Genomic DNA, 142,760 nt, shown 5'->3' on the forward strand with positions numbered 1-142,760 from the left:
TCTTACAAGTGCTGGGCACTGTTCTGGGTGCTGAACACTCAGTATGTAGTAGGGGATACGTAGCCCAGGATTTTCTAATTTCTGCAAAGAAAAAGAGAAGAATGAAAGACTCCGTGTGGTTCAGTTTGAGCAAGTTCACCACGTGGACGGCCCCGCATGCACGCAAATTGTGGTAAAGTACATATAACATAAATTTAACATTTTAACCGGTTGATTGAATGACTGGGTGGCTTCTGTGGAGTCAGGCTAACAGATGGCTTTGAGGTGCCATCCGCCTTTTTCCCAGAGGAACACTCCAAAGCCTCGTGGCCTTGTAGACCTTCCTTTTTTTCTTCACTCTCCCCAGTGGCTCTAGGTCACTGGTCTGTGTGTCGTTTAAGAATCTCTTTATCCACTTTGTTGTTAGGTTTACGTTTTGGAAAGTTTCTCAAATGTCCCTGGGTCTTGAGAAGGCAGGCTTGGATTCCAGGTTCTCTCCTGCCACGTGCCTGCCAGGTCGAGGTGGAGGCCGAAGGCCGGTCTGAGTTGTGGTGGCCTGTGTTGTCTTGGGGTCAGTGGACCCCTCTTCTCTGGAGGGGCATGGAGATCCTTTGTGTGGAGCCTGGAGAGACTTGACAGGGTCAGTCTTCACTGTCTCGCTCTCTTTTTAATTTATGTTTGCATTTAGTTTCTCATTGAACTGTTTTCTAGGCGTTTCCAACTCCTGAAGAACTACACACATGGAGGCAGCAGCTGCGTGAAAGACAAGAGGAGATCGCTCAGCTAAAAGCTGAAAGAAACAACACCAGGGTCAGTAGGGGGATTCTCACGTGTTGACATTTGCCCCGTGGGGGTCACCGCTGGCCTCCGTGTGCTGTCTTTAAACTTTGTCTGATTTTCAAGTCATTTTTCACATCTTCCCACTGAGCAGACCAGGGTGGATCAGTTCGGGGTTCTCATAGCCTTGCTTCAAATTTCTGATGAGAGCTAATGTAATTTTAGTACATATGAGGGGGGAGTTCTCTTAACTTACATTTTTGTCCACGCTACACTTTGTGTGGGATCTTAGTTCCCTGACCAGGGGTTAAAACCCATGATCCTTGAAAAAGTGTGGAGTCTTAACTACTGGACCCCTGGGGAAGTCCACTCTAACTTTCGACTGCACTGGCGGGATTCCGACGTGCCTTAGCGTGTTTCCGGCTATAGCGTGAGGCTGAGAGGAGTTATCCGCCCGGAATTTGAGCATGAGGTTGAAGGTGTTCCTTTGGCCCTGCCCTGCAGCTGCTGCTGGAGCTCCTGGAGCGCCTGGTTTCCCGATATAGGCCACCCGTCGGGATGACAGCGCGCAAGCGGCAGGCGCAGTCCCCAGCGGGCATGACGAGTGAGGTGGAGGTGCTCAGGGCGCTGAAATTGCTCTTTGAACACCACAAGGCCCTGGACGAGAAGGTACCAGCCATCCGGCCGTCCTGAATTTGTACACTTGCTGCCTTGTTAGGTGGATGATGCACATATTTATGTAACTAGTTGAGTTTTGAGCGTCTTGAATTCTTGTATATACATTTTTTTCTGTAAGAAGTCAGAGTTTTATATGGTTAAAAAGCGTTGCCTGCGTACATGCTCAGTCATGTCCGAATCTTTGCAACCCTGTGAACTGTAGCCCACCACGCTCCTCTCTTCATGGGGCTTCCCAGTCATGCATACTGGAGTGCGTGGCCATCTTCTACTCCGGGGAATCTTCCTGACCCAGGGATCTAACCTGCCCTCTTGCATTGGCAGGCGGATTCTTTACCACTGAGCCACCTGGGAAGCCCCCAGTTAAAAAGTATTCGTTGGCATGAATGTCTCAAGATTTATTATATTCTGTATATCAATTTGCAGTTAAAAACTGGGTAATAATTAATTTAGGATAACATTTTGTTCTCTCAAACTTAGAATTTAAAGCTGTTAACAAGCAGATTCTCTTGACGTTAAGCAATGAGAGACATTAAAGGTATTCTGTGACAGTACCCATGTATTAGGGTGAGTATACACTAAGAAGTGTACTAACATATATACACACATCAACACACAGTGACTCGGCCCCTTTTATTTGAGTTGAGAGGTGATTACGAGTAGCACTCGAGAGCTGTAGTTTGTTCGAAGAAGAATTAGGTGCCACACATAAAGAGGTAAGTTTGATCAGTCTTTGTGTAATTTCCGTGAATGGTTTGTCATTTGAATCCTTTCATTTTAAAAAAGAATGAAGGCTGTAGTGGTGGGCATCAGATGTTATTTATCTTTCTGATTGAGGACCCGCCCACCAGGGTTACTTTAATGACTAGTAAACTAGACTTGTGGCTCAGAGCTGCAGGATCTCTTAAGTACCCCCTTTGTCCAGTAGAAGATAAATTCTGACTCTAATCACCGGGTGGTGTTTGGGATGGATAGCATCACCATGTATTTTCTTTTTATGTTGTGTTTTCAGTTTAGAGTTGAGTTTTCCAGGTGGAGTTTTGCTGTCTTTACTTAATTTCTTTACTCTGATTCAATGTTTTGGTTTTAGCAGATGATTCTTTCAGAGGAGAATAACCAGGAAAAGATACTAACGGACAGGGTGCTTGATGTACATCATGAGCAAGAAAACATGCCAAGCGCTAATGGAAAGGCAAGTCCTTGGTCTCGCTCTCTGTCTGGTTCTCGTCTTACCATCCAGTCTGTGCGGGGCTGTTGGGACCTCTCACCGATGCACCATGTAGGTCTGAGCGGCCGTGAGGGTCCTGTGAGCTCCCAGAGCGCAGAAGGCAGTTTTGACCTCACAGATTGCCCGGAAGTACTGTGTTCCCTCCCTCCCAAAACCAGGCTGTGTAAGGCTTCCTTTCCCCCTTAGAGACCCTCGGACGGCTTGGCGAAGGAGACAGAGCTCCAGGAAATCATACAGAGGCAGTTGCGGGAGCAGAGGCAGATGGAGGAGCGCCTGGCAGCCCTCTCTGCCCACGTGAAACATCTGGAGGAGGACCTGGACACGGCCAGGAAGGACCTCCTCCAGTCCAAGGACAGGAAGAGAAAACTTGAGCGGGACGTCCGCGAAGTGAGTGACTGCAGCTGTGTCTGTTGTCCTGAGGTGGAATGTGGGTTTCTTGTTCTCCCGGGGATCTCAGCCTTGGGATGGCTGCGTGAGTAAGAGCAGAGCACTGGAGAGACCGCAACTGGCTGCCTCCCTGCCTCTGCGTCGAGGTCTCTGGGGGAGAAGAGGCCTGGTCCAGGCAGTCCGTTGGCAGTGGAGCAACATGAGGGCAGCCCTGACGCTGTGCTGCACCCTGGGTGTGGACTCCTCCTTTGCACAAGTTCTAGGGGGCCCACTGTGTTCCTTTTCTAAAAATTCATTCATTCATTTATTGGCGTATAGTTGCTTTACACTGCTGTGTCAATTTCTGCTGTACAGCAAAGTGAATCAGTCATCTATCTATCTATCTATTTATGTATCTGTCTCTCTTTTAGATTTCCTGCCCATTTACTTCACCACAGAGCACTGAGTAGACTTCCCTGTGCTGTACACTAGGTCCTCACTCGTTGACTTCCTGTGTAGTATCAGTGCTGTATATATGTCAACCCGAGTCTCCCGGTTCATCCCCGCCCCCCCGCAACTGCCTGTCGAATGTGTTCCTGATGATGCTGAAATTTGCTTCTGATTCACTCAGGCGAGTCTGGTGACACCTGTGGAGCCTGTTCTCTCGGAGAGATGGGAGCATGCTGTGTGGGCTCTGCTGAGGCAGCTTGCCTGGCCATCTTCTCGAGTTTTCTGAGGTTCCGCTCCGTGAAGGGATGTGTGACAGTGATACCGGCGGTCAGACAAGTCGAGTGGTGTTTGCTCACGCTCAGATCCTCAGGCCCGAGCTGTGTAACCATGTGGAATCGTGATGTCTCTGGCGGTCGTGTCTGCGGGTGTCATGATTTATGAGAAACTCCCTAGCGGTCACTGTGAAAACAGAAGAGTGCTGGGGACTCAGGCCTCTTCCTGTGAGCCTCGCCTCTCCTCTGTGCACAGACAGACAGCACCCACCCTGCCCACCCCTCCCCTGTGAGACCATCTCAGAGAGAACCCCTCCAACATGTGGTATAGCAGGTGTACTTGTTCAGTAGCTTGGTGTGAGTAATTCTGTGTGAGAACTCAAACCAGAAATATTTGCACAGGTTTGTATAAGCTATTCACACTACTCTTTGGCAACAGGAGATTGGGTGTCCGAGTTGAATATGTATAGAATTCTAGAAAAAGCGTTTTCAAGACCTTTCACTTTTAAAGTTAGGACTTTGCCCACATTGGTTACTTAGTGACCAGGGAGGGACCTGAAGTGGATTTTGAGGTGGCGGACAGGAGTTGCACCAGCAGCAAGTTCTGGTCCTGGTTTGAGTGTTTCATCCATGTGGTGTAAGTCTGCTTTTGAAGAACTAGGCTTGAGAAGGCTGCTCCCAGTTGTGTACAATTTGACTTCTGTTTCCACTCGTTAATATGCTACTTTAATTCTGAGGAAATTGCATGAGACTTTTCCAACTTTTACTCGAGGAAACGAGCCTCAGAGCTCCCCGTTGGATCTGTTGAAGGTCCCTCCCTGTTCTGGGTCAAGCCCGCCTGTATGGTGTAGCAGACAGAGGTCCTGACTTCATGCCAGATACCTTCCCTCCTGGAATTCTTGCAATAACAGGGTAGTTTAGTATACTTTTCGTTTGCTGTTTGGGTTTGTTACGTAGAAAAGAAGCTTGGTCAACCAAGTGGCTGGACAGAACGTTAAGACAGATGGGTGCCAATCGTGGCAAATGTGACCTTTGGGATAGGCGCATTTTTGCTCACGTCCGAGAAAACTGCCGTGTCTAGGACTTTTATTTTGAGGACGTTAACTTTATGTTTGATTTGAAACTTAGGACGACATCAATGATAAACTTGAAAATGAAATTGCAAATAAGGATTCTAGGCATCGACAGGTAATGGCCTTTCTGAACTGTGTCTGACTTTTATAGTAGTGAATTCCTGAGGAAGGAAGGTAAAGATCTTTTCATGTGACTCCCACATTGGAAATCAAGTCCCAGTGTAAAGTTCTTATGACCCTAAAATACTGTGTTCAAAAGTGTGGATGTACATCATGGTAAATCAGCTGTACTGGAAGGAAATACATTTTTAAAAAATTGCGGGTGACTGCAACTTACAGGTTTGCATTATTTGGGACTTGGTTTAACCATTTTGTGGAATTCCATTCCTGACTCTTTTGTTTTACTTGAACGTGAATCTGTTGGCTTGTTAGAGTTTTTACCGAAAGAGTCGAGAGCAGCAGGGAACTTCACGGCAGCTGGCTGCGTGTTGGGAACTGGGGTCACTGTGACAGAAGGCAGGGTTAGAGCTCCGGTCTGATTAGGGATTCTACTTCCTGTGGTTTGGTGAGCCTTACTCGCTCCTGTTCCCGAGTGGTCTCAGATAATCAGGATTTAACCAGGAAAACCAAATCTGGCTTCTCCAAAACAAAGTGAGTCAGTCTGGTGTGTGCCAAAGTGTATCATTGTCCCCACCACAAAAATTAAATACTAGAAAGCCATTGAAATGTATGATGGGGAATGCTAACTAAAAGCATTACGATATACAAAATAATGGCTGTAAAAGGCAGATCAGAAAATACTATGTACCATATGCTATTGTTTTCTGAGGGTTTTAAAGCACAGCATATTGTTTGTGTACGTACATAGAGGAATACGCACACAGAAAAAGTAAGAAAGCTGCTTAGAAACAAATGCTAACCTCTCAGGAACCTGAGCTTATAGATACTTTAATTTTTTTCTTTTTTAAAAAAGAATCTGTCTGTTCTACATTGAAAGTTTTTCAGAGTAAGAAGATCTGTTAAAAGAATAATCGTGCATTTACAAATACTAGTTGACTGGCATTTCACCAGGCACGCTCTTATCAGGTCTGTATTTCAGAGGAGATGAAAGCCATATTTTGGCTTACACGCCCGTAGCCATCTGCGGTCGGTAGGGTTCCCTCTAAGTGATGATTCTGGTGATGTTTTAAGAAGGGTCCGTAGTGAACCCTTCTTCCCTTAACTTGTCAATAAGAATGAATAAGCTTCTACAGATCTTCTTTAATATATAAGAATTTGTTTTGTTTTTTTTTTAAGACGTCCTTGGGGAACGTTTAGGAAAAGCAAATACTCTGGCAGGAGGTGTTCTGCTCACTGAGACCAAGCCCAGGAACACTGAGAGAAAATTTACCCTGACGGAGCTTCCGAAACAGAATGAATCCACTAGACACGTGCATTTAGGTTTTGTCTCAGCTTGCTTAAAGCGACAGTGGCTACACCTCTCGGCCTGTTTTGATCCTGTGCTCTCCCTTTGTAGACAGAGGATAAGAACCGCCAGTTGCAGGAGCGCCTGGAGCTGGTAGAGAAGCTGCAGCCGAGACTGCGGAGGGCAGAGACGCTGCCCGAGGTGGAGGCGGAGCAGGCGCAGAGGGTGGCCTCGCTCTCCAAGGTGGTGCTCTGGGTCCCTGGGGGGCGGGCGCAGGGAGGGCCTGTTCCCCTGCTCTCCCACCGCGCCCCTGCCGGTGCTGCTCAGTCCACACAGGAGCGCAGACGCGGGGGTCGTGCTGCCCGTCTGAGATGGGAGCGCTCCCTGAGTGTCAGGCAGGCCCCACTTCTGCATCATCCCTACGTTAATTTCCCTCCAGTTTTGTCCCGAGTTGTGTGTGTCCCTAGGACGCTTCAGCTCCGAGTCACTGCTGCTCAGAGTTCAGTCAGCCACTCAAAGCCTAGCAGGATAGAGACCTAGAAAAATCCCATTCTCGTTTAAGAGATGGCCAAAATAGCTCTGTAATGAACACAGTTTTAAGTCATTATCCATACACTTGTTAAAGAAGTCCCAGCAGGGCACGTGCAGACCCGAGGCCCCACTCCCCACTCGCCGTCCCCAGGAGCCCGCGGGTGAGAGGCCATGTCCGTGGGATGTGGCGCTGCTGGGGGCATCGACCCCATTGCCAGCCAGCCAGCCATCCTGTCCTTGTGGCGGGAAAGGTGTTGCCCTGCGCTGCCGGTGGGCACTGGCTGAACATAGAGAGTCGGGCCGGGTCTGTGCTGACGCGGCTGTCGGAAGCCTTGCCAGGAGCTCAGTGAGCGCCCGAGGGGCCATCACGTCGCGGGAGGCTGCCGGTGTCCCGTGCTCGCCGACCCTCCCAGAGCAGGGTCACTAACAGCCGCCAGGGGGCACCCTTCTGCTGTGATCTTCCTCTCCAGGCTTGGTTTCTCCTCTCCCCTGGCATCTCTGCTGTCCATCCCCAGTCGGCCTTGTAGTCCGACCTTTTGTCTTCCGGAAGCTCTACCATTCAGGAGGCTAAACGGTTCGAACTTCCTTCCCGGCTTAGGAAGGTAGAACGTGTGCCTCGCGTTTGCCGCTGTCTGCTGCCCGCACGGGCTCGCCACAGGCAGTCCGAGGAGGGAGCACAGCGGCCGTGGGTGTGGGGCCCGGGGCACGGGGAGCACGTGTCCTCTCACAAGCTGGTCACCAGCCCCCTCCGTGAGCCATGTGTCACACACGAAGCCGCGCAGGCTGTGTGAGCAGGCATGTGGGCGTGCCCCCCGCGAACCCAGGGCCCGTGGTTCGCACAGAGCATGGCCCGCTTGCCGCCCCTGCGATCACAGCCCGCGTGCCGTCAGGACAGGGTTGTTGTGAGCGGAGCTGACGCTGTTCTTGGCCGACAGGCAGGAGAGAGAGACACAGCAGCATGGAGGATAGGCTGCGCCAGATGGAGGCCCAACTGGAGGAAAAGAACAAGGAGCTGCAGCGGGTGCCTGTGCTGACGGGGAGGCGGCGTCTGGGCAGGAGACGTGGCTTGGGCGGGGGCCAGCACTGCCTTTCTCCACCACTCCCGTCTCTGGCATCGAGTGTGTGCCTGTGTGGCCCCATCTGCTGATCCGGGCACCCACCTCCTCGGGAGCAGGGCCAGAGGTGGTCGCCCATAGGCAGTGGGCAGGAGCCAGGGCCTCCCCACATTCAAAGAGGCTGCTTGTTGCTCTGACCAGCCAGTCCGGGGAGCTGCTTGGGATACAGGTGGACCTCACGACTGCCCCTCAGACAAACCTGGGGTGCCAGCCCGGGGCCCATGAAACTGAAGGCATGGCGCCCAGGTGTGGAGCCTGCTTGCCTCGGACGTGGCGCTGGAGTCCCACATGCCAAACCGCTGGTCCAGACACGGTGTGTGTGTAGGATGGCTGCCTCTAGACAGGAGAAGCGCAGTTGTGCTGCGACAGAAGGCGCATCACGACAGGAAAGGGTGATGGTGGAGGCTCGCGTCACCGAGTCCTGAGAGAGGTTTCCCGGAAAGGTTGGCCACACGGCAATACAGACCATCCAGGAAATGGAGTGGGGATCCCGGGTCCAGCCTCACGTGTCAGTACTGTCCCCACCATACCTGTGTTCTTGGGCTTGGACTGCAGAGCCTCACAGGCGGGCTTCCAGGGGGCAGTGGTTCTGACTCCCATCATGCGACCCGCGGTGAGGCGCCCTCCCTGCTTAGGCGGAGAGCTCAATATCTCCCAATCAGGGGTGCACTTCTTACTTTCATAACTGCTGCTCAGAGGCTGTTGAGATCGGGATGCTGTTTATGACTAGACTAAGCCAATTCAAAGTCAACTTTTGTTTTGCTTTAAAAATCTTTGAAGGCCGATGCCTTATTGTGGAAGCTGTGACAGGTTTTGTTTCCTTGGGCTCAAAAATCACTGCAGACGGTGACTGCAGCCATGAGATTAAAAAATGCTTGCTCCTTGGAAAGCTATGACAAACATAGACAGCATATTGAAAAGTAGGGACATCACTTTGCCGACAAACCATATACTCAAACCATATACTCAAAACTATGGTTTTTCCGGTAGTAACGTATGGGTGTGAGAGTTGGACCATAAAGAAGGCTGAGCACTGAAGAATTGATGCTTTCGAATTGTGTTGTTGGAGAAGACTCTGCTTTAACAGAAAATAAACTTTTAAAATGTATTACGATGGAAAATTGCAAACATGCACAAAAGTGGATGGAGTAGTATAATAAATACCCATGACCCGTCCCGTCAGTTCATCTCAGCAATTTCTCATACAGAGCCAATCTCAAATAGATCATTCTTTTGTCTTCTCTCCATTTTTTTTTAATACAGTAGGTTCTGAAACAGCTTTATAAACCTTGAAATTGATGCTCATTTTATAAAACACAGACTTGGCAACTTTGTTATTGCATTTAAAAATTGTTTGAGGTAATTATTTCCAGTTTTTTAATATGAATTTTCATATTGGAAAAGACCCTGATGCTGGGAAAGATTGAAGTCAGGAAGAGAGTGGATGACAGAGGATGAGACGGTTGGACGGCATCACCAACTCAATGGACATGAGTTTGAGCAGATGCTTAGCAGAAGTTGAGTTACGTTCTCCTTATGGCGAATCCACTGCTGTAACACGTATAGCACTTCTGGTTTTGAACACTGAATGTGTTTGCATTATAGATGGATTTAGAGTGTGTGGCTGTTGTGTGTGGTTCAGAATTCTGAGTAGTCCTTTCTGGATTCACCCAAGAGCTGAGACAAAGCGTGAGCCATTCACGTGGGCTGTGCTGTGCGTCAGAAAGATAATACGAGCCACCTACACAATCTAAAATTTCCTAAAAACCAACGGGCTACTCGACGTCCTTCTTTCACCACGAGTCTTGAAATCCTCTGTGTGATTTCCACATCGGGCTTTGCAGCAGCCTGTCTCACGTGCTCAGGGGCTGCACGAGGCGAGTGACTGCCATGGCCGACAGCACAGAGCTTCCAGGTTGAGTTGAGTGACTCACAGACTTGGCCCGTTTGACTTGTTTTACCCCATGAGCAAGTGAAGTGGGCTGTAGAGGAATGAATGTGAGGAATGCAGGTGAGCTCCATGGAGACAATTGAAAGCAGTGAGAGGAGGGAGGGCAATAGAGTGAGTCGTGTCCCCCTGACCCGAACCCCCCGCCTGAAGTCCAGCTTCTCTCTACAGACTTCATCGTTGTTAATGGCTTGCCATGTTTCCTCCAGAGAAACCTTTTCTACACCTGAGATGGAACTTCCTCCTCATTATGGTTTATAAGGGTTAATATTGTTCTGAGTGTTTCCATTTGCCAGGGACTCTTAGAGAACATTTTCTCAGAATTAAAATGTTGGGAGTTGATACCTACTCACGTAACCTGTTCTGCACATTTTGGTGCAAGTCACTTGACATCCAGAAAGCAAGCGGTGCAGGCTGTGTCATTTGCTGTTTCGTAGGACCAGCTGATTCTAAACCTGGAACCCCTGAGAGCCGAAGTGGACCAGACGAGACTGCGAGGGGCTCCCTTCCACCACAGGTAGGCTGCTCCCCCGGGCAGCTCCCCTCAGCGCTGTCGAGTGTGACAAGGGCCTGTCTGGTGTGTGGACAGTATGACTGGGTGTTGCTCATGGTCGCACCTCAAGGAGCCTGTAGCTTTGTGGCCAGCGAGAGGGAAGAGACAAGCATCGTTCCTTAGGGTCAAACTTGGTACCACGGAGTGGTAGTCACAGGATTGACAACACTCAAAACCACAGGCAGAGGTTTGGAAGTAGGGGGCCGACCAGTTGATATTTGGGCGTATTCATTTGAGGGGCCTGACAGACTGTGACACCGATGTTTCTGAAGAGTCGCAGAAGGTTAATGACCTGTAGTCTTTTGACTGCGGTGGGAGGAATCACCTGGCTTGTGAATGAGGCGAGCAGATTACTGAGCATCCTGCTTTTTTCTTCCTCGTTGTTAGAGGGGCGGTAATTCTTATTGAGTATTTAAATGTTTCTTTGGCTTCTTCACGGAAAACGGTCACAAGTGAGAGAGAAACTCTAGCAAAGGTGATTAAGTGCTTACTGGTGACATTCATTCATCTGTAGGAAATCGACTACTGCTTGCAGCCTGACTTAGGAGACAGTTTGGAGCCCATACACATATTTCTGTGTTTGTGTGCTTAGGGGATCCTCGCAGTCCAGAGCCCCCACCCAGCCTTCTTCTAGAGAAAAGGAGATGTCATTTAAGACAAAGGCAGAGCCAGAAACTGGTCCTGTGTCTGAAACCACGGCGGGTGGAGTTCAAGGAGAGCACGTGCCCTGTAGAACAGGAGGGGACGTGGCCGGACTTGGTGGCAGAGCTCCTCCAGGGTGAGGGGCTGGGGCTGTCAGAGGTGGGGAACCCCTGCTCCCGGGGTGGACGAGGTGAGTGTGAGGAGGACTGCGTAGACAGTGGAGGAAGAGGAGGTGGACACGGCCTCCTCCTCTTGGGGGTTTTTGGGTAACGAGGAGGGACCTGGTGCCAGGACCCGAGGCCTGACACAATTGGGGGCTTCAGATGGAGAAGCCTGGGTCCTGGTCACCAGTCCCGTGTGTGTCAGTGAGAGTGAGAGACGAGAAGAGGAAGCAGCCGCGGGGCAGGAGGAGCCGCTGTGCTCTGAAGACAGTGGGCCACAGCGGCTGGTGCGAGGGAGGGGTGTCTCCAGGAGGCAGCTCTGGAGGGGTCACAGCAGTGACTTAGCAAGCAGCACAGGTGGGGCCTCGGAGTGGGGCTTGTGGGCAGTGTGGGCTGGGTGGGGGGCACTGTGCTGCCTCAGGAGGGAGGGAGTGGGGACTGAAAACTGGCTCCCAGGCAGGGCAGGCACGGCGTATTTGGTGGGACCTCCCAGAGGAATTGGTCACCTTGTCTCTGAGACCTTCTCCCTGAGGAAAGAGCTTCGGGTGAGGAGGGGGAGAGAGATGAAGGCTGCACCCCGCGAGGGGACTGGGAGGCGATGGTTGGGGGGCGACCCAACCCGGAGGCCTCTGTGGCCCTCAGAGGACCCTCGAGGGCCCGCAGTCCACAGCGGGACTGTGTCGTACCCCCCACCCAGTTCCCAAGTGTGCTCTAGCCCCAGGCCCTTGGGTGGAAGTGGAGCAGAGAAGGGAACAGTTCTGTCAGGAGGGAGGGGAGACGGGAGGGAAGACAGGTGTGGCTCCGGGAGATTCCAGACTTCCATCTCCTGTGCAGCACAGTGTTCCTTGCAAAACCGTCGAGCAGAGCAGCGTGTGACCCCGAGCAGGCTGAGCTGGTGGTCGGCCCTGGCCACTCTGCAGCGTATGGGGTGTCCTGTCCTCGGAGGAAGGCCCTGTCTCCTGGGTTTAGGGACTCCTGCACGTGAAGGCACCCCCCTCTTCCCAGAGAGAAGACTGAGCAGAGCCCGGGCGGTCCTGCAGTGCAGGCGGCTCACAGTCAAGGCGGGGCCGCCCTGCCTCCCAGCAGGCCCCTGCTGAGTGAGCTCCTGGCACCTGCAGGCCCAGGCCTTAGTGCTCAGGGCCTGAGCATCTGTGCTGGGCCTTGTTCAGCCCAGAGTCCGGTGACACGCTCACCTCTGCTTTAATGGGAGACACCAATGGTGCTCAGCTCCGAGCTGTGGGTCTGAGGCTTTTCTGCTGTGGGTTGTCTGAGGCGCCTTTAAAAACACTGAGAGCTGTGCAGACAGTGTTCCAGGCAGACCGGTGATTGTGATCCACGGACTTCCCGTGGGAGAGGGAGGTCAGAGCAGGCGTGGGCCGAAGGGGAGGTGGGGTGCCAAGGGGAAAGCAGAGCAGGTGCAGGCCCTGCCCTGGGACCTGAGAGCGGGCTCCAGGGGGACCCTGGACGCCCCAACTCCAGACAGCCGATCCTGTCCTAGTCAGCTCCACACCCTCGCGTCAGCACTGCCTTCCCCACATACAGGAGTTTTCCAGCTGCTGGGGATGAGCCCTGAGTGTCTGCGGAGCAGCGGGCGGCCTGTTGCTATTGGAGCCAGGAGGGCAGTGCCCTCCCGGGGGCCCTTTTGCTGTGAAATTGCCGATCTTCCAAATGGACAGGCTTTGGCCCGTCTGACAGAGTGAGCTCTCTTTTCTTCTAACAGTGCTGCTCTTTGCCGTGTGTTTCAGCCGACCCCACTTGGGCAGCGCCCCGGACCTCAGGTTCCCTGTGGCGGACCGGCCGGCAGACTCCTTGGGCAACGGGGCGGTGCTGTGGTGCCCCCAGAAAGGCCGGCTGGCAGCGTTGCACGATGAGCCATCCGAGGCAAGGACCCCGCCGCCCCCTTCCCATCCCTGGTGGGCACCTTGTGAGGCACCTGCCCCCTCACACTGTGGTCCTGAGGTGGGTTTGGAACAAAGCGCTGATAGGTCGCTTTACGTCTTCCCATTTTCCTTTTTCTGGCTAAGAGTTTACTTTTAAGGCATGCTTTTTTTCCTTAACCAATTTTAATAATTTGTGGCCTATTGTGAGGCCCAGCATGGTACTAATTAGCACAGTTTTGAAATCGTCCTACGAGTAAATGGATACACATATCCATCAGCTTATAGTGAGAGGAATTCTCATTGGAAGTTTAAGTGCCTTTATGTTTTCACCTCATTCATGCCATGTATTTGTTCATACATGTCTGTGTTTTGAGCTTCCACATTCAGTGAGCAGTTAGTTTGGGCCAGACATGGTCAGAAGTAGGACTCCAGCAGTGAATTAAAAACCGTGTGTGTTCTTTATCCACTGCTACGTAACAAATCATTGCAGAGCTTAGTGACTTCCCAGGGAGCAGCTCACAGTCCTCAGTGCCTGTGCATTGTAGCAAGCGGGCCTGGTTCAGGGCCTCCTGAGGGCACAGACGCGGGAAGGCACCCCAGGGCTGGATGGCAGGCTTTCAGACTCACCTGGCTGCTGGGGACAGGCCGAGGTCCCTGCCGTGTGGCTTTCCCATGGCCTGGCTTTCCTCGGAACACCCTCTGAGAGCGAGAGTGCGGGGTTTAGCCCGGGGCCCTTCACGCCCTGGTCTGGAGGCCGCACACCTTCACTTATGTTTGCGAGAGTGAGCTGCTAAGTCCTGCCTCGCTCAGGGGCTGAGCAGGAGTTGCCCCTTCTGCCTCTTGAAGGGAGGAGGATGGAAGAATTTGTGGACCCCTTTTTAAACCCGCGCAGCCTGTTGAACAGTAATGAGCAGGGAAAGGAGACCAGAGTGCCTGAGTTGTCCAAGGAGGAGGGGACGATCGTGTGTAAACAGGGTGGCCAGTGAGGTGACACCAGGAGGGTGACCTTGAACCAGAGACCCGGAGGCAGGAAGAGAAGTAGCCACTCGGAGATAGAAAAAGGGTCATGTCAACCAGCGGGGACAAGGGAGAGAGCGGGCCACATCAGGGAGGAGCCTGGGCTCAGGCCTGAGCAGCTCGAGGCCAGAGCCTGTTTCCTGAGGTGAGGAGGGCTGCCGGGGCGGGGAGCTAAGAGCCGGGCCTCAGCCCTGTTGAGGTGGACGAGCCCATGGGGTGTCCCGGGGACGTGTCAGGAGAACAGCTGAGTGTTCCGGCCTGCATCCGGGAGAGGACTCATTCAGCTCAGGGTGGACTTGGGGTCATGGGCATACAGATGGCATTTAAAGGCACGAGCATGGTAAAGTCACCAGGCAGGTGCCGGTGGAGAGAGATGGGGTGCAAGGGTAGAGCTGTGGGGCATCCTGCATTCCAAGGTTGAGAAGGGGTGCAAGGGACTGAGGAATAACCACAGGGAGGGCAGGGCTTGGAGCCCAGGGAGAGACATGCTGGGGGGGGGGGGTGGGTGGCGTGGGGGAGGGCAAGGAAGGGAGGGGGCTTGGTAACATGGGTTCCTCGAGCCCCCGGGGAGTTGCCCTGCAGGGCAGGGCTCACCGCCTGCTGGCAGAGAAGTGGAGACCGGGCGGGGAGGGGGACCATAGAGGCCACTCCCAAGGAGCTTTCAGAGACCCGCAGTGGGCGCTGCAGGGAGCCCTGGAGGAGGAATCTGCTGGTTCCCCTTGTGCGATTGGAAGGCGAGAGAAGGGAGAGGACATGCCGACCGGGCTGATGGGGGTGAACCCATAGGCAGCTGGTTCGCTGGAGCAGAGCAGGAATGATGGCAGGTGGTCCTGGAGCCAGCGAATGGGGTAGCCCAGCCCTGGGGCGGGGTCGTGACGAAGACAGGAGGCGAGGGCACTGGCCACAGGGGACAGGGAGCCAGCAAGCCAGCACCTCGAGGCTGCCCCTCAGTTCCTTTGAGGTCATGTCTGGGAAAGAAGGCAGGACCTGGGTGACAGTGTGGCAGGGGGGACGTTTGCAGAGACAAGGGTGTGAGGTGTGAGAGCGGGAGGGTGGCACGGGGCACCGCAGGCACAATCCCATGTGTCTCTGATGACAGAGCCAGCCTTGCGGTGCGAGGAGCCATCCCCCAGAACAGCCCAAGGGCCTGTGTCCCGAGAGGAGAGCCGCGGAGGGGCTGGCCCTCCCGTCTCCTGGCTGCCCCTGCTAGTGCCTCTCTGTGGGTGTTCAGACCAGCCTGGGAAACGGAGGACTGGGAACCTGCGAGGACAGCACACTCTGGTGAACTGGTACCAGTGATGACCGCTGATAGGGACCCAGTGGCTGCCGAGCTGAAGGGTTCTTTTTTCTTATTTTCTTCCAGCCTGGCTGATGGAGGCATGGATGTATTTTTGTAATTTTCAGTTTCTGTCTCTGACTCCATCAGCCCACCCTGTGAATAACCTCATAGGATTGCCTGCCGTCCACGCTGAGACCTGGGTGTCACCAGGCCATCTAGGAACTGGATTCTCCCCCTGCCTGTTTCTTGAGTCCTGTTCGCTTAAGAGATGGCAGTGTCTCATGAGCATGGCCCATTTATCCACAGTCAGGGCTTCCATGTAAAATTGGGTTCAGTTCCTGATAGACTTGAGCTGCCCTGAATGTCGCTGACGAGACGTGGTCCTCTCGTGCCCAGGTGCAGACCCCGAAGGAGCAGGACTGGGAGCGCACGCAGCAAGCCAGCATGCTGGCCGATGTGGCCCAGGCGTTTGAGAGTGACGAGGGCGTGTCTGACGACGAGGGCGACAGGGTCACCCTCTTCAGCTCGGCCACTCAGCTGTCGCCCAGCAGGCAGGCCAATGCCAAGACTCTGACCGTGATGATGCAGGAGCAGCTGGACGCCATCAATGAAGAGATCCGGTGGGTGATCCTGAACTCAGCTCCCCAGAAACTCGGTTTCTCTGAGGAGCTGTCTTCTCCTAGGGACGTCTGAGTGTTCCATAGTAAGAAACCTGACCTCAGGTCTGCTTCAAGAATTTTCAGTTTTGAGATGGCCCTTGATTACAGAGCTCGGGCAGCCGGGGCGTTCTGTCCACGGTGTGGTGTCAGCGCTCTGTGGGGGCGGGGGGGGCGGCGTTGTGGGGTGTCCCCCCTCAGCTCTGAGCCCCAAGGTGGGTGAGGTGCCGAGGCGGTGTCCCCTGCGGCCCGTGGACCCTCCTGTGTCCCTCAGAGCCCCCCACGTTCTGGTGAAAAGCCACCTGGTGAAAGCTGGGGTTTTGGGGTTGGCAAATTCCCACTCAGATCTGCCTTTTCCTTTTTAACTTAATGTAGTATGAAGATTGGCTTGTTGTAAGACAGTGGTCCAAGGACATGTGTTTGAGTTTTTCTCATCTCCTCAGTATATTTAAGATGTTTTCTTTAGACACCATCTTGGCAGGTATAACAATTTTCAAAACAGGATAGAATCCAAAGGCCTGCCTCGTGGTGAGCAGGGGGCCTTGGGTCTGGGTGCAGCCAGGTGGCTGGGGGCCCCGAGGCCTGCCTGGTGCCACACCTGCCCAGCTATGCCCGTGTCCTGAGTCCACGTTCAGAGTGGCCGCAGGCCGGTGACCCTGCACAGGACCAGGCAGAGCTGCTGCTCAGACTGGTCTCATCACGTCAGCCCAGGCCGAGGTGCCCGTTCCTGTCGGCCGAGCGCGGGGCTCCGGGGGAGAGGCAGGGGGTGAACGGGACAACCAGCAAACGCAGGTGGTGTCACCTGCCCATTTCACGCCAAGACAGACAGCTTTGTGGGCCGTGTTTGAGCACAGACGAGCTCAGAAAGATGGTCTTTCTGCGTCCCTGCAGGAAATATGGAACGGTTATAGATTAATATTTTTATTTTTACAGCAAGTTTTCAGGTAAAAGTGATTTTTCCTTATGCGACAAGTTGACTTGATGTAAACGGTCAATTCTGTCCATCAACTTGTTATCAACAGTGAAAAACTTTGCAGATGTATGAGTTGAAGTGCAGCTGGAGTTTACTTCCTGTAAGAATCTTGTATTTTAATTTGAAAATCATTGTATTTGCATAATCGTATATTTAAACTGCTATATAAAAACATCCACCACACATTAGGGGAGAAGAGCAGAAACTGTGAATTCTAGGTTAATGCAGCACATTGACATGAATCCAGAAACTCACACAAAGCTGGTGGAGAACTTCATCAAGTGATGCGTTTGTATGTATACAACCTTAAAAAAAAAAAAAAATGATCAACTCAGCACTTCATCTGGTCTGGAGACTTGTGTTTAGAAACTGCAGCTTGTTTGTGAATTGCTGTTTTGATTATACAGAGTTCCTGATTCCCAGCGGAAAAGACTTGAGGCACTTGACGTGCATCTCTGCCCTGAGAGCAGGGGAGGCAAGGGTTGTCAACTTGAGGTATCTCTTCACAGGAAAGAGAGTTGCCACCGGGGCCCCTTCAGAATGTTAGAGTAAATAAGTGAAATCAAGCGTGGATGGTCAGGGCCAGTTTGTAAGACTCAAGGCTAAGTTATTCTAAGTTTGAGAATATTCAAAAGAGGAAAGGTAGAACCTTTTGGCTGAGATGTTAATTGAGCAACTGTTTCTGGAATTTGCTAATCATGACACAGAATGCCAGCCCAAATTTATTGTCCAGACAGGTTCCTCTGCTGACAAAGGCAGGTGACGCCTTTTATTCTATTTTAGGTTGATCGAAGAAGAGAAGGAGAACACGGAGCAGCGGGCCGAGGAGACTGAGAGCAGGGAGGGCAGGGGGAGCTTAGGCAGCCTCCGTCGTTTTAAATCAGTGAGCTCCCTCAACCTGCTTCCCACCTCCTCGCATGCTGGCTCCTGCCCGCCCCTGCCCAAGGCCAGAAGGAGGCAGCAGAGCCTGGCGCAGGAGGGAGACCAGCTGGGCATCATGACTCTGGTATGTGACTGCCTCCTCCCTGCCGCATCCCTCCCCCAGCATGCTGTTTTTTGTTTGTTTTTTGTTTTTTCTCTTTATACCCAGAAGAAAATCAGGTACATTTGCTACGCTCAGAGGTCTAAAAGTTTTTAAACTGCCTCGTCTTTAATCATTCCACAATGGCACAGCGACAAATTAGTCTTGATATTTGGACCACCACTTAGCACGTCATCATGAACTCAGCCAGAGCCTGCCTCTGTAACGTTGGGCCTGGCCTTGTGCAGGGCACAGCAGCTGCAAGGGAAGTTTCTGTTCTCAGGGAGCAGACAGCTTCGTGAAAGTAACCATAGGCAGCTCTCATGGCATGGGAAAGCCATACAGCACATTTTCCACTGGGGATGCCTGGCTACAGGGTGCAGGGCATGCGGTGGGAACAAAACCAAGAATCTACATTGGTCTGCTTACTGATGGACCTGGCCACGCGCTCAGGCCAGCTCTGCGTGTGAAACCAGGTTAAAAGCCCAGGGCCCCAGGGCCCCAGGGCCCCAGGGAAGACGTCGGGCTGCCTCACTTTTCCGAGTCTAAAACTGGGATGACGACCTAGGGCTTTTGGTGACAGAGTGTGTGGCTCTAAAGCACATGTTCCAGCTTTCTTGCGTGTTTAGCTTAGGTGTTGTGAGTGCATTGCTGTTCACCCCATGAAATCACGTGTACAACATCCTGCTTTGTAACTGGACTTGTATTGTCTCTGTTTTCTGTTACCACCCATTGCATGTTAGCTGCATTGTTAGTCAGCTTATAATTAAATTAACCGTGAATCATTTTAGCGGCCTGTGAAGTGGTAACTAGTCCATTTTGTGGTCTTTTGACACACTGTTTTTATAATTTGCATCATTGGCTAATTAGTTGATATTTAAAATTCTTTGATGATTTCTCTGTGGTTTCATGCTTGATTTCTTTCCGAATATTTGGAAAAGAACAGTTCTGCATGTTTTCCTTGCTGTTGGAATTCTCTGACAGTGTGTCTGCTTTCATCATTGGTTTTGATTCCCTCTCTCATCCTGTTGTCTGCTTAGTCGTCATGAATCCAGATCCCCCCCCAGGCCCCGAGGCTGTAGTTTACCCATCCATCTCCCCTCCCCCGTCCCCTCACTTGCTCTGGTCATAGCCGTGCTGTGGTCCACAGCGTGTGTCCCCTTAGTCAGGTTTGTGCTTTGTCTTCATGTCTCATTAAATGGTGTTTTTCCCCCATAGCAGTAAGTTGAATTGGTGTATCACTATGCAGTTACAGGAGAAGGCAATGGCAACCCACTCCAGTACTCTTGCCTGGAAAATCCCATGGACGGAGGAACCTGGTAGGCTGCAGTCCATGGGGTCGCACAGAGTCGGACACGACTGAAGCGACTTAGCAGCAGCAGCATGCAGTTATAAGCATAATGTATATAGATGGATCCTAAACTACATATCATGTATAATTCATAAATGAGATTGTGCTTACATAAAGAAATGACCCTCTTAAGTGTAGACTTAGTAGAGTTTTAGATATGCAGATAACATCACCCTTAAGGCAGAAAGGGAGAGGAACTAGAAAGCCTCTTGATGAAAGTGAAAGAGGAGAGTGAAAAAGTTGGCTGAAAGCTCACCATTCAGAAAACTAAGATCATGGTATCTGGTCCCATCACTTCATAGGAAATAGATGGGGAAACAGTGTCAGACTTTATTTTGGGGGGCTCCAAAATCACTGCAGATGGTGACTGCAGCCATGAACTTAAAAGGCGCTTACTCCTTGGAAGCAAAGTTATGACCAACGTAGATAGCGTATTCAAAAGCAGAGACATTACTTTGCCAACAAAGGTCCATCTAGTCAAGGCTATGGTTCTTCCAGTTGTCATGTATGGATATGAAAGTTGGACTGTGAAGAAAGCTGAGCATCAAAGGATTGATGCTTTTGAGCTGTGGTGTTGGAGAAGACTCTTGAGAGTGAGTCCCTTGGACTGCAAGGAGATGCAACCAGTCCATTCTAAAGGAGATCAGTCCTGGGTGTTGATTGGAAGGACCGATGCTAAAGCTGAAACTCCAGCACTTTGGCCACCTCAAGTGAAGAGTTGACTTATTGGAAAAGACTCTGATGCCGGGAGGAATTGGGGGCAGGAGGAGAAGGGGACGACAGAGGATGAGATGGCTGGATGGCATCACCAACTCAATGGACATGAGTTTGGGTGAACGCCAAGAGTTGGTGATGGACAGGGGGTCCTGGCATGCTGCGATTCATGGGGTCACAAAGAGTCGGACACGACTGAGCGACTGAACTGAACTGAACTGACACAATATCCTTTCTGTGTTGGTGCTTGTATTTAAGACTGTAAATCTCATCAGCTTTTGCACAGTTAATGTCTCTATTAGACTCGTTAAAAAAGTATCTTCTATGGTTAATAAAATGTAAAGACTGCACCTGCTATTGTGCTAGCTTTCATTCTTACATATTTTCACAGGGAACTTGCTTTAATGAATTTATTTTGAGAAGTTTTAAATCAAATTCTATGTCAGGATTTTACATGAATGTCCAAGAGGTGGTTAGATTTGTTCAATGTTAAACTAGGTATTATGGTAACTTCCTCATCAGTTAAATTACTAATTTAAAGTGTAACATGTTTTTGATTAAGAGAAACTAACTTATAGAGAGATTTGGCTGAGAATAGACACCTGTTAAGGCCCTTTGTTGTACAGAATGCTGTGCTTTAATAAATCATGATGTTGTAATAGAATGGTATCTTCCTGAGTAATAATTTATAGTGTTTCTCTAGTAAATCTTGAATAGCTTATTTAACTTCTGTGGTCAAAAAAATGTTCTGCTTCCAGTCACATTTCTCTAAATCTTCATGTCACTTACATGTTTGCCATCATTTTTGCTTTACTGTATTTGCCTCTACGGATTCTTGAAATTTTAGCTTCCAAGTCGCAATAAATCTGGTTTCTCTTCATTTCTTTGCATGCATCTATCAGCCTAGTGATTTAAGGAAGCAGCGTCAAAAGGTAAACTATTGAGTAATTTAGCAGGCCTTTGTTTCTCTGTGAAGTATTGAAGAGTCCTTATCGTTTAACGTGAATGAACACTGTGTGGTTATGTCCTGGTGAATAATTGACGGTTTAATGGAAGTGATGAAACTCACCCACCACTTAAAATGTGCTGATGGTTCTGTTGGAAATTGGTCATTCGTTGGGACAATTGTAACAGTGTGCCTTTCTCCCACTTGTTGGCCTTCTGATCATCTCATGCTTGTTTATAATAGACATAGTATTATTTATTATTTTTAAAAATTTCTGTACTTATGTTTTTGGCCGTGCTGCACAGCTTATGGGATCTTAGTTCCCCAACCAGGGATCAGACCAGTGTCCCGGCAGTGAAAGTGCCAAGTCTTAACCTTTGGACCACCATGGAATTTCCGCTTAGTGTTTTCTTATAAGAAATGACTGAATCAGAGCCATAGATGTTAGATTTGCAGGAAGCCAATTTAATGATGGTGGGTAGCAGTGTGCAGGAGACTCTGTGTGCCGGGCACGTGTTTTCCGAGTCTGTCATCTCATCCCCAGGTGAGGTCCAGTCTACTGCTATCCCCATTCAGCAGACATAGACACTGAGGCTTAGGGAGGCCGGGCACCCTGCCCAGGCTCTCACACCCAGCAGCGTGGTGTGGACTGGTCTGATCAGAGCCTGGACACTTAACCGTGGTGCTGTCCAGCCCGCTTTCCTCCAGAGGCTCTCGTGTCCATCACGGCATCCCTGATGGAGGGAGCATCAGGAGGGAGCTCTCTGCCTCTCCCCTCGGGTCACTTGGATGAGCCCCTGTTGTTGGAGTCCAGTGCCCCAAGGGCTGGCCTTCCTTGTCCCTCTCCTGCTCCCAGCCCGCTGGCCGAGCACTCCTGGGCCTTCCCGCAGGACTGGGGTGGCCGTGCTCCAGTTCAGGCGGCTCAGTGCCCAGGAGCCCTTCTGCTGGGCACAGCAGAGCAGCGCCGTCCCCCTGGGGTTGGTGACCTGGGCGTGCCGCTCGCCCGCTCTGTGGCCTGCTTTGCCCTCCTGTTCAGGGAGGACACAGCACTGCCCTTCCTAGCCACATGTGGCACCAGTGGGGCAGCTCCCATCCTGGGGGAGGGCAGCCAGGCTGCAGACCCAGAGGCCTTCCTCAGGAGGAGGCCCGGGGGAAGGGGCTGGCCTGGGCCCTGACTCCGAGGCAGGTGTTTGTCTCCACTGAGTCCATAGTCAACCCAGGTGTGTCACTTCCCTGCTCTGTTGGTTGTTGTTTTCTGATTTTTATAAATGCTTATTTTAACTTGAATTTGAGATTGATCCCTGTTCAGTTCCATGTGGAAAATTTCTAGCCTTTGTAGCCTTCTGTTGTCTGAGGGTTCTTGTCAGAGCTCAGGGGAGGGAGCCCAGTTTATCCAGCTGCTGTTAAATGAGTTCAGCTGTATTTTGCACTGTTACTTTGTTGTCACCAAGCTCCTCTGGGGCTGCATGGCATCAGTATTCTTTACAGAATCCCACCAAAAAGGCACAGGTTAGTTGGTTAAAACAACGCACTCATTGTTTATAACAATACATGCCATGCATGTTTCCTAAAACCTCCCCAGGTTTAGCCACACACCAAAATGTATCAGTGAGACCTGTTTGGACCCTGCAGGGTTAATCTGTTCCCACACTGTCTTTCCTTTCCTCACACCCAGGACCAGCGGAAACGCTGGGAGTCCAAGAGAGATCATCTTCTTCTTTTTTTTTTTTTTTAATTAGTTTATTTTTTAATTGAAAGATAATTGCTTTACAGAATTTTCTTTTCTGTCAAACCTCAACATGAATCAGCCATAGGTATCCATATATCTCCTCCCTTTTGAACCTCCCACCGCTCTAGGGTGATACAAGATCATCTGTTAGTGAAGACCTGGGGGTGCCTTATGGAAACCACTGTGAGCAAATGACACTCGAACGGCGTGTAAGTACTTCAGTGGGTAGTCCCCAGTCTGTATGTTACCGAGAAATACGATCCAGGCACATGGTGTTCGCGTGGAGGGGTTAGGTACCTTTTCTGTGTTTCCCTTGTTGTCATGGGTTCCAGTAACCTGCATCATCACTACAAATGATCTTGGATGGTGACACAAGCTGTGTCTTTTTCTCCTTCAAACAGAAAGGTCTGGACGGCTTTGCTGAGAGGTTTTGTACTCTAGCTGTGGTGCTTCTGAGCAGCATCTGGCGATGAGCACAGTCCTGTCATCAGGGCAGTTCATGCCGTACAGGATCCACGGTGCCAGCATCGCTCTGCTGTCCTGCCCCGCAGGGCCATCTGGTCGCTGGATTCCAGGGAGGGCCGAGGCCGGCTGCAGGGAGGCTCCCGTCCGGGGTCTCTGCACTCAGTCAGATGCTCTCGCTGCCCCATAGCCCCACTTTTTTTGAACAAGACAGTCCTTTAAGATGGCATTAAGCTATAACAAGGGTTTTTTTGTACTTGGGGGAAAGCATAGCTAATAGATTTTCAAATAAGTTTCTGGTTATAATGTAAAGCCTGTGTGATTGCCTTTTTCAGAACAGTCTATTGTTAGCCAATTTGACACTTAGCTCACTCCCTCAGCTGCCAGCTTTACGGGAAGAGGTAGAAGATGACAAGACCGCCATCAGATGTGAACCCTCGACCCTCGCCTGGCCGCAGTCCCTTCGGCTGGGCCGCCTGCACACGGGGGCGCTGCGCACAGCCACCCACGAGGACCTCAGGGACGCCCACAAGTAAGCGGCCTGTGTGTGCGTCGTCAGTTTCAGGAGCCCTGCGCCTCTTGTCTTGAAAGAGTTGCAAGGATGATTTTAAAGGAATACCACTGAGTTCGGTGCCTGTGTTTAGTGGTGAACTTCAGGTGCTGGGGAAGAAGAGCTCAGTGACCTCAGTGATTTTAGAAAACGTCCATCTCTACAGATTGACTCCTGTGGGAGCTTTCTTCCTGCTCTTGGTAGAGGTCTGCCCGGCCTGGGGCACGTTCCTGATGGTGACGGCCCCGTGCCTCTCGGGTTCGCTCTTGAGGGTCCCTCCCTTTCCTGCAGGGGTCTCCTCTCAGGAGACCCTGTCCCCTCCTGTGACTGACACTGTCCTCATTCAGACCACCACTTGCTGAGCTCCCGTCCTGAGCCAGGCAGCACTCGATGGAGGGCACATGTGGTCACCTGACCAGCGGCCCTGCACGGTGACCGTCGCTCTCCTGCCACGGCCGGGGATGGTTACCCTGTGGGAGGCGGGGGGATCTACCCAGAGCAGGGGAGCTCGTCTTCTCCTGGAGCGTCGTCACCTGCCGAGCAGCGACCCTAAGGGAGGGTCAGAGCGCCCTCTGCACCAGCTGGCCTGGAGTCAAGCCCTCCTCGCGGGAGAGCTCGAGGCAGAGAATCTCAGCTTCCCAGTGCGGTTGTCTGACGCCGGGAGCCTGCATTGCTTGTGTGGAGTGTGGTTGGTGAAGGAGACTCCAACTGTCAGCTGCGAGGTTGAGGCGCGGGTGTTGCTGGGTGCCCGTTTCTATCAGTAGCTCTTGTGGAGGGGTGTGTGTTTGCACAAGGGTGCCAGTTAAAGGTCGTTTTCTCTCCCCGAAGCTCCACAGGCTCTCAGGACAGCCCCGGGAACAACCCCAGCAGCAGCACCAGCAGCCAGGGCTCGCTGCACAAAGCCCCAAAGAAGAAGGGCATCAAGTCCTCCATCAGCCGCTTGTTTCGCAAGAAGGAAAAGGACCGGCCTGAACACCCCAGCAAGGAGGCGTTAGGACCAGGTGGGTGCTTCACTGTTCAGAGGGAGGAGGGCCTGCAGGCATCTCCCTTCTGTGTCTCCCCCGTCGTCCCCACGAGGCTCCTGTCAATCACGCTGGGGGTCCTCCTGGGAGCAGGAGTGGAGGAGGCGTCTGTCTTCTCAATGGGTCTGAGATGATCGGCTGAGTTAATGAGTGGATGGTTGGGTGGATGGATGGATGGATGGATTAGTGAGGGGTGGATGGATGAACAGATGGCTGGCTGGATGGGTGGATGAATGGAGCATGGAATGAATAAAGCAGATGATTGTACTCCAGTGCTAGAAACATATTCTACGCAATTGATTGAGTAGGAGCTGGGCAATGATTGTTTAATCCTAGCAGTGACATGTGTTTGGAAACGGCCTAAGTGGTCCTCAGTGAGGGGTGAGGTACAATCTGTGGACACCCCACCAGGAACAGCCCGCCCTCCTTCCTGCCACCTTCCCCATCCCCAGGAGCTCATCAGGGGTTCTGCCCATGCCCCCACCCCACCCCACAGCCACACAGGTCCTCCTGGGGTCCCCTCATCACACAGGGTTATCATCAGGCCCCCATATCACTCAGCTTCCTCTCCTTGAGGACAGACAGCGTATGTTCCTGCCTCTTCAGCCACAAATTTGTTGAGTCTTGTTTGTGCTGGGTGTGGGATGTACAGGGGTAAGTAAAGCAGATGTGGTCTGGAGCACAGCTAAGTGACAAGAGAGAAAAAGGAGCAGATTATTAAATGCTATCCCTATTATTAGTAAATACAATGCTGAGATGGATGGTGCATTGATTATGTACCAGATGCTGTGTGTGCCTCTTAGCAAGCAGGTGCTGCCCCCTCCCGATTCACAGAGGAGGACACAGTGACAGTCACGTGGTTAGGGAGCGGTGAGGGCAGGTTCACACCCACCCAGTGGGACCAGGCACTTTGCCGAGCCCCAGCCACCTCTCTCGTGGATGAAACAGGAATGAGATGGGTCTATGGCATGATGGTTCAATGGACATGAGTTGGAGCAAACTCCAGGAGATAGTGAAGGACAGGAAAGCCTGGAGTGCTGCAATCCAAGGAGTGACAAGAGTCGGACACAACTGAGCGACTGAACTAAAACCTGAGTGTGTGCTAACCTGCTTCAGTCGTGTCTGACTCTGCGACCCCAGGGACTGTAGCCCGCTAGCTCCTCTGTCCATGGGATTCTCCAGGCAAGAAGACTGGAGTGGGTTGCCATGCTCTCTTCCAGGGCATCTTCTCAACCCAGGGATCGAACCCACATCTCTCGTTATCTATTGCATTGGCAGGCAGGATCTTTACCCCTAGCGCCACCTGGAAAGCCCCAGTGAATGCTGACAACTAGAAACGCAGAACATAAGGGCCGCTCCTAAGTTAAACTGGAAGAGCAGCAAGCACAGGTTGTAAAGAGGAAAACACACGATGAGCGACAACAGCGAAATATCTGTGCCATTCGGAAGAGGAGCCCGTCAGCCCTTGGAGGGACAGCTGGAACCAGAATGAAAACCGAGGCCATGGTCAGCAGTGCCCACCACACGGCCTGGGTGGCGTGGTGTCACTCACCGGGCTTCCTGCATCCCCAGAGCTGCTGGCAGTAACATCTCTGAGTGCCAGGCCGGGCAGCGTCCCCGAGTGAGCTCAGGCATCACCGCTGTCCTTCCAGTGCTGCTCTGGGGCCCTCTGTGGGCGGCCACCCTCATGCCCTGCCCTGCTACTTGCTGGGGCCCGGTTGTCCCCCTGGGATCCTTTCAGCCCTTGAGCTTGGGTGTTCCCAGCCCTCTGCCACACCGGACTGGGACGCAACTCAGGACTTGGGCTTGAGATATCAAGGAGACCGTGAATCTGGAAGGACACCACCCTGGGGCCTGTGAGAGAGCAGGAGAGCAAAGCCCCTACGGGGAGGAAGCAGAGCTGGGGAACGTGCACACAACCTCCACTGCCTCCTGCACAAGTGCCTTTTCTTTGTCTCTCCTTGACCTGAAACAAACGCCAGCTGCTGCTGCTCCGCAGGTGATTCCTAAAGATGCACCTCCTGCCAGAGCTATTGTCCTGCTGCTCTGGGGCTGCCTGAGTGTGCTCAGGAGTACCAGACAAGTTAGGGCTGCCACACCTCATACTGGAGGTGGGGGGCCTGATACTGGGGAAGGGTCGGAGGTGGGGGGAGGGTCTGAGGGTGGGGGAGGGCCTGATGCTGGACTAGGGCCGTGACGCTGGACTGGGGTCTGATGCTGGACCTAAGGTCTGATGCTGAGGGAGGACCTGATGCTGGACTAGGGTGCATCATTCGGGTCCCCGTCAAGGTTGCCCTCGGACACCCCGCCCTGTGACCGATGGCAAGCCTCGACACCTGCACTTTGTTCCCACCCTCGGCCCGCTGCCCACGCCTCAGCAGCAGAGGGGCCCTGTCCCCACAGATGCTGAAGTGATGGAGCCTCTTGTCTCCGGAGCCAAGGGAATGAACACACCGTCGGGCGCCCTCTAGGGACACCTATGCTTCCGCCTTCTGGCCTTTCCATTGCATCCGTCCGTTTCTCTTAAGAGAATGTCCGTGGGATGACACGGGCTCCCATTACCAGCTCTGGTCTGTTCTCAGTGAGAGTACAGCTTACCCTCGGCACTCTTTATTGGCCCTGGGAAATTTTGCTTCAGTACTTGATTGAAAGAAAGCAATAAATAATACTGTGATAAAAATAGTTCAAAAGTAGACTGTACATACTTTGTCACATATTCGGGAAGTTCACAAAAGATTAATAGGAAAATAGAATGATAACAATGAATTGTACAAGTAAATTAAAGGCGGAACCCACATGTAAAGAGACATGCTGTCTCTGTCTACCAAGATACCAGCTGCATAATAAATATCACACTGTGACCTGAACGCATCTCTTGCTGGCTTTTTTAATGTGCTGCTGAAAAAGTAAAGATTACATTTGCTATTTATACAATGGCTATGTCATCACAATCTAAAAATGTACGCCTAGGTCCATTCTTTACACATGTTTACAAACATGTAAAAAGATGATTTACATAAAAATAAGGCCTTTGTCAGAGCTGCACTACCCTGTCTGGGAAGTGGCACCTTCACTGTCCAGCTCGATGGCTCTGCAGCAGGTGCAGGGCATCGCAATTGGTCCCCAAAGAGTCTCACGGGAGAGGAGGGATCCGGGTCCACAGAGACTAGGTTACAGGAGAGATCTTCATAGTCGTCTTCTAGGCATCCTTTCAGCCCAAATTTCATTAGAAGCTCACATTTAACACCCAGTACTTTTAAATCACTTCACGATGTGGACAAAAACCATTTCTTGCTAGAAAAAGTACAGTTTAGGCCAGTCGTTAACATCCACCAACAATTGGTTGAAATTAAGTTTGCTTATTTCAGAGTGATTGTTGGAGAGCTTGGTTACATTCTGGAAGGATAATAATGCACACCGTGTCATGATGATTTTACCATCGCAGGAAAACCCCTTCTCTCATGGTTTAACATTGAAAAATTAAACAAGAATAATGACAATAAATGCATCATTTACAAAAGCCCTGTGTTTGTTCATAGGATTTATACAGACAAGCACTACAGTACATTCATTTGAAAGACTGAAATCAGGTATCAGAACATGAATGGATTTGAAAGGATATTCATAGCCTGAATATACAAGAAAAAGGAAGTAATTCTATAAATGAAGTCATAAGTTTACATAAATATCAGAAACATTAAATTCTAAAATATTTTTTCTCTATGGTATTCATGAATTTTTCACTAATTAAAAACCCTGTAATATCTTCGGATCCATGTAACAAGTATTAACAGAGTAAAGATGACATCGAGTTCAAAATGTAGTCTTTGTTGTATACTGGATGCTGTATAAACATCTGGAGAATTCGTGCAGGTAAACTGGAAACAAACACACAGAAAAGTCAGTCCTGGGTTGGCAGCTGGTGCCCCAGCCCCTGCCCCTCCTGACACCCCCACCCCCTACCCCATTTGGGGCTTCAGCTGCTTTGAGAATTCAGAGAAACATGGAGGACCAAGCAGATCAAGGAGAGAACTCTGTGGCTGACTTGATTCTGACATATAGCTAAAAGCTGCTGGTAAAAAAAAAACCCTCAAAAGCCCAATCCAGCTTTCTAGCTGAGATGTGAACAGGACAGAGCAGACAGCCTCCTGCCCTCAGAGTTGCTCGAGCAGGGCTGGGCCCCAGGGCCGGACCCACCAGAGGACCACCCAGAGCAGCACCTGCAAGGGAGGGTGGCCCCTTAGTGGCCGCCGAGCCCCAGATGCCGGTGCACCTCCGTGTGAAATGCTGGCCTCTGCACGGAGAGGTCCAGGGCAGGGCAGCCTCGTGAACCCTGACGGTCTGGGCCCTGTTCCCTCCGAGAACGTGCACGCAGGGCGTGGCCGGCAGCACTGCCGCTGTGGGAGGGATACCCACGCGTCCCTATGCGAGGGGCCTTGGCCATGCTCTGACCACTCCGGCGGCAGTGGGGCGCCAAGGTCACGTTCTCTGCTGTGAGGGTTCTCCCAGGCTAACCTCCGGAGACCCGCTGACCCTCCACTCCCTGGGGCGTGGGCTCCGTGCCCCCGCAGGACCAGGCCGGCCTGTACTCACCCCGAAGCACATCAGGAGCAAGTCCTGACTGTAGCAGAATCCAGCCCCTGCGTTCCCGCCACGCTGCCTGGTCCCATGAGCGCGGGAGGAAGGGTGCAAACACAGAGTGCGGTTAGTCGTGCAACGTCACATGGGGCACGAGGACACACAACGCACACCCGCAGCAGTGCCCACTCCTACTGAGGGTCTGGGGAAACTTCTAGAGGGTGGATGAGCTGGAGAGAGCGAGCCTGGAGGCTGCCACGTGGGGGTCCCTGCCCCCCGGGGTGGGGGGAGGGCGGTCAATGGCACATTTGATAACGTAAACGTGGTCATGGGGACAGATACTCCACATCGGCAGCTGCCAGTCTCTCCTTAGACCTAGGGATTCACAGAGGTCCAGATTCACAGATTCCACATAGTCTATTGTTATTCAATTTTACACTTCCCTCATTCCCTCAGCTGCCAGCTTTACGAGAAAGAGGTACGAGATGGCAAGCCCACCATCAAATGTGAGCCCTCGAGATCAGACGAGATCAGGCGCGTTCAGGGTGGTATGGCCGTAGACGGAGGCGGCTGCCGCCGGGCGCCCTAAGAGCCCTGCGCTGCGCCTCCCTTTCGCTCTGACCTGCCGGTGGGGCCAGCCGGCCGCACCTCTCCCCGGGGGCGCGCGCTGTACTTGAGCCGAAGGACCCGCGACCAGACTCCGGCCGGCCAATGCCGCCACGCCCCCGAACACCGCCGCCCCGTGGCCAGCAAACGCCTGGCCAGGTTCGGCAGCCCGGAGGGCTTCCAGGACCCCCAGCGGCATGCCGGGCGTGCGTGCGTGCGTGCGTGGCCTGGGGGGTGGGCTGAGGGGCGCGGAGGTCTCGGTGCCCTCCCACCCCGGGCCTCTCCAGGCCCGGCTGCGCTCGGCGAACCGGGCCTCCCCGGATCCCGTTCGCTGCTCAGGGCCGTGCGGCCCAGAGGTGTCTGGCTTTCGGACCCGCCGCCACCCGCTCCCCCGCGGCCCGCGGGCCTCTGAGCCTCCTGTGGACCTAGGCGCAGCCCAGCCAGGGCCCTGAGCGCCCATCCTGCCGGACACCTGCCCGGTGCCCAAACCCACCGGGAGCCACGGAGGCGCAGTCCTCCCGAGCGCCTCAGTCCCGCCCCTTCGCCCTACCGAGGCCCCCCCCGCCCCTTTCCCCCACGCCGCCGGACAAGCACACAACCTTCCTGAGAGAGCAAACGAGCGACAGGCAGTCACACGGACAGACACACAGACAGTCGACAGCCCGCCGTCGCAAGCTCGTCAGCCAGAGCCATAGCACCTGTGAGAGGCTGGGGCCAGAGGAACGGACGGGCCGCCGGGTGTCAGGAGAGACAGAGGCAGAAAGAGATGAAAGTTCAGAGACAGACTCCAAGACTGCGAGAGGGAGATACAGACAGACAGACAGACGCAGGCGCACGCGCGTGTGCGCGTGCACACACACACACACACAGGGAGGCAGAGACAGATGGAGACACAGAGCGAGTGACAGAGAGACAGCAAACAGGAGACAGACAGGGGAGAGAGGATGGCATCGGATCTGAGACAGACACACTGGCACAGCCCGTGACGCACCTCAGAGGAAGGCCACGCGGAAGAAGCAGCTTCCCCAAGGGAGGGGGCGTCAGCCTTGGGCCGGGCCCCGGCTGGACGCGGTGCCCTGGGGCTGGCGGTCACCCGTGGGGACCCCAAGACTTCCTCGAAGCCGAGGTCTCAAAGGTCCCCTTCGGCCTGGCTACCTAAGGCGAGACCCAGCCCCCACCCCCAGGCCAGAGGGTGAGTGTGTGAGAGTGTGTGTGAGTGTGTCGGTGGGTGAGGGTGGGGTCGGGTCGACTTGGGGCCGGGTGGATACCCAGAGTGGAGGGGGAGGGTGTGGAGGCCGGGGGTTGGGAAGCTTGCGTGTCCTCTTGCTGTCTCTCTCTCCCTCTTTCTCCGTCTCCCTTACCTGTGGTTTCTAGCTCTTGACCTGTCTCGGCGGCAGGGTGTGTGTGTGTGTGTGTGTGTACCTCCAAACCCAAAGCAACTTTCTATGGAGACATAGTGAAGGGTAAATGCACTCTGACTCATCTGATATATGAGTCTAAAACACTGGACATGTCTGGACTCAAACTTCCAGGGCCGCCTTCCTGCCACCTCTGGCAAGCATTGATGGTGCCACTGTAATCCTCTAAAGGACCGAAAGTCCTGTACAAGTCCAGACATCTGCTCTGTACAGTCTCTGCCTACAGTACAGAAAAGTATAGAACAGAATGACACATTCTTTTTTAATTGTACAGATGAATCAGCTGCTATCTGCTGCCTAGTCAACATGGTCAACATGAGGGAGTCAAGCAAGAGTTCCAAATCTCTTGAATGTGGCCCTTGGAAATACTTCTGCTCTTAGTTGCTCAGTTGTGCCCAACTTTTATGCTACCCATGGACTGTGGCCCGTCAGGCTCCTCTGTCCGTGGCATTTCCCAGTCAAGAATACTGGAGTGGGTTGCCATTTCTTTCTCCAGGGGATCTTCCCGACCCAGGGATCAAACCTGAGTCTCCTGCAGGCGGATGCCTTCCCATCTGAGCCACGATACAACTAATTGCCTAGTCAAAACACAAAGAAAAGAGCTAGTGTTCTACTAAGTGGAAAGATGATTTAAGAAACGGAAGCTTTCCTTTGTTGGTATATTTAAATCTTTATTTAGTTATATTTTATTTTTCCGATTAAGGCTACTTGAACAAGGCAATGGAGAAACCCCAGAGTTGAAAAGCAATTGACTTTTTAAAAGAAACATGTGGCAGGTGAAACTTTCTTCATTTTTTAGAGTTGGTTCAATGCAAAATCTTTATTCGACAAATATGACTCTTGTGAACTTTATTTCAAATCTCCACGATGAATCACTAAGGCATCAAGGAAGAAAGGAGTAGAGGTGGAGAAAAAAAGAGCAACCTTTCCCCTTGGCTCCATCTCAACCAGCTGCTTAGTTCCTTCATCTCATGGCCTACCATCTGGGATTATCTTGTTTGTCTGATTTTTGTTTGGGGACCGTTTCTAGTCACAAGGCTAGAAACAGTGGAGGGGGGAAGCCCTTCTTTCCATTCCACATCAGACCCAGTGGGCAGTCCAGGCCCTGCCCACTGCATTGAGTCTGTAGCAACAGAATCACCAGTGATGCTGGTTAACAATGCATGTTCCTGGAATCCACTCCATTCGCTACTGACTCTTTGAGGTGGTGGTCTGGAACCTATACCTGGAAACTTTCTTGATGATTTCAAATCACACCAAAGTCTGAGGACTATGGAAGATCTTCACATTTCTGGAAGAGCCACACACCTCCAGAAGGAACCACAAGACTTGCCTGAAATGGTAAAGGTATAAGTATTGGACTGAAAGTTGGAAGGTCTCCACCTTTGCTATGTAAGTAAAATGATCTTTCTGTGAAATGAAAATGGATAATACTAAAAGTTCACATTGTTCTAGAGCATTAAAGAAAAAAACCCTGAAGTATAGAAATATGATATACGAGTTCCTGGAAAGCAAGAACCTGTATTTATTGATATGTCTTCATGCCTTAGATCGTGCCTTGAATATAGTGTGCACATCAACAGAAGAAAGAAAAGAACTGGATGGACAAAGATACAAAGAGATCAAAAGTGCTGAGCCAAGTGAAAAGTTGAGGCTTCACAGAACTTTTCTGTTTTTCACACACTAAATAAATATTGAGCACCTACTATGAGCTAGTAGGCATGCAATATGTTTCTGGAAATAGAATCCTGAGAGAAGAAGACACACAGTTCCTTCTTTCCCTGCGACTAATCTAATGATAAATAACAGGCAGATCCTTTGAGAACTTCTATAGGGGCCTCTTCCCTCACCAAAAACTGGGTGTCAGAGAAGGCTTTTCAGACTAATAATTGAGTTGAGATCCATAGGTTGAACCAACGTAAACCAGGGTTGAGATGCAGGAAGAATTTCAGGCAGGTAAAATAGCATCTTGGAAGGCTACGTGACAAGGGAAAGAAATGAAAAAATGCCCTATGGGATGGAACCAAAAGAGTGCAGAGGGCATTCCAGTGAAAAGAAATCAGAGAAGAAAGCGGGGACCAAGCAATGAAGGGATTTGGTCATATCTTCACTATGTTGGGAAAATACAAGAGCAGTTGGAGCAGGGAGGTGATAGAATTGCATCTGCATTTTAAAAAGGTCATCTTGCTCCACATCAGTCATGATTGGACAGACTCAACTCCAAACTACAACGAGGTACCACGTCACATTAGTCAGAATGGTCCTCATGGAAAAGTCTGTAGATAACAAATGCTGGAGAGGATGTGGAGAAAAGGGAACTCGCCTCCACCGTTAGTAGGAATGTGAGTTGGTAGAGCCACTATGGAAAAGAGTATGGAGGTTCCTGAAGGATCTAAACCTAGAAGTACCATACGATTCAGCAGTCCCACTCCCAGGCACATATCCACCAAAAGTATAACTGAACAAGATACATGCACCGTCTGTGCACATATATCTGTGTGTGCACGCAGATGCGCGCTAGCTCGGGCGTTCGCCTGCGAGGATGGGGGGTGGGGGTGGGGGTAGGGCTGGGGCTGGGGCTGGGGCTGGAGCTGGTGCAGCCCCCCGGGGATTGCCTGAGGCACGCCAAGGGAGCCCCAGACGGAGACCCGCAGGACGGTCGTCTGGTTTCCTGGAAGCCAAATGCGGAGGGGCTCGCGGGCCGCGCAGAGGCACCCCAGGTCTGCAGCGGGAGTCGGTGCCCTGGCCACCCACCCCCAGGAGGGGTTGGGGTGCGGGAGCCCAAGAGTTGGGACGTGGGGGCGGGGGCTAAAGGAGAGGGAAGGCAAAGAGCCTACAGCACCCGGTATTCCCAGGCGGTCTCCCATCCAAGTAAGAACCAGGCCCGACCCTGCTTAGCTTCCGAGATCAGACGAGATCTGGCCCCTTCAGGCCGATACGGCTGCCGCGGGGCGCCCTAAGAGCCCTGCGCTGTGCCTCCCTTTCGCTCTGACCTGCCGGTCAGCCATTCCATCTACAAGTAATTTTACTCCCTCCCCTTTCTCTCCCTGCTTTCTGAGAGTCTCTCTCCTTCCATACTCGATGGTGTAATGAATGGATGACTTAGATCATTTTCCCTCAACACTTTTTTCTCTTTATTTTTACATTGATTTCTATGAATTCATCTTCAAGTTTATGGATTATTTCTGCCAGCATCTCATATGTGCTATTGAACCTATCAATTTTTCATTTCAATTATTTTAGTTTTCAAATCCAGAATTTATGTTAGTTTCCTTAAAAAAAAATAATTTGTAGCTCTTCATTGGGTCTCTCTGTTTGTTGACTTAGTATCATACTGTCATCTAATTCTTCAAACATGGTTCCATTATTTCATTTTGTAGTTATCATTATTTTGATATTTTATCTTTTGACCTTCATACTGAATTTATAAGTGATATACTTATATGAGTTATCAGTGGTATGTTATACAAATGCTTTACTCACCACCATTACAACATTAGAGTTTTCTGATTTTAACTGTATACTTACCTGTCCCAGCAGGTTGATAAAGAGTCCAAGCCTAAAGCCCCTTTAAGGAGGAGGCAAGCTTGCTTGCTTTTTCACATTCTTTGGCCTAAGACAAGTAGGCATTGTAGGGAGCAGTATCTCAGGTTCAAGGACATTCCTCTTTTTGAGCTTTGGATGTATGCTATAGGAAAGGGTCTGGGCAAAACGCTCACATCCTTGAGATGTTTTTTGTCTATTCTCAGAGGCTAATTGAGACATATATATGGCCCCACTTAAATTAATGAGCCCCTTCTGATGTCTGTGTCAGAAGCTTTTTCTGTCACCTTCACTTTAAATAAAATATACACAAAGCTCTGAGTGACTGAGACTGTCTTTGGCCCCAGAGTAATATCTTCTTCTTCAGACACCATGAATCCAGTGGCATCGGTCACCGTTGACTGCTAGGTTATCATCTTGGGGGCTTGTCCAAGATCTTCAGGACAAGGTAAGAACACTCGGAGTTGAGATTCTTTTGCTCGTTTACTGTGGTCTCTACTTTACTACGGAGAAGGCAATGGCACCCCACTCCAGTACTCTTGCCTGGAAAATCCCATGGGCGGAGGAGCCTGGTAGGCTGCAGTCCATGGGGTCGCTAAGAGTTGGACACGACTGAGTGACTTCACTTTCCCTTTTCACTTTCCTGCATTGGAGAAGGAAAGGGCAATCCACTACAGTACTCTTGCCTGGAGAATCCCAGGGGCGGGGGAGCCTGGTGGGCTGCCAACTCTGGGGTCTCACAGAGTCGGACACGACTGAAGCAACTTAGCAGCAGCAGCAGCAGCAGCAGCTACTTTACTAAATCAGAAGCATGTGGACTGAACTTCTTTTCCCCAGTCAGCTTTTCCTGGTCCCTCTGACCATTTCATATCTGCTTGGGGAATTAAAGTTATTAACCTCGTGTGCCGGATTGTAGACTTTCAAGGGACTTGCAATCCATGCTGTTATTGTGCTTTTCTAGCAAGGCCCCCATTCCAAGTTTTACAGGACACTGCAGACAGGAGCACTTTAGGGAGCGAGCTGGAGCTCTAGCTCCAGGGACATCTCTCAGACTGGAAATCACCATCCTGACCCCACAGACACACAGGCAAGTTCTTGTCATGGCTATGCCTCTGGACTATATGGATTGAGGCATTGCTGGTGAGCATGAGATTCCTGAGGACACAGATTGGGACACCCCAGATTTGGGCAGATTGAAAGTGCATTGGGCTTCTTCCCTTAGTAGCGCTAGCTCTTAGCAGAGCAGACGAAGCCCTCCAGTGGCTCTTGTCTCAACTCCTTAGGTATTCTTTTTGTACAGTCTGAGGGACAGGAATCAAAAGGATGATGTTGGCACTCCATGCATATGAAGGATTAGTTTTTCCTCGCAGGCGGGCCCTCCATCGCCTCCTTTGTTATTAAATAGACTCGTGTGGCCACTCTCAGGAGGATGTCTTGGGTTTTCTGTTCATCCCTTTATGACTTGCCACTTATACTGTTATGAGGAATGTGCGCAGGTACACAGAAGTTGGGTGCTTCCCCTAGTGGTCTTGGCTCGGCGAGCATCCGGAAAACTACTCTGTTCCACCCCAGGTGGTGCCGGAATAAAAGGGAAATCAAACCAAGGTTTTAATGGTGAGGACCTGGACATCAATCTGGGATGACATCAGGTCTAACCCTGGTGCATCTCCACCATGCCTGGGTGGTAGAACGAGGCGGGGTGGGAGTAGGACACCTTCACCTGTAAGAGACAGGTTAGCTCTGGCCAGGGAAGGAAGCTTAGGTGGAAAATCAGTCTCCAACCCCGTCTAGAGCAGGGGCAGACACCTCTGGTAGAAAAAAGCCATGGCACTGGGCACTGCTTTTTTCTCTCTTACAGATGGGGCCTAACAGTCCAGAACCACCCCCCCCCTTGAATAATATCTTGAAAAACTGGGATAATTTTGATCCTCAAGGCCTAAAAATCCCTTATATATGGGGTTTCTTTGCTTTAAGAGACGACCTCACCTGCCCAGAGAGATAATCCCTGCTGGGACATCTTCTTGATCGGTCTACCCCTGTCATCAGAGCCAATTTGAGCACTCTCTGGTTTAAATTTTAGCTATGAAGCTATGACTACATGAAGGAGAAATGACATTTTGAACCCTGAATGGCCATGTGTATTCTTTAGACTCCGGAGAAAACTAGGTACAATGGAATCTTTTTGAAATTGCAAAACTGGTTCCTTTTGCACATGTAATTACTAAAAGTTTGACTTGTGAAAATACTCTTTTGGGGAGCTCTGATCCTGCCTGAGAAACAGAAACATGCCTGGGGAAAAACCTGAGTTAACTCTTATCATGTCCTTGAGATACACAGCCCACTCGATCCGGGACTCCAGCCATGAGCTGGAACTCAAGCCAAGAAAATAAAAGGGACAAAGAGACAATTTAAATTTCAGGTGGAAAACTGTGAGGTTTCTGTCTGTCCAGATTTGTGTGTGTCTCGGTGTATGTCTCCATCCTTGGAAAAAATTGCTAAAGGCTAAGTGGTTCAATGAGCTCTAATTAATTGGCCTAAAGAGAAGTAAGTGCTTACAAATCAAACAATTCTAAATTCAAGGAAATTAAAGTAAATGAATTTGAGGTTTGTGTGAACTGGGAAATAATCATTATTTTATTGATACATGATACTGATGTTTGTTTATTGATCTAATTAACAGAGACATTGTGCAGATACTTTTATAAATGATATAACTTTGGGTGATTTATCCTTACCAATCGACAGAATGATGATGTAAAGTACAAGTCATGGTTTCTGAAGAAAAGTAAGATGTGTGTTTTTAATAAAAAGTAATAAGGAATGGAATTACATTCTATTAAGGAAAAGCAAAGTAAGTCTAAACGTACAGGTGGCTGTCCTCTAAGTGGACAAATGAAGTGACGAATACAGAAAGTGCAAAAAGGTGTGTTGCAAGTGAAAGAAGAGTTTTGTGCATGCTACAAGTTTGTTAAGACATTAAACTGCCTTTGAAGTCTTATTGTGACTATGGCTAAGTGAATAACTATTGTTTCCCAGTGAATATAAGCTGTTACCAAACTGGAATTTGGTTTTCTCTCACTGATTAAAAGAACAAAGTTTTCTTGGAATGTGGCTTTTGATAACAGACTACAGCACATATGAACAAAGCTCATTCTGCTTCTACAAAAGTTAACGCCTCTTCAGGGAATTTAAAATGGATTAAAAATGGCCATAAACCAAAGAGTTGGGGCTATGAGAGGTCCAACGTGGCCACTTGGCTTTTCCTGGCTCCCTGACAAACCTCATTTTTATTTGATAATGCCTTTCCTGGCTTCAGAATTAATATCTCAGAATAGAAAAAATGGTTAAAAGGTGCTTTCCACAATCTCCAGTGATCAGGGCACCCACTTTGCTGGACAGGTCATACAGACATTCACAAAAGCTTCATGAGTTTCTTCGAGACTACTGCTTTCACTGATGTCCTTGGCCATTGGGCAAGGACAGCAGAACAAAGGGATCAATTGCATGGGATGGAGTAGACTGCTAAATATGACCGCAATTTTCACGACTTTTTGTCTGACATATTGTTGATTTTTACTCTGTGTTTTCAGATATAAAGAAGCACTTCTCCTCGAGTTACTGATCATTTAAAACAATCTAGTGATTTACTCCTACGGGTAAAATTATACCTTTTTTCTCTCTGCCTCATCCCTCCAGAAGCTGGAGACACTTGGGTTCTGAACAGCCTTCTCAGGTAAATAAAAAGACTGTCTCCCGACATATACAGAAATCTCAACGTATACTGGGGAGCTCTAAAAGAAAAATCCACCTAACTGATGTCAGGCCTATGGCATCTATTACATTTCACTGAATATTAAGTTCCAGTTTTTTAAGTTAAGGTCTGTATTTACTAAGACGCACTCCTGAGATAGTTCCTTGTGGTTATGTTACATTGCTAAGAGGTTTAATTAAGTTGTTAAAAAGGACATTCTGAGTTTGTTTCTAAAGCTTATCTCAATAACCAGTCTTTGAATCAAGATCAGATGCTCAGGATCTACAACCAGGATATCAACAGCAAGCTATAGTCATTTAGCAAACTAAGTCAGATGACATGGAGATGTCACTGGGCTACACCTACTAGAAGTTCTTGACTTAACTTCTTACTTATGATTCTACTATTACTGCTATTGTTTTCTATATTGCCTGTTTCAAGAAGTGTTGTTCCTTACATTATCAAGTGTGTGACTGAGCCACTAAGTGAGTCACTGTATGACTTAGCTGGAAAAAGAAGAGAAGTGAGAAGCAAAGGAGATAAGGAAAGATATAAGCCTCTGAATGCAGAGTTCCAAAGAACAGCAAGGAGAGATAAGCAAGCCTTCCTCAGCGATCAATGCAAAGAAATAGAGGAAAACAACAGAATGGGAAAGACTAGAGATCTCTTCAAGAAAAGTAGAGATACCAAGGGGACATTTCATGCAAAGATGGGCTCGATAAAGGACAGAAATGGTATGGACCTAACAGAAGCAGCAGATATTAAGAAGAGGGGGCAAGAATACACAGAAGAACTGTGCAGAAAAGATCTTCACGACCCAGATAATCACGACGGTGTGATCACTGACCTAGAGCCAGACATGCTGGAATGTGAAGTCAAGTGGGCCTTAGAAAGCATCACTACGAACAAAGCTAGTGGAGGTGATGGAATTCCAGAGGAGCTGTTTCAAATCCTGAAAGATGATGCTGTGAAAGTGCTGCACTCAATATGCCAGCAAATTTGGAAAACTCAGCAGTGGCCACAGGACTGGAAAAGGTCAGTTTTCATTCCAATCCCAAAGAAAGCAATGCCAAAGAATGCTCAGACTACCGCACAATTGCACTCATCTCACATGCTAGTAAAGTAATGCTCAAAATTCTCCAAGCCAGGCTTCAGCGATACACGAACCGTGAACTTCCAGATGTTCAAGCTGGTTTTAGAAAAGGCAGAGGAACCAGAGATCAAATTGCCAACATCTGCTGGATCATGGAAAAAGCAAGAGAGTTCCAGAAAAACATCTATTTCTGCTTTATTGACGATGCCAAAGCCTTTGACTGCATGGATCACAATAAACTATATAAAATTCTGAAAGAGATGGGAATACCAGAACACCTGACCTGCCTCTTGAGAAATCTGTATGCAGGTCAGGAAGCAACAGTTAGAACTGGACATGGGAAAACAGACTGGGTCCAAATAGGAAAAGGAGTTCGTCAAGGCTGTATATTGTCACCCTGCTTATTTAATTTCTATGCAGAATACATCATGAGAAACGCTGGACTGGAAGAAACACAAGCTGGAATCAAGATTGCCGGGATAATATCAATAACCTCAGATATGCAGATGACACCACCCTTATGGCAGAAAGTGAAGAGGAACTCAAAAGCCTCTTGATGAAAGTGAAAGTGGAGAGTGAAAAACTTGGCTTAAAGCTCGACACGCAGAAAACGAAGATCACGGCATCTGGTCCCATCGCTTCATGGGAACTAGATGGGGAAATAGTGGAAACAGTATCAGACTTTATTTTGGGGGGCTCCAAAATCACTGCAGATGGTGATTGCAGCCATGAAATTAAAAGACGCTTATTCCTTGGAAGAAAAGTTATGAACAACCTAGATAGCATATTCAAAAGCAGAGACATTACTTTGCCAACAAAGGTCCGTCTAGTCAAGGCTATGGTTTTTCCTGTAGTCATGTATGGATGTGAGAGTTGGACCATGAAGAAGGCTGAGCACCGAAGAACTGATGCTTTTGAACTGTGGTGTTGGAGAAGACTCCTGAGAGTCCCTTGGACTGCAAGGAGATGCAACCAGTCCATTCTGAAGGAGATCAGCCCTGGGATTTCTTTGGAAGGAATGATGCTGAAGCTGAAACTCCAGTACTTTGGCCACCTCATGCAAAGAGTTGACTCTTTGGAAAAGACCCTGATGCTGGGAGGGATTGGGGGCAAGAGGAGAAGGGGACGACAGAGGATGAGATGGCTGGATGGCATCACTGACTCGATGGACGTGAGTCTGAGTGAAGTCCAGGAGTTGGTGATGGAGAGGGAGGCCTGGCGTGCTGCGATTCATGGGGTCACGAAGAGTCGGACACGACTGAGTGACTGAACTGAACTGAACTGACATAACATAAGAAATCCCCACATAATAGGAATTAAACTCAATATATGAGTTTTCTCATACAGTGTGATTTAGTAGCGAAAAGCAACCACCACCCCACAACCTGAACTGCTTATGAATCCAGACTGAATGAGGCAGGCAGAATAATGTCTTATTTTAAGCCTCATTCCGAGAGAGAGAGATTTGTATGAATGATGTCTCTGTGAAATGAAGCAATATATTCCGGCCTCTTTATTTCCTAGTACTTGTATTTATTAACAGGAGAGATAAGAATGGCATATATTGTAAGCATCTTTTTTAAAAATTCCTCACCCAAAATATCTGGTATTAAACTCCGTAGTTCATGGCTGAAGGTCATGGATTATGGTTTCTGCTTAATTTACACATGAAGGCAGAGCTGAGGTCTCTATGGAAGGCTGTTAAACACTATAAGCAAACACAGAGATGGGGATATTGAAAAATATCAGTTATTACCAGATATTCGCAACTATCTGGGAAGACGAATGGATGATCTTTATGAAAATGTAACTCCAAACAACTGATCCACTTGAGGAGATAATTCAATTGGGAAATTAAGTAAGATTTGGTTGATTTACATTATTTACAACATATTCATTCAATTACTTTGATAACTTCTGCCTCCTTAAGATTATTATTTACAATTCTGAAACACCATTCTTTTTTGACATTTAAATATTCAGCAAAATATGCAAAATAATATTTGCAAAGTATCTTGCAAGTACAAAAATAAGACACATACATATTCAGTTCAGTTCAGGCCCTCAGTCGTGTCTGACTCTTTGAGACCCCATGTACTGCAGCACACCAGGCCTCCCCGTCCCGTCACCAACTCCCGGAGTCCACCCAAACCCATGTCCATTGAGTCCGTGATGCCATCCAGCCATCTCATCCTCTGTTGTCCCCTTCTCCTCCTCCCCTCAACCTTTCCAAGCATCAGGGTCTTTTCAAATGCGTCAGCTCTTCTCATCAGGTGGCCAAAGTGTTGGAGTTTTAGCTTCAACATCAGTCCTTCCAATGAACACCCAGGACTGATCTCCTTTAGGATGGACTGGTTGGATCTCCTTGCAGTCCAAGGGACTCTCAAGAGTCTTCTCCAACACCACAGTTCAAAAGCATCAATCCTTCGGCCCTCAGCTTTCTTTATAGTCCAACTCTCACATCCATACATGACTGCTGGAAAAACTATAGCTTTGACTAGACAGATCTTTGTTGCTCGTAAAGTAATGCTCAAAATTCTCCAAGCCAGGCTTCAGCAATACGTGCGCCATGAACTTCCAGATGTTCAAGCTGGTTTTAGAAAAGGCAGAGGAACCAGAGATCAAATTGCCAACACCTGCTGGATCATCGAAAAAGCAAGAGAGTTCCAGAAAAACGTCTATTTCTGCTTTATTGACTATGCCATAGCCTTTGACTGTGTGAGTCACAATAAACTGTGGAAAATTCTGAAGGAGACACACACATAATATAGCCAAATATTAATATGGCCTATCTTTGTGTGGAGAACAGTTAACAACATTTTTATGACATAGTAATAATATGATTCTTTAAAATCCATCATCTGTCCTATTAATTCTAAAAAATATTACATTATTTGAGAGAGAAACATTAGAAAATATCCTATTACCTAAAATAAATCTATAGTATTAAATATAGTTTAACTCATTATATAGAATACAAATCTATACTATTAATAGTTACATTTTATATCCAAAACTATGCACATTTTCATAAGAAAATGCAGCAATCTTAAAAATGTATTTCAAACAAAATGTATACTTTGCCCTAGAAAATCATGAAAATCCTATAGGTATGGATGTATACACATTAGACTTCCCTGGTAGCTCAACTGGTAAAGAATCCACCTGCAATGCAGGAAACCCCTGGTTGATTCCTGGGTCGGGAAAATCCCCTGGGGAAGAGATAGGCTACCCACTCCAGTATACTTGGGCTTCCCTGATGGCTCAGTTGGTAAAGAGTCTGCCTGCAATGTGGGAGACCTGGGTTCAGTCCCTGGCTTGGGAAGATCCCCTGGAGGAGAACATGGCAACCCACTCCGATATTTGTGCCTGGAGAATCCCCATGGACAGAGAAGCCTGGTGGGCTACAGTCCATGTGGCCACAGAGTCAGAAACACCTAAGCACAGCAGCAGAATATATATATATATATATATATATTCCCATCACTGAGTCTGATCTATATTTTGTCAAATATTATTTTAGGATTATTCTACACTTGAATTTAGATAGTAAGTGAAAGTCTTTTACTTTGAGATAAATCATCTGTTTTGAGGAACTAAAGGATTTATATTTTCTTCTTTTTTGTAGCAAAGTCAGTTGTAGTTTATTTATTCCTTGATCATGTATACTTAATGTCAAACCCAGTTCAAATAGCATGAGTTTGTGTATATATATATATATACACACACATACACATATATTTCCCCCAATACTTACAATGTTACTTCACAAACAGATCACACAGTGACTTGCTTTTCAGACTGTAAGACTTGCCATGTCGACTATAAGGCTGGACTTTACACTATGTTGTATTTAGATCTATATATTCTTTTCACTTAAGTAAAATAATAGCAGTTCACAAATACACACAAAAAAATCTCTAGGTACTTGATTAAAAGAAATCTAGAGTTGTAGGATATGAGGCTAGGTATATAGTTCTGAAAGGAGTTTGCAGTATGTGATTGTTCTTATTTTCCTATAACTGCCTTTTTGTTTTTGTTTAGTCGCTGAATCATGTCCAGCTGTTTTGCATCCCCATGGGCTGTAGCCCACCAGATTCCTCTCTCCATGGGATTTCCCAGGCAAAAACACTGGAGTGGGTAGCCATTTCCTTCTCCAGAGGATCTTCCTGGCCCAAGGATTGAACATGTGTCTCCTGCATTAGCAGGTGGATTCTTTAACTGTCTTTTACCTTGTAACATATTATTACCTTTTATACCTTGAGGCCAAGTATTTTGAGAGCGAAGTCTCCCCCAGGTTTAGCCTTCAATACAGGCAGGATCACTCTCCCTCCAGATTTTTCAGTGTGTTTTTACTCTGTAAAAAGTTTCCTTTTCTTTTTTTTAAACAAAGGGGATTATTAGTGAAAAGTGAAATCAAGGAAAATGCATTGAGAGGAAAATAAAGAAGGAACCACTGAAGGCAAGCTGTTGTTGGAGGCTTGGCTTTTACACATTCTGCCTGATTTTCCCATTAGCAGGAGAGACTCAGCAACAGAGGGAGTGATGAGAAGACAGTCACTGGCGTCAGAGATGAATGACCTTCAGATCATTAAGCTCCTTTCCCAGAAACTTTTATTGCACCAAACTCTTCTTATGGAATTTTTCATCTCCATGTTTCTAAGTGTGTAGATAAGCGGGTTGAGCATGGGGACAATAATTGTGTAGAAGAGCATAAACACTTTATCCTCTGGTAATGTTGTGGCAGGTCTAATGTAAACAAAGATGACAGGTGTGAAAAAGAGGATCACGGACTGTGATGTGGGAACTACAGGTGGAAAGTGCTTTATGGTGGCTTTCTGCAGAATATGTGCACACATTATACTGAATCAAAATGTAGGAGGCCATCAAAACCACAAAGAGCACCAGTCCCATCAAGCCAGAATTGGCAATGACAAAAAAGCCAATTTTGTGTGTATCAGTGCAGGCTAGTTTCAACAAAAGATATGCATCACAGAAATAGTAGTCTATTTCACTGGGGCCACAGAAAGGTGAAACAATCACAAGAAGAAAGAGACCAAGAGAATGAAGAAGTCCCCCTGCACACGACGCTATGAGAATTGAGTGACGTTTTTGCCTGTTCATGGTGATGGCGTCGTGGAGAGGTTTGCTGATGACCACATAGCAGTCACAGGCCATCCCTGTGAGGGTGAAGACCTCATTCCCCCCTCCCCAAAGAAGTAGGTGGTGAAAAGCTGTGTCATGCAGTTTTTATAGGAAATGGCCTTTTTCTCCATCAGTAAGTCAGTCATGAGTTTGGGTGTCACAGTGGAGGTGTAGAAGAGATCTGAGAGTGCAAGGCAGTTAAGGAAGAAGTACATGGGCTGGGTGATTAGCTGACTGCATGTAATAGAAATCACAATGATCAAATTCCCCAACCAAATAGCCAGGTAACAGAATAAGAAAAATAAAAAGCAGAGGATCTGGACTTTCTTGTCCATAGAAAGTTCTAAGAGGATAAATTCAGTAACATTATTTCTATCCTCCATGATCTGATGTTCAAGAAAGTTATCTGAAATGACAAAACCAATGAAACGAATCATTGATGAGAAAATGGAAACCTAATATCTACTTTAAATGGCACCAATGTGCCGGTGCTAGACGGCAAAGTCGATCAGGTCCCGAGAACGTGCACGGCGGGGCTGAGAAAAGAAACGAAAGCAAGAGAAATCTCCAACAAAGATGGGGTCGAGAGGTTCAGACACGTCTCCACGAAGGGACGCAGTCTGACACCAACTTTATTCAGCATCTCACATTTATACAGAAGAGCGTGAGAAAGACAAGACAGTTAACATTTTCTTTGTTTGACCTACACATCTTACAAACAGTCACAAGAAATCTTGAGAGCATGGGAATGGCACCCTGTTATTATTTCTTACACCAGATAATATTTCTCTGTGCGTGAGAAGTTTGCACAGAACTCCAGGTGCCTGCAGTAAATAAGCGCCTAATCTCTGGGGTGGGAGGACAGAGAGCTATGTTTGCAAGCAAACCCTCAAGGACTGAGGCAGCTCCCAGAGCTGTGTCCTTCGGACAAAGGACCCCGTTCTGACGGGCAGCTCCCCACACCAATGCCTTTTAAAGACAAGTTCTTTTGAGACCCACTGAAATCATTTTCATTTAATACGAGTCTTTTGAATATCTAGTACTAATATTCCTCGAAGAGCTAAGAATACAGTGATAAATTAGACAAAGTTCCAGTTTTTATATAATTTAAATTATTTTGTGAGGAAGCCAGGAATTATATTTATCAAGAATTTTAAAAAAAGAGATAATCTTAATAGTGTTAAGTAGGGCGACATATAATGTGCCAATTTAGGATGTAAAATAGAGGTAACTATAGAATTTGCTTGATTAAGTGGTTTCTAATGAAGTCACAAAATTGGTGTAGGGTGAGTGGGTGGGTTTTGCAGTGCTGGCAGAGAGTCAATGTTAAATAAATATCAATTAAATAAAAATCTGGAAAGTGAACAATGTGCTATAATTTTGAAGGAATAATACAATACATAATCATCCTTTAGTCAGGTAATTCATGATAAAACTGAAGAACAAATCATTTTTATGAGTGGACTCATGATCCTTTTTGACTTTTAAGTTAGTTAAGTTGCTCAGTAGTATCTGACTCTTCGCGACCCAGTGGACTTTGGCCCACCAGGCTCCTCCATCCATGGGATTCTCCAGGCAAGAATACTGGAGTGGGTTGCCATTTCCTTCTCCAGGGGATCTTTCTGACTCAGGGATCAAACCCAGGTCTTCTGCATTGCAGGCAGATGCTTTAACCTCTGAGCCACCAGGGAAGCCCTTTTGACTTTTAAGAGGAAATAATTCCTTCATGCGAAATACTCCATGAAACTTTCATATTTCTTAAACAATATTTGTAGCATCTCTAGGTTAATATATTGACAACTATGCTTTTCCTGTTTGTCTATATTTCTCTTGCAAGATTATTTCCTCTTTCAAAATCAATTAACATTCAGAAGTTATTTGAGTTACATCTTATCAGACTGTAATTATACTTGCCTAGTTTGGAAATCATATACTGAGAAATGGGCTCCTCTAATTCCAAAATAGTTCCCCCCAAACACAATACAATAAACAAGATGTAGCACTCCTTCCCTTAATTTCTTAGAGAATTCACCCACACAATCTGCATGTGGAGTCGAGTTCCCTTTGGTCCACATCTTCTCTAGCATTCGTTATTGACAGACTTTGCAATGAGGACTATTCGAACTCGTGGAAGTGGTCCCTCCTTGTAACTTGGAGTTGAGTCGCTCCAAACATTAGTGTTATGGAGCAAGATGACATTTTGGAAATGCAGAGAAATTCTATCATCTCCCTGCCCCAACTGCTCTTGTATTTTCACATCATATTGAATATATGATCACATCCCTTCATGCTTGTTCCCCACGTTAGTCTCTGATGTCTTTTAACTGGAATGCTCTCTGTACTCTTTGGCTTCCATCCCATAGGGCATTTTTCATTTCTTGAATGTTTTAAGTTTCCCTGGTCGCATAGCCTTCCAAGATGCTATTTTCCCTGCCTGAAATTCTTCCTGCATCTGAACCCTGGTTTACGTAGGTTCAACCTATGGACCTCAACTCAATTGTTACTCTGAAAAGCCTTCCCTGACACCCAGGTTTTGGTGAGACAAGAGGACCCTCGATAAGTTCTCAAAGGATCTGCCTGTGATGTATCATTAGATTCGTCTCAGTGAAAGTAGGAACTCTGTGTCTGCTTCTCTCCGCCTTCTAGTTCCAGAAACTTATTACATGCCTCCCAGCTCATCGTAGGTGCTCAGGATTTACTTAGCGTGTGAAAGACAGAAAAGTTCTTGGAAGCCTCAAGGTGTCACTTGGCTCGGCACTTTTGATCTCTTCGTATATTTGGCGATTCAAGTCTTTATTTCCTGGGTTGACGTGTACACTATAATCAAGGCACAATCTAAGGCAATAAGACATATCCATAAATATAGGTTCTTGCTTTCAAGGAACTCGTACAGCAGATTTCTACAATTTAGGGCTTCTCAAAAGCTCTACAAGAACGTGAACGTTGAGTAAGATCCATTTTCACTTCAAAGAAAGATATTTTGATTTCCATAGAAAAGGTGGAGACCTTCCAACCTTTAGTCCAATACTTATACCTTGACCATTTCAAGCAAGTCTTGTGGTTCCTTCTGGAGGTGTGTGGCTCTTGCAGAAATGTGAAGATCTTCCCTCGTCCTCAGACTTTGGTGTCATTTGCAATCATAAAGAAAGCTTCCAGATATAGGTTCCAGACCACCACCACACACAGTCAGTAGCCAAAGGAGTGGATTCCAGGAATATGCGTTGTTAACCAGCATCACCGTTGATATTTCTGCTGCACACTCAATGCAGTAGCAAGGGCCTGGATTGTCCACTGGGTCTCACGTGGAATGGAAAGAAGGGCTTCCCCCCCATCTCAAACATCCACCCCACTCTTGACAGCCTTGTGATTAGAAACGGGCCCCGAAACAAGAATCAGACAAACCAGATAAGCCCAGATGGTAGTCCATGAGATGAAGGAACTAAGCAGCTGGTTGGGATGGCGCCAAGGGGAAAGGTTGCTCTTTTTGTCTCCCGCTCTACTCCTTTCTTCCTGGACGCCTTAGGGGTTCATCATGGAGATTTGAAATAAAGTTCACCAAAGTCATATGTGTTGAATCAAGATTTTGCATTTCACCATCTCTCAAAAACGAAGAGTGCTTAACCTGCACAGGTTTCTTTCAAAAAAGTCAATTGCTTTTCAGTTCTGAGGTTTCTCTCTTGCCTTGTTCAAGTAGCCTTAAGAATAAAATTCAACGAAAACTAAAGAAAGATTCCAAGATACCAACAAAGGACACCTTCTGTTTCTTCAATCACCTTTCCACTTAGTAGCACATGAACTCTTTTCTTTGTATTTTGCCTAGGGAATTCGCAATGTGCTGGTTCAGATGGCAAGGCATCCGCCCACAGGAGACTCGGGTTTGATCCCTGGGTCGGGAAGATCCCCTGGAGAAGGTAATGGCAACCCACTCCAGTATTCTCGCCTGGGAAATGCCACGGACAGAGGAGCCTGATGGGCCGCACTCCATGGGTCCTGTAAGAGTTGGGCTCAACCCAGCAACTACGAACAGAAGTATTTCCAAAGACCACACTCGTGTGTGTGTGTGTCTGTCTGTCTGTATGTCTGTGTGCCTGCCTGTGGTTCGTCTGCTCTCTCAGGAAGGTCGGGTGCTTGGCGGGCGGCGTGGGGACAAGGGGGGCGCCTCGGTAGGGCAAAGGGGCGGGGCTGAGGCGCTCCGGTCGACCGCGCCTCCGTGGCTCCCGGTGGGTTTGGGCAGCGGGCAGGTGCCGGGCAAGTTGGGCGCTCAAGATTCGCTGCGCCTAGGCCCGCAGGAGGTTCAGAGGCCCCCGGGCCGCGGAGATCGGGAGGCGGCGGGCCCCGAAGACCGACACCTCCGGGGTCGCGCGGCCCTGAGCAGTGAACGGGATGGGGGGGGGGGAGAGGCCCCGCTCAGCCAGCGCGGCCGGGTCTGGAGTGGCCGGGGGTGGGAGGGCGCCGAGACCTCCGCACCCCTCAGCCCACCCCCCAGGCCCCGCGCGCACGCACGCACGCCCTCCCGGTCACTGGGGGGTCCTGGAAGCCCATCGGGCCCCCGGGCCCGGCCAGGCGGTTGCTGGTCTGGTGTTGGCGGTGTTCGGAGGCCGGGCCGGCGTCAGCAGGCTGGAGTGCGGTCGCGGGTCGTGCGGCTCAAGTACAGCACGGCCCCCCGAGGAGAGGGGCGGCCCTTTGGCCCGACCTGCAGGTCAGAGCGAAAGGGAGGCGAAGCGCAAGGCTCTTAGGGCGCCCCGCGGCGGCCGCGTCCGTCTCCGGCCCTACCGGCCTGAAGGCGCCCGATCTCGTCTGATCTCGGAAGCTAAGCAGGGTCGGGCCTGTTCAGTATCTTGGATGGGAGACCACCTGGGAATTCCGGGTGCTGGAGGCTTTTTTGCCTACCAGAAGAGGTCCTTTAGCCCCCGCCCCGCGTCCCAATTCTTGGACCCACACACCCCCTCGCCCCCCCGCCACCCCCGCAGCCCCAGCCCCTCCCGGGGCGGGGGGAGTGAGTGGGTGGCCGGGGCCCCGACTCCCGCTGCAGACCTGGGTTGCCTCCCCGCGGCCCGCGAGCCCCTCCGCATTCGCATTCGGCTTTCAGGAAACCAGACGACCGGCCGTCCCGTCTCCATCTGGGGCTCCTTTGGCTTGCCTCAGGCAATCCCGGGGCTTGCACAGACTCCAGCCAGAGCCCCAGCCCCCGCCCCACCCCCAGCCTCGCAGGCGATCGCGCATGCGCATGCGAGCGCGCGCACAGATCGATGTGCCCAAACGGGGCATCTAGCTTGTTGGCTTGGACTGGGGGTGGATCTATGCCTGGGAGTGGGACTGCTGAACCATAGGCTACTCCTACGTTTAGTTCCTTCGCGAACCTCCATACTCTTTTCCATCCCGGCTGTACCAACTCCCATTCCTACTCAGCGTGGAGGAGAGTTCCCTTTGCTCCACAGCTTCTCCAGCATCTGCTATGGACAGACATTGCAATGAGGCCCAATCGGACTCGGGCGAAGTGGTCCCTCCTTCGCGTTTGGAGTTGAGTCTCTCCAATCATTAGTGATGTGGAGCAAGATGACCGTTTGGAAATGCAGATGCAATTCTGTCACCATCCTGCTCCAACGGCTCTTGCATTTTCCCATCATATTGAAGATACGACCAATTCCCTTCATGCCTGCTCCTCACGTTCTTCTCGGATGTCTTGTCCCTGGAATGCCCTCTGCACTCTTTGGCTTCCATCCCATAGGGCATTTTCATTTCTTGAACGTCCTAAGTTTCCCTGGTCACCTAGACTTCCAGGATGCTGTTTTCCCTGCCTGAAATTCTTCCTGCATCTCAACCCTGGTTTACGTAGGTTCAACCTACGGACCTCAACGCAATGGTTACTCTGAAAAGCCTTCCCTGACACCCAGGTTTTGGTGAGGGTAGAGGCCCCTCGACAAGTTCTCAAAGGATCTGCCTGTGATGTATCATTAGATTCGTCTCAGTGAAAGCAGGAACTCTGTGTCTGCTTCTCTCCGCCTTCTAGTTCCAGAAACTTATTACATGCCTCCCAGCTCATCGTAGGTGCTCAGGATTTACTTAGTGTGTGAAAGACAGAAAAGTTCTTGGAAGCCTCAAGGTGTCACTTGGCTCGGCACTTTTGATCTCTTTGTATATTTGGCGATTCCATTCTTTCCTTTCCTGGGTTCATGTGTACGCTATATTCAAGGCACAATCTAAGGCATTAAGACATATCCATCAGTATGGGTTCTTGCTTTCAAGGAACTCGTACAGCAGATTTCTACAGTTTAGGGCTTTGCAAATGCTCTAGAAGAATGTGAACGTTCAGTGTGATCCATTTTCATTTCCAAGAAAGATCGTTTGACTTCCATAGCAAAGGTGGAGACCTTCCGACGTGTAGTCCAATACTTAGACCTTGACCATGTCAGGCAAGTCTTGCGGTTCCTTCTGGAGGTGTGTGGCTCTTGCAGAAACGTGAAGATCTTCCATCGTCCTCGGACTTTGGTGTCATTTGCAATCATCAAGAAAGCTTCCAGGTATAGGTTCCAGACCACCCCCGCACACACTCAGTAGCCAACGGAGTGGATTCCAGGAATATGCGTTGTTAACCAGCATCACCGTTGATATTGTTGCTGCACGCTCTATGCAGTGGCCAGGGCCTGGATTGTCCACTGGGTCTCATGTGGAATGGAAAGAAGGGCTTCCCCCACCCCCCACCCCACCCCCCACTGTTGACAGCCTTGTGACTAGAAACGGGCCCCGAAACAAGAATCAGACAAACCAGATAAGCCCAGATGGTAGTCCATGAGATGAAGGAACTAAGCAGCTGGTTGGGATGGCGCCAAGGGGAAAGGTTGCTCTTTTTGTCTCCCGCTCTACTCCTTTCTTCCTGGACGCCTTAGGGGTTCATCATGGAGATTTGAAATAAAGTTCACCAAAGTCATATGTGTTGAATCAAGATTTTGCGTTTCACCATCTCTCAAAAACGAAGAGTGCTTAACCTGCACAGGTTTCTTTCAAAAAAGTCAATAGCTTTTCAGTTCTGGGGTTTCTCTCTTGCCTTGTTCAAGTAGCCTTAAGAATAAAATTCAACGAAAACTAAAGAAAGATTCCAAGATACCAACAAAGGACACCTTCTGTTTCTTCAATCACCTTTCCACTTAGTAGCACATGAACTCTTTTCTTTGTATTTTGCCTAGGGAATTCGCAATGTGCTGGTTCAGATGGCAAGGCATCCGCCCACAGGAGACTCGGGTTTGATCCCTGGGTCGGGAAGATCCCCTGGAGAAGGTAATGGCAACCCACTCCAGTATTCTCGCCTGGGAAATGCCACGGACAGAGGAGCCTGATGGGCCGCACTCCATGGGTCCTGTAAGAGTTGGGCTCAACCCAGCAACTACGAACAGAAGTATTTCCAAAGACCACACTCGTGTGTGTGTGTGTCTGTCTGTCTGTATGTCTGTGTGCCTGCCTGTGGTTCGTCTGCTCTCTCAGGAAGGTCGGGTGCTTGGCGGGCGGCGTGGGGACAAGGGGGGCGCCTCGGTAGGGCAAAGGGGCGGGGCTGAGGCGCTCCGGTCGACCGCGCCTCCGTGGCTCCCGGTGGGTTTGGGCAGCGGGCAGGTGCCGGGCAAGTTGGGCGCTCAAGATTCGCTGCGCCTAGGCCCGCAGGAGGTTCAGAGGCCCCCGGGCCGCGGAGATCGGGAGGCGGCGGGCCCCGAAGACCGACACCTCCGGGGTCGCGCGGCCCTGAGCAGTGAACGGGATGGGGGGGGGGGGGGAGAGGCCCCGCTCAGCCAGCGCGGCCGGGTCTGGAGTGGCCGGGGGTGGGAGGGCGCCGAGACCTCCGCACCCCTCAGCCCACCCCCCAGGCCCCGCGCGCACGCACGCACGCCCTCCCGGTCACTGGGGGGTCCTGGAAGCCCATCGGGCCCCCGGGCCCGGCCAGGCGGTTGCTGGTCTGGTGTTGGCGGTGTTCGGAGGCCGGGCCGGCGTCAGCAGGCTGGAGTGCGGTCGCGGGTCGTGCGGCTCAAGTACAGCACGGCCCCCCGAGGAGAGGGGCGGCCCTTTGGCCCGACCTGCAGGTCAGAGCGAAAGGGAGGCGAAGCGCAAGGCTCTTAGGGCGCCCCGCGGCGGCCGCGTCCGTCTCCGGCCCTACCGGCCTGAAGGCGCCCGATCTCGTCTGATCTCGGAAGCTAAGCAGGGTCGGGCCTGTTCAGTATCTTGGATGGGAGACCACCTGGGAATTCCGGGTGCTGGAGGCTTTTTTGCCTACCAGAAGAGGTCCTTTAGCCCCCGCCCCGCGTCCCAATTCTTGGACCCACACACCCCCTCGCCCCCCCGCCACCCCCGCAGCCCCAGCCCCTCCCGGGGCGGGGGGAGTGAGTGGGTGGCCGGGGCCCCGACTCCCGCTGCAGACCTGGGTTCCCTCCCCGCGGCCCGCGAGCCCCTCCGCATTCGCATTCGGCTTTCAGGAAACCAGACGACCGGCCGTCCCGTCTCCCTCTGGGGCTCCTTTGGCTTGCCTCAGGCAATCCCGGGGCTTGCACCGACTCCAGCCAGAGCCCCAGCCCCCGCCCCACCCCCAGCCTCGCAGGCGATCGCGCATGCGCATGCGAGCGCGCGCACAGATCGATGTGCCCAAACGGGGCATCTGGCTTGTTGGCTTGGACTGGGGGTGGATCTATGCCTGGGAGTGGGACTGCTGAACCATAGGCTACTTCTACTTTTAGTTCCTTCGCGAACCTCCATACTCTTTTCCATCCCGGCTGTACCAACTCCCATTCCTACTCAGCGTGGAGGAGAGTTCCCTTTGCTCCACAGCTTCTCCAGCATCTGCTATGGACAGACATTGCAATGAGGCCCAGTCGGACTCGGGCGAAGTGGTCCCTCCTTGGCGTTTGGAGTTGAGTCTCTCCAATCATTAGTGACGTGGAGCAAGATGACCGTTTGGAAATGCAGATGCAATTCTGTCACCATCCTGCTCCAACGGCTCTTGTATTTTCCCATCATATTGAAGATACGACCAATTCCCTTCATGCCTGCTCCTCACGTTCTTCTCGGATGTCTTTTCCCTGGAATGCCCTCTGCACTCTTTGGCTTCCATCCCATAGGGCATTTTCATTTCTTGAACGTCCTAAGTTTCCCTGGTCACCTAGACTTCCAGGATGCTGTTTTCCCTGCCTGAAATTCTTCCTGCATCTCAACCCTGGTTTACGTAGGTTCCACCTATGGACCTCAACGCAATGGTTACTCTGAAAAGCCTTCCCTGACACCCAGGTTTTGGTGAGGGTAGAGGCCCCTCGACAAGTTCTCCAAGGATCTGCCTGTGATGTATCATTAGATTCGTCTCAGTGAAAGTAGGAACTCTGTGTCTGCTTCTCTCCGCCTTCTAGTTCCAGAAACTTATTACATGCCTCCCAGCTCATCGTAGGTGCTCAGGATTTACTTAGCGTGTGAAAGACAGAAAAGTTCTTGGAAGCCTCAAGGTGTCACTGGGCTCGGCACTTTTGATCTCTTTGTGTATTTGGCGATTCCATTCTTTCCTTTCCTGGGTTCATGTGTACGCTATATTCAAGGCACAATCTAAGGCATTAAGACATATCCATCAGTATGGGTTCTTGCTTTCAAGGAACTCGTACAGCAGATTTCTACAGTTTAGGGCTTTGCAAATGCTCTAGAAGAATGTGAACGTTCAGTGTGATCCATTTTCATTTCCAAGAAAGATCGTTTGACTTCCATAGCAAAGGTGGAGACCTTCCGACGTGTAGTCCAATACTTAGACCTTGACCATGTCAGGCAAGTCTTGCGGTTCCTTCTGGAGGTGTGTGGCTCTTGCAGAAACGTGAAGATCTTCCATCGTCCTCGGACTTTGGTGTCATTTGCAATCATCAAGAAAGCTTCCAGGTATAGGTTCCAGACCACCCCCGCACACACTCAGTAGCCAACGGAGTGGATTCCAGGAATATGCGTTGTTAACCAGCATCACCGTTGATATTGTTGCTGCACGCTCTATGCAGTGGCCAGGGCCTGGATTGTCCACTGGGTCTCATGTGGAATGGAAAGAAGGGCTTCCCCCACCCCCCACCCCACCCCCCACTGTTGACAGCCTTGTGACTAGAAACGGGCCCCGAAACAAGAATCAGACAAACCAGATAAGCCCAGATGGTAGTCCATGAGATGAAGGAACTAAGCAGCTGGTTGGGATGGCGCCAAGGGGAAAGGTTGCTCTTTTTGTCTCCCGCTCTACTCCTTTCTTCCTGGACGCCTTAGGGGTTCATCATGGAGATTTGAAATAAAGTTCACCAAAGTCATATGTGTTGAATCAAGATTTTGCGTTTCACCATCTCTCAAAAACGAAGAGTGCTTAACCTGCACAGGTTTCTTTCAAAAAAGTCAATTGCTTTTCAGTTCTGGGGTTTCTCTCTTGCCTTGTTCAAGTAGCCTTAAGAGTAAAAATCAACGAAAACTAAAGAAAGATTCCAAGATACCAGCAAAGGACACCTTCTGTTTCTTCAATCATCTTTCCACTTAGTAGCACACGAGCTCTTTTCTTTGTATTTTGCCTAGGGAATTCGCAATGTGCTGGTTCAGATGGCAAGGCATCCGCCCGCAGGAGACTCGGGTTTGATCCCTGGGTCGGGAAGATCCCCTGGAGAAGGTAATGGCAACCCACTCCAGTATTCTCGCCTGGGAAATGCCACGGACAGAGGAGCCTGATGGGCCGCACTCCATGGGTCCTATAAGAGTTGGGCTCAACCCAGCAACTACGAATAGAAGTATTTCCAAAGACCACACTCGTGTGTGTGTGTGTGTGTGTGTGTGTGTGTGTGTCTGTCTGTCTGTGTGCCTGCCTGTGGTTCGTCTGCTCTCTCAGGAAGGTCGGGTGCTTGGCGGGCGGCGTGGGGACAAGGGGGGCGCCTCGGTAGGGCAAAGGGGCGGGGCTGAGGCGCTCCGGTCGACCGCGCCTCCGTGGCTCCCGGTGGGTTTGGGCAGCGGGCAGGTGCCGGGCAAGTTGGGCGCTCAAGATTCGCTGCGCCTAGGCCCGCAGGAGGTTCAGAGGCCCCCGGGCCGCGGGGATCGGGAGGCGGCGGGCCCCGAAGACCGACACCTCCGGGGTCGCGCGGCCCTGAGCAGCGAACGGGATGGGGGGAGGGGGGGGGAGGCCCCGCTCAGCCAGCGCGGCCGGGTCTGGAGTGGCCGGGGGTGGGAGGGCGCCGAGACCTCCGCACCCCTCAGCCCACCCCCCAGGCCCCGCGCGCACGCACGCACGCCCTCCCGGTCACTGGGGGGTCCTGGAAGCCCATCGGTCCCCCGGGCCCGGCCATGCGGTTGCTGGTCTGGTGTTGGCGGTGTTCGGGGGCCGGGCCGGCGTCAGCAGGCTGGAGTGCGGTCGCGGGTCGTGCGGCTCAAGTACAGCACGGCCCCCCGAGGAGAGGGGCGGCCCGTTGGCCCGACCTGCAGGTCAGAGCGAAAGGGAGGCGAAGCGCAAGGCTCTTAGGGCGCCCCGCGGCGGCCGCGTCCGTCTCCGGCCCTACCGGCCTGAAGGCGCCCGATCTCGTCTGATCTCGGAAGCTAAGCAGGGTCGGGCCTGTTCAGTATCTTGGATGGGAGACCACCTGGGAATTCCGGGTGCTGGAGGCTTTTTTGCCTACCAGAAGAGGTCCTTTAGCCCCCGCCCCGCGTCCCAATTCTTGGACCCACACCCCCCTCGCCCCCCCGCCACCCCCGCAGCCCCAGCCCCTCCCGGGGCGGGGGGAGTGAGTGGGTGGCCGGGGCCCCGACTCCCGCTGCACACCTGGGTTGCCTCCCCGCGGCCCGCGAGCCCCTCCGCCTTCGCATTCGGCTTTCAGGAAACCAGACGACCGGCCGTCCCGTCTCCCTCTGGGGCTCCTTTGGCTTGCCTCAGGCAATCCCGGGGCTTGCACCGACTCCAGCCAGAGCCCCAGCCCCCGCCCCACCCCCAGCCTCGCAGGCGATCGCGCATGCGCATGCGAGCGCGCGCACAGATCGATGTGCCCAAACGGGGCATCTGGCTTGTTGGCTTGGACTGGGGGTGGATCTATGCCTGGGAGTGGGACTGCTGAACCATAGGCTACTTCTACTTTTAGTTCCTTCGCGAACCTCCATACTCTTTTCCATCCCGGCTGTACCAACTCCCATTCCTACTCAGCGTGGAGGAGAGTTCCCTTTGCTCCACAGCTTCTCCAGCATCTGCTATGGACAGACATTGCAATGAGGCCCAGTCGGACTCGGGCGAAGTGGTCCCTCCTTGGCGTTTGGAGTTGAGTCTCTCCAATCATTAGTGACGTGGAGCAAGATGACCGTTTGGAAATGCAGATGCAATTCTGTCACCATCCTGCTCCAACGGCTCTTGTATTTTCCCATCATATTGAAGATACGACCAATTCCCTTCATGCCTGCTCCTCACGTTCTTCTCGGATGTCTTTTCCCTGGAATGCCCTCTGCACTCTTTGGCTTCCATCCCATAGGGCATTTTCATTTCTTGAACGTCCTAAGTTTCCCTGGTCACCTAGACTTCCAGGATGCTGTTTTCCCTGCCTGAAATTCTTCCTGCATCTCAACCCTGGTTTACGTAGGTTCCACCTATGGACCTCAACGCAATGGTTACTCTGAAAAGCCTTCCCTGACACCCAGGTTTTGGTGAGGGTAGAGGCCCCTCGACAAGTTCTCCAAGGATCTGCCTGTGATGTATCATTAGATTCGTCTCAGTGAAAGCAGGAACTCTGTGTCTGCTTCTCTCCGCCTTCTAGTTCCAGAAACTTATTACATGCCTCCCAGCTCATCGTAGGTGCTCAGGATTTACTTAGTGTGTGAAAGACAGAAAAGTTCTTGGAAGCCTCAAGGTGTCACTTGGCTCGGCACTTTTGATCTCTTTGTGTATTTGGCGATTCCATTCTTTCCTTTCCTGGGTTCATGTGTACGCTATATTCAAGGCACAATCTAAGGCATTAAGACATATCCATCAGTATGGGTTCTTGCTTTCAAGGAACTCGTACAGCAGATTTCTACAGTTTAGGGCTTTGCAAATGCTCTAGAAGAATGTGAACGTTCAGTGTGATCCATTTTCATTTCCAAGAAAGATCGTTTGACTTCCATAGCAAAGGTGGAGACCTTCCGACGTGTAGTCCAATACTTAGACCTTGACCATGTCAGGCAAGTCTTGCGGTTCCTTCTGGAGGTGTGTGGCTCTTGCAGAAACGTGAAGATCTTCCATCGTCCTCGGACTTTGGTGTCATTTGCAATCATCAAGAAAGCTTCCAGGTATAGGTTCCAGACCACCACCGCACACACTCAGTAGCCAACGGAGTGGATTCCAGGAATATGCGTTGTTAACCAACATCACCGTTGATATTGTTGCTGCACGCTCTATGCAGTGGCCAGGGCCTGGATTGTCCACTGGGTCTCATGTGGAATGGAAAGAAGGGCTTCCCCCACCCCCCACCCCACCCCCCACTGTTGACAGCCTTGTGACTAGAAACGGGCCCCGAAACAAGAATCAGACAAACCAGATAAGCCCAGATGGTAGTCCATGAGATGAAGGAACTAAGCAGCTGGTTGGGATGGCGCCAAGGGGAAAGGTTGCTCTTTTTGTCTCCCGCTCTACTCCTTTCTTCCTGGACGCCTTAGGGGTTCATCATGGAGATTTGAAATAAAGTTCACCAAAGTCATATGTGTTGAATCAAGATTTTGCGTTTCACCATCTCTCAAAAACGAAGAGTGCTTAACCTGCACAGGTTTCTTTCAAAAAAGTCAATTGCTTTTCAGTTCTGGGGTTTCTCTCTTGCCTTGTTCAAGTAGCCTTAAGAGTAAAAATCAACGAAAACTAAAGAAAGATTCCAAGATACCAGCAAAGGACACCTTCTGTTTCTTCAATCATCTTTCCACTTAGTAGCACACGAGCTCTTTTCTTTGTATTTTGCCTAGGGAATTCGCAATGTGCTGGTTCAGATGGCAAGGCATCCGCCCGCAGGAGACTCGGGTTTGACCCCTGGGTCGGGAAGATCCCCTGGAAAAGGTAATGGCAACCCACTCCAGTATTCTCGCCTGGGAAATGCCACGGACAGAGGAGCCTGATGGGCCGCACTCCATGGGTCCTATAAGAGTTGGGCTCAACCCAGCAACTACGAATAGAAGTATTTCCAAAGACCACACTCGTGTGTGTGTGTGTGTGTGTGTGTGTGTCTGTCTGTCTGTCTGTGTGCCTGCCTGTGGTTCGTCTGCTCTCTCAGGAAGGTCGGGTGCTTGGCGGGCGGCGTGGGGACAAGGGGGGCGCCTCGGTAGGGCAAAGGGGCGGGGCTGAGGCGCTCCGGTCGACCGCGCCTCCGTGGCTCCCGGTGGGTTTGGGCAGCGGGCAGGTGCCGGGCAAGTTGGGCGCTCAAGATTCGCTGCGCCTAGGCCCGCAGGAGGTTCAGAGGCCCCCGGGCCGCGGGGATCGGGAGGCGGCGGGCCCCGAAGACCGACACCTCCGGGGTCGCGCGGCCCTGAGCAGCGAACGGGATGGGGGGAGGGGGGGGGAGGCCCCGCTCAGCCAGCGCGGCCGGGTCTGGAGTGGCCGGGGGTGGGAGGGCGCCGAGACCTCCGCACCCCTCAGCCCACCCCCCCAGGCCCCGCGCGCACGCACGCACGCCCTCCCGGTCACTGGGGGGTCCTGGAAGCCCATCGGTCCCCCGGGCCCGGCCATGCGGTTGCTGGTCTGGTGTTGGCGGTGTTCGGGGGCCGGGCCGGCGTCAGCAGGCTGGAGTGCGGTCGCGGGTCGTGCGGCTCAAGTACAGCACGGCCCCCCGAGGAGAGGGGCGGCCCGTTGGCCCGACCTGCAGGTCAGAGCGAAAGGGAGGCGAAGCGCAAGGCTCTTAGGGCGCCCCGCGGCGGCCGCGTCCGTCTCCGGCCCTACCGGCCTGAAGGCGCCCGATCTCGTCTGATCTCGGAAGCTAAGCAGGGTCGGGCCTGTTCAGTATCTTGGATGGGAGACCACCTGGGAATTCCGGGTGCTGGAGGCTTTTTTGCCTACCAGAAGAGGTCCTTTAGCCCCCGCCCCGCGTCCCAATTCTTGGACCCACACCCCCCTCGCCCCCCCGCCACCCCCGCAGCCCCAGCCCCTCCCGGGGCGGGGGGAGTGAGTGGGTGGCCGGGGCCCCGACTCCCGCTGCACACCTGGGTTGCCTCCCCGCGGCCCGCGAGCCCCTCCGCATTCGCATTCGGCTTTCAGGAAACCAGACGACCGGCCGTCCCGTCTCCCTCTGGGGCTCCTTTGGCTTGCCTCAGGCAATCCCGGGGCTTGCACCGACTCCAGCCAGAGCCCCAGCCCCCGCCCCACCCCCAGCCTCGCAGGCGATCGCGCATGCGCATGCGAGCGCGCGCACAGATCGATGTGCCCAAACGGGGCATCTGGCTTGTTGGCTTGGACTGGGGGTGGATCTATGCCTGGGAGTGGGACTGCTGAACCATAGGCTACTTCTACTTTTAGTTCCTTCGCGAACCTCCATACTCTTTTCCATCCCGGCTGTACCAACTCCCATTCCTACTCAGCGTGGAGGAGAGTTCCCTTTGCTCCACAGCTTCTCCAGCATCTGCTATGGACAGACATTGCAATGAGGCCCAGTCGGACTCGGGCGAAGTGGTCCCTCCTTGGCGTTTGGAGTTGAGTCTCTCCAATCATTAGTGACGTGGAGCAAGATGACCGTTTGGAAATGCAGATGCAATTCTGTCACCATCCTGCTCCAACGGCTCTTGTATTTTCCCATCATATTGAAGATACGACCAATTCCCTTCATGCCTGCTCCTCACGTTCTTCTCGGATGTCTTTTCCCTGGAATGCCCTCTGCACTCTTTGGCTTCCATCCCATAGGGCATTTTCATTTCTTGAACGTCCTAAGTTTCCCTGGTCACCTAGACTTCCAGGATGCTGTTTTCCCTGCCTGAAATTCTTCCTGCATCTCAACCCTGGTTTACGTAGGTTCCACCTATGGACCTCAACGCAATGGTTACTCTGAAAAGCCTTCCCTGACACCCAGGTTTTGGTGAGGGTAGAGGCCCCTCGACAAGTTCTCCAAGGATCTGCCTGTGATGTATCATTAGATTCGTCTCAGTGAAAGCAGGAACTCTGTGTCTGCTTCTCTCCGCCTTCTAGTTCCAGAAACTTATTACATGCCTCCCAGCTCATCGTAGGTGCTCAGGATTTACTTAGCGTGTGAAAGACAGAAAAGTTCTTGGAAGCCTCAAGGTGTCACTGGGCTCGGCACTTTTGATCTCTTTGTGTATTTGGCGATTCCATTCTTTCCTTTCCTGGGTTCATGTGTACGCTATATTCAAGGCACAATCTAAGGCATTAAGACATATCCATCAGTATGGGTTCTTGCTTTCAAGGAACTCGTACAGCAGATTTCTACAGTTTAGGGCTTTGCAAATGCTCTAGAAGAATGTGAACGTTCAGTGTGATCCATTTTCATTTCCAAGAAAGATCGTTTGACTTCCATAGCAAAGGTGGAGACCTTCCGACGTGTAGTCCAATACTTAGACCTTGACCATGTCAGGCAAGTCTTGCGGTTCCTTCTGGAGGTGTGTGGCTCTTGCAGAAACGTGAAGATCTTCCATCGTCCTCGGACTTTGGTGTCATTTGCAATCATCAAGAAAGCTTCCAGGTATAGGTTCCAGACCACCCCCGCACACACTCAGTAGCCAACGGAGTGGATTCCAGGAATATGCGTTGTTAACCAGCATCACCGTTGATATTGTTGCTGCACGCTCTATGCAGTGGCCAGGGCCTGGATTGTCCACTGGGTCTCATGTGGAATGGAAAGAAGGGCTTCCCCCACCCCCCACCCCACCCCCCACTGTTGACAGCCTTGTGACTAGAAACGGGCCCCGAAACAAGAATCAGACAAACCAGATAAGCCCAGATGGTAGTCCATGAGATGAAGGAACTAAGCAGCTGGTTGGGATGGCGCCAAGGGGAAAGGTTGCTCTTTTTGTCTCCCGCTCTACTCCTTTCTTCCTGGACGCCTTAGGGGTTCATCATGGAGATTTGAAATAAAGTTCACCAAAGTCATATGTGTTGAATCAAGATTTTGCGTTTCACCATCTCTCAAAAACGAAGAGTGCTTAACCTGCACAGGTTTCTTTCAAAAAAGTCAATTGCTTTTCAGTTCTGGGGTTTCTCTCTTGCCTTGTTCAAGTAGCCTTAAGAGTAAAAATCAACGAAAACTAAAGAAAGATTCCAAGATACCAGCAAAGGACACCTTCTGTTTCTTCAATCATCTTTCCACTTAGTAGCACACGAGCTCTTTTCTTTGTATTTTGCCTAGGGAATGCGCAATGTGCTGGTTCAGATGGCAAGGCATCCGCCCGCAGGAGACTCGGGTTTGATCCCTGGGTCGGGAAGATCCCCTGGAGAAGGTAATGGCAACCCACTCCAGTATTCTCGCCTGGGAAATGCCACGGACAGAGGAGCCTGATGGGCCGCACTCCATGGGTCCTATAAGAGTTGGGCTCAACCCAGCAACTACGAATAGAAGTATTTCCAAAGACCACACTCGTGTGTGTGTGTGTGTGTGTGTGTGTGTGTGTGTCTGTCTGTCTGTGTGCCTGCCTGTGGTTCGTCTGCTCTCTCAGGAAGGTCGGGTGCTTGGCGGGCGGCGTGGGGACAAGGGGGGCGCCTCGGTAGGGCAAAGGGGCGGGGCTGAGGCGCTCCGGTCGACCGCGCCTCCGTGGCTCCCGGTGGGTTTGGGCAGCGGGCAGGTGCCGGGCAAGTTGGGCGCTCAAGATTCGCTGCGCCTAGGCCCGCAGGAGGTTCAGAGGCCCCCGGGCCGCGGGGATCGGGAGGCGGCGGGCCCCGAAGACCGACACCTCCGGGGTCGCGCGGCCCTGAGCAGCGAACGGGATGGGGGGAGGGGGGGGGAGGCCCCGCTCAGCCAGCGCGGCCGGGTCTGGAGTGGCCGGGGGTGGGAGGGCGCCGAGACCTCCGCACCCCTCAGCCCACCCCCCAGGCCCCGCGCGCACGCACGCACGCCCTCCCGGTCACTGGGGGGTCCTGGAAGCCCATCGGTCCCCCGGGCCCGGCCATGCGGTTGCTGGTCTGGTGTTGGCGGTGTTCGGGGGCCGGGCCGGCGTCAGCAGGCTGGAGTGCGGTCGCGGGTCGTGCGGCTCAAGTACAGCACGGCCCCCCGAGGAGAGGGGCGGCCCGTTGGCCCGACCTGCAGGTCAGAGCGAAAGGGAGGCGAAGCGCAAGGCTCTTAGGGCGCCCCGCGGCGGCCGCGTCCGTCTCCGGCCCTACCGGCCTGAAGGCGCCCGATCTCGTCTGATCTCGGAAGCTAAGCAGGGTCGGGCCTGTTCAGTATCTTGGATGGGAGACCACCTGGGAATTCCGGGTGCTGGAGGCTTTTTTGCCTACCAGAAGAGGTCCTTTAGCCCCCGCCCCGCGTCCCAATTCTTGGACCCACACCCCCCTCGCCCCCCCGCCACCCCCGCAGCCCCAGCCCCTCCCGGGGCGGGGGGAGTGAGTGGGTGGCCGGGGCCCCGACTCCCGCTGCACACCTGGGTTGCCTCCCCGCGGCCCGCGAGCCCCTCCGCATTCGCATTCGGCTTTCAGGAAACCAGACGACCGGCCGTCCCGTCTCCCTCTGGGGCTCCTTTGGCTTGCCTCAGGCAATCCCGGGGCTTGCACCGACTCCAGCCAGAGCCCCAGCCCCCGCCCCACCCCCAGCCTCGCAGGCGATCGCGCATGCGCATGCGAGCGCGCGCACAGATCGATGTGCCCAAACGGGGCATCTGGCTTGTTGGCTTGGACTGGGGGTGGATCTATGCCTGGGAGTGGGACTGCTGAACCATAGGCTACTTCTACTTTTAGTTCCTTCGCGAACCTCCATACTCTTTTCCATCCCGGCTGTACCAACTCCCATTCCTACTCAGCGTGGAGGAGAGTTCCCTTTGCTCCACAGCTTCTCCAGCATCTGCTATGGACAGACATTGCAATGAGGCCCAGTCGGACTCGGGCGAAGTGGTCCCTCCTTGGCGTTTGGAGTTGAGTCTCTCCAATCATTAGTGACGTGGAGCAAGATGACCGTTTGGAAATGCAGATGCAATTCTGTCACCATCCTGCTCCAACGGCTCTTGTATTTTCCCATCATATTGAAGATACGACCAATTCCCTTCATGCCTGCTCCTCACGTTCTTCTCGGATGTCTTTTCCCTGGAATGCCCTCTGCACTCTTTGGCTTCCATCCCATAGGGCATTTTCATTTCTTGAACGTCCTAAGTTTCCCTGGTCACCTAGACTTCCAGGATGCTGTTTTCCCTGCCTGAAATTCTTCCTGCATCTCAACCCTGGTTTACGTAGGTTCCACCTATGGACCTCAACGCAATGGTTACTCTGAAAAGCCTTCCCTGACACCCAGGTTTTGGTGAGGGTAGAGGCCCCTCGACAAGTTCTCCAAGGATCTGCCTGTGATGTATCATTAGATTCGTCTCAGTGAAAGTAGGAACTCTGTGTCTGCTTCTCTCCGCCTTCTAGTTCCAGAAACTTATTACATGCCTCCCAGCTCATCGTAGGTGCTCAGGATTTACTTAGCGTGTGAAAGACAGAAAAGTTCTTGGAAGCCTCAAGGTGTCACTGGGCTCGGCACTTTTGATCTCTTTGTGTATTTGGCGATTCCATTCTTTCCTTTCCTGGGTTCATGTGTACGCTATATTCAAGGCACAATCTAAGGCATTAAGACATATCCATCAGTATGGGTTCTTGCTTTCAAGGAACTCGTACAGCAGATTTCTACAGTTTAGGGCTTTGCAAATGCTCTAGAAGAATGTGAACGTTCAGTGTGATCCATTTTCATTTCCAAGAAAGATCGTTTGACTTCCATAGCAAAGGTGGAGACCTTCCGACGTGTAGTCCAATACTTAGACCTTGACCATGTCAGGCAAGTCTTGCGGTTCCTTCTGGAGGTGTGTGGCTCTTGCAGAAACGTGAAGATCTTCCATCGTCCTCGGACTTTGGTGTCATTTGCAATCATCAAGAAAGCTTCCAGGTATAGGTTCCAGACCACCCCCGCACACACTCAGTAGCCAACGGAGTGGATTCCAGGAATATGCGTTGTTAACCAGCATCACCGTTGATATTGTTGCTGCACGCTCTATGCAGTGGCCAGGGCCTGGATTGTCCACTGGGTCTCATGTGGAATGGAAAGAAGGGCTTCCCCCACCCCCCACCCCACCCCCCACTGTTGACAGCCTTGTGACTAGAAACGGGCCCCGAAACAAGAATCAGACAAACCAGATAAGCCCAGATGGTAGTCCATGAGATGAAGGAACTAAGCAGCTGGTTGGGATGGCGCCAAGGGGAAAGGTTGCTCTTTTTGTCTCCCGCTCTACTCCTTTCTTCCTGGACGCCTTAGGGGTTCATCATGGAGATTTGAAATAAAGTTCACCAAAGTCATATGTGTTGAATCAAGATTTTGCGTTTCACCATCTCTCAAAAACGAAGAGTGCTTAACCTGCACAGGTTTCTTTCAAAAAAGTCAATTGCTTTTCAGTTCTGGGGTTTCTCTCTTGCCTTGTTCAAGTAGCCTTAAGAGTAAAAATCAACGAAAACTAAAGAAAGATTCCAAGATACCAGCAAAGGACACCTTCTGTTTCTTCAATCATCTTTCCACTTAGTAGCACACGAGCTCTTTTCTTTGTATTTTGCCTAGGGAATTCGCAATGTGCTGGTTCAGATGGCAAGGCATCCGCCCGCAGGAGACTCGGGTTTGATCCCTGGGTCGGGAAGATCCCCTGGAGAAGGTAATGGCAACCCACTCCAGTATTCTCGCCTGGGAAATGCCACGGACAGAGGAGCCTGATGGGCCGCACTCCATGGGTCCTATAAGAGTTGGGCTCAACCCAGCAACTACGAATAGAAGTATTTCCAAAGACCACACTCGTGTGTGTGTGTGTGTGTGTGTGTGTGTGTGTGTCTGTCTGTCTGTGTGCCTGCCTGTGGTTCGTCTGCTCTCTCAGGAAGGTCGGGTGCTTGGCGGGCGGCGTGGGGACAAGGGGGGCGCCTCGGTAGGGCAAAGGGGCGGGGCTGAGGCGCTCCGGTCGACCGCGCCTCCGTGGCTCCCGGTGGGTTTGGGCAGCGGGCAGGTGCCGGGCAAGTTGGGCGCTCAAGATTCGCTGCGCCTAGGCCCGCAGGAGGTTCAGAGGCCCCCGGGCCGCGGGGATCGGGAGGCGGCGGGCCCCGAAGACCGACACCTCCGGGGTCGCGCGGCCCTGAGCAGCGAACGGGATGGGGGGAGGGGGGGGGAGGCCCCGCTCAGCCAGCGCGGCCGGGTCTGGAGTGGCCGGGGGTGGGAGGGCGCCGAGACCTCCGCACCCCTCAGCCCACCCCCCAGGCCCCGCGCGCACGCACGCACGCCCTCCCGGTCACTGGGGGGTCCTGGAAGCCCATCGGTCCCCCGGGCCCGGCCATGCGGTTGCTGGTCTGGTGTTGGCGGTGTTCGGGGGCCGGGCCGGCGTCAGCAGGCTGGAGTGCGGTCGCGGGTCGTGCGGCTCAAGTACAGCACGGCCCCCCGAGGAGAGGGGCGGCCCGTTGGCCCGACCTGCAGGTCAGAGCGAAAGGGAGGCGAAGCGCAAGGCTCTTAGGGCGCCCCGCGGCGGCCGCGTCCGTCTCCGGCCCTACCGGCCTGAAGGCGCCCGATCTCGTCTGATCTCGGAAGCTAAGCAGGGTCGGGCCTGTTCAGTATCTTGGATGGGAGACCACCTGGGAATTCCGGGTGCTGGAGGCTTTTTTGCCTACCAGAAGAGGTCCTTTAGCCCCCGCCCCGCGTCCCAATTCTTGGACCCACACCCCCCTCGCCCCCCCGCCACCCCCGCAGCCCCAGCCCCTCCCGGGGCGGGGGGAGTGAGTGGGTGGCCGGGGCCCCGACTCCCGCTGCACACCTGGGTTGCCTCCCCGCGGCCCGCGAGCCCCTCCGCCTTCGCATTCGGCTTTCAGGAAACCAGACGACCGGCCGTCCCGTCTCCCTCTGGGGCTCCTTTGGCTTGCCTCAGGCAATCCCGGGGCTTGCACCGACTCCAGCCAGAGCCCCAGCCCCCGCCCCACCCCCAGCCTCGCAGGCGATCGCGCATGCGCATGCGAGCGCGCGCACAGATCGATGTGCCCAAACGGGGCATCTGGCTTGTTGGCTTGGACTGGGGGTGGATCTATGCCTGGGAGTGGGACTGCTGAACCATAGGCTACTTCTACTTTTAGTTCCTTCGCGAACCTCCATACTCTTTTCCATCCCGGCTGTACCAACTCCCATTCCTACTCAGCGTGGAGGAGAGTTCCCTTTGCTCCACAGCTTCTCCAGCATCTGCTATGGACAGACATTGCAATGAGGCCCAGTCGGACTCGGGCGAAGTGGTCCCTCCTTGGCGTTTGGAGTTGAGTCTCTCCAATCATTAGTGACGTGGAGCAAGATGACCGTTTGGAAATGCAGATGCAATTCTGTCACCATCCTGCTCCAACGGCTCTTGTATTTTCCCATCATATTGAAGATACGACCAATTCCCTTCATGCCTGCTCCTCACGTTCTTCTCGGATGTCTTTTCCCTGGAATGCCCTCTGCACTCTTTGGCTTCCATCCCATAGGGCATTTTCATTTCTTGAACGTCCTAAGTTTCCCTGGTCACCTAGACTTCCAGGATGCTGTTTTCCCTGCCTGAAATTCTTCCTGCATCTCAACCCTGGTTTACGTAGGTTCCACCTATGGACCTCAACGCAATGGTTACTCTGAAAAGCCTTCCCTGACACCCAGGTTTTGGTGAGGGTAGAGGCCCCTCGACAAGTTCTCCAAGGATCTGCCTGTGATGTATCATTAGATTCGTCTCAGTGAAAGCAGGAACTCTGTGTCTGCTTCTCTCCGCCTTCTAGTTCCAGAAACTTATTACATGCCTCCCAGCTCATCGTAGGTGCTCAGGATTTACTTAGTGTGTGAAAGACAGAAAAGTTCTTGGAAGCCTCAAGGTGTCACTTGGCTCGGCACTTTTGATCTCTTTGTGTATTTGGCGATTCCATTCTTTCCTTTCCTGGGTTCATGTGTACGCTATATTCAAGGCACAATCTAAGGCATTAAGACATATCCATCAGTATGGGTTCTTGCTTTCAAGGAACTCGTACAGCAGATTTCTACAGTTTAGGGCTTTGCAAATGCTCTAGAAGAATGTGAACGTTCAGTGTGATCCATTTTCATTTCCAAGAAAGATCGTTTGACTTCCATAGCAAAGGTGGAGACCTTCCGACGTGTAGTCCAATACTTAGACCTTGACCATGTCAGGCAAGTCTTGCGGTTCCTTCTGGAGGTGTGTGGCTCTTGCAGAAACGTGAAGATCTTCCATCGTCCTCGGACTTTGGTGTCATTTGCAATCATCAAGAAAGCTTCCAGGTATAGGTTCCAGACCACCACCGCACACACTCAGTAGCCAACGGAGTGGATTCCAGGAATATGCGTTGTTAACCAACATCACCGTTGATATTGTTGCTGCACGCTCTATGCAGTGGCCAGGGCCTGGATTGTCCACTGGGTCTCATGTGGAATGGAAAGAAGGGCTTCCCCCACCCCCCACCCCACCCCCCACTGTTGACAGCCTTGTGACTAGAAACGGGCCCCGAAACAAGAATCAGACAAACCAGATAAGCCCAGATGGTAGTCCATGAGATGAAGGAACTAAGCAGCTGGTTGGGATGGCGCCAAGGGGAAAGGTTGCTCTTTTTGTCTCCCGCTCTACTCCTTTCTTCCTGGACGCCTTAGGGGTTCATCATGGAGATTTGAAATAAAGTTCACCAAAGTCATATGTGTTGAATCAAGATTTTGCGTTTCACCATCTCTCAAAAACGAAGAGTGCTTAACCTGCACAGGTTTCTTTCAAAAAAGTCAATTGCTTTTCAGTTCTGGGGTTTCTCTCTTGCCTTGTTCAAGTAGCCTTAAGAGTAAAAATCAACGAAAACTAAAGAAAGATTCCAAGATACCAGCAAAGGACACCTTCTGTTTCTTCAATCATCTTTCCACTTAGTAGCACACGAGCTCTTTTCTTTGTATTTTGCCTAGGGAATTCGCAATGTGCTGGTTCAGATGGCAAGGCATCCGCCCGCAGGAGACTCGGGTTTGACCCCTGGGTCGGGAAGATCCCCTGGAAAAGGTAATGGCAACCCACTCCAGTATTCTCGCCTGGGAAATGCCACGGACAGAGGAGCCTGATGGGCCGCACTCCATGGGTCCTATAAGAGTTGGGCTCAACCCAGCAACTACGAATAGAAGTATTTCCAAAGACCACACTCGTGTGTGTGTGTGTGTGTGTGTGTGTGTCTGTCTGTCTGTCTGTGTGCCTGCCTGTGGTTCGTCTGCTCTCTCAGGAAGGTCGGGTGCTTGGCGGGCGGCGTGGGGACAAGGGGGGCGCCTCGGTAGGGCAAAGGGGCGGGGCTGAGGCGCTCCGGTCGACCGCGCCTCCGTGGCTCCCGGTGGGTTTGGGCAGCGGGCAGGTGCCGGGCAAGTTGGGCGCTCAAGATTCGCTGCGCCTAGGCCCGCAGGAGGTTCAGAGGCCCCCGGGCCGCGGGGATCGGGAGGCGGCGGGCCCCGAAGACCGACACCTCCGGGGTCGCGCGGCCCTGAGCAGCGAACGGGATGGGGGGAGGGGGGGGGAGGCCCCGCTCAGCCAGCGCGGCCGGGTCTGGAGTGGCCGGGGGTGGGAGGGCGCCGAGACCTCCGCACCCCTCAGCCCACCCCCCCAGGCCCCGCGCGCACGCACGCACGCCCTCCCGGTCACTGGGGGGTCCTGGAAGCCCATCGGTCCCCCGGGCCCGGCCATGCGGTTGCTGGTCTGGTGTTGGCGGTGTTCGGGGGCCGGGCCGGCGTCAGCAGGCTGGAGTGCGGTCGCGGGTCGTGCGGCTCAAGTACAGCACGGCCCCCCGAGGAGAGGGGCGGCCCGTTGGCCCGACCTGCAGGTCAGAGCGAAAGGGAGGCGAAGCGCAAGGCTCTTAGGGCGCCCCGCGGCGGCCGCGTCCGTCTCCGGCCCTACCGGCCTGAAGGCGCCCGATCTCGTCTGATCTCGGAAGCTAAGCAGGGTCGGGCCTGTTCAGTATCTTGGATGGGAGACCACCTGGGAATTCCGGGTGCTGGAGGCTTTTTTGCCTACCAGAAGAGGTCCTTTAGCCCCCGCCCCGCGTCCCAATTCTTGGACCCACACCCCCCTCGCCCCCCCGCCACCCCCGCAGCCCCAGCCCCTCCCGGGGCGGGGGGAGTGAGTGGGTGGCCGGGGCCCCGACTCCCGCTGCACACCTGGGTTGCCTCCCCGCGGCCCGCGAGCCCCTCCGCATTCGCATTCGGCTTTCAGGAAACCAGACGACCGGCCGTCCCGTCTCCCTCTGGGGCTCCTTTGGCTTGCCTCAGGCAATCCCGGGGCTTGCACCGACTCCAGCCAGAGCCCCAGCCCCCGCCCCACCCCCAGCCTCGCAGGCGATCGCGCATGCGCATGCGAGCGCGCGCACAGATCGATGTGCCCAAACGGGGCATCTGGCTTGTTGGCTTGGACTGGGGGTGGATCTATGCCTGGGAGTGGGACTGCTGAACCATAGGCTACTTCTACTTTTAGTTCCTTCGCGAACCTCCATACTCTTTTCCATCCCGGCTGTACCAACTCCCATTCCTACTCAGCGTGGAGGAGAGTTCCCTTTGCTCCACAGCTTCTCCAGCATCTGCTATGGACAGACATTGCAATGAGGCCCAGTCGGACTCGGGCGAAGTGGTCCCTCCTTGGCGTTTGGAGTTGAGTCTCTCCAATCATTAGTGACGTGGAGCAAGATGACCGTTTGGAAATGCAGATGCAATTCTGTCACCATCCTGCTCCAACGGCTCTTGTATTTTCCCATCATATTGAAGATACGACCAATTCCCTTCATGCCTGCTCCTCACGTTCTTCTCGGATGTCTTTTCCCTGGAATGCCCTCTGCACTCTTTGGCTTCCATCCCATAGGGCATTTTCATTTCTTGAACGTCCTAAGTTTCCCTGGTCACCTAGACTTCCAGGATGCTGTTTTCCCTGCCTGAAATTCTTCCTGCATCTCAACCCTGGTTTACGTAGGTTCCACCTATGGACCTCAACGCAATGGTTACTCTGAAAAGCCTTCCCTGACACCCAGGTTTTGGTGAGGGTAGAGGCCCCTCGACAAGTTCTCCAAGGATCTGCCTGTGATGTATCATTAGATTCGTCTCAGTGAAAGCAGGAACTCTGTGTCTGCTTCTCTCCGCCTTCTAGTTCCAGAAACTTATTACATGCCTCCCAGCTCATCGTAGGTGCTCAGGATTTACTTAGCGTGTGAAAGACAGAAAAGTTCTTGGAAGCCTCAAGGTGTCACTGGGCTCGGCACTTTTGATCTCTTTGTGTATTTGGCGATTCCATTCTTTCCTTTCCTGGGTTCATGTGTACGCTATATTCAAGGCACAATCTAAGGCATTAAGACATATCCATCAGTATGGGTTCTTGCTTTCAAGGAACTCGTACAGCAGATTTCTACAGTTTAGGGCTTTGCAAATGCTCTAGAAGAATGTGAACGTTCAGTGTGATCCATTTTCATTTCCAAGAAAGATCGTTTGACTTCCATAGCAAAGGTGGAGACCTTCCGACGTGTAGTCCAATACTTAGACCTTGACCATGTCAGGCAAGTCTTGCGGTTCCTTCTGGAGGTGTGTGGCTCTTGCAGAAACGTGAAGATCTTCCATCGTCCTCGGACTTTGGTGTCATTTGCAATCATCAAGAAAGCTTCCAGGTATAGGTTCCAGACCACCCCCGCACACACTCAGTAGCCAACGGAGTGGATTCCAGGAATATGCGTTGTTAACCAGCATCACCGTTGATATTGTTGCTGCACGCTCTATGCAGTGGCCAGGGCCTGGATTGTCCACTGGGTCTCATGTGGAATGGAAAGAAGGGCTTCCCCCACCCCCCACCCCACCCCCCACTGTTGACAGCCTTGTGACTAGAAACGGGCCCCGAAACAAGAATCAGACAAACCAGATAAGCCCAGATGGTAGTCCATGAGATGAAGGAACTAAGCAGCTGGTTGGGATGGCGCCAAGGGGAAAGGTTGCTCTTTTTGTCTCCCGCTCTACTCCTTTCTTCCTGGACGCCTTAGGGGTTCATCATGGAGATTTGAAATAAAGTTCACCAAAGTCATATGTGTTGAATCAAGATTTTGCGTTTCACCATCTCTCAAAAACGAAGAGTGCTTAACCTGCACAGGTTTCTTTCAAAAAAGTCAATTGCTTTTCAGTTCTGGGGTTTCTCTCTTGCCTTGTTCAAGTAGCCTTAAGAGTAAAAATCAACGAAAACTAAAGAAAGATTCCAAGATACCAGCAAAGGACACCTTCTGTTTCTTCAATCATCTTTCCACTTAGTAGCACACGAGCTCTTTTCTTTGTATTTTGCCTAGGGAATGCGCAATGTGCTGGTTCAGATGGCAAGGCATCCGCCCGCAGGAGACTCGGGTTTGATCCCTGGGTCGGGAAGATCCCCTGGAGAAGGTAATGGCAACCCACTCCAGTATTCTCGCCTGGGAAATGCCACGGACAGAGGAGCCTGATGGGCCGCACTCCATGGGTCCTATAAGAGTTGGGCTCAACCCAGCAACTACGAATAGAAGTATTTCCAAAGACCACACTCGTGTGTGTGTGTGTGTGTGTGTGTGTGTGTGTGTCTGTCTGTCTGTGTGCCTGCCTGTGGTTCGTCTGCTCTCTCAGGAAGGTCGGGTGCTTGGCGGGCGGCGTGGGGACAAGGGGGGCGCCTCGGTAGGGCAAAGGGGCGGGGCTGAGGCGCTCCGGTCGACCGCGCCTCCGTGGCTCCCGGTGGGTTTGGGCAGCGGGCAGGTGCCGGGCAAGTTGGGCGCTCAAGATTCGCTGCGCCTAGGCCCGCAGGAGGTTCAGAGGCCCCCGGGCCGCGGGGATCGGGAGGCGGCGGGCCCCGAAGACCGACACCTCCGGGGTCGCGCGGCCCTGAGCAGCGAACGGGATGGGGGGAGGGGGGGGGAGGCCCCGCTCAGCCAGCGCGGCCGGGTCTGGAGTGGCCGGGGGTGGGAGGGCGCCGAGACCTCCGCACCCCTCAGCCCACCCCCCAGGCCCCGCGCGCACGCACGCACGCCCTCCCGGTCACTGGGGGGTCCTGGAAGCCCATCGGTCCCCCGGGCCCGGCCATGCGGTTGCTGGTCTGGTGTTGGCGGTGTTCGGGGGCCGGGCCGGCGTCAGCAGGCTGGAGTGCGGTCGCGGGTCGTGCGGCTCAAGTACAGCACGGCCCCCCGAGGAGAGGGGCGGCCCGTTGGCCCGACCTGCAGGTCAGAGCGAAAGGGAGGCGAAGCGCAAGGCTCTTAGGGCGCCCCGCGGCGGCCGCGTCCGTCTCCGGCCCTACCGGCCTGAAGGCGCCCGATCTCGTCTGATCTCGGAAGCTAAGCAGGGTCGGGCCTGTTCAGTATCTTGGATGGGAGACCACCTGGGAATTCCGGGTGCTGGAGGCTTTTTTGCCTACCAGAAGAGGTCCTTTAGCCCCCGCCCCGCGTCCCAATTCTTGGACCCACACCCCCCTCGCCCCCCCGCCACCCCCGCAGCCCCAGCCCCTCCCGGGGCGGGGGGAGTGAGTGGGTGGCCGGGGCCCCGACTCCCGCTGCACACCTGGGTTGCCTCCCCGCGGCCCGCGAGCCCCTCCGCATTCGCATTCGGCTTTCAGGAAACCAGACGACCGGCCGTCCCGTCTCCCTCTGGGGCTCCTTTGGCTTGCCTCAGGCAATCCCGGGGCTTGCACCGACTCCAGCCAGAGCCCCAGCCCCCGCCCCACCCCCAGCCTCGCAGGCGATCGCGCATGCGCATGCGAGCGCGCGCACAGATCGATGTGCCCAAACGGGGCATCTGGCTTGTTGGCTTGGACTGGGGGTGGATCTATGCCTGGGAGTGGGACTGCTGAACCATAGGCTACTTCTACTTTTAGTTCCTTCGCGAACCTCCATACTCTTTTCCATCCCGGCTGTACCAACTCCCATTCCTACTCAGCGTGGAGGAGAGTTCCCTTTGCTCCACAGCTTCTCCAGCATCTGCTATGGACAGACATTGCAATGAGGCCCAGTCGGACTCGGGCGAAGTGGTCCCTCCTTGGCGTTTGGAGTTGAGTCTCTCCAATCATTAGTGACGTGGAGCAAGATGACCGTTTGGAAATGCAGATGCAATTCTGTCACCATCCTGCTCCAACGGCTCTTGTATTTTCCCATCATATTGAAGATACGACCAATTCCCTTCATGCCTGCTCCTCACGTTCTTCTCGGATGTCTTTTCCCTGGAATGCCCTCTGCACTCTTTGGCTTCCATCCCATAGGGCATTTTCATTTCTTGAACGTCCTAAGTTTCCCTGGTCACCTAGACTTCCAGGATGCTGTTTTCCCTGCCTGAAATTCTTCCTGCATCTCAACCCTGGTTTACGTAGGTTCCACCTATGGACCTCAACGCAATGGTTACTCTGAAAAGCCTTCCCTGACACCCAGGTTTTGGTGAGGGTAGAGGCCCCTCGACAAGTTCTCCAAGGATCTGCCTGTGATGTATCATTAGATTCGTCTCAGTGAAAGCAGGAACTCTGTGTCTGCTTCTCTCCGCCTTCTAGTTCCAGAAACTTATTACATGCCTCCCAGCTCATCGTAGGTGCTCAGGATTTACTTAGTGTGTGAAAGACAGAAAAGTTCTTGGAAGCCTCAAGGTGTCACTTGGCTCGGCACTTTTGATCTCTTTGTGTATTTGGCGATTCCATTCTTTCCTTTCCTGGGTTCATGTGTACGCTATATTCAAGGCACAATCTAAGGCATTAAGACATATCCATCAGTATGGGTTCTTGCTTTCAAGGAACTCGTACAGCAGATTTCTACAGTTTAGGGCTTTGCAAATGCTCTAGAAGAATGTGAACGTTCAGTGTGATCCATTTTCATTTCCAAGAAAGATCGTTTGACTTCCATAGCAAAGGTGGAGACCTTCCGACGTGTAGTCCAATACTTAGACCTTGACCATGTCAGGCAAGTCTTGCGGTTCCTTCTGGAGGTGTGTGGCTCTTGCAGAAACGTGAAGATCTTCCATCGTCCTCGGACTTTGGTGTCATTTGCAATCATCAAGAAAGCTTCCAGGTATAGGTTCCAGACCACCACCGCACACACTCAGTAGCCAACGGAGTGGATTCCAGGAATATGCGTTGTTAACCAACATCACCGTTGATATTGTTGCTGCACGCTCTATGCAGTGGCCAGGGCCTGGATTGTCCACTGGGTCTCATGTGGAATGGAAAGAAGGGCTTCCCCCACCCCCCACCCCACCCCCCACTGTTGACAGCCTTGTGACTAGAAACGGGCCCCGAAACAAGAATCAGACAAACCAGATAAGCCCAGATGGTAGTCCATGAGATGAAGGAACTAAGCAGCTGGTTGGGATGGCGCCAAGGGGAAAGGTTGCTCTTTTTGTCTCCCGCTCTACTCCTTTCTTCCTGGACGCCTTAGGGGTTCATCATGGAGATTTGAAATAAAGTTCACCAAAGTCATATGTGTTGAATCAAGATTTTGCGTTTCACCATCTCTCAAAAACGAAGAGTGCTTAACCTGCACAGGTTTCTTTCAAAAAAGTCAATTGCTTTTCAGTTCTGGGGTTTCTCTCTTGCCTTGTTCAAGTAGCCTTAAGAGTAAAAATCAACGAAAACTAAAGAAAGATTCCAAGATACCAGCAAAGGACACCTTCTGTTTCTTCAATCATCTTTCCACTTAGTAGCACACGAGCTCTTTTCTTTGTATTTTGCCTAGGGAATTCGCAATGTGCTGGTTCAGATGGCAAGGCATCCGCCCGCAGGAGACTCGGGTTTGACCCCTGGGTCGGGAAGATCCCCTGGAAAAGGTAATGGCAACCCACTCCAGTATTCTCGCCTGGGAAATGCCACGGACAGAGGAGCCTGATGGGCCGCACTCCATGGGTCCTATAAGAGTTGGGCTCAACCCAGCAACTACGAATAGAAGTATTTCCAAAGACCACACTCGTGTGTGTGTGTGTGTGTGTGTGTGTGTGTGTCTGTCTGTCTGTCTGTGTGCCTGCCTGTGGTTCGTCTGCTCTCTCAGGAAGGTCGGGTGCTTGGCGGGCGGCGTGGGGACAAGGGGGGCGCCTCGGTAGGGCAAAGGGGCGGGGCTGAGGCGCTCCGGTCGACCGCGCCTCCGTGGCTCCCGGTGGGTTTGGGCAGCGGGCAGGTGCCGGGCAAGTTGGGCGCTCAAGATTCGCTGCGCCTAGGCCCGCAGGAGGTTCAGAGGCCCCCGGGCCGCGGGGATCGGGAGGCGGCGGGCCCCGAAGACCGACACCTCCGGGGTCGCGCGGCCCTGAGCAGCGAACGGGATGGGGGGAGGGGGGGGGAGGCCCCGCTCAGCCAGCGCGGCCGGGTCTGGAGTGGCCGGGGGTGGGAGGGCGCCGAGACCTCCGCACCCCTCAGCCCACCCCCCAGGCCCCGCGCGCACGCACGCACGCCCTCCCGGTCACTGGGGGGTCCTGGAAGCCCATCGGGCCCCCGGGCCCGGCCAGGCGGTTGCTGGTCTGGTGTTGGCGGTGTTCGGGGGCCGGGCCGGCGTCAGCAGGCTGGAGTGCGGTCGCGGGTCGTGCGGCTCAAGTACAGCACGGCCCCCCGAGGAGAGGGGCGGCCCGTTGGCCCGACCTGCAGGTCAGAGCGAAAGGGAGGCGAAGCGCAAGGCTCTTAGGGCGCCCCGCGGCGGCCGCGTCCGTCTCCGGCCCTATCGGCCTGAAGGCGCCCGATCTCGTCTGATCTCGGAAGCTAAGCAGGGTCGGCCTGTTTAGTATCTTGGATGGGAGACCACCTGGGAATTCCGGGTGCTGGAGGCTTTTTTGCCTACCAGAAGAGGTCCTTTAGCCCCCGCCCCGCGTCCCAATTCTTGGACCCACACCCCCCTCGCCCCCCCGCCACCCCCGCAGCCCCAGCCCCTCCCGGGGCGGGGGGAGTGAGTGGGTGGCAGGGGCCCCGACTCCCGCTGCAGACCTGGGTTGCCTCCCCGCGGCCCGCGAGCCCCTCCGCATTCGCATTCGGCTTTCAGGAAACCAGACGACCGGCCGTCCCGTCTCCCTCTGGGTCTCCTTTGGCTTGCCTCAGGCAATCCCGGGGCTTGCACCGACTCCAGCCAGAGCCCCAGCCCCCGCCCCACCCCCAGCCTCGCAGGCGATCGCGCATGCGCATGCGAGCGCGCGCACAGATCGATGTGCCCAAACGGGGCATCTAGCTTGTTGGCTTGTACTGTGGGTGGATCTATGCCTGGGAGTGGGACTGCTGAACCATAGGCTACTTCTACTTTTAGTTCCTTCGCGAACCTCCATACTCTTTTCCATCCCGGCTGTACCAACTCCCATTCCTACTCAGCGTGGAGGAGAGTTCCCTTTGCTCCACAGCTTCTCCAGCATCTGCTATGGACAGACATTGCAATGAGGCCCAATCGGACTCGGGCGAAGTGGTCCCTCCTTGGCGTTTGGAGTTGAGTCTCTCCAATCATTAGTGATGTGGAGCAAGATGACCGTTTGGAAATGCAGATGCAATTCTGTCACCATCCTGCTCCAACGGCTCTTGTATTTTCCCATCATATTGAAGATACGACCAATTCCCTTCATGCCTGCTCCTCACGTTCTTCTCGGATGTCTTTTCCCTGGAATGCCCTCTGCACTCTTTGGCTTCCATCCCATAGGGCATTTTCATTTCTTGAACGTCCTAAGTTTCCCTGGTCACGTAGACTTCCAGGATGCTGTTTTCCCTGCCTGAAATTCTTCCTGCATCTCAACCCTGGTTTACGTAGGTTCCACCTATGGACCTCAACGCAATGGTTACTCTGAAAAGCCTTCCCTGACACCCAGGTTTTGGTGAGGGTAGAGGCCCCTCGACAAGTTCTCCAAGGATCTGCCTGTGATGTATCATTAGATTCGTCTCAGTGAAAGCAGGAACTCTGTGTCTGCTTCTCTCCGCCTTCTAGTTCCAGAAACTTATTACATGCCTCCCAGCTCATCGTAGGTGCTCAGGATTTACTTAGTGTGTGAAAGACAGAAAAGTTCTTGGAAGCCTCAAGGTGTCACTTGGCTCGGCACTTTTGATCTCTTTGTATATTTGGCGATTCCATTCTTTCCTTTCCTGGGTTCATGTGTACGCTATATTCAAGGCACAATCTAAGGCATTAAGACATATCCATCAGTATGGGTTCTTGCTTTCAAGGAACTCGTACAGCAGATTTCTACAGTTTAGGGCTTTTCAAATGCTCTAGAAGAATGTGAACGTTCAGTGTGATCCATTTTCATTTCCAAGAAAGATCGTTTGACTTCCATAGCAAAGGTGGAGACCTTCCGACGTGTAGTCCAATACTTAGACCTTGACCATGTCAGGCAAGTCTTGTGGTTCCTTCTGGAGGTGTGTGGCTCTTGCAGAAACGTGAAGATCTTCCATCGTCCTCGGACTTTGGTGTCATTTGCAATCATCAAGAAAGCTTCCAGGTATAGGTTCCAGACCACCCCCGCACACACTCAGTAGCCAACGGAGTGGATTCCAGGAATATGCGTTGTTAACCAGCATCACCGTTGATATTGTTGCTGCACGCTCTATGCAGTGGCCAGAGCCTGGATTGTCCACTGGGTCTCATGTGGAATGGAAAGAAGGGCTTCCCCCACCCCCCACCCCACCCCCCACTGTTGACAGCCTTGTGACTAGAAACGGGCCCCGAAACAAGAATCAGACAAACCAGATAAGCCCAGATGGTAGTCCATGAGATGAAGAAACTAAGCAGCTGGTTGGGATGGCGCCAAGGGGAAAGGTTGCTCTTTTTGTCTCCCGCTCTACTCCTTTCTTCCTGGACGCCTTAGGGGTTCATCATGGAGATTTGAAATAAAGTTCACCAAAGTCATATGTGTTGAATCAAGATTTTGCATTTCACCATCTCTCAAAAACGAAGAGTGCTTAACCTGCACAGGTTTCTTTCAAAAAAGTCAATTGCTTTTCAGTTCTGGGGTTTCTCTCTTGCCTTGTTCAAGTAGCCTTAAGAGTAAAAATCAACGAAAACTAAAGAAAGATTCAAAGATACCAACAAAGGACACCTTCTGTTTCTTCAATCATCTTTCCACTTAGTAGCACACGAGCTCTTTTCTTTGTATTTTGCCTAGGGAATTCGCAATGTGCTGGTTCAGATGGCAAGGCATCCGCCCGCAGGAGACTCGGGTTTGATCCCTGGGTCGGGAAGATCCCCTGGAGAAGGTAATGGCAACCCACTCCAGTATTCTCTCCTGGGAAATGCCACGGACAGAGGAGCCTGATGGGCCGCACTCCATGGGTCCTATAAGAGTTGGGCTCAACCCAGCAACTATGAACAGAAGTATTTCCAAAGACCACACTCGTGTGTGTGTGTGTGTGTGTCTGTCTGTCTGTCTGTCTGTGTGCCTGCCTGTGGTTCGTCTGCTCTCACAGGAAGGGCGGGTGCTTGGCGGGCGGCGTGGGGACAAGGGGGGCGCCTCGGTAGGGCAAAGGGGCGGGGCTGAGGCGCTCCGGTCGACCGCGCCTCCGTGGCTCCCGGTGGGTTTGGGCAGCGGACAGGTGCCGGGCAAGTTGGGCGCTCAAGATTCGCTGCGCCTAGGCCCGCAGGAGGTTCAGAGGCCCCCGGGCCGCGGGGATCGGGAGGCGGCGGGCCCCGAAGACCGACACCTCCGGGGTCGCGCGGCCCTGAGCAGCGAACGGGATGGGGGGAGGGGGGGGGAGGCCCCGCTCAGCCAGCGCGGCCGGGTCTGGAGTGGCCGGGGGTGGGAGGGCGCCGAGACCTCCGCACCCCTCAGCCCACCCCCCAGGCCCCGCGCGCACGCACGCACGCCCTCCCGGTCACTGGGGGGTCCTGGAAGCCCATCGGGCCCCCGGGCCCGGCCAGGCGGTTGCTGGTCTGGTGTTGGCGGTGTTCGGGGGCCGGGCCGGCGTCAGCAGGCTGGAGTGCGGTCGCGGGTCGTGCGGCTCAAGTACAGCACGGCCCCCCGAGGAGAGGGGCGGCCCGTTGGCCCGACCTGCAGGTCAGAGCGAAAGGGAGGCGAAGCGCAAGGCTCTTAGGGCGCCCCGCGGCGGCCGCGTCCGTCTCCGGCCCTACCGGCCTGAAGGCGCCCGATCTCGTCTGATCTCGGAAGCTAAGCAGGGTCGGGCCTGTTTAGTATCTTGGATGGGAGACCACCTGGGAATTCCGGGAGCTGGAGGCTTTTTTGCCTACCAGAAGAGGTCCTTTAGCCCCCGCCCCGCGTCCCAATTCTTGGACCCACACCCCCCTCGCCCCCCCCCCCGCCACCCCAGCAGCCCCAGCCCCTCCCGGGGCGGGGGGAGTGAGTGGGTGGCCGGGGCCCCGACTCCCGCTGCAGACCTGGGTTGCCTCCCCGCGGCCCGCGAGCCCCTCCGCATTCGCATTCGGCTTTCAGGAAACCAGACGACCGGCCGTCCCGTCTCCCTCTGGGGCTCCTTTGGCTTGCCTCAGGCAATCCCGGGGCTTGCACCGACTCCAGCCAGAGCCCCAGCCCCCGCCCCACCCCCAGCCTCGCAGGCGATCGCGCATGCGCATGCGAGCGCGCGCACAGATCGATGTGCCCAAACGGGGCATCTAGCTTGTTGGCTTGTACTGTGGGTGGATCTATGCCTGGGAGTGGGACTGCTGAACCATAGGCTACTTCTACTTTTAGTTCCTTCGCGAACCTCCATACTCTTTTCCATCCCGGCTGTACCAACTCCCATTCCTACTCAGCGTGGAGGAGAGTTCCCTTTGCTCCACAGCTTCTCCAGCATCTGCTATGGACAGACATTGCAATGAGGCCCAATCGGACTCGGGCGAAGTGGTCCCTCCTTGGCGTTTGGAGTTGAGTCTCTCCAATCATTAGTGATGTGGAGCAAGATGACCGTTTGGAAATGCAGATGCAATTCTGTCACCATCCTGCTCCAACGGCTCTTGTATTTTCCCACCATATTGAAAATATGACCAATTCCCTTCATGCTTGCTCCTCACGTTCTTCTCGGATGTCTTTTCCCTGGAGATTATTTAGTATAGCTGATCTGGAACCCTTGTTTTTTAATTCTCATCATTACTGTTCTTTGCTCGCTTTTACTTATATTTGTTTTTTAAATGGTTAAATATTGCAGTGTATAGGGTAAAAAAAAAAACAAAAACTCTCTCTTCCAACAGACTTCCCTCCCACTCTTCCATGTTGTCCAACTTTTTAGGGGAAACCACTATTGATAGTTGGGCTTCTCTGGTGGCTCAACTGGTAAAGAACCCACCTGCTGATGCAGGAGACATAAAGAGACGTGGGTTTAATCCCTGGGATGGGAAGATTCCCTGGAGGAGGGCATGGCGACCCACTCTAATATTCTTGCCTGGAAAATTCCACGGACAGAGGAGCCTGGAGGCCTACAGTCTGTGGAGTTGCAAAGAGTCAGACAAGACTGAGCACTTGTGCACTCACTATTATCAGTTTGCTGTATACATATGCAAATTCCATGTGTGTGTCTTAAGTACTGATACATTCATTCACATACATATGGGTATATACACGGTCCAAGATTTTTTAAATTTGTATTATATTTAATTTTTATTGAATTATAATTGACATACAATATAATGTTAGTTTCAGGTGTACAAGATAGTGATTTGACAGTTTTTTAATTTTAATTATTTTTTTATTGAAGGATTTTGCTTGACAGAATTTTGTTGTTTTCTATCAAACCTCAACATGAATCAGCCATAGGTATGCATATATCCCCTCCCTTTGGAACCTCCCTCCCCTCTCTCTTGGAGAAGGCGATGGCACCCCACTCCAGTACTCTTGCCTGGAGAATCCCATGGACGGAGGAGCCTGGTAGGCTGCAGTCCATGGGGTCGCGAAGAGTCGATCACGACTGAGCGACTTCACTTTCACTTTTCACTTGCATGCATTGGAGAAGGAAATGGCAACCCACTCCAGTGTTCTTGCCTGGAGAATCCCAGGGACCGGGGAGCCTGTTGGGCTGCCGTCTATGGGGTCGCACAGAGTCGGACACGACTGAAGTGACTTGGCAGCCCCTCTCTCTCCCCACCCCACCCCTCTAGGTTGATACAGTGCCCCTGTGTGAGTTTCCTGAGCCATGCAGCAAATTCCCATTGCCTATCTATTTTACATATGGCAGGCTAAGATTTTTGAAAATAGTTTTACTCCAAACTAGAACCTAACTGAACCAAACTAAAAATGGCGGGGGAGGGTGATAAAATGGGAGTTCTGAACAACAAAATAAATATCATTTCTAATAGAAATTGTTATTTCTCTTATCATTGCTCATCTAGAAATAATCATGAAATTTTTAAACATTTTTATTTATTTGACTGCACTGGGTCTTAGTTGTGCCATGTGGGTTCTTTAGCTGCAGCATGCAAACTCTTGCGGCATGTGGGATCTAGTTTCCTGAACGCAGATGGAACCCAGCCCCCTGCATTGGGAACACAGACTGAGCCACTGGGCCACCAGGGAATTCCCTAGAAATTCTCATAAAATTTGACAAAAGCTTTTCAGGCTTCCCAGGTGGAGCCAGTGTTAAAGAACTCACCTGCTGGGACTTCCCTGGTGGTCCAGGGGCTAAGACTCCATGCTCCCAATGCAGGGGGCCTGGGTTTGATTTCTGGTCAGGGAACTAGATCCCACATGCTTCAACTAAGGGTTCACATGCTTCAACAAAATTGCAACCAAATAAATTAAAAAAAGAAAACTCACTTGCTAATGCAGGTGATATAAAGGACACTGGGTTCGATCCGTGGGTCATGAAGATCCCTTGGAGGAGGTCATGGCAACCTACTCCAGTATTCTTGCCTGGAGAATCCCACAGACAGAGGAGCCTGGCCAGCTATAGTCCATGGGGTCTCCAAGAGTCGGACATGACTCGGTGACTAACACACATGAAGGGGTCCTCAGTGCTATGCATGGTGGGTAGGGTGGAATTTATTCTTTGGAACAGTCTGTTATCTCTTGCTTCATAGGATTAGTTTGGTACTTTAGAAAGATCATTCTGGGACCAGAATAGAGGATGGATTAGAGACAGTGAAACCAGCTGAGGGGTTACTGCAATGTGCCAGGCAAAGGGGGGTGAGTGTGTGAACTGAGAACGTGGAGCTGGATGTGCACAAGTCAAAGGAGAAAAGGGGTCTGGATGAAGAGACCTCGGAGGAAGACTCACAGAACCTAAAAACCAGTTGGATATGGAGGTGAAGGGGAGCTGGTAGACACTCTTCCTTCTCATCTCCTAAATCTTTAAAAAATGTTTATTAATTTATTTGACTGTGCTGGGTCTTAGTTGCAGCACACAAGGTCTTTAGTTGCAGTATGTGGGATTGAATTTCCTGGCCAGTGATAGAACCTGGGCCCCAGCCCTGGGAGCAAAGAGTCTTAGCCACTGGACCACCAGGGAAGTCCCTAAGATCTTTCTTTCTAAGCAGGAACTTTGTATCTCTTGCCAACTCTGGCCAGGTAACTGGGGCTCAATTAAAGTTTTCTTTATTTTTGTTCTAAATGTATTTCAGTTTTTTTCAATTAAAATTTTTGAAGAAATCCTTCATTTTGTTTTTTGTTTTTGTTTTTTTTTTTTATCCACTATACAATCCTAAGCAATTCCTGTTCATGTTTTGATTACCAAAATTTTAATGCTTTTTTTCCCTTCAAAGTATGATTTCAACTAATACAATAGTTCTTATTACTCACCCGGTCATTCAAAAGCTGATGGTTTAGGGGTGTCCAGGTACTCATCTTTGTCTGCATTTTGGGACCATTTGTGTTTTTTGGAGGTGGAAATGCCATCATGAAATAACTGAATATTCTTCTGTAAGAAAAACTATGTCTTCAGAAGAAATGAATCATACAATCTTCAGAATACTAAAAATACTAATACCATATAATCTTTTTCAGTACACTGGGACAGGGACTAGCGGGAGAGTGACATTTACTGGGAGTATTTTATATGTCAGGCACTTAACAGGTTTGTTCAGTTAAACCCATAACAATATGGTAAGGTGGTGGGTTTTAGCTTATTTTACAGATGAAGAAAATGAGGCTCACTTTGCTTTGCCCAGAGTTATACAGACAGTAGGTGGTGAAACAGAGAATCAGACCCAGGTCTGTTTAACTCTGTTTGATTTTCACTGGACCAAGCGGGAAAAATCAGAATCACTCTTAGCTAAGAACACACCATATTGGTCAGAAAGAAGTATTTATAAAATCACTGTGCAATCTGATCTACTCCATTTTGTCCCTTGTGACCTCCTTCTTCCTCTGTTAACTTTCTGACATCTAGCTAACAAGGGCTCTAGCTTGCTACCATGTTTAAGAAGTAGAATAGTACAATGGACAAGGCCAAGAATTTATATATGGACAGATTTGGGTTTATTGAGAAAAATACACTGGGGAAAATATACAGTACACCCAGTACTGTATATGTCTGCCTTCATTTTTGTGGCCTCACGGCATGTGGGATCTCAGTTCTCCCACCGGAGATGAACTCACATCCCTTGTATTGGAAATGTTGAGTCTTAACCATGACTGCTGTTGTTCAGTCGCTAAGTTGCGCCCAGCTCTTTGCAACTCCATGGACTGAAGTACACCAGGCTTCCCTGTCCTTCACTATCTCCAAGTTTGCTCAGACTCATGTCCATTGAGTTCGTGATGCCATCCAACCATCTCATCCTCTTTTGCCTCCCTTCTCCTCCTGCCTTCAATCTTTGCCAGCATCGGGGTCTTTTCCAAGGAGTCGGCTCTTTGCATCAGGTGGCCAAAGTTCTGGAGCTTCAGCTGCAGCATCAGTCCTCCCAATGAATATTCAGGGTTGATTTCCTTTAGGATGGACTCATTTGATCTCCTTGCTGTCCAAGGGAGTCTCAAAGGTCTTCTCCAGTACCACAATTAAAAGGCATCGATTCTTCAACGCTCAACCTTCTTTATGATCCAATTCTAACCATTGGACAGCCAGGGAAGTCCCTATGTATGTCTTCATTGGATTAAAGCACTCTAATTTCCATGAGGGATTACTTTTCCCTCAGTGTTTAGGGTCTGCTGGGTTGGTTAATCGAGGTGGCCTCCCCTTGCCCAGTCATAAGACTAAGCTAGGCCAGGTAACTGATGCTGGCTTATCCTTGCTTTACAGCCAAGGTGATCATTCAAAGTACCATAGATGCTCTGAGTAGACTGTTAAGCTGTTCTTAGACTCTTCTTGGAGGGGCTTCCTTGGTGGTGCTAGTGGTAAAGAATCTGCCTGCCAATTCTGGAGACAGAAGAGATGCAGGTTTGATCCCTGGGCCAGGAAGATCCCCTGGAGGAGGCCATGGCAGCCCACTCCAGTATTCTTGCCTGGAGAATCCCTGGGGCAGAGGACCCTGGTGGGCTATGGTCCACAGGGTCACAAAGAATCAGACACGACTGAAGCAACTTAGCATGCATGCATGTCCTTTCTTATCCATTTTGTGGGCCACCTGATAGCCTTCAATAAATTTCACCTACATTAGCTAGAAGACCCTTCTTGTAGGGGCATCCCTGGTGGCTCAGATGGTAAGGAATCTGCCTGCAGTGCGGGAGACCTGAATTCGATCCCTGGGTTGGGAAGAGTCCTTGGAGGAGGGCATGGCAACCCACTCCAGCATTCTCGGCTGGAGAATCCCCATGGACGGAGGAGCCTGGCGGGCGACAAAGAGTTGGAAACAACTGAGCGACTAAGCACACAGCACACACACATTAGCTAGAATCTATTTCTGTTGTTTGCAACCAAAACTTTTTACATTACACAGTTTGGATCCTGGCTCTAAAACTTACTAGCTTTGAAACTTTTTGCAAGTAGTCACTCAGTCATGTCCGACTAACTCCATGGACTGCAGCATGCCAGGCTTCCCTGTCCTTTCCCATCTCCCGGAGGTTACTCAAACTCATGTCCATTGAGTCAGTTATGCCATCCAACCATCTCGTCCTCTGGCATCCCCTTCTCCTCCTGCCTTCAATCTTTCCCAGCATCAGGGTCTTTTCTAATGCGTGGGCTCTTCGCATCAAGGGGCCAAAGAATTGGAGCTTCAGCTTCAGCATCAGTCCTTCCAATGAATATTCAGAACTGATCTCCTTTAGGATTGACTTGGGCAGGTACACACTGCTATACTTAAAATGGATAACCAACAGGGACCCATGATATAGCACAGGGAACTGTGCTCAATGGCAGCCTGGCTGGGGGAGAATGGATACATGTATATGTATGGGTGAGACCCTTCTTTGTTCATGTGAAACTACCACAACACTGTTAATTGGTTATACTCCAACACAAAATAAAAAGTTTTAAAAAAAAAATAGCATCACCACAGACTTTCTTAGAACTTCCTGTTATTTCCAGAGTTCTTCAAAGCCTGTCCTTGAAGGGGGCAAAACAAAATATTTTAAGGTAAAAAATATTTAAAGCAGATGGATGGCATTTTTCAGTATATAGCTTCAGTGTTTCTGTTTGTTTGTGCCTTCTTCCTCTCTGAAGGTATGTTTCAGATCCAAAGCAGTGGTGCTGAGTTGGAGCCTGCACAGGATTTGCCTGCCTGACCCAGGGCTCCAAAAAGTATAGCAACAAATATAAGACAATTTAAAAAAAGATTTCTTTTTATTTATTTATCTGGCTGAGCCAGGTCTTTGTTAGGGCATGTGGGATGTAGTTCCCTGACCAGGGATAGAACCCAGGTCCCCTGGACCACCAGGGAATTCACCCGGACAATATTTGGATCCACATGCCACAACTAAGACCTGGAACAGCCAAATAAATAAAAACAATTTTTTTTTAATTAACCGTTAGTTTTGGACTTACAGAGGATTCCCCCAAATGCTAGATCTGAAATTTTGTGACTCTCACTTGACATGTAATATTCCCTCTCAGGTTTAAATTAGAGCTGAAGAGAAAGCCTCAGGGTTTTAAACCATAGATAATGTCTTCCTGCAGTTGCCTGCTGATACCACTCCACTGGAATAAGGGGAAATAAAGGAGGTTCAGATGAGCCCTCACATTCTTAGCTCCTAACAGCTAAGTTGCAAAGATGTAAGAAATGATTTCATTACAGTATTATTAATTGGCTGCTATAAAAATACACATGAGCAGGCAAATATATAAAGCGTGGTCACTGAGTCTAGATCTGCTCAGTTAAAAATCACATATTTCCTTTTTTATTGCTATTTATTCATGGTTGATGTTTCTTCTATTTAAATTGATTGAAGTTGTGTGTACACAACAATTTTTATTTATCTGTTTAGGCTAAGCCACTCGGCTTGCAAAATCTTAGTCCCCAACCAGGGATTGACCCTGGTCCTCAGCAATGAACATACAGAGTCCTAACCTCTGGACTGCCAGGGAATTCCTTAAACCAATTGTTTTCCATCTTTTATTTTATTTTTTTCAGGCCTATAAAACTCTTTGAGGATATGATGAAAACTATGAATCTTCTCCCTAGAAAAATTCATATTAACATTGCTGCTGCTGCTGCTAAGTCACTTCAGTCGTGTCCAACTCTGTGTGATCCTACAGACGGCAGCCACCAGGCTCCCCCGTCCCTGGGATTCTCCAGGCAAGAACACTGGAGTGGGCTGCCATTTCCTTCTCCAATGCATGAAAGTGAAAAGTGAAAGGGAAGTCACTCAGTCGTGTCCGACTCTTAGTGACCCCATGGACTGAAGCCTACCAAGCTCCTCCATCCATGGGATTTTCCAGGCAAAGTACTGGAGTGGGGTGCCATTGCCTTCTCCGCATATTAACATTACATTTTGCTTATACCAGGTTAAAACCTTCTGTTGTAAGCTCAGAAACTCTCTTTTCCCAGTTTGAGTAGAAAACAACCTGACTGATTCTAAGCACGATTTCTGATTAAGACAAAGTAGTTTTTCCAGGTCCTCCCTAAGGTTTTGCTGTTGTTTTTTTTTTTTCCCTTCCTGGTTCTTCAGAGCTAGAAATCATTTGAATTAGGCTTTTTTTTTCAAATCAATTTGAGTAAAGTTTGGTTTTCAGGAGATGGGCCTGGCTGAGCAAAAGAACCCTCTTGGTAATAGTCTTCCTGAAGCAGGCATATGGAGGTATCCTGCCCTGGTTTTTGTCATTATCCTTTTACAGTTTTTTTCCTCTGTCCACTCTAGAAGATGGGCAGTGTGCATATCTGCATGTCCACACTGGTTCACAGTATAGACCACTCAGACGCTTTCATACAACATACCAAAAAATTACAAGACAAAGCAAGTTGCCTTCCCTCCTTCTACATACAAACCTGGCTGTTGTTTTTTTATGACCTCTTTCCCCCTTAATGGCTGTCCTTGCATGTTCCCCTTTAATTTTTCTTTGGATGAAGGGGAAGAAAAAGGGCTTCTGGCCCTTACCCCCAGTGTGTGCTTCTAGTGTCATGCTTAAAGGCAAGGCTAGGTCCTCTGGTCAAGTTCCAGTGGTAACACACCTCCAATCCCATCTTCAAAGCCATTCTTCACACTGTCACCATTGCACAACTTCACTAAAGACTTATTAGGTCTGTATTACAGGTATAAAGACAAGTCTTGCCTGTAATGGAGATTACAGTCTACTACAAGAGGGTTTTTTTAACAAAAAAAATGTATATATTTAAGGTGATGTTTTAGTATATGTACACATTGTGGGATGCTTACCACAATCAAACTATGTAACATATCCATCACCTCCCATAGTTACTGTGTGTGTGTGCATGTGTGCGTGTGTGTGCATGTGTGTGCTTCTGTGTGTGTGATTACCCTTGAGATCTACTCTTCTAGTAAATTTCAAGTATATAATATATTATTATTAACTATAGTCACCATGATCCCTGGGCAGGAAGATCCCCTGAAGAAGTTAATGGCAACCCACTCCAGTGTTCTTGCCTGGAGAATCCCATGGACAGAGGAACCTGGTGGGCTACAGTCCATGGGGTTGCAAGAGTGGGACACAACTTAGCGACTAAACTACCACCACCATCACCACATAGTCACCATGCTGTACATAAGGTCTCTAGAACTTATTCCTTTTATAACTGAAGGTTTGTACCCTTTGATCAATATCTCCACACTTCCCTCCTCCCCAACTTTGGCTAACCACTACTCTATTCAGGGAAGTATTTTTTTTAAAGGTCTGTTTGTCATTTGTCAGCTCAAAAACCTTCAGAGACTCAGTAATGGCTACAGAATCCTTAGCATGCTGATCTAGGTGCACCATGAATTTACCTTTTTGGTTCATCCTCCTTCCTCTCCCTTCATGCACTATCTGTACAGACACACTGAACTTCAGATCAGAGAATGTGGTACAAAACTGGTGCTTCTCTGCTAATGTGGTTTTCTGAATGTGCTCACCTGAATCCTAAACTCAGTAGTACACAGTAGGTGCTCAATAAAACCTTGTCTCAATCAGCGGAATGAATGAACACAATAGTGGAGGTGAGGTGGTTTAAGGATTAAAGCTAGTGGCAAAGAAGGTACAACTCAACATTAGGAACCGAACATTGGGGTTAGACTCAGGATAATCGGGTTTTTATTTGACGTTTACAGAGCAGAACACGGTTGAGTTTCTCCACTAACACACAGCTCACCCATTGTACGCTGCAGTATCATCAGAGAAGGAAATAGAGATTGCCAGGAAATGATCAGGAAATAGGGTACGGATGTGAGAGTTGGACTGTGAAGAAGGCTGAGCACCGAAGAATGGATGCTTTTGAACTGTGGTGTTGGAGAAGACTCTTGAGAGTCCCTTGGACTGCAAGGAGATCCAACCAGTCCATTCTGAAGGAGATCAGCCCTGGGATTTCTTTGGAAGGAATGATGCTAAAGTTGAAACTCCAGTACTTTGGCCACCTCATGCGAAGAGTTGACTCATTGGAAAAGACTCGGATGCTGGGAGGGATTGGGGGCAAGAGGAGAAGGGGACGACAGAGGATGAGATGGCTGGATGGCATCACTGACTCGATGGACGTGAGTCTCAGTGAACTCCGGGAGTTGGTGATGGACAGGGAGGCCTGGCGTGCTGCGATTCATGGGGTCGCAAAGAGTCGCACACGACTGAGCGACTGATCTGATCTGATCTGATCTAGATTTAAATATGAATTCATCTTATATTCAACTAGGTGGAAACAAAGAGAAACTATAAGACAATGCAAAGACCTAGTGCTTTGATAAGCACAGAAGTAATTATTTGTTGGTTGTTAATTTCATATATACGATGCACCTGGTCATTTAACTGCTAATACACAGCAAAATGTAATTCCCGGGGTCACTGCCAAGCCTCGTGAGAAGCCCAGGAGGACCTGAGAGAAGAGCTCTCAAAAGAGTCTCCATCTTTTTCATGCAGCGATCACTGCTCTCACCTCTTTAAGGCTTTCTCTTCAAGTCTTTCTCCTCAAGCCTCTAGCGCTGGTGTTGCCATAGCTCCTGTTTCTGTGACTCCGTCTAGCCCCCACCCCTTCCAGTAGGCCAATCACTACCTATAAATCTTTTCGCTGGCATCCGGGGTCTCTTAGGCAACAATGTGTGGTCTCTTGATTGGCTGGGAGATCCTGGAGGGCTGGCTCCAAATTTGGGCACGGGGACAAAATGGAAAAGTGGGAGGGCCCAGAGGGTGGGAAAGGCTGCCATCTCTCAATAGAGTGCCAGGACGAATATGCAGCCAATCCTGAAACAAACAGCATTAAATGCCCCCTTTCAAGCTGTAAGTATGTTCCAAATCAGGCCAACCTACTGAGCATGCCCAGTTATATCGTTCTGGTCACACCGGGGTTCTGAAACGTAAACTCCGTTTCTCCGGGTTTTTAGAGTGGCCAACAGGTAAAAGAAGGTTGCAGGAAAAACAATTCTGGAGAGGTTCAATGAAAGAATAGCACCTGCACACAGGAAGTGAAAGAACGTGGGAAAATTGCCCAACACACAAACTCAGCAATGCTTCCACATGAATTGTACTTGATTGGATTAAGGAATTCAGGCCGACTAACAGATACACCAGGGAACCAGCAGATGGCATGCCTGAATAAGGATAACTCCAAATTTGGGGAATTTTTCAATCTGGTCTAATTTCATTAATGAAATTTATGAAGCATCTACCATGTAATGAGAGGCAGAGTGAGAATGCAAGAATAAAAAAAAAGAAATCTAATGAGGAGGATTTGAAAGTACAATGTAGAAATAACTACTGGTATAGAACTATAAACTAATGCTGGAGAAAAACAACATTTCAGAAGGGACATCTGGGAAGTGTAAAACAGTTCTTATGGGCAGCAGCTAACCAAATTCAAAAAAGAAGACTTTTCTCATTATCTCACGTTCTCTAAAATACATAAAAATGTACTCTCTTCCAAGGTAAATAAATGTAAACCCTATGTTTATATTGTTTCATTGTTTTGAAATAGGCAGCATTCGTATATCTCCCGTTTAAAAAAAAATGAAAAGTAAAGCTCATAGAGGTTGCTGCTTTCTTTAGAGTTGACAAAGGCTCAGTAAGTGGCCAAACTGAAACTTATGGTGTCTGAATTCCATCCCAGTGGTTTTAAGTATGGTTGTATGTTTTATGATCAGGTTGTACGTAAAATGAATAAACAAAGACTTTTGCAGGGGTGGAGGCCTGGGGGAGGTAAGTAGATGCAATACTGAATTACCATGTATTACCGGTTAACATGGATGGTTTCAAAATGGGTTCATCCAGAAAGAGACCAGTTTTAACAACTCCCTGGGAGAGTGTTGGGTCTCGGTGAAGTTCCTGAGCGACCAGGGAAGCCCTAAAGACTTTCTATTGGTGGTTATAACATTGAATGAAAGAAAGATGGGATTAAAGAGAGCCCGACACTTTATCCCTGTTAGATCTGAATATTTTTATCCCTGAAAATAAGGTCCCTTTCATTGATCCTCTTAACTAGCATCCTCTGGACCTCTCCTTGTTCAGCCCTTCATCAGTGTGACTGCTGATCCCCCAGTGAACACCACCATTCACATTGTGTTCACGGTGAGCACATTGGCTCAATGTCCTTGAAAATTTAACATTACTTTCATTTAATTTTTTTTTAATTCCTTTTAAAAATATTTATTTGGCTGCACTGGATCTTAGTTGCAGCACACAAGATCTTGGATCTTTAGTTGCAGTTTGTGGAATCTAGTTCCCAGTTGTTCTTCAGTCGCTAAGTCGTGTGTGACTCTGAAACCCCATCAATTGCAGCACTCCAGGCTTCCCTGTCTTTCACTAGTTCCCAGACCAGGGATTAAACCTAGGTCCTCTGCATTGGGAGGGTGGAATCTTAGTTACTGGACCACCAGGGAAGCCCCTCAACATTATTTTTAAAGGAAACATTTCAACCATAAAGAAAAGTTTACAGACTTACCTAAGAAACACCCTTTTCTCCCTGCAGAGATTTTTTTAAAATGTTAACATTTTGCTTCATGTGTGTGATTAAGAGTTGAAGCCTGTTTTACATGCTGCCCAGATCTCATTTCCCACCCTGCCTGCCTAGAAGCATCCACTGTCATAAAATTTAGTGTGCTGCCTACTTGTCCACTTTTTTTGCTTATTATATATACATGTTTGGCCTTGTAAACAGTGTGACTGTTTTAAAGAGCTATCATAATTTACATACTTTGTAGTTCGCTTCTTTCACTCAGTGGTCTATTTCTGAGATGTGATCATGTTGATACATTCAACGATAATTTCTACATCATTCCCACCTCCCACTAGGAGCCAAGATATGTTCTATGCCTGACAGTTTTCACAAGACCATGTGTAAATTGCATAAAAATGCGAGAGCAGCACATCTCTAGAGGATCTGAAGGTACAAGGGATCTAGAAGTACCCGAAGCAGGTCTATACTGCTTTTCATAAATGCTCTTAGCTGCTTCACTCACCTTCAGTAGAGGCAGTGTTGGCTCCACAACACACAATGACTTGATAAGAATCAGCCTATGGATCAATGTTATTTTTTTTTAGAAAGTATTACTGCATTAGTATTTATTAACGAAATTGAAAATGTCATTTCAGATCCCCTTTATGGTGCAATTCGCATAGCTCATCTTCTGACATTAAACGATATTTATGACTGTCTAAGCTCAGTATTTATTGTCATTTAGGGAGCATCTTCAAAACAGATTGTTTCACTGGTGGCTCAAACAGTAAAGAATCTGGCTGCAATGCAGGAGACCTGGGTTCCATCCCTGGGTCGGGAAGATCCCCTGGAGAAGGGAATGGCAACCCACTTCAGTATTCTTGCCTGGAGAAGTCCATGGATAGAGGAACCTGGTGGGCTACAGTCCATTGGATCACTCACAAAGAGTCGGACACGACTGAGGGACTAACACTTCCACTTTTCTTTGTATAAAATAGTTGCCTATAATTAAAGAGGCCACAGAGATGTGTCCCAAGGGTTTGGACAAACCACAGATTATATAGCTGTTTTTGGTCAGTCTCCTAACATGGGGTGGCAAAGATTCAGACAGAAGATCATACTAAAATACACCATTTTAACCAAGTGTACAGTTGAAGAACCTTAAGTACAGTCATACTATGCTACAAGATCAAAGTATTTCTTTAAGTCCTGTGTGCTACCATAGAACAAAATGATGCCTGTGAAGTCTAGGTTGAAAAGGGAGGGAAAGGAAGAGAAAGGAAGGTAGGTAAAATGATAGAGGCAAAGGTAACAGCTTTGGCTTGGAATGAGTGAATCCAGACTCAGCCCTTAAAACGCTGCCTGGCTTTGGCTAAGTCTTTTTAACCTTTCTGGACCATTCTTTTCCACGTCTGAATAATGAGAGGTTAGGTTTAGATGATTTCTAAGGAATCTTTAAGTTCTGAAATAGCTTAGGTAGAAAAAAATAAAATCACTTACGAAGAAAAAGAGAGAAGAAACATTTCTCAAAGAACAGAAGATGGGGCATGTCACCAATAACCTCAAGCCCCACCTGCTCACTAAAGTGGGTGTTGGTAAAGAGGGTTTCTGCTCTGCTGCTTCAGCCTGGAGCTCTGCAATATGAAAGCTGACTACCTCTATCTGCACCCAGTACCACTCTCAGCACCCGCCTCTTAATCAATTCCAATCCCCGGATTCCCAGGGGGCACGCTGGTTCTCAAACAGGTTTTGGTGGTCTCTCAATAATAGCGTTCCAGGCTTGAGTGATGCGAGTCGCTGCACTGTCTCAGCAGGGAAGGGAGGGAGAGCTTTGCAAAGGGGACTGAGGGCATTTAAGAAAAGCTTCCAGAGCGCGGAACGACTCCGCCGGAGCAGGACAGGGCCGGGCATCAGCCTCGGCGCGAGGTCAAGAGCAACGAAACCTGCAGACGGGTATCCAGAAGCCGGTCTCAAACTAGGAGCGCTCGGCCGAGTGTGCGCAGCGCGCCTGCGCCGTACGTGCGTGCGCATGTGCCGCGGCCATCGCGAAAGCTCTCGGTCGCTCGGAGGCGCACGCTGGTGGTCTTCGCTGGCTCTGTTTACCTGAGGGACCTGCGGCCGCCCCCGGCCGGCGCCGCAGCCCCACGGGAGCCCGGCCCCGATGTGTGAGGTGAGCCCCGGGTCGTGCAGGCCCCTTCCCGTCCTGCTCAGCGGGAAAAGGACTTGGGAGTGGGGACTGAGGAGGTGCCGCGGCGGCTGCCCGCTCCTCGGTCTAAGCCTGTGCCGAAGAGCCACGAGCAGCTGTGGCACCTCCTCCTCAAGGATCGTTATTCTCGTCTCCGACAAAACAAAAGCCTTGGGCGCTGTGCTGTGGAGGGGTGTCTCCGGGCTTTCTCGGGGTGGGTGGCGGGCCGGCGGGGGAGCCCGAGTTTGGGGCTGGGCGGACTGTGCGCGCAGACTGGATTAACCCTCTCGGTCCTGAATCTGCGCCGAGCAACCTGTTCGAGTGTGGCCCGCGCTCCCTGCACGCTGCCCTCGGCCCAGCCCTGGGGCTCGGTCTGCGCCGCAGGGGCGTGTGGCGCTCCCAGGCCACTGGGGGCTGTGGGTGGAGCACGCAGCTGCTTGCCGGGAGGACGATGCACGGAGGGCTGGGTGCGGGGGTGCGGGCGGCATCGCAGCATCTGGACTGCTTCCTGTTTCTAGTCCTGAAAGTTGTCCCCTCTCCTCCCTCCCATCAGTTTTGCAAAGTCTGCATATGCCTCCTCGAGGCTTTCCCCTCTGCCCCCTTGGACGCTCCGTGTGTTTGCCCTGGGGTACCTCGGGGAGGTTCATCCATAGCCTCTGAAATAAGGTTCTGTTAAACATTTCAAGACATTTTAACATCTTCCTAGAGGCCTTTTTCAGAATTAGTTGCCTTCCTCAATAAGAGAATAAGGGGTGGTTTTTTCTTTCTTTCTTTCTTAAAAGAACAAAAGCATATGCCACTAATTTAGGCAGAGGAGTCAACTCGAAGTTGCAAAATATCTAGGAAGGACAAAAGGTCTGGTTCTGGGCCCAGAATAAATGAAATTTTGAATTTTTGTTCCCTTCTGAATGTAGGCAGACAGAGCAGCAGAGCAGACCAGCAGCTATAGAAATAAATGACTGCTCGATAAGATTGGTCAAACAATATCTTATTTTATAGAAGTAGTTTGGAGAGACCTGTAACGTTTATGTACGGGAATTGGGTTACTTGGCAAAGCCAATACCGCAGGAGCAAGGAAACAAACACTTGACGAGGGGGATGTTAACCTCCCTCTTGAGCCTTCTTTTAGCCTTTAGTGGCATGCTAACAGTCAAAGGGATGGATAAATCCGTAGTTCTGTTATTAAGAACCATTTACTCCTCAAGATAATGATTTCCCTCCATCCTTTTTTTCCCCCTCATCGGTACTTTTAAGCAAATCAATACCATCTTTTTACTCCATAAGAAGAAGGGGAAAAAAAAAGTGTTTGTTTGAAGTACCAAACCACAACATAGAGGTAATAAGATAGGAAAGTGATGTAAAAGTTTAAGTGGGCAGGCTTGCAAGGATGTCGCTGAAAATAAAAGATAATTAAGATGCAGTTCTTCTTACAGTGTTGCCTTTTATTTAGTGAAATAAGAGGTTCCTCCTCTACCCCCCTCCCCCCAAATGCTTTGAAATGTCAGGAAAATAAGGTAATTAGTTTTCAGGAAGCATTTAACAGGAGGCTTCCTGTGTGCTGTTTTGGATCTGTCAGAAATTCTCTGTTCCTTACTAATTCCTAAAGACTCAAGTGTCTCCCGGGGGCTGAGAAATCCAGGCATTTCCTTCACTAGATTTTCTATACGGAGGTAAGTACCCTCTTCCTTCTTGTGAACCATATGGTAAAAGTGATTGTTTACAACTCTCTCTCTCTTTAATATGGATCACCTATGTTTTGTAAGTCTGGAATTTTAATCTTTATCTTTGCTGAGAAAAACTACCTTGTAAGACAGTCTATATGCCCACACCATGTTAATTAAAACACCTTTGCTCCATCAGAGCTCTGATCCCCATGTCTTTCTTTTTCTCTCTCTATCAGGCTATTTCTTTGGAGCACAGAGGCCCTCTGAATTCACTTTTCTGCCCGGGCTTCTAAGACCCTCTTGAGAAGGCGCTTTTCTTGCTGCCTGTAGGAGGGTATTTTTGTGTCCCTTGGCTTGTTATTTAATCAACAGCCAGTAAATCGTTGATTCAAGTAGTAGTATTGTCAGCACACATTCATAGATTTAGCACTTAATGTTCCCATACATAAATAACATGCGACAGACTTTAAAATAACATTGCAGCATTTATAATACTTTACTACTTTTTTGTTTTGTTTTTGTTTTTTGACCACGCTGTGCAGCTTGTGGGACCTTAATTCCCTGACCAGTGATGAACTTCGAGCTCCCTGACGTAGAAGTGTGGAGTCCTAATCACTGGATTGCCAGGGAAGTCCCTATAATATTGTATTTTTAAACAGTTCAGGTAGTTTTATTCTGTCCCGTGTATGTATATTTTTGACAGAAGTGGGAGACTATATGCTGTTTTGTAAACCATTTAAAATTTTATTTTTCAGTTTTTATAGTGTTACTGTCGTTTGAAGTCAGTATATACAGATCCTGCTCATCATTTTTAGTGAGTGTGTTATGGGTTGGTTGTACCTTAGTTTAACCAATTCCATATTGGCAGACTTTCAGATTGTCTCTGGGTTTTTGTACTAACATTTCAGTTATACATCATGTGTACTTGTGTTTACTTTCTTAGCATAAATTGTAGAATGGGTCTGCTGAATCAAATTATATACATTTTAAGGGCTTTTGATGTCCATAGCTATTTTTTTGAAATACCAACTACTTTGCTTTTCCTCCAGTAGTATTTGAAAATGGAGAATTTCCTGGCGGTCTAGTGGTTAGACACTCCACTACTCTAGCCCGGGTTCAGTCCTTGTTTGGGGAACTAAGATTCTGCAAGCCGTGTGGGACAGCCAAAAAAAAAAAAAAAAAGTACTTCCATGTGTTGGAATGTTGAATATATTCCTTTTTCTGCACCCTCTCCTATACTGTGTTCTGTTATTCTTACTTTGCTCATCTGATTGGCAAAAATGTTAAATATCATGTTTGTATGTTTTTATTAGTAAAGTTGAGTATCTTTTCATATGTTTGTTGGCCATTTGTAAATTTATGTCCTTTTTCGATTTTTCTATTAAGGTAGTATTCTTTATCTGCTTTAAAAAAAATTCATTTTATATATTACTTTTGCTAAGCACATAATTATGTGCAAATATTCTGTACTGTTTTAAGTTATTCTATTTTAGGATAGCATTTCTCAAAATATAACTTATAGATCACTTGTAACAGTACAGAGATAATCATTAGAATGCATGTATATCATTCATTTTCCAGAGGTTTGGATTTCTTAGACCCGTGGGGTTGCTATGAATCTACTGCACATTAAAATGAGGGAACCTCTAATTTGGAAGAAATATGAATTCCTTAATGTTTTTACTGTTCCTATTTTTCTTCTTGTCTCATGGCATTCTACTGTTTTTTCTTATTTATCTTAATAATCGTAAACTACAGTCTTAATGTATTAAGGTTTTATCCTATCCCAGGCTAACAATAATTTTACAAAAATGTTTGGATATATGGAAATTTGAATGTTAAAGTGCATAAAGGAAAGCACTTTTGTAAGTCTGTGAGAAGCATTGTTTGTAAATGAGGCAAAAGGAATAACTGAGGGAAAAACAAGTAAAATAGAGTAGACAGAAGTATAAGGGGGTTTCTCATCTAGTTTAAAAAACTCAATATTACCTTGTTTCTGCCTCAAGTTTTGTGTGGTCATCTTCTTTGAACCGTAAATTTAGAACCCATACAGCTTGAATAATAGTCTAAATGAAAAATTTGAAATTCTCATTGTTATACACACATTCAGTAGGGAGCAATGTCCCCTTTAATTTTTTTTAAGTTGCAAGCAGATGAACATGCTGCATAAGGAGCAAACTACAAAAATGGAACTTCTATGGATGTTTGGTACTGTAGCCAAATAAAGCTTTCAGGGCTTATTTGACACATGTAATAATATGCATAATTGGTACCGTGCTGCATGATAATTAAGCTTAAATATACATGACTGTGTTTAATATCTCTTTTCCATAGCCAGACATCACATTTCTGGGCCCAGCTTGAAGGAGGAAAGAAAATGGCAGGCCAAGAAGCTTTAACAAATATTTCTGATTTAGAGATTTCCGTATTAGAGAGATGAAACGTTTGGGGCAGAGGTTGCTTGTGACTTCGGTGTCTCTAATTCCTAAGGTTGTAGACTTTACTTTTCTCTTCTTCTACTCAAGACCATATGCTTGGGGGAGAAATTGGCAAGATTCAGCCATGGCTTTTCTTTCTCCAAATAGTTTTTTCTGCCCAGTAATGAAAGCCTGGGAGGCAGAGGTCCCTGTCATTGGTAGTGCGCAAAGGACAGTTTCTTTCTCTGCTTTAGCCAAGACGGTTCAAGTTCTCTGTCACAGGCCCTAATATCTATTTGAGTTGTCCTGTTAACCTGGGTCTCTGAGAATTTCTGAACCTGACTTTCTCATGTTTTCCCAGCTGAGGTTGTGTACTTCAAACAGAAATATTTGACATCTGTGAAGCAAAAATAAAGTAAAAGCAGACTTAACATCATTACAAAACCAAATGGAAGTATGATAGTTTTAGAATATGCTTTTTTCCTACCAATCCTGCCTTCCACTCTACTTACCCTTCCAGCCCCAAAAGAGATGCATATTTTTGTCCCTAGAAAAAAAGTGAATGTGAAAGTTGCATCCAACTCTCCGCGACCCCACGGACTGTAGCCTGCCAGGCTCCTCTGTCCATGGCATTCTCCAGGCAAGAATACTGGAGTGGGTTGCCATTTCCTCCTCCAGGGAATCTTCCCAACCCAGGGATCGAACCCATGTCTCTAGCATTGCAGGCAGATTCTTTACTGTCTGAGCCACCAGGGAAGCCCCCAGGAAAGGCAGTGTCAAATCCAACTCTGAAACTTGGTAGAAACTCTTAACTGGAAATCATTCCTATTCCATGCTGTAACTTTCTAGAGTTGACTCTTCTCTGCAGCCTGACTGTGTATAATGAGGCATTTGTTGGTCAAACGTTTTCTCCATCTATGTACTGAATTTTTGTACTATCTAAAAGGATGAAGCATTGTTGGGAAAATGTCCTGATGCTACTTTTAGAATCTTCTGTTTGCCAGTTCAGTATTGGTTGATAGAAGTAAGTCTTTGTATCTGCTGTCATTCAGTAATAAAACGACCTAAAGTTTGATGTTGCTTTACCTTTTATAGAGGGCATTATTTTATAATTCACTCATACATCTTTGACAGGGAGGTGCAGTTTTTAGAAAGGAAAATTCTGAGCTCAGAGAAGTTAAGTGATTCACATAGTTGGAAAGAGGCTTCAATCCATATCTTTAGAGTTTACACCTTTCACAGATACCATCTGCTGAATCATGTAATGATTAAAACGTATATAATAACATTTAAATAACTTGTTATTAAGTGTGGCAGATATTTAAATAAAATTTAGGACAGCAGCATGCAAGGTTTTCAAAATGGATCAATTATGTCTTGTGACAAATGAAAAACTACCACTGTAGATGGGAAATTAAACTATATGTTATATAAACAACTGAGGGAGGAAATAGTGCTTTCCTTTAAATGCTGTTTATGGATTCTCTTGTATATCTATAGCAAGAATGAGAAGGTAGAGAAACTGTCGTATCTTTTCTGAAATATCCATGTATTTTATCTGTAAGGCAGTCAAAGTTTGTGATCGTTGTTCTTGTTGTTAGCCACACGCCTGGCGCTTGGAATTTTAGTTCTCCATCAGGGAGTGCACTGGAGCTCATCAGTGGATGTGTGCAGTTTTAATCACTGGACCACCAGAAAGTCCCAAAGGCAGTATTTTAAAATTTCTCTTTCTAGTAGCTGATTGTTAGTGTGTAGAAACGCAACTGATTTTTGTATAGTGATTTTGTATCCTGCAACTTTACTGAGCTAATCAAAGTTTTAATATCAAGCTTGTAATATTTTAAGAGGAAATTGCTAATTTCACCCATTTTTTTTTCAATTATTTTTCAGATATTTCAGTCAAAGGAAGAAATAGCTCTTCTCCTAAGATGGAATCTGTTGTTTGGGAATGTGGTTGATCAACTTGACACGTTGGCCACATGGTACCCGATGTAAGAAAATGAAAAGAAGAGGCAAGATGATGTCATTTTCCCATATTGTGAAACCAAAACCAAATGCCTTTTGTGAGACCAAGCTAACAAACCTCTGACGGTGCAGAGTAATTCTGTTTGAAGAACTTAACAGTAAGATAGAAGAAGTACTTTCAAGCTGAGACCTGTAGGTGTACAAAGATCTAAAATACATCTTGAGTAGGCCTGATCATCCGAATCCCATTCAATCGAGAAAGCGTGGCTATGAGTTGGATCATCTTTTAACTGTGGCCCTTGACTATGTTTGTGGGCCATACAGGTAGGCACAGTTTATTTTCTTTGAGCCTATTACCTTGAGGGTGTGCCAGGATTTGCCTTATAACACTGCCTCCATGCCCAATCTTCTGAATCACTATGACCAACAGATGGTAGTTTCAGCAATGGAGGTAAGACTTCATCTATTATTTGGCATATTGTAGAAAATTATTCTTGTATTGCCCTTTTAATCAGTCTAATGAATGTGTTTGATAAACAACAGGAACAACTAACATGTTATTTTTAACTGCATCTTGTACATTAAAAAGTTATGTATTTACGCTCAGACTCTGATAGATTGACGATTTCATGTTTGGGGGATGTTACTTATCTTAGTTTTCAGATATTATTCTTTTATGAAGAACTTTGAAACATTGGAACTGGGGAAGTAATAGCTTTTCAGAAGTTTAAATTGTCCAAGTTATGGTTACATCTTTTCTGTTATTTGATAATAAGACTTTAAGGAGCAGACTATAATAATACTATTCATAATTCACTTAGTAAATATTGAAGGTAACATGATTTTGAAAATGGGTGCTTTGGTTCAGCCTTTAGGCTGGTGGGTTTACAGTATTTACATTGTCTTAAATACTTAAGATGGTATCCTGGTCTTACTATCTTTACATCAATTTAAGAACAGTAACTCCCAAGCAGTGATAGAGGTTTTGTTGTGTGAATTATCTGTTGTTGACCTCTCAATACGTCCTGAAAATCGGTTGCCTTACTTGAATTTTTCTAATGATAATTCTTTAGGCACTTTTATTTATTTATTTATTTTTATTATTATTATTTTTTGTTACTTTACAATATTGTATTGGTTTTGCCATACATCAACATGCATCCATCACGGGTATACACGTGTTCCCCATCCTGAAGCCCCCTCCCACCTGCCTTCCCATACCATCCCTCTGGGTCATCCCAGTGCACCAGCCCCAAGCTTCCTGTATCCCGCATCGAACCCGGACTGGCGATTCGTTTCTTATATGATATTATGCATGTTTTCATGCCATTTTCCCAAATCATCCCCCCCTCCCTCTCCCACAGAGTCCAAAAAAACTGTTCTATACATCTGTGTCTCTTTTGCTGTCTCGCATACAGGGTTGTTGTTACCATCTTTAGGCACTTTTTAATTATCTTACTTTAGAAGCTATGACAAATTAATGGATACAGTTAATAATAGGTTTAAATAATTTTGTATGTGTTTCAACAGTGGTTTTAGAATTGTGGACAAAGGTATGTTTACCAGATAGGAATTAGGGGGCAGTAAACTGTGATGACAAGAGGTAAAAGCTTTGGAAGTGTATAAACTGCAGCAGCAGCTACCACTTTCTATCTGTATTACTTTGGTCAAGTTACTTGGGCTTTCTTACCATTGTCACTTTGCTTGTAAAATAGAGTTAACACTTTGGAAGCTACAAAATGAAGCGTTTATACAAAATGAAGCATTTATAAAGTATTTGGCACAGTACTTCTGGAGTAAGTTCTGTGAAAGTGATAGCTTTTACCGTTTTCTCATATTCTAATATTAATGTAGCTACATAGTACCTAGAATTTAAAGTTGTTGTTGTTGTTGTCTTAATTTTAGTCTTTAATCCTTTGTTACAGTGCTTTCAGCAAATCGAATACTACTTGTTTTGGAATCTTCATTTTATTGTAAAATTCAAAGATTTAATACTTCCAAGTAAACTAGCATAAATCTGGGAAATTTTGTAGAAAGATGATTATTGATAGATTTTGAAACGTAGAGGGCAACTTGTATAGTCCAAATACTTGAAAATATTGTAGAGGTTGAATAAAATATTTCTGCTCTTCCACTGACTACACACAGTCTAACTGGTAAGGAGAGATTTGGTATAGACTGTGGGTATTGGTTTAATATAGGAATTTGGTTCCTTGCATGGTAGTCCCTGTTGGGTGTTAAAACTACCCAGTTCTCTCACCAAAAAAATGCAGGAGGACGATCTTTGGTTCTGGTATCATTTTAAGTCAGTATAATCCCTTTGGAAAGCAAATAGAGTTGTAAGAAAGAAGTCATAAAGATTTATATACTGATTTGGGTTTAACTTTTGCCTCTTTCACGTAGTAGCTTTCAGACTTTGAACTTTTTTTTTTTAGTTTATTTTTTATTTTTTTTTTAAATTTTATTTTATTTTTAAACTGTACATAATTGTATTAGTTTTGCCAAATATCAAAATGAATCCACCACAGGTATACATGTGTTCCCCATCCTGAACCCTCCTCCCTCCCCATACCATCCCTCTGGCTTTGAAATTAAGTCACCTAACATCTCTGTGATCTGGAGAAGGAAACCCACTCCAGTCCTCTTGCCTGGAAAAGCCCATGGACGGAGGAGCCTGGTAGGCTACAGTCCATGGGGTCGCAAAGAGTCAGACACGACTGAGTCACTTCACTTCACTTCAACATCTTTGTGAAAATCATTTGTGAAAAGGCACTAATAACAAAAATACTTTGAATGGCTATTAGGATTAAGTGAGAGATTTAAGCAGCTAGCACAATGCATGATGCAGAATAGATGGTCCAGAAGTGTTCATTCTATTCCAGATTTCATTTCTAAGTGACCCTAGAGAGAAAGTACTAGAAAGACGATGTATTTGTTTCATATGAATTTGCATCTCTCATTGTGGGCTCCTGGGGCTTTCATAATGGTGGTGGCATGGTGAGCTGTCTCTGTCCTCTCTTCAAACATGCCCATATAGGCTAGACATTTTGCTGGCAGTGAGACTGCATCTTTTTGAATTTCACTCATTCTAGGGAGAGCACCTAGATGTGTAAGAGAAAGCTCTGGTGATATGAAGTGATGTCGGGGATAGTTGGCTTGGTTGTCATATCAGGCCAGTGATGCCACTGACAGAGTCTCCTGACAGTCTGAGAGTGTAAAGTTTCTGTAATAGCAAAGGATATGGAAATTCAGCAATCAACACAGCACACTTGCAAATAGAAGTAAGGATTCTTAGGTCCTTACAAGGACTTGTCTGCTGATGACACCGTCCTGTCTCTGATCCAGGAACTTTGGATCAGCTTGCCAGCTTTTAGTGGGAGCAAATAATTGGAGCAGGTAACCCCAGCACATTCTTGAGTGTTCTTTGTGGGACTGGATGAGTCGAAAGACATTTCCTAGGTAAAGCATCTTTCAGCAGACCCAGGCTTCAAGCCTGCCTTGGGTTCATTCCTGTATTGATGTTTGGTGAAATCAAAATGAGTGCTTCGAATGAAATAATACATGGTATTGAGCTAAGGATGCCAGGAGAGAAATTGCAGAATTTGGGTTATTTCAAATTTGCTTATTATTGTTCACAATCAACAAGTTGGGTGTTCTTTCATTGGGTATAGAGAATTCCTCCTCAGTACTTCGATTGAAATTGGAACATGTTCAAATAAATGGGGTGAATGTCCATTTATTAAATTGGAGAAAAGATCCTTGTTAGTATGTTAGTATGTTTATTTCTCTTTACAAAACGTGCATTTATACACAAACACACACATTAAATTTTTCTGAAGTTCTTAACTTGATGTCTGTCTTTTCCCCGAGTATTGTGGCTTTTGATAGAAACAAGATTGCTCATTCCTGAGTTTGGCACACCATTTTGAACTGTCTCAATTGCCAAGTACACGGTACAGTACAGTTGTCTCCAATGTACAATTGACGTTGTACAGGAGACAGGAATCAAGACCATCCCCAAAAAATAGAAATGCAAAAAAGCAAAATGGCTGTCTGAGGAGGCCTTACAAATAGCTGTGAAAAGATGGGAAGGAAAAGCAAAGGAGTAAAGGACAGATATCCTCATTTGAATGCAGAGTTCCAAACAATAGCAAAGAGAGATCAGAAAGCCTTCCTCAGCGATCAGTGCAAAGAGATAGAGGAAAACAATAGAATGGGAAAGACGAGCGATCTCTTCAAGAAAATTAGAGATACCAAGGGAACATTTCATGCAAAGATGGGCTCAATAAAGGACAGAAATAGTAGGGACCTAACAGAAGCAGAGGATACTAAGAGGTGGCAAGAATACACAGAACTGTCCAAAAAAGATCTTCACGACCCAGGTAATCACGATGGTGTGATCACTCACCTAGAGCCAGGCATCCTGGAATGTCAAGTCAAGTGGGCCTTCGGAAGCATCACTACAAACAAAGCTAGTGGAGGTGATGGAATTCCAGTTGAGCTATTTCAAATCCTAAAAGATGACGCTGTGAAAGTGCAGCACTCGATATGCCAGCAAATATGGAACTCTCAGCAGTGGCCACAGGACCAGAAAAGGTCAGTTTTCATTCCAATCCCAAAGAAAGACAAAGGCAAAGAATGCTCAGACTACCGCACAATTGCACTCATCTCACACTCCAGTTCAGTTCAGTTCAGTTCAGTCACTCAGTCGCATCTGACTCTGCAACCCCATGAATCGCAGCACGCCAGGCCTCTCTGTCCATCACCAACTCCCGGAGTTCACTCAAACTCATGTTCATCGAGTCGGTGATGCCATCCAGCCATCTCATCCTCTGTCGTCCCCTTCCCCTCCAGCCCCCAATCCCTCCCAGCATCAGAGTCTTTTCCAATGAGTCAACTCTTCGCATGAGTTGGCCAAAATATTGGAGTTTCAGCTTCAGCATCAGTCCCTCCATTGAACACCCGGGACTGATCTCCTTTAGGATGGGCTGGTTGCATCTCCTTGCAGTCCAAGGGACTCTCAAGAGTCTTCTCCAACACCACAGTTCAAAAGCTTCAATTCTTCAGCGCTCAGCTTTCTTCACAGTCCAACTCTCACATCCATACATGACCACTGGGAAAACCATAGCCTTGAATAGACGGACCTTTGTTGGCAAAGTAATATTTCTGCTTTTGAATATGCTATCTAGGTTAGTCATAACTTTCCTTCCACGGAGTAAGCGTTTTTTAATTTCATGGCTGCAGTCACCATCTGCAGTGATTTTGGAGCCCAGAAAAATAAAGTCTGACACTGTTTCCACCATGTCCCCATCTCTCTGCCATGAAGTGATGGGACCGGATGCCATGATCTTTGTTTTCCGAATGTTGAGCTTTAAGCCAACTTTTTCACTCTCCTCTTTTACTTTCATCAAGAGGCTTTTTAGTTCTTCTTCACTTTTCTGCCATAAGGGTGGTGTCATCTGCATATCTGAGGTTATTGCTATTTCTCCCGGCAATCTTGATTGCAGCTTGTACTTCTTCCAGCCCAACGATTCTCATGATGTACTCTGCATAGAAGTTAAATAAGCAGGGTGACAATATACAGCCTTGACGTACTCCTTTTCCTATTTGGAACCAGTCTGTTGTTCCATGTCCAGTTCTAACTGTTGCTTCCTGACCTGCATACAGATTTCTCAAGAGGCAGGTCAGGTGGTCTGGTATTCCCATCTCTTTGAGAATTTTCCACAGTTTATTGTGGTCGACACAGTCAAAGGCGTTGGCATCGTCAATAAAGGAGAAATAGATGTTTTTCTGGAACTGTCTTGCTTTTTCCATGATCCAGCGGATGTTGGCAATTAAGTAATGCTTAAAATTCTCCAAGCCAGGCTTCAGCAATACGTGGAAAGAGAACTTCCAGATGTTCAAGCTGGTTTTAGACAAGGCAGAAGAACCAGAGATCAAATGGCCAACATCCGCTGGATCATGGAAAATGCAAGAGAGTTCCAGCAAAACATCTATTTCTGCTTTATTGACTATGCTAAAGCCTTTGGCTGTGTGGATCACAATAAACTGTGGAAAATTCTGAAAGGGATGGGAATACCAGACCACCTCACCTTCCGCTTGAGAAACCTGTATGCAGGTCAGGAAGAACTAGACATGGAACAACAGACTGGTTCCAAATAGGAAAAGGAGTATGTCAAGGCTGTATATTGTTACCCTGCTTATTTAACTTCTATGCAGAGTACATCATGAGAAACGCTGGGCTGGAAGAAGCACAAGCTGCAATCAAGATTGCCGGGAGAAATATCAATAACCTCAGATATGCAGATGACACCACCCTTATGGCAGAACGTGAAGAAGAATTAAAGAGCCTCTTGATGAACGTGAAAGAGGAGAGTGCAAAAGTTGGCTTAAAGGTCAACATGTAGAAAACGAAGATCATGGCATCCGGTCCCATCACTTCATGGCAGAGAGATGGGGACACAGTGGAAACAGTGGCTGACTTTATTTATGGGGGCTCCAGAATCACTACAGATAGTGATTGCTGCCATGAAATTAAAAGATGCTTACTCCTTGGAAGGAAAGTTATGACCAACCTAGACAGCATATTAAAAAGCAGAGACATTACTTTGCTAACAAAGGTCCGTCTAGTGAAGGCTGTGGTTTTTCCAGTGGTCATGTATAGATGTGAGAGTTGGCCTCTAAAGAAAGCTGAGCGCTGAAGAATTGATGCTTTTGAACTGTGGTGTTGGAGAAGACTCTTGAGAGTCCCTTGGACTGCAAGGAGATGCAACCAGTCCATTCTAACGGAGATCAGTCCTAGGTGTTGATTGGACGGACTGATGTTGAAGTTGAAACTCCAATACTTTGGCCACCTGATGCGAAGAGCTGACTCATTGGAAAAGACCCTGGTGCTGGGACAGATTGAGGGCAGGAGGAGAAGGGATCGGCAAAGGATGAGATGGTTGGATGACATCATTGACTCGATCGACATGGATTTGGGTAGACTCTGGGAGTTGGTGATGGGCAGCGAGGCCTGGCGTGCTGCGGTGCATGGGATCACGAAGAGTTGGACATGACTGAGCTACTGAACTGAACTGATATGCCTCTTAATTTATAGTTTCTCCTTCCGTTTCCCATCTTCCTTTTTTCTCGTAACACACTTGCCCCGCAGATTGTCTCAGACTTCATTTTGCTGTTTGCATCCCTGTGATGCTTTTGACCATGTTCCTCTGTCTGTTTTTGTTTTGAAAGAATAGTTCCAAGGCCCTGTAATATCTGCTTGTTACTCTGTATAATTTTAGCAGCCGTCGATCTTTCCCTAGGTCTAGAATTTTATTAGGGGTTTGTAAAATGGTGATACTCTGTCATTCTTCGTTTCTCAGCTAGAATACTTTATAAACAGAAACTTCCTCATTTTGATTATTGGACTGTTGAGTTACTCTTGTGTTCAGTTTATATAAAAAAGACAGTAAATATGCAGCTGTTCTCCTTTGTTAGTTTTTAGGATAATAAATTGATTCATAAGAATCTTTCAAAAGTGACTAATGAGATCTTTCTCCTTTCAAATATCATCATTCTCCTTTCAAGTATCATTATGAAGTCATGGATTTTTATCATATTTTATGGGTTTCAGTCCATTGCCGTTATTATTTTGTTGTGGCTCAGTCTGTTCTGCTTTTGGCAGTGAGCACCTCTTCAAGATAGCTCCTAAGTGTTTTTGATACTACCCTAGTGGTTTCTGATTGCTTCCTTGCTTTCTGGTATGATCCAACCTCATTTCATAAAATTCTGCCTCAGAACTTGAATTATCAGTTTCTTTTGTGAGCGCTGGTTCCTTTGAGTTGGAAGGAATTGTCACGGACGTTTACAGACTGCTCTCTGGGTGCTATGCTTATTGATCCTAGGTTAGGAATTTATAGGTCTCTTCAAAGATGGAGCTAGGAAATACTTTTTTAAAAAAAGAAAGTTCAGCATGAGTTTATACTGATAACTTGTAATGAAATATTATTGGAGAGTTTTTATTTAAAATTTTAGAATTTTTGTTTCTTCTCATACCGAAACCTTATGATATACAGACATGACATAATTTCAGCATAATATCAGTATCATTACTGAAAGCACTGTAAGGTTTCTTTGTATTTCTTATGTCCTTAGGATGCATTTCACCAAGGATGTGCAGTCAGATTGCTGTGTTTCAGAGTTAAGCACTCCTCTGTTTGGTTTAACTCAATATACAGTGTAGGTTTGTTTTTCATTTTGATTTTGAGGAACGACTTAAAAATTTTTTTTGTTTAAATTTATTTTATAATCATGTTTAAAAACTTGAGATCTATGACAAGGTACATTGAGAGGAGTCTAGTTTCTGGACTGTGTTTGTGCTTAGTCACTCATTTGAGTCTGACTCTTTGAGACCCACTGGACTGGAGCCTGTTAGGCTCCTGTGTCCGTGGGGATTCTGCAGGCAAGAATACTGGAGTGGGTAGTCATGCCCTCCTTCAGGGGATCTTCCCAACCCAGGGATTGAACTCAGGTCTCCCGAATTTCAGGCAAATTATTTACCATCTGAGCCACCAGGGAAGGCCATGAATACTGGAGTGGATAGCCTATCCTTTCTCCAAGGGATCTTCCCGACCCAGGAATTGAACCCGAGTCTGCAGCTGGATTCTTTACCAGCTGAATCCTAACCTTATTCTTTCCTTCCCTTGGGGGTAGTTGGTTTTTTTTAAAGCTTTTTGTTTATCCTTCCATTAAAAGTTATAGTAATTGTAGAAAATGTCTATACAATATCTGTGTATAGCTATATATTCTTCCACGCTCTTTTGGTATAGTGTCATACTGTTTGTTTTCTCTACCTTGTTTTTTTTTTACTTAACAATATATCCTGGCTATTTCATAGTAGCACTTATAGATAATATTCCTCAGAATTTTTTTTTAATTGTGGCAAAATATACATGTTGCACTAGTGGTAAAGCAACTGCCTGCCAATGCAGGAGATGTGGGTTCGAGCCTAGGGTCGGGGCGATCCCCTCGAGGGAGGGCATGGCTTCCCAATCCAGTATTCTTGCCTGGAGAATCCAATGGACAGTGGAGTGTGACAGGCTACAATCCATAGTGTTGCAAAGAGTTGGACATGACTGAAGTGACTTAGCATGCATGTACACAAAATATATATAACATAAAATTTACCATTTGAATCTTTTCTTGTTTGTTTTTTGGCATGCCATACAGTTTGTGGGATCTTAATTCTTCAGCCAGGGATTCAACCCAGTCCCCGGCAGTGAAAGTTCAGAGTCCTAACCGTGAAACCACCAAGGAATTCCCCCATTCCAGTCATTTTTAAGTGTGCAGTTCAGTGGCATTAAGTACAGTCACCTTGGTATGTCATTACCACTATCCTTTACTTTTTCAGCTTCTGAAACTGAAACACTGTACCTATTAAACACTAATTCCCTGTTCTCCCCTCCCCTCAATCTTTGGCAACCACCATTCTACTTTTTTTCTTTCTCTCTGAATTTGACTACTCCAGTACCTCATCTAAGTGAAATCATAAAATATTTGTCCTTTTGTGATTGGCTTATTTCACTTTGTCCAGTGTCCTCAAGATTCATGCACGTCGTAACAAGTGTCAGAATTTCCTTCCTTTTTAAGACTGAATAATATTTCATTGCATATTTATGCCCAACGTTTAGTTTAATCATTCATGCATCAGACACTTGAGTTCCTTCCACTTTTTGGCTATTACGAATATAGCTGCTGTGAATACAGATGTATAAATATTTGTTCCAGACATTGCTTTAAATTTTTTTTGGTTATTCTCAGAAGTGAAATTTTAGGATAGCATGATAATTCTGTTTAATTTTGTGAGGACCCTCCGAACTGTTTTGTATAGCAGCTGCTCCATTCTACATTTTTGCTAGCGATGCACAAGGGTTCCAGTATCTCTGTATCCTCACCAACACTAGTTATTTTCTGGGTTTTTGTTTTGGAATAATAGCCATTGTATTGGGTACGAACTCGTCCTCATTTTTTAGTTCAGGTCCTACTGCAGGACATTTGCTTTTGAAAGCAGAACTTGCTATTGAGGTCCTTATTCATCTTTGTAGGGCCAGCAGGTAACATAGTACCTAACACATCCGATCAGATCAGATCAGATCAGTCGCTCAGTCGTGTGCGACTTTTTGCGACCCCATGAATCGCAGCACACCAGGCCTCCCTGTCCATCACCAACTCCCGGAGTTCACTCAGACTCATGTCCATCGAGTCAGTGATGCCATCCAGCCATCTCATCCTCTGTCATCCCCTTCTCCTCCTGCCCCCAATCCCTCCCAGCATCAGAGTCTTTTCCAATGAGTCAGCTCTTCGCATGAGGTGGCCAAAGTACTGGAGTTTCAGCTTTAGCATCATTCCTTCCAAAGAAATCCCAGGGCTGATCTCTTTTAGGCAGGCAGGATAGGGAGCTCTGAACTATCATGGAAACAAGCCACAAATATGTTCCCTCAGATATCCACACATTCTTTCCTCTTAAATGGCAAAATGTGCATTGACTCCTATACTTGCAACAAAGTAAATGATTTTTGGTATTAAAAAAAACAAAAAACTCTTTCTGTGCTAAAAAAAAAAAAAAAATGAAATCCCAGGGCTGATCTCCTTTAGAATGGACTGGTTGGATCTCCTTGTAGTCCAAGGGACTCTGAAGAATCTTCTCCAACACCACAGTTCAAAAGCATCAATTCTTCAGCACTCAGCTTTCTTCACAGTCCAGCTCTCACATCCATACATGACCACAGGAAAAACCATAGCCTTGACTGGATGAACCTTTGTTGGTAAAGTAATGTCTCTGCTTTTGAATATGCTATCTAGGTTGGTCATAACTTTCCTTCCAAGGAGTAAGTGTCTTTTAATTTCATGGCTGCAGTCATCATCTGCAGTGATTTTGGAGCCCAGAAAAATAAAGTCTGACACTGTTTCCCCATCTATTTCCCATGAAGTGTTGGGACCGGATGCCATGATCTTCGTTTTCTGAATGTTGAGCTTTAAGCCAACTTTTTCACTCTCCTCTTTCACTCTCATCAAGAGGCTTTTGAGTTCCTCTTCACTTTCTGCCATAAGGGTGGTGTCATCTGCATATCTGAGGTTATTGATATTTCTCCCGGCAATCTTGATTCCAGCTTGTGTTTCCAGTCCAGCGTTTCTCATGATGTACTCTGCATATAAGTTAACTAAACGGGGTGACAATATACAGCCTTGACGTACTCCTTTTCGTATTTGGAACCAGTCATAGGTAACTGCTAAGTAAATGTTTGAGTGAGTTAATGAACTTCATAAACTGTGAATTCCAGAAGAGGTGGTGGTAGTCGTGTAGAGGTTGTAGAGCTGTACCCAAGCACATGATCTCCTGGAATTGTAAGTAGCTGTGGGTTTGTTGGGGTTAGTAATGGTAGTCCTGACAGGAGTACCAGAGATACCACTTTTCTGTGAACACCAGTGTTTTACTTGGGCACCCCCCCCCTTTTTTTTTTTTTTTGGAGCGGGGAGAGGTCAAAGTGACTTGAAGCTTTCGACAGTATGTGTTTATACTTGTAAGTAGTATAGTAAAGTAAAGGACTAAAACATACCCGCTTTGTTATCTCTAGACCTCTCATTCTCTTTCTGCCTAAATAATCATCTTATCTCCATCTTTGCCTGTCAAATTCTAATGGTTATACTTGATGGATCCCTCCAGGCTTCTCTGTCAGTGGGATTTCCCAGGCAAGAACACGGGAGTGGCTTTGCCATTTCCTCCTCCAGGGACTCTCTGTGACCCAGGGATTGAACCAGAGTCTCCTGCTTGGCAGGTGGATTCTTTACTACTGAGCCACCAGGGAAGCCAAATCTGATACATTAATTAATAGGAAATAAATAGGAAGAGATCATAAAATACTATATATGGTATCATCCTGTTTTTGTTGAAGAAAAGAAGTGTATTCATGTTCATGTAGTGTAAGTGATCTGGAAAGATTTTTGTCAAGACCAACAGTGATTGTTCTTGAATTAGCACAGTTTATTGTGTTTTCTGTGGTTTTCATTTACTGTTTGTGTTTTCTGGTTTTTTTGTAAGAAACACATTGTATTTTTAAAATAGTAATATTAGTACAGAAACTTTATTTTTAAAAATCCCAGCTGTCCTTTTTTGTCTAGCTCCCAGTTGCAGTGTCTAAGACTTAGTAACTTTTATTAAATATGTTTTTATCTGAATGACTGAAACTTAAGGAAGAACTTGGTAAATGCCATAAATAGGCATATAGTGCTGCGAGGATTCAAAGAGAAAAGGATCATGTGTGGAAAGGATCAGTTGCAGATGATGTTTGAATTGACCTTGAAAGACAGAGTTTTCTGTTGTTTTGTTTTTAAGAGGATACTGTAATTTAATACCCCTTAGTACCCCTGATTAACATTTTGTGGATAGGCATTTGAGGAAATGAAATTTGTTTGATTGTATTTATTCTTTAAGCTCATGGCTTATATTTTTAGGATACGTGCATTACCCAGCAGACTGACTTATTATCTTCTATTTGGGTTAGTATTATTACGGTGGTTTTCCCTAAGCAAACAACAGCCTGGTGAAGTGGATTGAAGAGCCTATTGTGTGATAGGGGAACCAGCCAGGAATTAGGAAACTTCTAAATCGAAAAGTGTGGAAAATACACAAGTAGTGGAGAATTAATTGCATTTAGTGATTTCTGACTTTAAGGAGAAATAAGCTTTTAAAATTTTAATTGATTATCTTGCATTTTAGATCACTTTAAAAGAATGCCTTAAAATGCTTATTTTAAAGTATTAATTGTGATGAATTTGGTTTGTAAAGTTTTATCTTTTGAGTCAGACTATAATTCACAACCATTCATGATACTTGACATGTTAAAAGTACTTCCTGAAGCAAAGTCAGATTTTATGGGCTGCTGCAGGAGCTCCCCTTTGACTTAAGATAAATATACTCCTGTGATAAAGTCATATTTCTGCAAACTAGGTCACTGAACTAATATTGGAAAGTATTTAATATGCTGTCATAAGACATTAACAAAATAAATTTGTAAAAGAAAAGCAAATCTGTGGGACTAGAGGTATTTTACAAACGTAGAATTTTTTATATATTCTATATAAAGTAATTCTTAAAGTTTTAGACCTTTTCTCTTTAGGATTTTATTCGTACAAAAACGTTTTCAACGGTCTTATTTTACGTCACTTAAAATTATTCTAAAAAATTGTTTAAAATAATTTCTTACTCTAATTTGGATCTAAAATAGAATGAATACCATTTTTGAATTTTCAAGGCCATTCCACATTTGGTTTCGCATTTAGTAAATTTAGTCATAATATTCCCAAACCCAGTAGGATACAGTTTCTGTGGTTCTCAGACCCTTTGTAGAGTGACAAAGATTGGAATTCTGAATCTCACGAGTCAAATTTTGGCCTTTGACTCTGTTCCCCTTTCACACTCCTTGCTAAGCTTGGAATGGAAATTTCAAAGAAGAAAGAGAATAGGAGCACAAAGGCTTGGTTGATTTGAACTTGAACAAAAAATAGAAGGTTCCCTGTCTTGCACCTTTGTTGAAGAAACCAGAAATTTAATATTAGAAAGTTATTTTTCAGTTTGTAAACTTCATATACCCTGGTCTCAATTTAGTGAATAAAAGTGCTGCTGCTTAGGGGAGTACTCAGTAAGACTCTTCTAAAAACTTTATCAGCTGAAGATTCTTTTTTCCTCCTTTATAGAGCTTTGATAGTCTGTGTTCCTTATATATATTCTCAACTTGGCAGTATGCTGGCTAACATTTAATTTTTACTTTGATGAAGTTAAAATTTGTTAAGAGTTATAATCAGGGCAGTTTGCTTATTTGAAAAATATTAATGTTTTTTGTTTTGACATAATTCTGTTGAGGTATGATTTGTATACAGTTAACTGTACCCATTGAACAGCGTTCAGCTTGAGTTTTGACAGAAGTATGTATCTGTGACACCATCATCACTATCAAGATATCATACATTTCCATCACCTCCAAAGCTTCCTAGGGATCTTCCCTGTGGCTCAGACACTAAAGAATCTGCCTGCAATGCAGGAGACCCAGGTTCGATTCCTGGATTGGGAAGATCCTCTGGAGAAGGGAATGGCAATCCACTCCAGTATTGTTGCGTGGAGAATCCCACGGACAGAGGAGCCTGGTGGGCCACAGTCCGTGGGGTCACACAGAGTCCAACACAACTGAGCGACTAACACTGCTGCTGCTAGGTCGCTTCAGTCATGTCCGACTCTGCGACCCCATGGGCGGCAGCCCACCAGGCTTCCCCGTCCCTGGGATTCTCCAGGCAACTAACACTACTACGCTGCAAAAGCTTCCCTGTGCCCGTTGTAGTCCACCCCTCTGAGTTGACTCCCTGCGGAAGCAACCGCTGATCTGCTTTCTGTCACTGTGGATGAGTGTGTTCATTTTCTAGAGTTTTATATGAATGTACATATAGCATCTACTTTTTTATGTCTGGTTCCTTTCACCCAGAATTGTGATTTAGATTTTAATGCATGTTTTATTTTGCTTTTTAAAAACACCATTCCAGTTGACAATTGACTTTTTCACTTGGTAGTTGAGCACAGGGAATTGAGCAGGGTTCCTGGTGCCCATCAAATAGGCCTTCTGCAGCTTTATTAATTTGTAACTCGTTCCTAATCTGTTTTTAAGCTGTCATTTACTAGGAGCTGTATCCTATTTTATATATTCTTCTTTGTATATGTTGTTGTTGTTGTTCGGTCGCTAAGTTGTGTCCGACTCTTTGCAACCCCATGGACTGCAGCATGCCAGGCTTCCCTGTCCTTCACCATCTCCCGGAATTTGCTCAAACTCATCTCCATTGAGTCTGTGATGCCATCCAGTCATCTCATCCTCTGTCATCTCCTTCTCCTCCTGCCCTCAGTCTTTCCCAGCATCAGGGTCTTTTCTAGTGAGTCGGCTCTTCACATCAGGTGGCCAAAGTATTGGAGCTTCAGCATCAGTCCTTGCAGTGAATATTCAGGGTTGATTCCCTTTAGGATTGACTGGACTGGTTTGATCTCCTTAATACTTCTATATATATTAACACCATTTTATAGAGGAAAAGCTGAAATTGAGAGAGGTTACAGAGAACAAACTGGTTAATAAGCTCAAGGGCTCTGGACAAGAATGCCAAGGTTTAACTCTTGGGACTGTCTTTGTAGCTATGTGATCTTCGGCGAGCTACTTAGCTTTCTGTGTCTTCTTTTCTTCACATTTATTTTCAAGTGGTATGACTAATGATAGTACCTGCCTTATGGGATTGTTGAGAAGATTAAGTTAGGTGTGTGAAGCACTTACAGCGCTGCCCAGCCTGTAGTGAGTGTCCATCAATGCTAGCTGAGCCACAGCACAAGAGACTTACAGCTAGTGAGTGACAGAAGCGTACACTTAAAGCCTTATACTCAGTGCAAACAGCACAAAATGGTGATTCAAGTCAGTTTTATAATTCATGATGGGGCTCACAAATGCAGGTTTTACTAACATGGTAACATATCAATATCAGATTAGTTGGTATTGTGTAGTTGAGGACTAAGCAAGTTTGAGACTTACTTAGGGCATACATAGGCTTGTATGTGTGATGTCTATACATACATCAGCATGTGAATATAATGCATTTTTAAGCTTTGATTTTTTTTTTTTTTTTGGTGGCACTGGGTCTTTGTTGCTGTGCACAGTCTTTCTCTAGTTGTGGTTTAAGAGCTTCTCCGTTGCAGGGGCTGCTCTTGTTTCAGGGCACAGGCTCGAAAGTGCATAGGCTTCAGTAGTCATGGAGCGTGGGCTTAATAGTTGCAACTTGCAGGCTCCAGAGCTCGGGCTCACTAGTTGTGGCCCACTGGCTCAGTTGCCCTGTGGCATGTGGGATCTTCCCAGACCAGGGATTGAACTGGTGTCCCTTGCATTACAAGGTGGATTCTTAACCACTGGACCACCAGGGACTCCCTAAACTTTAAAATAGTTATAGACTCACAGGGAGAAGGCAATGGCAACCCACTCCAGTACTCTTGCCTGGAAAATCCCATGGATGGAGGAGCCTGGTAGGCTGCAGGCCATGGGCTGGCTAAGAGTCAGACACGACTGAGCGACTTCACTTTCACTTTTCACTTTCATGCATTGGAGAAGGAAATGGCAACCCACTCCAGTGTTCTTGCCTGGAGAATCCCAGGGACAGGGGAGTCTGGTGAGCTGCCATCTATGGGGGTCGCACAGGGTCGGACACGACTGAAGCAACTTAGCAACAGCAGCAGCTCAGGAAATGAAAGGCGGGTAGAAATTCTATATACTGTAGCTAGTTTCACTGGGGGCGGGGGGCTGGGGAACTGTGTCTTGCTCTCTTATGTAGCCATTAGTATCAAAACTGGGACCTTGGACTTCCCTAGTGGTCAAGTGGTTAAGAATCCTCCTGCCAGTTTGATACTGGGGGCACCAGTTTGATCCCTGATCCAGGAAGATCCCACATGCTTCGGGACAGCTAAGCCCAGGTACCATAACTACTGAAGCCTCTATTCCCTAGAGTCTGTGTTCTGCCACAAGAGAAGCCGCTGCAATGAGAAGCCCGCACACCGCAACTAGAGAGTAGCCCCCACTCACTGCAGCTGGAGAAAGCCTGCACTCAGCAGTGAAGACCCAGCACAGCCAAATAAATAAATAAAAAGTTTTAAAGGCACAGGTGATCTTAAAAAAAAAAAAAAAAAAAAAAAGGAAAGTTATCATAGGTATACGCTTTAGCCCTTTATCATATTTCACCCGTTTTTACATGTACTCATTTTTGTGTCTGTATATGCACATGTCCATGTATTTTTATTGTCTTTGCATTTGTATCACATGTATAAGGTCATGTAGCCATCACTTTGGTTAAGATACTGTGGAAATTCCCTGGCAGTCCAGTGGTTAGGATTCTGTGCTTCCACTGCAGGGGGCACGAGTTCAGATCCCTGGTTGGGGAACTGAGATCCCACAAGACGCCCAGCGTGGCAAAAAGAAAACAAAACACCAAAACGATACAGAACTGTTTTTATCACCACATCTTTCTTGTGCTTCCTTTCTCCCTACCACTCTTTCCTGTTCCCAGGCAACCACTAATTTGTTCTCTGTCCCTCTAATTTTGTCAAGAATGTTGTATAAATAGATTCATACAGTGTATAATCTTTTGAGATTGACTTTTTTCGTTTAGCATAATACCTTGAGACCCATCCAAGTTGCTTCATGTACCAGTAGTGACTGTTTTTAATTGCTGAGTAGTATTCCGTTACAGAGATGTTTTGCAGTTTGTTTAATCATCCACTGAAGGATACTGAGTTGTTTCCAGCTTTTTGCTATTGCAAATAAAGCTGCTCTGAACATTCATGTACAGGTTTCTGTGCAGACATAAATTTTCCTTTCATGTAAATAAATGCCCAGGAGTGTGATTGCTGGGTTGCAGGATAAGCATGTATTTGAATTTTTAAGAAACTACTCAGCTATTTTCCATAGAAGTTCTACCATTTTACATTCTACCAGCAGTGTATGAGAGACGTATGTTCTCAGCATTCTTACCACCGTTTGGTATTTTCACTATGTTTTATTCAGCTTTTCTCAGATGATGTGATTGATACCTTACATGATTTCAATTTGCATTTCCCTTACGACTAATAGTATTGAACATCTTCATGTGCCATTCATGTATCTTCTTTGATAAAATGTCTGTTCATGTCTATTGTTCACTTTCAGTTGAATTGCTTTTTACTTTTGAGCTTTGAGAGTTCTTTATAGATTCTAGATACAAATCCTTTGTTGGAAATATAGTTTGTAAATAGTTTATTCTAGTCTATAGCTTGCTTTTTCAGCCTTTTAAGAAAGTCTAGGAGACTAGAAGTCTTAAATTTTAACACTGTCCAGTTTACCAAGTGTTTTTCCTTTTAGGGACTGCATTTTTGGTGTCGTTTCTAAGAATTCTTCAGTGGGTCTGCAAATTCTCTGAAGTTTTATAGCTTTATGTCTCACATTTAAATCTATGATCAATTTTGAGTTAATTTGTAAAAGTGAGTTTCGTTTTTTTGCCTGTGAATATCCACTAGCTTAAGCACCATTTGTTGGAAAGGCTATCTATCCTTCCACCATTGAACTGCTTTTGCTTCTTCCTCAGAAATCAGTTATCTGTCCTTGTATAGATTTATATTTGGGTTCTCTATTCTGTCTTGTTGATCTTTGTGCCTCTTTCACCACCACTACCACAGTGTCTTGATTTTTGGGGCGCCAAAGAATTGATGCTTTTGAACTGTGCTGTTGGAGAAGACTCTTGAGAGTCCCTTGGACTGCAAGGAGATGCAACCAGTCCATTCTAAAGGAGATCAGTCCTGGGTGTTCTTTGGAAGGAATGATGCTAAAGCTGTAACTCCAATACTTTGGCCACCTCATGCGAAGAGTTGACTCATTGGAAAAGACTCTGAGGCTGGGAGGGATTGGGGGGCAGGAGGAGATGGGGACCACAGAGGATGAGACGGTTGGATGGCATCAGCAACTCAATGGACATGAGTTTGAGTAAACTCTGGGAGTTGCTGATGGAAGGGATACCTGGCTTGCTGCAGTCCACGGGGTCTCAAAGAGTTGGACATGACTGAGCAGCTAAACTGAACTGAATATTAAGTAATCTGGACTTCGTAGAATTTGTTCGGATTAGTTCTCTGCTGTTTTCTGGAAGAGATTGTGTAGAATTGGTATTCCTTTAAAATTGTTAGATTTTACCAATGAAAGCATCGGGCCTGAACATCTTTGTTCAGGAGATTTTAAACTACAAATTCAATTTGTTGAATAGTTACAGGACTGTTCATATTATCAGTTTCATCTTGGGTGAGTTTGGGCAGTCTGACTTCTGAGGAATTGGTCTACTTCATCTAAATTGTCTGGTTTATATGCATAGAGTTGTTTGTAATAGTGCTTAGGTATTTTTAACATTTTTATTGGAAAGTGAAAGTTAGTTTTGGTTGTGCTGGGTTTCCATTGCTGCATGCAGTCTTTCCCTAGTTGCAGAGTGTGGGGGCTACTCTTGGTTTTAGGCTTTTCATTGTGGTGGCTTCTCTTGTTGCAGAGCCTGGGCTGCAGAGTGTGTGGGCTTCAGTAGTTGTGGCACATGGGCATGTCACTCTGAAGCATGAGGGAATTTCCTGGACCAGGGATCGAACCCATGTCCCCTGCATTGGCAGGCAGATTCTTAACCACAGGGCCACTAGGGAAGTCCTTCCTTATTATATTTTTAATGTCGGTACAGTCTCTAGTGATACCCTCTTTTTCATTCTTGATATTGGTTAAGTTGTGTTTCTCTGTCGTTTTAAATGATTTGTACTAGAACCTTATCAATTGTACTAAAGTTTTCAAAGAACCCGCTCTGGGGTTGTGTGATTTTTTAAAAAAATTGATTTTCTGATTTCAGTGTCATTGACTTCTCTTCTTTATTATTTCCTTTCCTTTGCTTGCTTTTGCTTTATTTTGCTCTTTATGGTTATTATGAATAACACTGCTCTGTTATGAACAGTCATATGCACATTTTTGCTTCAGTTCAGGTCAGTCGCTCAGCCGTGTCCGACTCTCTGCGACCCCATGGACTGTAGCATGCCAGGCCTCCCTGTCCATCACCAACTGCCAGAGCTTGCTGAAACTTCTGTCCATTTAGTCGGTGATGCCATCCAACCATCTCATCCTCTGGCGTCCCCTTCTCCTCCCGTCTTCATTCTTTCCCAGCATCAAGGTCTTTCCCAGTGAGTCAGTTCTTCCCATCAGGTGGCCACAGTATTGGAGTTTCAGCTTCAGCATCAGTCCTTCCAATGAATATTCAGGACTGATTTCCTTTATGATGGAGTGGTTTGATCTCCTTGCTGTCCAAGGGACTCTCCAGAGTCTTCTTCAACACCACAGTTCAAAAGCCTCAATTCTTTGGCACTCAGCTTTCTTTATAGTTCAATTCTCACATCCATACATGACTACTGGAAAAACTACAGCTTTGATGAGACGGACCTTTGTTGGTAAGTAATGTCTCTGCTTTTTAATAAGCCGTCTAAGATGATCATAACTTTTCTTCCAAGGAGCAAGTGTCTTTTAATATCATGGTTGCAGTCAGCATCTGCAGTGATTTTGGAGGCCCCCAAAATAGTCTGTCACTGTTTCCATTGTTTTCCTGTCTATTTGCCATGAAGTGGTGGGACTGGATGCGGTGATCTTAGTTTTCTGAATGTTGAGTTGTAAGCCAACTTTTTCACTCTCCTCTTTCACTTTTCATCCAGAGGCTCTTCGGTCCTGCTTTGCTTTCTGCCATAAGGGTCGTGTCATCTGCACGTCTGAGGTTATTGATATTTCTCCCAGCAATCTTGATTCCGGCTTGTGTTTTGTCCAGTCTGGCATTTCATATGATGTACTCTGCATAGAAGTTAAATAAGCAGGATTATTTTTGCTTAGACATGATTTAAAATTATTTGGGGTATATTCCTAGGAGTGGAATTCTGGATCATGTGGCAGTTTTATGTTTAACTGCTTGAATAGTCACCATAGTGGTTGCCTCATTTTACATTCCTATCAGCAAATTTTTTTTTGTACCTAGTCCAGCAATCTTACTCTCTTATGTCGTCGATAGTTCATTTATATATAATGCGATTGGTGATGTATTTGGGTTAATATCTGCCATCTTATTCTTCGATTTCAGTTTTTCCAAACTGTTTTCCTTTTTCTCTCTCCTGTCTTGACTTCTTTTGTATTATTGTATTTCTCTCTCTGATTACCTAGTTAGTTGTGCATTCTTTTATTGCTTACCCCAGAAATTATGATATGTACTCTTGACTTACAGTATTCTAATACAAATAATAACTATGATCACTCCCCCATTAGTGTTCCTCTGACCCCTGTCTTTATCATTTTATTATTACACGTAATTATTTTGTATTTTATATGTCTCTTAAGGCATTCTTTTTTGTTTTTACAGAGAATATTCATTTCTGTTTTCCCACATCTTCCTATTTATTTAGGGGCTTCTAAGAGGCTCAAAGCATTTTATGAAAGAGTTACACATTTCAAAGTTTGTTGATATTTCTAGAAAGCCATTCACATGTAACATATTCATTAAAAACATGGGGTTTACAGTCCCATCTGTAACACTTTGAGTCTCAGTTTCCTCATGTAAATATAGGGAATAATATGTTCAATACAGTAATATCTACCTCATAGGTGGCTGTGAAGATTAAATGAGAAAATCAAGTTAAGCCTCTTACTTGAATGCCATACACAAAGAAACATTTCATTATTCTGTTGTGGCAAGTACATAATTCCTGAGGTTTAAAAAAGAATTGTTCTTATATTCTGTATTAGAATCATCATTTTGTCTTTTAAACATTGATTTTCAAAAGAACATGTTTCCTTTCCTAAAGTTTCCCCCTTCATTTTTTTCTCTTTCATCCATCTAATCCAGTTATCTATGTCCCAAGGAATTTTGATACTAGAACCTGTGTTTCAATAATAGAAATGTGTTACCGTAATAGAAGCAGCTTAGCCAAGACTGTCAGTTCACCTTAGAGCCATTTGTAGAATTAAAAAAAAAATTATTTGTGTAGAAAACAAACAACCCATTATTTCTATTTTCAGCCACAGAAGGCAGCCCATCTGTTGTTTATCTAATCTTGATTCAGAAACATACAAAAATAGAACAATAACATCATATCTAACTCATAATTTTAGTTTCATTTTCTGATAACAGTGTTTCCCCTTCACCAGACAATAACAGAAGGACCTGACAGAGGAGCACAGAACTAGAGAAACACTGTTTATGTGTTTAAAAGACAAACTAGAGAAGCATTGTTTATGAAAGGACCATAAGGAAATGGGTATGTTTTGCTCTTGCAACATTAATGACAGCAAGTAATTCTCTATAAATAGATAGTATATACTACTAATCTTTTTTTTTCCTGCTACTAATCTTTAAAGTTGGGAAGTATCCTGCCTGTGACTTCCTAGCACCAAACTGATTTTTCCTCAAAATTGTTCAGTGCCTGTAATAGAGGGAAAGAGGGAGAGTTACTGAAAAAATATTCAAAGTCTCTTATAGGAAAATATTTTGAAATATATTTTAGAAGTATAGACTATTAAATGTATTTTAAAAGTATTCATCCTCTTATGTACAGGCTGTAAAATGCTATCAAGGGGCACTTTTGGATAAATACTTTAAAATATACGAGTCATTTTGGCCTGTGTGAAACAGACTAAATAGCCTAAGCCATGAGTTCCGTTTTAGTCTTAATTCAGATCAACCGGTGGTGGTGGTGGTGGTGGTGGTGGTCATTCGTTAAGTCGTGTCCAACTCTTTGTGACCCATGAACTGCAGCACGCCAGGCTTCCCTGTCCTTCACCATCAAAGAGCCCTGTCTTCGTCTTTTGGGGCTACTGTTGTAAATCCCGTAGACTAGCTGATAAACAACAGAAAGTTGTTTCTTGTAGTCCTGGAGGCTGGGGAGTCCCAAGATCACCAGCAGGTGCCACGTCTGGTGAGTCATGTTTCCTGGTTCCTAGATGCCTGCTGCTTCTCCCTGTCCTCGCAGCACGGGAGCCCATTCCTTCCTGGCCTGACCCCTCCCAGAGTGCCTGCCTCCTAGGATCATCACCACGTGCGGGGTGAAGTTTGAGGGCCCATAAACTGTCAGCCCATTGCAGTCCCTAAGTATACTCTGCATTACTTCCGTCTTTTGAAATAATTCGAGCTTTCCTAATAGCCCAATACATGTTCTTTGTGTTTTATGTTCGTTGGGCTCTTGAAAATAATATGTATCAGTGGGAATGCAGTGTTCCGTGTGTATCAGTTACATCAGGTTTGTCACTCATGTAATTCAGATTCCAGTAGCCACCTTGAATAAAAGCAGAAGTAGGTGAAATTACCTGTAATATATTTTATTTTAACACACCCCAAATATTATCATTTCAGTGTGTAATCAACATGATAAAACCTAATGAAATATTTCACATTCTTTTTTTCATGCTAAGTCTTTAAAATCCAGTGTGTGTTTCAGGCTTGCAGCGCATCTCACTGTAGAGCAGCCACATTTCAGGTACTTCATGGCTGCAGGTGACTACGTACCAGGGAGCCCAGTTCCACGAGAGATGTGTCTTTAACATCTCCCACTGGGATTATGAACTCGACTGTTTCTCCTTTTCTATTTCTGTCAGTTTTTATGTATTGATATTTTGAGGTTATGTTATTAGGTACATTCAAGTTTAGAATCCTCATCTTCTTGCTAGACTGAACTTGTATCAGTATGAGATGTTCTTTTTTATCGCTAGTAATGCTTCTTTCTTTAGACACTATTTGACAGTGATATTGCCACGTCAGTTTTCTATCCGTGTTAGCCTGGGTATCTTTTACTTTCACCTGTCTAAAAGACCCTCCATCTTAACATGTACCTCTGAATAGTGTATAGTTTTCACTGGCATCAGTTTGAGTATTGGCTCTGTTTATAATGTTGATATTCAGTGTGTAGACACCATGTTGCTGTGTGTTTTCTGTTTGTCCCACCTAGTCTGTGTTCTTTGCTCTTGCCTTCTTTTAGAAGTATGAAGTGTTTTCTGTAGTTCTGTGCTCCTCTGTCAGGTTGTTGGGTGTACATTCGCAGACACAGCGTGTGTTTTACATTCAAGTCTAACTTAGTACTCTTACTGCCTCCCTGACACGACTGTTTCCTCCTTGTCACTGTCACACTTTAAACTGTTAGATATATTTTTGGCGTTAACATCATTGTTTTGTAGAGTTAGTACTTACCCTCACAGTTACCTCATTGTTGGTCTTTACTTGTTTTTTATATTTCCGTCAGAGACTACTTTTCTTTTTCCCAAAGCACTGCCTGAATATTTTTTTTTAGTTCCTGTGTGTGGGTGATGAGTTGTCTCATTTCCATTTGCCCTAAAAGTCTCTATTTTGCTTTCACTTTCGAAGAGAGTTTTTGTTGGATATAGAATTCCAGGTTGGTGGTTATTTGTTTTTCAGCATTTTACAGATGCCAGTCCATTATCTTCTGACTCCCTTGCTCTTGGAAAGTCAGCTCTCAGTGTTGTTGTGCCGTTAAAAGCCACACCCTTTTTCCTCTGAGCGCTTGAACATTTTCTTCTTGCCTTAGGCACCCGCAGAGCTGCTGAAACCAATGTGTGGTTTTCATTTTTGACTCAATGGTCTGATTCTTGAACCAGCTCTTGCCACTGTCCCTGTCAGTCAGTTCAGTCACTCCACGTCTGACCCGTTGCAACCCCACGGACTGCAGCACGCCAGGCTTCCCTGTCCATCACCAACTCCTGGAGCTTGCTCAAGCTCATGTCCATCGAGTCGGTGATGCCATCAAACCAGCTCACCCTCTGTCGTCCCCTTCTCCTCCTGCCTTCAGTCTTCCCCATCATCAGGTTCTTTTCCAATGAGTCAGTTCTTTGCATCAGGTGGCCAAAGTATTGGAGCTTCAGCATCAGTCTTTCCAATGAATATTCAGGATTGATTTGCATTAGGATTGACTGACTGATTGGATCTCCTAGTAGCCCATGGGGCTCTCAAGAGTCTTCTCCAACTCCCCAGTTCAGAAGCATTGATTCTTTGGCGTTCAGCCTTCTTCATGGGCCAACTCTCACATCCATACATGACTACTGGAAAAACCATAGCTTTGACTAAATGAACCTTTGTTGGCAGAGTAATGTCTCTGCTTTTTAATATGCTGTCTAGGTTTGTCATAGGTTTCCTTCCGAGGAGCAAGCATCTTTTAATTTCACCATCTGCAGTAATTTCGGAGCCCAAGAAGATAAAGTGTGTGTCACTGTTTCCACTGTTTCCTCATTTATTTGCCATGAAGTGATGGGGCCGGATGCTATGATCTTCAGTTTTTGAATGTTGAGTTTTATGCCAGCTTTTTCACTCTCCCCTTTCACTTTCATTAAGAGGCTCTTTAGTTTCAACCCCTGGAGGCATGTCTTATTCCCCTTTCTGTCTTTTCTCCACCATGAGGGTCCCCATTTATAGTTTTTAACAACATAGTTTAACAGCAGACTCCTTCAATACATTCTATCCTTTTTCCCTCTTATATATATATATTGTAACCAATCCGTCCTTCAGTTCACTGATCCTCTCTTCAGCTACGTCCAATCTGATGTTAAGCCCAGAGACTGAGTTCTTAAATTCAGTCACTGTTATTGTAAAGTTCTAGATTGGTTTTGATTCTCAGAAATTTCCCCTTTTGTCAAGTATATTTTTGAACAGGTGACATTTGCATCTGATACCTCTAGCATGCCTCTGATATGCTGATACATATCTCATACCTCTGGATCTGGTTCAGTTCTTTTCCTCTTGGTCCTGTTTGTTGTTATACCCTCTTTTGCTTTTTTGGTTGCATGTTGGACATTATGTTTGGAAAACCCTAGAGGTTCTGAGTGATGCTGCCTTCTCCAGAGTTTCCTCTGACGCAGACCTCCAGTGGGGACAGAGCTGTCTGTTCACTCAGGGCCTGAGGGACTTGAGGCTTGGGGGTCCTTGTAAGCTCAGTCTCAGCCGCCTTCACCCACCTTCCCCCCCCCCGACCCCAGGGAGGAGCTTTCCAGCGTCTCCAGTGTCTGGAAGCCTGGGGTGGCTCCCAGGGCCCCCCCTTCTCGGCAGGTCCTGAAGCCCACCGTCTCTCCTGAGCACCACGAGGTGACTGATAGTCAGCCCTCAGCCGGTTTGGGCAGAGTGTTGGGTACGTTTTCTGACATCCGGACTGACTCGTCAGGCCTGCGCTCGACTTTTTGTCTCCACAGCCCAAGGAACCCTCCAGAGCTGTGTTAGCCAGCCCCCTCTGCTTGACTTTTTCCCTTCCTTTTCTTCGCAGAGTCGGCTTTGCTCAGATGCCCCGAGGGAAGGAGCGGCCCTCTCAGTCTCCAGCTCCCTCACTGGGCTTCGCTTTTGTTTGAAATCTTAGATTGTGGCTGCCTAAGGACCTCTTTTCAACCTTAAAAGCTAAAAGCTAAAGCTTTTCTTGCTCTTGGTAGGCTGACCTACAAGATGCTTGCATCTGTCACTGGAAGTGGAGACACCCTGGGGGGTCTTCTGTCATCTGAAGCCACATGCAACAGTCACAGTAATTGTCTTGATCAAGTTTATTTGATACCAGGGAAAACAAGAACCAGGGGTCCTTGCTTGGTACCTACGGTTGTGTTTCTGGTCAGAATCCCCAGCTTGCCCGGGCTGTTTCAGTGCCACGTGAACTTGGGAAGGAGGTGGAGCAGGCGGCCCACGCGGCCTGGAGACAGAGGAGCCGGTCTCCCCTCTGCCCTTGCCCCTGGCAGCCCAGGGCAGGCCTTGCGATGACAGGCTGCTGGTGGTGGAGGCCAAGGCTGAGGAGGGAGGGGTTACGTGACCTGTATTCTGTGACATGGTCACATGTGGGTTTTCTTTTTCAGTTTGAAAAAATGACTGCTTTTAGTCTTCCCTCCAGTTTCACTTTAAGGTGGAAAATGAAGATTTTATTCGTAAAGTTGAGCACAGTGACTTTACAGTCTTTTTGAAAGCAACAGTTGATGTTTTAAGAACACATCTCAGAGAACTCCAGTAGATAAAGCCTAAAAAAAGAGAACGTGTTCAGGGTGAACTGAGGGCAGGACCCCAAACTGTACTCTGTCTCTCCCAGAGTGTGTAATTGCTGAGATGGGTGGATATAGGACCCCAAGCACCCTGGGGACCGAGGTCCTCAAATGACAGCAGAGGTCCGGGCTGAGCCAGGAGCAAGTGGCCTGTGCCCTGGCGAGTGGAGAGCCGCGAGGGTGGGAGTGGAGCCAGGAGAGGGGTGGGAGACTCAGGCGGGGTCTGGGAGGCGCTGGCTGTCGCGGCTCGAGGCAGGGACACCCTTGAACCTCCACCATGCAGCCCCCACGGGGCAGAGTCGTCTGGCAGCCAAGGGTCGAGGTTAAGAGGGCAAGTTCGCAGCAGGTTTAATGAACCCCTGTACCCACTGTGGGTTCATTTTAAGTGCCTGGAGCGAGGTTGGTCAAGCCCTTGCTGAGCTCGAGTGAGGGAGTCCGACAGGGAGGACCGAGCTCAGGGTGAGAGTGAGGGGCAGCTAGCGTGGTGAGTCCTCCTCAGCCGGGTGGGTTCTGGGGACGCCCTTGAGTTCAGGGCTGCCCTTTCAGTAGCCTCACTGGAGGCTTGTTTAGGGGGTAGAGGGGGCAGAAGCCCACTTAGAAGACGTGCTCATTCCCAGGGGTGGTGGTTTCTGAAGGAGTTTATACTGGTTGGTTCGACTGTGACCCAGTACCTTGCAGGGTCATGTTTGACAGGGGGCCTGAGCCGTGGGCACAGCCTGCCTTCTCCTGCACTCCACACTCAATTGTTGTCTTTTTGGCTGCCCCTCCCCCCTCTCTGCACCCTTGACGGTGGGCGTGAGCCCAGCCCCCCTGTTGCCATGGAGCCCCTTGTGACTGAGTGGGTTCCAGTTCTGGGCTCCTGGGAGACATGCTGGAGGCAGAGCCTTCATGCCATTTGGTGGTCATAGTGTGAGAGCAGTGGTCATAGTGTGAGAACGGTGTGTGTGAGAGTGGTGTGTGAGAGCAGTGTGTGTGTGAGAGCGGTGGTCGTAGTGCGAGATTGGTGGTGATAGCTCGGTAGCCGAGGTATCCTACCGTGAAACAGCGGTTGCCCCCGAGTGGGGGGCTGTCCCCATCCACGAGGATGGGTCGCAGAATGGCCCGCCTGTGGGCGTTATTCCAGCGCTGCAACCCCAAGGCAAAGGCGAGGACTAGGAAGGACTTGGCCTCAGCCCACGTCCTGGAAGCAGAGCGGCCTGAGGTGAGAGCAGCCGGGGCCTGGGCCCGTCAGATTGGCCCTCACCCGGCGAAGCATTGGGGTTGTGTTTCATTTTGCTAGCATGGTTGTGGGCCCTGCCGGCCAGGGCGTTCTGGCCTTAGTGGGCAGGATCGACCCCAGCAGGTTTACCTTGTAAGAGGTTGTGCAGTTGCTGCGTGGAGGATGGGCGGGGGCCCCACAAGAAGGGAAACACTGGCTGGAGAAGTCACTGGGGCACGTGGACTGAGCTATAGAGTCAGTCCTTGAAGCAGAAAGGCTAAGCCCCTTAATGTCTCCCTTCTTGCAAAGAAAGGATATACGGGCTGGAGGAATCTCTGGGGCATGAGGATCGAGCTAGAGAGTCAGTCCTTGAAGCAGAAAGGCTAAGCCCGTTAATGTCTCCCATCTTACAAAGCACAGACCAGTGTGTCCAGTATTTTAATGACAGGTACCTACTGTTTACGTGTATGACATACACCCTCATAGCTACACATGTCTACTACATGCCTCTTACAAGTGCTGGGCACTGTTCTGGGTGCTGAACACTCAGTATGTAGTAGGGGATAGTAGCCCAGGATTTTCTAATTTCTGCAAAGAAAAAGAGAAGAATGAAAGACTCCGTGTGGTTCAGTTTGAGCAAGTTCACCACGTGGACGGCCCCACATGCACGCAAATTGTGGTAAAGTACATATAACGTAAATTTAACATTTTAACCAGTTGATTGAATGACTGGGTGGCTTCCGTGGAGTCAGGCTAACAGATGGCTTTGAGGTGCCATCCGCCTTTTTCCCAGAGGAACACTCCAAAGCCTCGTGGCCTTGTAGACCTTCCTTTTTTTCTTCACTCTCCCCAGTGGCTCTAGGTCACTGGTCTGTGTGTCGTTTAAGAATCTCTTTATCCACTTTGTTGTTAGGTTTACGTTTTGGAAAGTTTCTCAAATGTCCCTGGGTCTTGAGAAGGCAGGCTTGGATTCCAGGTTCTCTCCTGCCACGTGCCTGCCAGGTCGAGGTGGAGGCCGAAGGCTGGTCTGAGTTGTGGTGGCCTGTGTTGTCTTGGGGTCAGTGGACCCCTCTTCTCTGGAGGGGCATGGAGATCCTTTGTGTGGAGCCTGGAGAGACTCGACAGGGTCAGTCTTCACAGTCTCGCTGTCTTTTTAATTTGTTTGCATTTAGTTTCTCATTTAACTGTTTTCTAGGAGTTTCCAACTCCTGAAGAACTACACACATGGAGGCATCAGCTTCATGAAAGACAAGAGGAGATCGCTCAGCTAAAAGCTGAAAGAAACAACACCAGGGTCAGTAGGGGGATTCTCACGTGTTGACATTTGCCCCGTGGGGGTCACCGCTGGCCTCCGTGTGCTGTCTTTAAACTGTGTCTGATTTTCAAGTCATTTTTCACATCTTCCCACTGAGCAGACCAGGGTGGATCAGTTCGGGGTTCTCATAGCCTTGCTTCAAATTTCTGATGAGAGCTAATGTAATTTTAGTACATATGAGGGGGGAGTTCTCTTAACTTACATTTTTGTCCACGCTACACTTTGTGTGGGATCTTAGTTCCCCGACCAGGGGTTAAAACCCATGATCCTTGAAAAAGTGTGGAGTCTTAACTACTGGACCCCTGGGGAAGTCCACTCTAACTTTCGACTGCACTGGCGGGATTCCGACGTGCCTTAGCGTGTTTCCGGCTATAGCGTGAGGCTGAGAGGAGTTATCGGCCCGGAATTCGAGCCTGATGTTGAAGGTGTTCCTTTGGCCCTGCCCTGCAGCTGCTGCTGGAGCACCTGGAGCGCCTGGTTTCCCGACACTTTCCAGCCGTCGGGATGACAGCGGGCAAGTGGCAGGCGCAGTCCCCAGCCGGCATGACGAGTGAGGTGGAGGTGCTCAGGGCGCTGAAATTTCTCTTTGAATACCACAAGGCCCTGGACGAGAAGGTACCAGCCATCCGGCCGTCCTGGATTTGTACACTTGCTGCCTTGTTAGGTGGATGATGCACATATTTATGTAACTAGTTGAGTTTTGAGCATCTTGAATTCTTGTATATACATTTTTTTCTGTAAGAAGTCAGAGTTTTATATGGTTAAAAAGCGTTGCCTGCGTACATGCTCAGTCATGTCCGAATCTTTGCAACCCTGTGGGCTGTAGCCCACCACGCTCCTCTCTTCATGGGGCTTCCCAGTCATGCATACTGGAGTGCGTGGCCATCTTCTACTCCAGGGAATCTTCCTGACCCAGGGATCGAACCTGCCCTCTTGCATTGGCAGGCGGATTCTTTACCACTGAGCCACCTGGGAAGCCCCCAGTTAAAAAGTATTCGTTGGCATGAATGTCTCAAGACTTATTATATTCTGTATATCAATTTGCAGTTAAAAACTGGGTAATAATTAATTTAGGATAACATTTTGTTCTCTCAAACTTACAATTTAAAGCTGTTAACAAGCAGATTCTCTTGACGTTAAGATCAATGAGAGACATTAAAGGTATTCTGTGACAGTACCCATGTATTAGGGTGAGTATACACTAAGAAGTGTACCAACATATATACACACATCAACACACAGTGACTCGGCCCCTTTTATTTGAGTTGAGAGGTGATTACGAGTAGCACTCGAGAGCTGTAGTTTGTTCGAAGAAGAATTAGGTGCCACACATAAAGAGGTAAGTTTGATCAGTCTTTGTGTAATTTCCGTGAAGGGTTTGTCATTTGAATCCTTTCATTTTAAAAAAGAATGAAGGCTGTAGTGGTGGGCATCAGATGTTATTTATCTTTCTGATTGAGGACCCGCCCACCAGGGTTACTTTAATGACTAGTAAACTAGACTTGTGACTCAGAGTTGCAGGATCTCTTAAGTACCCCTTTGTCCAGTAGAAGATAAATTCTGACTCTAATCACCGGGTGGTGTTCGGGATGGATAGCGTCACCATGTATTTTCTTTTTATGTTGTGTTTTCAGTTTAGAGTTGAGTTTTCCAGGTGGAGTTTTGCTGTCTTTACTTAATTTCTTTACTCTGATTCAATGTTTTGGTTTTAGCAGATGATTCTTTCAGAGGAGAATAACCAGGAAAAGATACTAACGGACAGGGTGCTTGATGTACATCATGAGCAAGAAAACATGCCAAGCGCTAATGGAAAGGCAAGTCCTTGGTCTCGCTCTCTGTCTGGTTCTCGTCTTACCATCCAGTCTGTGCGGGGCTGTTGGGACCTCTCACCGATGCACCATGTAGGTCTGAGCGGCCGTGAGGGTCCTGTGAGCTCCCAGAGCGCAGAAGGCAGTTTTGACCTCACAGATTGCCCGGAAGTACTGTGTTCCCTCCCTCCCAAAACCAGGCTGTGTAAGGCTTCCTTTCCCCCTTAGAGACCCTCGGACGGCTTGGCGAAGGAGACAGAGCTCCAGGAAATCATACAGAGGCAGTTGCGGGAGCAGAGGCAGATGGAGGAGCGCCTGGCAGCCCTCTCTGCCCACGTGAAACATCTGGAGGAGGACCTGGACACGGCCAGGAAGGACCTCCTCCAGTCCAAGGACAGGAAGAGAAAACTTGAGCGGGACGTCCGCGAAGTGAGTGACTGCAGCTGTGTCTGTTGTCCTGAGGTGGAATGTGGGTTTCTTGTTCTCCCGGGGATCTCAGCCTTGGGATGGCTGCGTGAGTAAGAGCAGAGCGCTGGAGAGACCGCAACTGGCTGCCTCCCTGCCTCTGCGTCGAGGTCTCTGGGGGAGAAGAGGCCTGGTCCAGGCAGTCCGTTGGCAGTGGAGCAACACGAGGGCAGCCCTGACGCTGTGCTGCACCCTGGGTGTGGACTCCTCCTTTGCACAAGTTCTAGGGGGCCCACTGTGTTCCTTTTCTAAAAATTCATTCATCCATTCATTCATTTATTGGCGTATAGTTGCTTTACACTGCTGTGTCAATTTCTGCTGTACAGCAAAGTGAATCAGTCATCTATCTGTCTATCTATTTATGTATCTGTCTCTCTTTTAGATTTCCTGCCCATTTACTTCACCACAGAGCACTGAGTAGACTTCCCTGTGCTGTACACTAGGTCCTCACTCGTTGACTTTATGTGTAGTATCAGTGCTGTATATATGTCAACCCGAGTCTCCCGGTTCATCCCCGCCCCCCCGCAACTGCCTGTCCAATGTGTTCCTGATGATGCTGAAATTTGCTTCTGATTCACTCAGGCGAGTCTGGTGACACCTGTGGAGCCTGTTCTCTCGGAGAGATGGGAGCATGCTGTGTGGGCTCTGCTGAGGCAGCTTGCCTGGCCATCTTCTCGAGTTTTCTGAGGTTCCGCTCCTTGAAGGGATGTGTGACAGTGATACCGGCGGTCAGACAAGTCGAGTGGTGTTTGCTCACGCTCAGATCCTCAGGCCCGAGCTGTGTAACCATGTGGAATCGTGATGTCTCTGGCGGTCATGTCTGCAGGTGTCATGATTTATGAGAAACTCCCTAGCGGTCACTGTGAAAACAGAAGAGTGCTGGGGACTCAGGCCTCTTCCTGTGAGCCTCGCCTCTCCTCTGTGCACAGACAGACAGCACCCACCCTGCCCACCCCTCCCCCGTGAGACCGTCTCAGAGAGAACCCCTCCAACATGTGGTACAGCAGGTGTACTTGTTCAGTAGCTTGGTGTGAGTAATTCTGTGTGAGAACTCAAAACAGAAATATTTGCACAGGTTTGTATAAGCTATTCACACTACTCTTTGGCAACAGGAGATTAGGTGTCCGAGTTGAATACGTATAGAATTCTAGAAAAAGCGTTTTCAAGACCTTTCACTTTTAAAGTTAGGACTTTGCCCACATTGGCTACTTAGTGACCAGGGAGGGACCTGAAGTGGATTTTGAGGTGGCGGACAGGAGTTGCACCAGCAGCAAGTTCTGGTCCTGGTTTGAGCGTTTCATCCATGTGGTGTAAGTCTGCTTTTGAAGAACTAGGCTTGAGAAGGCTGCTCCCAGTTGTGTACAATTTGACTTCTGTTTCCACTCGTTAATATGCTACTTTAATTCTGAGGAAATTGCATGAGACTTTTCCAACTTTTACTCGAGGAAACGAGCCTCAGAGCTCCCCGTTGGATCTGTTGAAGGTCCCTCCCTGTTCTGGGTCAAGCCCGCCTGTATGGTGTAGCAGACAGAGGTCCTGACTTCATGCCAGATACCTTCCCTCCTGGAATTCTTGCAATAACAGGGTAGTTTAGTATACTTTTCGTTTGCTGTTTGGGTTTGTTACGTAGAAAAGAAGCTTGGTCAACCAAGTGCCTGGACAGAACGTTAAGACAGATGGGTGCCAATCGTGGCAAATGTGACCTTTGGGATAGGCGCATTTTTGCTCACGTCCGAGAAAACTGCCGTGTCTAGGACTTTTATTTTGAGGACGTTAACTTTATGTTTGATTTGAAACTTAGGACGACATCAATGATAAACTTGAAAATGAAATTGCAAATAAGGATTCTAGGCATCGACAGGTAATGGCCTTTCTGAACTGTGTCTGACTTTTATAGTAGTGAATTCCTGAGGAAGGAAGGTAAAGATCTTTTCATGTGACTCCCACATTGGAAATCAAGTCCCAGTGTAAAGTTCTTATGACCCTAAAATACTGTGTTCAAAAGTGTGGATGTACATCATGGTAAATCAGCTGTACTGGAAGGAAATACATTTTTAAAAAATTGCGGGTGACTGCAACTTACAGGTTTGCATTATTTGGGACTTGGTTTAACCATTTTGTGGAATTCCATTCCTGACTCTTTTGTTTTACTTGAACGTGAATCTGTTGGCTTGTTAGAGTTTTTACCGAAAGAGTCGAGAGCAGCAGGGAACTTCACGGCAGCTGGCTGCGTGTTGGGAACTGGGGTCACTGTGACAGAAGGCAGGGTTAGAGCTCCGGTCTGATTAGGGATTCTACTTCCTGTGGTTTGGTGAGCCTTACTCGCTCCTGTTCCCGAGTGGTCTCAGATAATCAGGATTTAACCAGGAAAACCAAATCTGGCTTCTCCAAAACAAAGTGAGTCAGTCTGGTGTGTGCCAAAGTGTATCATTGTCCCCACCACAAAAATTAAATACTAGAAAGCCATTGAAATGTATGATGGGGAATGCTAACTAAAAGCATTACGATATACAAAATAATGGCTGTAAAAGGCAGATCAGAAAATACTATGTACCATATGCTATTGTTTTCTGAGGGTTTTAAAGCACAGCATATTGTTTGTGTACGTACATAGAGGAATACGCACACAGAAAAAGTAAGAAAGCTGCTTAGAAACAAATGCTAACCTCTCAGGAACCTGAGCTTATAGATACTTTAATTTTTTTCTTTTTTAAAAAAGAATCTGTCTGTTCTACATTGAAAGTTTTTCAGAGTAAGAAGATCTGTTAAAAGAATAATCGTGCATTTACAAATACTAGTTGACTGGCATTTCACCAGGCACGCTCTTATCAGGTCTGTATTTCAGAGGAGATGAAAGCCATATTTTGGCTTACACGCCCGTAGCCATCTGCGGTCGGTAGGGTTCCCTCTAAGTGATGATTCTGGTGATGTTTTAAGAAGGGTCCGTAGTGAACCCTTCTTCCCTTAACTTGTCAATAAGAATGAATAAGCTTCTACAGATCTTCTTTAATATATAAGAATTTGTTTTATTTTTAAGACATCCTTGGGGAATGTTTAGGAAAAGCAAATACTCTGGCAGGAGGTGTTCTGCTCACTGAGCCCAAGCCCAGGAACACTGAGAGAAAATTTACCCTGACGGAGCTTCCGAAACAGAATGAATCCACTAGACACGTGCATTTAGGTTTTGTCTCAGCTTGCTTAAAGCGACAGTGGCTACACCTCTCGGCCTGTTTTGATCCTGTGCTCTCCCTTTGTAGACAGAGGATAAGAACCGCCAGTTGCAGGAGCGCCTGGAGCTGGTAGAGAAGCTGCAGCAGAGACTGCGGAGGGCAGAGACGCTGCCCGAAGTGGAGGCGTAGCAGGCGCAGAGGGTGGCCTCGCTCTCCAAGGTGCTGCTCTGGGTCCCTGGGGGGCGGGCGCAGGGAGGGCCTGTTCCCCTGCTCTCCCACCGCGCCCCTGCCGGTGCTGCTCAGTCCACACAGGAGCGCAGACGCGGGGGTCGTGCTGCCCGTCTGAGATGGGAGCGCTCCCTGAGTGTCAGGCAGGCCCCACTTCTGCGTCATCCCTACGTTAATTTCCCTCCAGTTTTGTCCCGAGTTGTGTGTCCCTAGGACGCTTCAGCTCCGAGTCACTGCTGCTCAGAGTTCAGTCAGCCACTCAAAGCCTAGCAGGATAGAGACCTAGAAAAATCCCATTCTCGTTTAAGAGATGGCCAAAATAGCTCTGTAATGAACACAGTTTTAAGTCATTATCCATACACTTGTTAAAGAAGTCCCAGCAGGGCACGTGCAGACCCGAGGCCCCACTCCCCACTCGCCGTCCCCAGGAGCCCGCGGGTGAGAGGCCATGTCCGTGGGATGTGGCGCTGCTGGGGGCATCGACCCCATTGCCAGCCAGCCAGCCACCCTGTCCTTGTGGCGGGAAAGGTGTTGCCCTGCACTGCCGGTGGGCACTGGCTGAACATAGAGAGTCGGGCCGGGTCTGTGCTGACGCGGCTGTCGGAAGCCTTGCCAGGAGCTCAGTGAGCGCCCGAGGGGCCATCACGTCGCGGGAGGCAGCTGGTGTCCCGTGCTCGCCGACCCTCCCAGAGCAGGGTCACTAACAGCTGCCAGGGGGCACCCTTCTGCTGTGATCTTCCTCTCCAGGCTTGGTTTCTCCTTTCCCCTGGCATCTCTGCTGTCCATCCCCAGTCGGCCTTGTAGTCCGACCTTTTGTCTTCCGGAAGCTCTACCACTCTGGAGGCTAAACGGTTCGAACTTCCTTCCCAGCTTAGGAAGGTAGAACGTGTGCCTCGCGTTTGCCGCTGTCTGCTGCCCGCGCGGGCTCGCCACAGGCAGTCCGAGGAGGGAGCGCAGCGGCCGTGGGTGTGGGGCCCGGGGCACGGGGAGCACGTCTCCTCTCACGAGCTGGTCACCAGCCCCCTCCGTGAGCCATGTGTCACACACGAAGCCGCGCAGGCTGTGTGAGCAGGCATGCGGGCGTGCCCCCCGTGAACCCAGGGCCCGTGGTTCGCACAGAGCATGGCCCGCTTGCCGCCCCTGCAATCACAGCCCGCGTGCCGTCAGGACAGGGTTGTTGTGAGCGGAGCTGACGCTGTTCTTGGCCGACAGGCAGGAGAGAGAGACACAGCAGCATGGAGGATAGGCTGCGCCAGATGGAGGCCCAACTGGAGGAAAAGAACAAGGAGCTGCAGCAGGTGCCTGTGCTGACGGGGAGGTGGCGTCTGGGCAGGAGACGTGGCTTGGGCGGGGGCCAGCACTGCCTTTCTCCACCACTCCCGTCTCTGGCATCGAGTGTGTGCCTGTGTGGCCCCATCTGCTGATCCGGGCACCCACCTCCTCGGGAGCAGGGCCAGAGGTGGTCACCCATAGGCAGTGGGCAGGAGCCAGGGCCTCCCCACATTCAAAGAGGCTGCTTGTTGCTCTGACCAGCCAGTCCGGGGAGCTGCTTGGGATACAGGTGGACCTCACGACTGCCCCTCAGACAAACCTGGGGTGCCAGCCCGGGGCCCATGAAACTGAAGGCATGGTGCCCAGGTGTGGAGCCTGCTTGCCTCGGACGTGGCGCTGGAGTCCCACATGCCAAACCGCTGGTCCAGACACGGTGTGTGTGTAGGATGGCTGCCTCTAGACAGGAGAAGCGCAGTTGTGCTGCGACAGAAGGCGCATCACGACAGGAAAGGGTGATGGTGGAGGCTCGCGTCACCGAGTCCTGAGAGAGGTTTCCCGGAAAGGTTGGCCACACGGCAATACAGACCATCCAGGAAATGGAGTGGGGATCCCGGGTCCAGCCTCACGTGTCAGTACTGTCCCCACCATACCTGTGTTCTTGGGCTTGGACTGCAGAGCCTCACAGGCGGGCTTCCAGGGGGCAGTGGTTCTGACTCCCATCATGCGACCCGCGGTGAGGCGCCCTCCCCGCTTAGGCGGAGAGCTCAATATCTCCCGATCAGGGGTGCACTTCTTACTTTCATCACTGCTGCTCAGAGGCTGTTGAGATCGGGATGCTGTTTATGACTAGACTAAGCCAATTCAAAGTCAACTTTTGTTTTGCTTTAAAAATCTTTGAAGGCCGATGCCTTATTGTGGAAGCTGTGACAGGTTTTGTTTCCTTGGGCTCAAAAATCACTGCAGACGGTGACTGCAGCCATGAGATTAAAAAATGCTTGCTCCTTGGAAAGCTATGACAAACACAGACAGCATATTGAAAAGTAGGGACATCACTTTGCCGACAAACCATATACTCAAACCATATACTCAAAACTATGGTTTTTCCAGTAGTAACATATGGGTGTGAGAGTTGGACCATAAAGAAGGCTGAGCACTGAAGAATTGATGCTTTCGAATTGTGTTGCTGGAGAAGACTCTGCTTTAACAGAAAATAAACTTTTAAAATGTATTACGATGGAAAATTGCAAACATGCACAAAAGTGGATGGAGTAGTATAATAAATACCCATGACCCGTCCCGTCAGTTCGTCTCAGCAATTTCTCATACAGAGCCAATCTCAAATAGATCATTCTTTTGTCTTCTCTCCATTTTTTTTTTTAATACAGTAGGTTCTGAAACAGCTTTTTAAACCTTGAAATTGATGCTCATTTTATAAAACACAGACTTGGCAACTTTGTTATTGCATTTAAAAATTGTTTGAGGTAATTATTTCCAGTTTTTTAATATGAATTTTCATATTGGAAAAGACCCTGATGCTGGGAAAGATTGAAGTCAGGGAGAGAGTGGATGACAGAGGATGAGACGGTTGGACGGCATCACCAACTCAGTGGACATGAGTTTGAGCAGATGCTTAGCAGAAGTCGAGTTACATTCTCCTCATGGCGAATCCACTGCTGTAACACGTATAGCACTTCTGGTTTTGAACACTGAATGTGTTTGCATTATAGATGGATTTAGAGTGTGTGGCTGTTGTGTGTGGTTCAGAATTCTGAGTAGTCCTTTCTGGATTCACCCAAGAGCTGAGACAAAGCGTGAGCCATTCACGTGGGCTGTGCTGTGCGTCAGAAAGATAATACGAGCCACCTACACAATCTAAAATTTCCTAAAAACCAACGGGCTACTCGACGTCCTTCTTTCACCACGAGTCTTGAAATCCTCTGTGTGATTTCCACATCGGGCTTTGCAGCAGCCTGTCTCACGTGCTCAGGGGCTGCACGAGGCGAGTGACTGCCATGGCCGACAGCACAGAGCTTCCAGGTTGAGTTGAGTGACTCACAGACTTGGCCCGTTTGACTTGTTTTACCCCATGAGCAAGTGAAGTGGGCTGTAGAGGAATGAATGTGAGGGATGCAGGTGAGCTCCATGGAGACAATTGAAAGCAGTGAGAGGAGGGAGGGCAATAGAGTGAGTCGTGTCCCCCTGACCCGAACCCCCCGCCTGAAGTCCAGCTTCTCTCTACAGACTTCATCGTTGTTAATGGCTTGCCATGTTTCCTCCAGAGAAACCTTTTCTACACCTGAGATGGAACTTCCTCCTCATTATGGTTTATAAGGGTTAATATTGTTCTGAGTGTTTCTATTTGCTAGGGACTCTTAGAGAACATGTTCTCAGAATTAAAATGTTGGGAGTTGATACCTACTCACGTAACCTGTTCTGCACATTTTGGTGCAAGTCACTTGACATCCAGAAAGCAAGCGGTGCAGGCTGTGTCATTTGCTGTTTCGTAGGACCAGCTGATTCTAAACCTGGAACCCCTGAGAGCCGAAGTGGACCAGACGAGACTGCGAGGGGCTCCCTTCCACCACAGGTAGGCTGCTCCCCCGGGCAGCTCCCCTCAGCGCTGTCGAGTGTGACAAGGGCCTGTCTGGTGTGTGGACAGTATGACTGGGTGTTGCTCATGGTCGCACCTCAAGGAGTCTGTAGCTTCGTGGCCAGCGAGAGGGAAGAGACAAGCATCGTTCCTTAGGGTCAAACTTGGTACCACGGAGTGGTAGTCACAGGATTGACAACACTCAAAACCACAGGCAGAGGTTTGGAAGTAGGGGGCCGACCAGTTGATATTTGGGCGTATTCATTTGAGGGGCCTGACAGACTGTGACACCGATGTTTCTGAAGAGTCGCAGAAGGTTAATGACCTGTAGTCTTTTGACTGCGGTGGGAGGAATCACCTGGCTTGTGAATGAGGCGAGCAGATTACTGAGCATCCTGCTTTTTTCTTCCTCATTGTTAGAGGGGCGGTAATTCTTATTGAGTATTTAAATGTTTCTTTGGCTTCTTCACGGAAAACGGTCACAAGTGAGAGAGAAACTCTAGCAAAGGTTATTAAGTGCTTACTGGTGACATTCATTCATCTGTAGGAAATTGACTACTGCTTGCAGCCTGACTTAGGAGACAGTTTGGAGCCCATACGCATATTTCTGTGTTTGTGTGCTTAGGGGATCCTCGCAGTCCAGAGCCCCCACCCAGCCTTCTTCTAGAGAAAAGGAGATGTCATTTGAGACAAAGGCAGAGCCAGAAACTGGTCATGTGTCTGAAACCACGGCGGGTGGAGTTCAAGGAGAGCACGTGCCCTGTAGAACAGGAGGGGACGTGGCCGGACTTGGTGGCAGAGCTCCTCCAGGGTGAGGGGCTGGGGCTGTCAGAGGTGGGGAACCCCTGCTCCCGGGGTGGACGAGGTGAGTGTGAGGAGGACTGCGTAGACAGTGGAGGAAGAGGAGGTGGACACGGCCTCCTCCTCTTGGGGGTTTTTGGGTAACGAGGAGGGACCTGGTGCCAGGACCCGAGGCCTGACACAATTGGGGGCTTCAGATGGAGAAGCCTGGGTCCTGGTCACCAGTCCCGTGTGTGTCAGTGAGAGTGAGAGACGAGAAGAGGAAGCAGCCGCGGGGCAGGAGGAGCCGCTGTGCTCTGAAGACAGTGGGCCACAGTGGCTGGTGCGAGGGAGGGGTGCCTCCAGGAGGCAGCTCTGGAGGGGTCACAGCAGTGACTTAGCAGCACAGGTGGGGCCTCGGAGTGGGGCTTGTGGGCAGTGTGGGCTGGGTGGGGGGCACTGTGCTGCCTCAGGAGGGAGGGAGTGGGGACTGAAAACTGGCTCCCAGGCAGGGCAGGCACGGCGTATTTGGTGGGACCTCCCAGAGGAATTGGTCACCTTGTCTCTGAGACCTTCTCCCTGAGGAAAGAGCTTCGGGTGAGGAGGGGGAGAGAGATGAAGGCTGCACCCCGCGAGGGGACTGGGAGGCGATGGTTGGGGGGCGACCCAACCCGGAGGCCTCTGTGGCCCTCAGAGGACCCTCGAGGGCCCGCAGTCCACAGCGGGACTGTGTCGTACCCCCCACCCAGTTCCCAAGTGTGCTCTAGCCCCAGGCCCTTGGGTGGAAGTGGAGCAGAGAAGGGAACAGTTCTGTCAGGAGGGAGGGGAGACGGGAGGGAAGACAGGTGTGGCTCCGGGAGATTCCAGACTTCCATCTCCTGTGCAGCACAGTGTTCCTTGCAAAACCGTCGAGCAGAGCAGCGTGTGACCCCGAGCAGGCTGAGCTGGTGGTCGGCCCTGGCCACTCTGCAGCGTATGGGGTGTCCTGTCCTCGGAGGAAGGCCCTGTCTCCTGGGTTTAGGGACTCCTGCACGTGAAGGCACCCCCCTCTTCCCAGAGAGAAGACTGAGCAGAGCCCGGGCGGTCCTGCAGTGCAGGCGGCTCACAGTCAAGGCGGGGCTGCCCTGCCTCCCAGCAGGCCCCTGCTGAGTGAGCTCCTGGCACCTGCAGGCCCAGGCCTTAGTGCTCAGGGCCTGAGCATCTGTGCTGGGCCTTGTTCAGCCCAGAGTCCGGTGACACGCTCACCTCTGCTTTAATGGGAGACACCAATGGTGCTCAGCTCCGAGCTGTGGGTCTGAGGCTTTTCTGCTGCGGGTTGTCTGAGGCACCTTTAAAAACACTGAGAGCCGTGCAGACAGTGTTCCAGGCAGACCGGTGATTGTGATCCACGGACTTCCCGTGGGAGAGGGAGGTCAGAGCAGGCGTGGGCCGAAGGGGAGGTGGGGTGCCAAGGGGAAAGCAGAGCAGGTGCAGGCCCTGCCCTGGGACCTGAGAGCGGGCTCCAGGGGGACCCTGGACGCCCCAACCCCAGACAGCCGATCCTGTCCTAGTCAGCTCCACACCCTCGCGTCAGCACTGCCTTCCCCACATACAGGAGTTTTCCAGCTGCTGGGGATGAGCCCTGAGTGTCTGCGGAGCAGCGGGCGGCCTGTTGCTATTGGAGCCAGGAGGGCAGTGCCCTCCCGGGGGCCCTTTTGCTGTGAAATTGCCGATCTTCCAAATGGACAGGCTTTGGCCCGTCTGACAGAGTGAGCTCTCTTTTCTTCTAACAGTGCTGCTCTTTGCCGTGTGTTTCAGCCGACCCCACTTGGGCAGCGCCCCGGACCTCAGGTTCCCTGTGGCGGACCGGCCGGCAGACTCCTTGGGCAACGGGGTGGTGCTGTGGTGCCCCCAGAAAGGCCGGCTGGCAGCGTTGCACGATGAGCCATCCGAGGCAAGGACCCCGCCGCCCCCTTCCCATCCCTGGTGGGCACCTTGTGAGGCACCTGCCCCCTCACACTGTGGTCCTGAGGTGGGTTTGGAACAAAGCGCTGATAGGTCGCTTTACGTCTTCCCATTTTCCTTTTTCTGGCTAAGAGTTTACTTTTAAGGCATGCTTTTTTTCCTTAACCAATTTTAATAATTTGTGGCCTATTGTGAGGCCCAGCATGGTACTAATTAGCACAGTTTTGAAATCGTCCTACGAGTAAATGGATACACATATCCATCAGCTTATAGTGAGAGGAATTCTCATTGGAAGTTTAAGTGCCTTTATGTTTTCACCTCATTCATGCCATGTATTTGTTCATACATGTCTGTGTTTTGAGCTTCCACATTCAGTGAGCAGTTAGTTTGGGCCAGACATGGTCAGAAGTAGGACTCCAGCAGTGAATAAAAACCGTGTGTGTTCTTGATCCACTGCTACGTAACGAATCATTGCAAAGCTTAGTGACTTCCCAGGGAGCAGCTCACAGTCCTCAGTGCCTGTGCATTGTAGCAAGCGGGCCTGGTTCAGGGCCTCCTGAGGGCACAGACGCGGGAAGGCACCCCAGGGCTGGATGGCAGGCTTTCAGACTCACCTGGCTGCTGGGGACAGGCCGAGGTCCCTGCCGTCTGGCTTTCCCATGGCCTGGCTTTCCTCGGAACACCCTCTGAGAGCGAGAGTGCGGGGTTTAGCCCGGGGCCCTTCACGCCCTGGTCTGGAGGCCGCACACCTTCACTTATGTTTGCAAGAGTGAGCTGCTAAGTCCTGCCTTGCTCAGGGGCTGAGCAGGA

The 142,760-nt window shown here is 48.7% G+C and overlaps 1 protein-coding gene and 10 pseudogenes across 1 annotated transcript; all 11 read left to right on the forward strand.

Moving 5' to 3' along the window:
- Positions 1-2,796: 2,796 nt before the first annotated feature.
- Positions 2,797-100,620, forward strand: LOC129632990 (liprin-alpha-1-like). Its single transcript, XM_055554751.1, has 2 exons — positions 2,797-3,046; positions 100,473-100,620. Exons 1-2 carry the CDS (start codon positions 2,921-2,923, stop codon positions 100,575-100,577), a joined length of 231 nt encoding a protein of 76 aa, XP_055410726.1. The 5' UTR covers positions 2,797-2,920; the 3' UTR covers positions 100,578-100,620.
- Positions 49,669-49,788, forward strand: LOC129633536 (uncharacterized; annotated as a pseudogene).
- LOC129633538 (uncharacterized) lies at positions 53,036-53,155 on the forward strand (annotated as a pseudogene).
- LOC129633539 (uncharacterized) lies at positions 56,415-56,534 on the forward strand (annotated as a pseudogene).
- LOC129633540 (uncharacterized) lies at positions 59,792-59,911 on the forward strand (annotated as a pseudogene).
- LOC129633541 (uncharacterized) lies at positions 63,170-63,289 on the forward strand (annotated as a pseudogene).
- On the forward strand, positions 66,548-66,667 carry LOC129633542 (uncharacterized; annotated as a pseudogene).
- LOC129633543 (uncharacterized) lies at positions 69,925-70,044 on the forward strand (annotated as a pseudogene).
- Positions 73,303-73,422, forward strand: LOC129633544 (uncharacterized; annotated as a pseudogene).
- On the forward strand, positions 76,683-76,801 carry LOC129633461 (uncharacterized; annotated as a pseudogene).
- On the forward strand, positions 80,054-80,173 carry LOC129633553 (uncharacterized; annotated as a pseudogene).
- Positions 100,621-142,760: the final 42,140 nt, after the last annotated feature.

This window comes from Bubalus kerabau, chromosome 18 (assembly GCF_029407905.1).
Source record: "Bubalus kerabau isolate K-KA32 ecotype Philippines breed swamp buffalo chromosome 18, PCC_UOA_SB_1v2, whole genome shotgun sequence".
Classification (NCBI taxonomy): Eukaryota; Metazoa; Chordata; class Mammalia; order Artiodactyla; family Bovidae; genus Bubalus; species Bubalus kerabau.

Excerpts from the sequence above, each read along its gene's own strand:
- LOC129632990 (XM_055554751.1), top strand. The coding sequence starts at position 2,921 with ATGGAGGAGCGCCTGGCAGCCCTCTCTGCCCACGTGAAACATCTGGAG. Across the intron at positions 3,047-100,472 it reads TTGAGCGGGACGTCCGCGAA|ATATTTCAGTCAAAGGAAGA; the intron begins GTGAGTGACTGC and ends ATTATTTTTCAG.